General features: G+C 39.8%; 3 protein-coding genes across 9 annotated transcripts; 1 reads left to right on the forward strand and 2 right to left on the reverse strand.

Annotated features, from left to right (window-relative positions):
* Nucleotides 1–15,932: 15,932 nt before the first annotated feature.
* CYP7A1 (cytochrome P450 family 7 subfamily A member 1) lies at nucleotides 15,933–24,977 on the reverse strand. Its single transcript, XM_080646553.1, has 6 exons — nucleotides 24,786–24,977; nucleotides 22,820–23,060; nucleotides 21,383–21,960; nucleotides 19,992–20,122; nucleotides 18,425–18,600; nucleotides 15,933–17,373 (listed from the first exon to the last, which is right to left on the reverse strand). Exons 1-6 carry the CDS (start codon nucleotides 24,863–24,865, stop codon nucleotides 17,074–17,076), a joined length of 1,506 nt encoding a protein of 501 aa, XP_080502679.1. The 5' UTR covers nucleotides 24,866–24,977; the 3' UTR covers nucleotides 15,933–17,073.
* Nucleotides 24,978–41,775: 16,798 nt separating this feature from the next.
* Nucleotides 41,776–68,512, forward strand: SDCBP (syndecan binding protein). 2 transcript variants are annotated; one of them, XM_080646331.1, is made up of 9 exons: nucleotides 41,776–41,918; nucleotides 54,514–54,579; nucleotides 58,299–58,377; nucleotides 59,403–59,512; nucleotides 61,613–61,774; nucleotides 64,012–64,187; nucleotides 65,588–65,759; nucleotides 66,383–66,474; nucleotides 67,374–68,512. In XM_080646331.1, the coding sequence occupies exons 2-9, from the start codon at nucleotides 54,529–54,531 to the stop codon at nucleotides 67,426–67,428; spliced, it is 897 nt and encodes a 298-aa protein (XP_080502457.1). In that variant the 5' UTR covers nucleotides 41,776–41,918; nucleotides 54,514–54,528; the 3' UTR covers nucleotides 67,429–68,512. The 2 variants fall into 2 exon arrangements, with proteins under 2 accessions (XP_080502457.1, XP_080502458.1); XM_080646332.1 differs by having other exon boundaries at nucleotides 41,785–41,918; nucleotides 61,616–61,774.
* An 83-nt stretch (nucleotides 68,513–68,595) lies between these two features.
* Nucleotides 68,596–113,796, reverse strand: NSMAF (neutral sphingomyelinase activation associated factor). 6 transcript variants are annotated; one of them, XR_013959301.1, is made up of 32 exons: nucleotides 113,400–113,796; nucleotides 103,325–103,414; nucleotides 101,107–101,185; nucleotides 100,945–101,012; nucleotides 100,828–100,864; nucleotides 96,685–96,735; nucleotides 93,959–94,030; nucleotides 93,605–93,652; nucleotides 93,448–93,500; nucleotides 91,300–91,429; nucleotides 89,371–89,442; nucleotides 87,551–87,659; nucleotides 86,476–86,652; nucleotides 83,003–83,082; nucleotides 82,376–82,466; nucleotides 82,219–82,282; nucleotides 81,032–81,083; nucleotides 80,802–80,922; nucleotides 79,820–79,951; nucleotides 79,083–79,125; nucleotides 78,618–78,781; nucleotides 77,115–77,214; nucleotides 75,789–75,847; nucleotides 75,418–75,485; nucleotides 74,581–74,648; nucleotides 74,058–74,181; nucleotides 73,125–73,208; nucleotides 72,034–72,184; nucleotides 71,423–71,525; nucleotides 71,006–71,115; nucleotides 68,960–69,816; nucleotides 68,598–68,859 (listed from the first exon to the last, which is right to left on the reverse strand). XR_013959301.1 is itself a non-coding variant. In XM_080646325.1 (31 exons), exons 1-31 carry the CDS (start codon nucleotides 113,456–113,458, stop codon nucleotides 69,722–69,724), a joined length of 2,754 nt encoding a protein of 917 aa, XP_080502451.1. In that variant the 5' UTR covers nucleotides 113,459–113,796; the 3' UTR covers nucleotides 68,596–69,721. The 6 variants fall into 6 exon arrangements, 5 of the variants coding, with proteins under 5 accessions (XP_080502451.1, XP_080502452.1, XP_080502453.1 ...); XM_080646325.1 differs by having other exon boundaries at nucleotides 68,596–69,816; XM_080646326.1 differs by lacking the exon at nucleotides 93,605–93,652 and having other exon boundaries at nucleotides 68,596–69,816; nucleotides 113,400–113,669.
* Between the last annotated feature and the right edge of the window lie 2,236 nt (nucleotides 113,797–116,032).

Genomic DNA, 116,032 nt, shown 5'->3' on the forward strand with positions numbered 1-116,032 from the left:
CTCATTTTAGTGGAATTATACAGGATTTAGCATAATGTCCTTAAGGTTCATATGTGTTATAATATGTGTCAAAATTTCCTTCCTTTTAATGGCTGAATAATATTTCATTGCATGTATCTACCACATTTTGTTTAACCCACTGATGTTTTGTGGATGCTTTTATTATTTATGCAAACTTACTTGACCATCTGGAGCAAGAACAGGGTATGCAAAAGCCACTATATTATGATTCATTTTTATTTACTAGCCCTCTTAAGTAAATGCCTCAGCTCATAAGTCAGCCACGATATTTGATCTATCTGCCTTGGCAATGTGTAATGGATGTCATATACTAAAAAGGGGCAAAAATGATTAGAACTCTAGTCCAGGCCAAAGCACTTGAGTGCCTGTGACACTGAATGAAATACCTTTGATGGTTGGATTCAGTACAGGGTTAGATTAGTGAAGGCTCTAAGTTGCCAAGGACTCAATTGGTATCTTATAGAATCTAAAGAAAATCTAAGGAGTAGGAGGGAGGATTTATTAGAACCACACGAACAGCTGGATCCGTGAGCTCAAATGGCATCAGGACTTTCTCTCTCATATCTATTTGTCTCTCCTCGGTCAGCCTCAGCCTTCTCTCTATGCATATAATACCTGCCCTATGTGATTCCATCTTCACTGTGGAGCAGTGGCTGCTGGGTTTCCTCTTTTCTAAATGGGAGTTTTTATGGCAGTCATCCCAAGCCTTATTTCACCATGTCCTCAGCGGGAAGGTAACACAAGCAGAACCTCTGCGTGGTCTCAACTTCTTATGTGTCTTTCATCATGCAGCTCTACACAAGATGCTCCTCGGCTTAAAATGGAGTTACGTCCCAATAAACACATCGTAAGTTTAAAATATCATAAGTTGAATACGCATTTAATAACCTACCAAACACCATGGTTTAGCCTAGCCTACCTTAATCATGCTCAGAGCACACATTAGCCGACAGTTGGGCAAAATCATCCAACATAACAGATACACTGTAGCAGGGGTGGGAACCTTTTTTCTGCCAAGGGCCATTTGGATATTTATCACGTCATTCATGGGCCATACGAAATTATCAACTTAAAAAATTTGCCTTCTATATTTGGTCTAACAATTAACTCACCCCTAATGACTTGGCAGAAAAAAAGGTCAGACCAAATGATTTTGAGAGCCTTAAAGGGCCCACAGACCGGAGGCTGTTCCCTACCCCTGCTAGAGTGTGGGTTGGTTACTGTGTAATCACTTGGCTGACTGGGAGCTATAGCAACTGCCGATGTCCAACATCACCAGAGCATACCTTACAGAATATTTATTGCTATCTCAGGTGAAAATCAAAATTCAAAATTTAAAGTAAGGTTTACACTGATTGCATATTACTTTCCCACCACCCGAAAGTCAAAACTCATAAAGTGAACCATTGTAAGTGGGGGACCATCTGCACTGACTCCTTTGTCCCCCTCTACCTCCCCTGTCCTTCTTCCCCAATTGTTTTCATGGATGGCTTAGTACAGGAACAAAAGGCAGCACTCCTCCCTTTCTTCCTGTATGTTTTGTCAAGCCAGCTGGTGTACACCTCAGATCTTTCCTCAGAAAAAATTCCTTCATTTAATCAATGGCTAGTGACTTGAGATGTAGCCTTTGGCTTTCCAACATCTTTAGCATATTAATGCTGGTCTTTAGGGATCTGGTCCTGCTGGGACTCCACACATTCAAAAATTAACAGTATGTCTTTAGCACAGGCCCAGCCTCCCATCCCGCAACCAACTGTTAGTAAACAGCTTCTGCTCTTCCTTTCACACCAACAATAGGAGGTGTTTAGGGCTTAGCATTGGGGCCTGCAGGGTTCAGATCATTACTTGGTCATGAGTTATTTAACTTCTCTAAGTCTCAGTTTCCTCATCTGTAAAAAGAAAGAATAATACATGTTATAAAGTGATTATGAGGATTAAATGAGACAAAACATGAAAGCCCTCAGCACAGTGTCTAACACATAACAAGTATGAAATCAGTTCACTATTATTATTAGTCTCAGTTCAAAATATTAAATGGAATTAGACACTCAAGGCTTCCATCTGATTTAATAAATCAAGAGGTCTAATCTATGAAAATCAGCAGAATTCCTGTGTCACTTGCCATCACAAAACTTCATTAATTACAATAACTTCTAGGTGATTTATATATACACTAGAGGCCTGGTGCATGAAATTCGTGCACAGGTGTGGTCCCTAGGCCTGGCCAGGGATCAAAGCGTGAGCATCTGGTGTGGAAGGGCAGGTCCCAGCTGACCTCTGGGCCCTTGGGCCCCCGCACACCCTCCTCTACCTGAGTCACTGGGCCCCCACCCAGCTCCCTCAGCACCTGGGAGCCAGGCGACGGCCCCACCCCCCGCCACCACCGCTGGTCGCCATCTGCAGGGCAGTTGGCAGGGTAATCGGGCCCTGCTCGCACCCGCCTTGGCCTGGCGCCACCTGCTCACCTGCTCCACCATACCACCACGGTCCTGCTCTTGTCAGGACCCATCGGGGCCAAGAGCACCTCCACTGCCGCCCACTGCCGGTGCTGTATGGCCAATGCCCGCCATGTTCTGTGCAGCCCTCTGGTGGTCAGCGCACATCATAGTGAGCGGTCGAACTCCTGGTCGTGGGGACAATTTGCATATTAGGCTTTTATTATATAGGATTCTCCAGAACACATGGATTGATGGATGAAGTGAAGGTCTTAAAGTCTTTAAAATTCTCATACTGCGCCAAAACCGGTTTGGCTCAGTGGATAGAGCGTCGGCCTGTGGACTGAGGGGTCCCGGGCTCGATTCTGGTCAAGGGCACGTAACTTGGTTGCGGGCACATCCCCAGTAGGAGGTGTGCAGGAGGCAGCTGATCGATGTTTCTCATCGATGTTTCTAACTCTATCCCTCTTCCTTCCTCTCTGTAAAAAAAATCAATAAAATATATTTAAAAAATAAATAAAATAAAATTCTCATACTGCAATGATTTGAAGAAGTCGTATTTTGGGAACTGTACCTCTGTGCCTTCTGTGATGATTGTCTTTAAGAAGCTGGAGGTGGGTCTCTGGCTTCTCCTCTTCCTACACTGTCCAGCTTCACAGGTAGATCATGAGGGCTCTCTCCATGTTTTCTTTGCTGACAATTGCATGGTTTTCTGGCTAGGAGGGAGGCATAGCCGAACCCTAAAGTCAATAATGACTTGCAAAGATACATTTACTTTGGCTTTAGTTCTAGCAGAATTCTGTAACCTTGGGCTAAAATGGACAGTTCTCAAATGTATTTTTTTCTGACGGGCAAAGTCAAGAGGTTCCCCAGCCCCTATTTTCTCCTTAGGGAGAGAGACAGGGAACCATCAGAAACAGGACAAAGTTTCTGCTTCTCCGTTTCTGAGAAGTTAAACCTGAAGGACTTTGCACAGTGAGATTGCTGGTTCATCCAGTCCAGTGTTCCCTTCATCTGAGGCCTCTGCCATGAGAGGAACTCTGACTGTGCTCTGCTTGGGCAACGATTTAGAGTTCTGCCATGCTTTCCTTTCCTTTTTTTTTTTTTTTTTTAAGGAAAGATATCTCAAATCATTTTTATTTTGATTTTTTAATGTTTTTATTGGTTAGAGAGAGAGAGATTGATTGCCTCCCACGTACACCCCAACCAGGGATCAATTTGAAATCTGGGTATGTGCCCTAACCAGGAATCAAACTGGTGATCTTTTGGTGTACTGGATGATGCTCAACCTACCGAGTCACACTGGCTAGGGCAGTTCTGTCACTCTTGATGTTGTACCATTTCCTTTTTCCTTCAGTCCTAACTCTCCATGGATAATGCATTTAACAAACATATTGCCTACTATGTAAACTAGTACAGAAAGTTCTCATCTTTATCCCTATAACATTCTGAAATCTAAAGCATAAAGTAAACACTTGTAATCATAACTAAAACTTCTACAAAGATTACTTAATATTATGCAGCATTTTAAAAATTCATTTATTCCTAACAGCTCCATGAGGTCAGTGCTTTTTTTAAAGGTAAGGAAATCAGTGCACAGAGAAATCAAGATCATGAGGCTTGTAAGTGAATGAGCAGAGAAGTGAATGCTAGCATTTCAGTTCCAGAATCCAGACTCCTAGCCAGTGTGTCAGGCAGCCTCTAAGATGACCCGCTCTGATCCCTGCCTTCTGGTGCTCATGGCCTCGTGCAGGAGCTGAAACTTCTGACTTGTTTCTAACAACTCAAATACAGCAGGAGTAATGGGATATTCTGAGGTTAGGTTATAAAAAGACTGCATTTTGGACAGGTCCATTTTGGAAACTCCCTCTTGCTGTCTCCTGGATGACTCACCTGGGGTAGCTAGTGGCCATGGTGTGAAGCAGCCCAGTGCAGATGCCCACACAACTGATGTTGAGTGCAGATTTCTAAGGTCTGCCAACAACCACGGAGTGTGCCTAGAAGCAGAGTCCTCAGCCCCACTCTGGCCTTGAGATGACTGCAGCCCCAGGAAAGACCTGGAGCCACAGGAACCCAGCTCAGTAGGTCTGGACTCCTGGCCCACAGAAACCACGAGTTAAAATGTTTTTCCTTTTAAGCCACTAACTTTTGGGATATTTTCTTTAAAAGCAACAATACAACTACTAACCTATACTACTGGGTTTTTTGTTTATTTGTTTTAAACTATGCATTATATTACAACGAAAAATTACATTTCTTAAGAAGGCCTAAGTTTGTGAGGGCACTTCGCTGTTCGTGGTTTGTATGCTGATCGCTTACTTCAAGCAAGTTCTTTCTTTATGTTCAAGCAGAATTATTTCTGTAACAATTTCCTGATGGTTAATTTTTTTGAAACTTATCAAAGACTGTTTGAAATTCTAAATCTGTTTACTGCTTCTGTTATCTGTTTCCTCTCCAAAAGAAATCCATGTATCTTGCATACCTTACTGGAATTATGTGGACAACTTTTGTCTAATGGGGAGCAATCATGCCCTATAGCATAGGCTCCATGAGCGTGGACAGTATGGAAGTATTAGCCACAATTACCCTCACCTACCTTCCGTAGCTGGTCCTTTCACTATCTTTATTTCACTCTCTTTTTACTTTAATCTCTCTTCTTTATCTGTGTGTGAGTGTGTAAGTGCATGATTATTCTGTGTGTGTTATGTATAGGAAATCCTTTTGTAGTCTTCTCACCTGGCACAAATGAACATGTTCTGAACAGAATTTTTTCCCTACATTCCTATAAAAATATAAAATTCTTTTCATCTGGGTTCAGTCATTTTTTTTCAAATATTTATCAGTTTAGCTTAGAAATACTGAATTGCTATCATATGATATTACCCATCTAATGTGTACATTTTATGAATAAATTTGAGCGTAAGAACCTCTTAACATCTTCTTCAATAAAAATAGAGGTCAAGGATGTATTTATTCTGAGTCATCACCCTTTCCTCCTAAAGTCTTTGCCCCATAATCATGAGAGGACCCATAGAATCATCCTTTAAGGATTTGCCAGCACAATGGTTGGCAAACTGCGGCTCGTGAGCCACGGTTTGATGCTCTGTTGACTAATGAGTTTGCCGACCACTGTGCCAGCACAATTTTGGACATTTAGAAAGGTCTCCCCACCATGCATAACACTTAGTACTCTGTGCATTTGCCAATTGACATTTGTGTATAGCAGTGTGGCATTTACCTAGTCCTAGTGAGTTAACACCAGGCCATCAGCCCAACATCAACACCTTAATTTTTTTGTGGCAAGTATATTTTATAGAGGAATTATATGTTACAGTTGTATTTATCTCTAAGTGCCCAAGGCTACTTAATCTTTTGCTGTTATTGCCCTCTTGTTTCTTCTCAGAGTCCTTTGACTTGCATCATTTTTAGTTTTCCATCTAGTCTAAAGATTTTCATTATTTGAAAATACTTTTTCCCTCTTGTTTTATATGAATGCAAAGTAGTGTGTGTGTGTGTGTGTGTGTGTGTGTGTGTGTGTGTGTGTGTGTGTGTATGTGTGTGAAACATGCCACATTTGGGCAACCACATCAGGGTGTGTGTTTCTTGTTACAGTCTTACTGATTAGCCTCACCACTGCCCTTAAATGACTTGAGATCCAAAGGCTACCTGACTTAGAGAGACACACTGATGGGCACACCATTTCACCAGAGGTAACCAAGGTACCAAGGTGAATGCTTTGCAAACAACTATTGACTCTAGTTCTCCTGCCAAAATTTCGAACACCGTGAGACAGCATTGGAAGACATCCAATGCTAGTTTATAGCTTGGAGCACTGAGCACTAGGGTTGTTTTGCAGGATTCATATGGCACACGAGGGTTGATAAGGGCAAGACTTTTGAAAATAAGGCAAACAGTTTAAGAAAAACAACCCTTGATGTTTTGTAGGTGAGCAGTCAGGTAGAAGGGGCAGCCATTGTATCCCTGAAACAGGGCTAGCCTCTAAAGTGCATTTGTCCTCAGACCTGACTGCAGGGTCTTAGGAAGACATCCTCACCCTCTGTCACCACCTGCCACTTGAAATCCTCTAATACAAGATGATGTCTGTTTATTCTGCAATTAGAGTTTACATTTTGAATACCCACCCCACCCCCAGAAAGGTATCATGTTATTTAATCTGCCCTTCGGTATGTGAGGTATTGGAATTAGATCTTCCTGGGTTTCTAAATTGTTGAACTTGAATCTGAACTGCTTGTGGGCAGGGACTGGGTCTTTCATCTATAGACGTCACCATGTACTGTGGTTCTGCAGCCTGGGCACTCAGCAGCCCTTAACTCTTTTGTGAATGAAAGATGGACACTGTGCCCTAGCCTGTCTGGCGCAGTGGGTATTGTTGGCCTGTGGACTGAAGGGTTGCAGGTTAGATTCCAGTCAAGGGGCACATCCCTCGGTTGCAGACTCAATCCCTAGCCATGGGCAGGGGGCGTGCAGGAGGCAACCATTCGATGTGTCTCTCACATTAATGTTTCTCTCTGTGTGTCTCTCCCGCTCCCTTCCACTCTCTCTAAAAATCAATGGAAAAATATCCTCCTCGGGTGTGGATTAAAAAAAGAAGAAAAGAAAGAAAGAAGGATGGACACTGTGAGATGAGGAAGGGGCCACCAAAGATAAACCTCACTTCATAATTGTGCCTTGCCTTGCTCTGGAGTGTTAGACTAAAATGATATTGGGTTAGTCCAGCAGTTCAGTGGGGGTCATACTGGATGCATGAATGCTTTAGGATCTGGGGAGTTACAGCATTTACCTGGTAGGTTTTAAGGGACCCACTGCCTACCTGTAAATACCAAGCACCAAAGGAGGCTGAGATTTGCTCTGTGGTCCCTATAGTCCTGCACTCACCTGCTTACTCAGTGGAAAACAGGAGTGGGATAGATATGTGCAGATATTTATGCTATCTTTCTTATTCTTGGGTTAGACTGAACAAATGAGTAAGTTGACCACAAAGCAACAGGGTCAGGATTAGACCAAATCAAGTTGTTGCCTGTGTTCTCATAGGAGAGCTAAACACTGAGTGGGAGAAAGGGCTCTTAGCCTCTCTTTCCTAGTTCTGAGCAGATCAGTCACGTTTAGGGTGCCGCTGAGGGCCTCACTCCTACCTTCACCACAAACAATTGATCAAAGAATGCCGGAGATGGATTTTGGTAAATGCACTTGTCCTCACATTGTTGCATTTCAGTGTTTGGGGTTACTCTCATGGACTGGCTACAGTTTGACTTCGATTTTTATTCCAATGGAGCTGGAGTACAACACGGAGAAGGAGGCTGAGAACTGGGAAGCAAACCTTAGATAAGCCACTTGTGAAGTTGTTCCAAAGTTTTGGAGAACGAGCTATGTAGTGGACTGTTGGGGGTGAGTTAGCACATGGAACGTGATAGAATGTAAAAAAAAAAATAATCTTTATAAAGTAAATGTCAAGGACAATCAGAAAAGAAATAGAGAAGGAAAGAATCATTTAAAAAGTGAGGCAATTTCAATATTAGAAAAAGGCTGGGGTATGCTAACATTTCAGTGACAACATAATGTAGATTTATTATGTCTCATTGATGCAACATCCAGTGCGAGTAAGAAGGCCCTTCTGCTTGTCTCCAATATATGATCTGAGGTCCTCATGGCAAGGGAAAAGGGAACTGGCAGATCTTGAAGGAGGTGTTTAAAGTCAAGGTGGGAGCCTGGCCGGTGTGGCTAGGCTGATTGAGCATCATCCCAGGCACCAGGAGGTCACCAGTTTGATTGCAGGCTCGGTCCCTGGTAGGGCGTGTGCAGGAGGCAGTCCATCGATGTTTCTATCTCTCTCTCCCTCTCCCTTTCTCTCTCTGAAATCAATAAAAACATATTAAAATAAATAAAGGCCCACTGGGAGTGGCTTCTAGCACTTGTGACCTCATCCTGTTAGCCAGAACCCAGTCATTTGACTGCAACCTAACTGCAAAATAAGCCAGGACTCGTAGTTTTCCCAGGTTTCTAGAAAGAGGATGTAGAAATGGAATTCATTGAACCCATAGCATTGTCTCTACAACAGTCCACTCTCTAATCGCCTCACAATGATTCCTTTCTTCTCATTGACAGAACACATTCACCCCTTTCCAAGGGACACCCCCTAGGGTCCATGAGTCCCATATCCTGCAGAAAGTATGGGGGCTCCCTGGCATAGACTCCATCAAGTCTGGACACCTGCTCTTGATCTGGAGATATATGAACTAAAAATACTCTCAGCTGATGAACCAGGGTGGAGTAGTGGTAGAATAAGGCAAGAAAATACTCCCACTTAGAACATGAAAGACTGGGAGACACACAATGATCACTGGCCTGCCGCCATTCTGAAATTCCCTGTGAGACACGGGAAAGACCTGTAGGTTGGGAAAGCTCCTTGACTGGTCCTGGGTCACACTGTCTGAGAGGGAATCCCTTGACCATTGCTCTCTGCTTGCCATGTCTGAAATGGGCACTAGGAAGTGTGCCCTCACGGGGGGCTGCACAGCCATCTCAGCCAGCTTCCTGTTCAGTACTTGTGAAAAAAATAGGATAAAAGTGTGCTTCACAGATCCTGTGCGTGATGGCATTGGGACTTAGGGCCCTCGGCCCTAGAAAAAGTAAAATTCATGGCAATGAAAATTGAGCCTCTTTAGTCACCTCCGCTCCAACACACACACACAGAAGGCCAAGTTCCATACCCCAATCCACCCTCTACCCCATGCAAAAGCTCCCAGTTCTCTTCTTCCCAACCATCGCCCTGTGCGCTCTGCCCTGTTCGCTTGGCTCATTGGCAGCAATGCAGCGTCCTTGACGTTCTTCTTGTTTCCTTTCACTTGTATAGACCAAATTGTGCCCAACCCCCAACTCCTGTGTTGAAACCCCAACACCCAGCACCTCAGAATGTGGTTATATTTGAGATAGGGACTTTAAAGAGGTAATTAAGCTTAAATGAAGTCATATGGTTGGGCCATGATCCTATTTGACTGATTCATTATAAGAAGAGGGAGAGACATCAGGGACGTACATGCACAGAGGAGGACCATGTGAGGACTCATTGTGAAGATGGCTATCGGCAAGCTGAGGGAGGCCTGAGGAAACGCCGGGCCTGCCAACACCTTGATCTTGGACAGTAAGTTTCTATGGTTGAAGTCACCCAGTCTGTGGTATTTAGCCCTAAAAAACTGATATTCGGATCTGTCCCATTTTCTCAAGTTCTTCTCTACATGCCATTAGCCTTCTCCCTGGCATCATCTCACCTTTAGTGACACAGCTGTGAGAAAAGTAAATAAAATGAATAAGCTTTGAGGTACAATTAGAAATAACCTTCTGCAGCTTGTTTTTCTCAGCTGCAAAATAAGTAAGTATTCATAACTTGGAGATTCTAGGATTCTAAGCCGTGTCCTTTGAAAGTACCTAGATAACCCCAGAATCTTTATGTTCCATCTCCCATCTCTTTTGAGACATCTGTTTTCAAGGTGAATTATTTCTTAGTTGATTTAAAATATTCATGTTCCAATTGCATTTTCCTTCTCTTTTCTTTCACATTGCAAAACTATTAAAAACAGAATGACCATATGATCTTATGGATTAAATTAGCTTTTGTTTGTTTCTCTGGACATTTAAATCCCACTTATATAATGTAGTTTTTTAAGTAAAATATGTTCTGGGTTCTAAATATTTTATTCACAAGAGAATCTTTGGAATATCTATATATATAAAAGCCTAATATGCTAAGTGTCTGACCATTCAGTCAAACGTTTGACCAGTCACTATGATGCTCACTGACCACCAGGGGGCAGATGCTCCAACCAGTAGGTTAGCTTGCTGCTGGAGTCTGGCCGATCGGGACTGGGTGAGACGATCTTAACTGGGCAAGACTGGCTGGACATGCCCTGGGGCCAATCTCCTGTGGTCCCTCCCCGGCCTCTAAAATATTTCTTCTAATTAATTTCCTTTTAGTGTGCACGAATTCATGCACAGAGCCTCTAGTATTACTTATAAATTGGAACTTTCTAAACATGGTAGAATTGAAAGAAGTCATAAATCTTGATGCTATTTGACAATCAGCTTTAGTTATTATGAGACAAGTAGTTTGACCTAATTATAATAGGAGCAGAAATCTAAGAGGTGGCTGACATCACAGCTCCATTCTCTAGCCCTAGAAAACTGCTATGAATGGGTGACTTCATCATGCCACAAGCCTAGGCTTGATTATAACCAGAAATAGGCCTAGACCCTCAGCAGGCTGAACATTTCTGAACCTTTACTTCATAACAAAATAGAGTGTAAATATAGGGTATTCAGTAAATTAACGACTGAACAGAAGGACAAAGAGTTCTGTCTGAAGCTTGCTTATCCTTGGCTCCACTTCCTGTGTCTGACACTGCCCACCTCTCTGATATCTCTCAGCAGTTTGCTCAGCTGTGCTTGGAGCTGAGACCCTCTGCACCTCCACTTTATTTTAGCAAATAGTAAACCACCCTATCACGCAATGTGGGCCTGGGTTCAGGCTAGCTGTGTTCTTAATCCTGAGTGTAACTCTTTCTCAATATTTTAATAGCGTGGGAGATCAATAGAGAGAAGCAAAAAGGTTTGCTAGCAAAGCAGCCAAATAAAACATTGACAACTTGTTGGAGCTTGGACTAAGAAAAACAGAGACCCCAGAGTGCAAAACGCCTCCACACAGATCATTGATTTACTTCATTGTTGTCTTCAGGCAACAGAACTCCTACTCTGTATAAGACACCGATTAGGAGCTTTGGTGGGCCATCGCGTTGACTAAACCACCAACAGTCTGCTTTTGGAGCTGCCATCCCCTGGAATCGCTCCAGGAAAGTGATGAAGTAAAAGCACTTCCAGCCAAATTTCTGAGAAACTGACTGCTGACTCTGCTTGATTGTCATGTTTTCAAGGCCAAAGCACACCCAGGGACACCTGCACTCACGCCTCCAATTACTCAGGTATCTCCAGGACAGCCAGCCCTTGGCAGACACACTGTGTTACTTGGAGTGCTGAGTGCCTCGGTGCGCTCTTTCACCAGGTTCCCTGGAACTTCTCCTTAACCACACTCACCGGCACACACCTCTCACATGCACCGGGCCCTCTTGGGACTCCTGTTGCAGGGGATGCGCTCTCCAGGGCCCACATGGCTCACGGTCGTGTGGGGCTCCACACATGAACTAATGGACTTGAATTAGCTTGGATGTTGAACTACACCTGGCTGCAACATGGGACAGAAAACTCTGGACACTGGCCTGTTTTTGACTTTGCTAAACTCCCAGCTGCCCCTCTTTCAGGATTGGCTTGGGGTAAAGGGGACTTGGGAACACAAAAAATGTAACTTCATGCAAAGAAAGCCTTTCTCTGCATCCCATCCTCCCGTGGGGGCTTCTAAAAATGTCTATTTCAGTGGTAACACAAGAACCACATTCCTGCTCCTGTCTGGGAAATCTGGCCCATTAATTCCTCCTGCAATATAACTGTATAGTTAAAGATATGGACTTCGTGGAATCTGTGAAACCTAATGCCCCTGGCTTGGAAGATGGAAGTTCTTAATGTTAAATGTACCCCAGTTAATTCAGTGGTTATAGTATTTGCCATGCAAACAGAAAGTTTCTAGAGCCAGGCCTGCCCTGGAACTTGCTGTGCAACCTTTCTAACACAATCATTTCTCTTTCACTAAATGTCAGTTTCTAATTCAGATGAGGGCTTAGACTAGATGACTTTGAGTGACCTATGATCCTCTATAAAGCCTCAGTGCTGCGGGGTAACTTGATGTCACTCTACATCCAAGTGTCTGAATTGGTGTCAGCCAAGATGGTGTGGGGAAGGGGCTGGTGAGGATGGTATTGGTGTTCCGTTATCTATTAATGAGACCAATCCAAATGAGCCATAATCCCAACATCTCAAAAACATTGAACACTGCCCTAGCTGGTTTGGCTCAGGAGATAGAGCATCGGACTGCGGACTAAAGGGTCCCAGGTTCGCTGATCCTAGAAGAACAAGACTTATTAATTCCACAGTTAACAAGTCCAAATTATTGGTGAGTTAGAGGAATATCTTCCTGTGTGCTTGTACGGGTGGGTTATAGTTTAACATTGCAATATTGTATTTGATGATATGTTCACTCCTCACCGGCTCACAGTCCTTGCAAGGTGGGAGTCCTCAGCTTCTTGGCAACCGGGAGTGGCTGAGTGTGGCAGCTATGGTGTCCTCGCCCTCTGGCCAGATGACGCTCCCAGGCAGTGGGGACTATAGGACAGAAATGACATCATGGATTTTTATGTCATTGACGGGAGTCAAGACAGTGTGTCACTTGGACTTGCTACAGAGTGAAGAATGCTGGCTCTGGAATCAGAACAGCCTGGATCCCAATACTCCCAGCTCTGCCACTTGCCAACACTGTAACCTTAGGTCAGTGACTGGCTTATCCTTTCTGGCGTTCCCTCTCTCCCCTTAGTAATACGGAATAATAGTGACAGGCACCACAAAGGACTCATGAGGATCAAATGAGATGACACATGCGAAACATTTAAGCCTGGGCCTGGATCACAGTAAGCCTGAGTAAATTTAGCCAAACATAAATATATATCTTTGAGGCCTATTTGATCTTACAACAGGTTATTACAATTTTTTCTTAATTTTAGGGCCTGGTTTCAAATGGAGATCTCTTGCCTAAAATGGTTCAGCCTTCAGTAAAGTTCTAAGTTAAGGCTGTTTACAAGAAAACCATGTGTTGTACTTTTTTAATGTCATCTTCTCACGTGTGTTTTTAAAAGGTGAAAAACAGATCTCACGCATTTTTTAAGTTGATAAAATTATAGCACCAAATAGGCTTTGAGATTGCTCTACCACAGGGGTTGGCAAACATTTCCTGTCAAGGACCAGATAGTAAATATTTTAAAAATCTTTGCAACCTCATGGTCTCCATTGTGATTGCATTGCAAGAACAGCCCTAAGCAAAAGCACAAACAAATGGGTGAGCTTGTGTCCCCACAAAGGTTTACTTCTGGACCTGGAAATCTGAATCTTATAGTATTTTCATACGTTAAGACATACTCTTCTTTTGATACCCCCCCCCCCCAACAATCTAAAAATGTAAAAACTATATTTGGCTTTCCATCTACACAAAAACAGGTGGGAGGGGCACCTTTGGCCTATAGTTCTATCACTGGCCAACCCCTAGTCCATAAGAATAAATATATGCAAAGATGGCCCTGGCCATTGTGGCTCAGTTGGTTGGAAGTTGTCCTGTGCACTGAAAGGTTGCCTGTTCTATTCCCAGTTAGGGCACATGCCTGGGTTTCAGACTCAATTCCCAGTAAGGGGCATAGGGGAGGCAGCTGATCCATGTTTCACTTTCACGGTGATCTCTCTCTCTCTCTCTCTCTCTCTCTCTCTCTCTCTCTCTCTCCCTCTCTCCCTTACTCTCTCTCTAAAAATCAAAAAATCTTTTTTAAAAAAAGATATGTAATGATGTATGGACACCTCCAGCAAGTTATGAAATAGACTAGAAAACCACATCAGAAACTTAATTCCAAACCATCCTATATAATAAAAGCATAATATGCAAATCGACCAAATGGCAGAATGACCAGTAGGCAGGGGATGGGGCCGACAAGCAGGCTGTGCCAGGCCAGCCAAGGCGCGTGCCAGCGGGCAGTGGAGGGAACGGCGATGGGGGATGGGTGGCGGCGGCAGAGGAGGGGCGATGGGGCGGGCCGGCACTGTCCCCTGATTGGCCCATCTGGTCACCTCCCACAGAGGGAGGCCAGGCGGCAGCAACAGCAGGGTGATAGGAGTGGCGCCATCCCCTGATCACCCGTCTGGTCACCTACCGCAGAGAGAGGCTGGGCAGCAGCAGCAGGGTGATGGGGGCGGTGCCGTCCCCTGATCGGCCAGCCCGGTTGCCTCCCTCAGAGGGAGGCCAGACTGTGGCTTAGGCCCGCTCCCCATGGGCCTAAGCCGTCTGTAGGACATCCCCTGAGGACTCCCTGACTGTGAGAGGGCACAGGCCAGACTGAGGGGACCCCCCCTCCCCGCCCCCAGTGCATGAATTTTTGTGCACTGGGCCTCTAGTTTACTATAAAACAGAATTTTGTAACTCTTAAAACACATCTAAATGAGTTTAATTTTCTTGATATGAAAACCTGTGTAAGCGATAATTCCATTGTAATATGAAATATCAAGGTTACAAACCTTTAATGAATTTTATGAGGTACGATAGGGATCTTTGAGTGAGTGATTATTTTGCTTTTTCTAAGAGATGACTAATGAACCAAATTGTTGCAGTTTATCAGAGGTGAATGTTTTAAACATTCTGAATATTTAACCATTTAAGAGCGGGGCCAGTCCTTTCCTCAGTGGCAATCAGCTATTGCAGGCCTTTCACACCTTCAGCTCCTCCTCCACCCCAGCCTGTAGCACCCCAATCCTCCTGTGCTGCGGTGAGGGGGTGGGTGGGGGTGGGGAAGGCTGCTCAAACCCAGACTGAGTTTTGGGTACAGGACTGAGTGACCAGGACCCATCCAGCTCCACGCACCATCACATGACTTCACCCAACGGTCCTCCACCCCAAGGCATAGTGACCCCCTTCTGAGGCTTGGAGTCCTGTGCCCTCACTCAAGTACCCTCCCCAAGAAAAGACAGTCAACACAGGGCTGAGTGTCACGACTCAGAGAAATATACTGAAAGCCAGGGACCTGAGGCAGTCATGTGGGTGTGGGGGTGGTGGGACATTAAACAGAGACAGAAAGACATGAGCAAGAAGAACCATAATGTGCTAGCTCCAAGGACTAGAGACTCCAGAGCCATCTTCACCCTTTGCATTGGTGAAGACAGACTGGGCTTTGTCTGCATGGCCCACAGGCCAGATCTTGTCTCCATAGGGGGAAGAAATAAGGAGGCAGGCCAGGTAGAATGAGGATTTTCTGCAAATCATTATAGGAGAGAAACTTCCTCAAATGCATCATTTCCTTTTTGCCACTGAGAGTGGGCACTCCAAGATTTGACCTTGCTTGCAGGCACAAAGTCAGTGTGACTAACGTTACGCATTTTGCCAATTGAGAAGACACTGAAAGGCCCTACTGCAATGCTTGTTTTGTTTCTTTTTGGTGTTTTTTTTTATTTTATTTTAAAATCATCACCCAAGGATATTTGTGTGTTTTTTTTAATTGATTTTAGAGAGCAAAGGGGTGAGAGAAATATCAATCAGTTGCCTCCCATATGCGCCCCCAACCAGGGATCAAACACACAACCTAGGTATGTGCCCTGATGGGGAATCCACCTTTTGGTGTATGGAATGACACTCCAACCAACTAACCCAGCTGGCCAGGGTCCTACTGGGCCTTTTTTAGTTCTTATACATACTTTTAATAAAGTCCCCTCCCTCCCTGCTGTCCCTTATTGCTGTAATTCTGACTAGAATAAACTTTGGCTACTCCAAAAAAATGTTTAAGCATGCACATTCACACTTTTATTTCTGAGTGGTGAATCATTTCAAAATTATCAAACATTACAATATCTTCTTAATATGTGTAGTACAAGAGAAAGGTAAATATAATTGATATATAAATACATACAGGAATATCAATAAAAATATTACAGCTGATAATTCCCATACTTAAAATATTTTACCAAAGCATTGTTGTACACAGTGGTTAAACACCATCATATGGACTTAAATTATTTTTCTTTCAATTAAAAGTCATTTAAAGATAAAAAGTAATTTATTTAAATAGAATACAATGTGAAGTCACACACTCTTCTGATGTTTCATATCCAAAGCTCTTAAATGGCTATTTTCATCCAGTTTTAATTTTAAAAACATATCACATGAGAGCTTCATTGTTTTCACTGATGCATGCTTAGTAATACCAGAAAAACGTCCTTCTCTGGAAAATAAAATCTTCTCATTAAGGTGGAATCAAATGAAAGTATAAATAAGATAATTGAAACTTGACATAGACATTAGATTTTCTAGAAAGAGTAAGTAAAACAAAAAGGAAAAAATATTAAAGCCATTATGATGTTATCAGGACAACAGATCATTATTTTTAAATTCTTGAATACTGGATCTAAGGAAAACTTAAAACCATATTCTTTTCATTAAAAAACATAATCCTTTAAAATATCCTTTATAATATATATCTACACCTGAAAAGTTGCACATCTAGTCAAAAAATCATGCAGTTTCACTAAAACGTGAATTTATAACTTTTTCACAATTGTTGGGTGGTTTTTATAAAAGCACTTTCCTTAGGAAAAAATATCTGACAATTGGAAAATCTTCATTTGGGAAAACAAAAGACTTTTTCCTCTGAAAATAATGAAGTTTAGTCCCTGGCTACATGAGCTTTCATTAACTTATTCAAATGAAAACACATCATTGTGCTTCTGGAAACTAGATTCTTTCATTAACACAGTCTGAGATAGCTTCTGGAAACTGTCACCAAAATGTTAGGGTTCACAAGCAAGCGTCGGTGACCAGAACGACACCACTACATGCATGTGTCCAAGGAGACAGGGAAGTGGTGGCATTCCACATGCTGTCACATCAGCTGATTTCCTCTTGCTCCCAGCCGTGTATTCACAAATGTTTGAATTTATATTTAAACTCAACATCATTTAATGGTGGTAAAACGCCCAAGCCTGCACGGGATTGGTCCAAAGGGGGACATTTAACATTACTCTCCACAAACTCTAGTTCAAAATAGGAAAGCATCAGAATCAAAAATTGCTTGATTTCCTGGACAGCAAATAATCTTCCAGGACATATCGTCGCTCCTGACCCAAAAGGCATGTAGTAATATTTTAATTTGAGTCCATTGCTGTAGAAGGTGGTCTTTGTCTTCCCATTTTCATCAAGATAGCGATCATATTTAAATGTCTGTAATGAAAATACAAATAAACCTATAAGCTAGTTTTAAATAAGTGTATCTTTTTCTATAATTCTTTTTTTTAAATATATTTTATTGATTTTTTTTGTGGTTTTTTTTTTTTTTTTTTTTACGGAGAGGAAGGGAGAGGGACAGAGAGTTAGAAACATCGATGAGAGAGAAACATCGATCAGCTGTCTCCTACACACCCCTTACTGTGGCTGTGCCCGCAACCAAGGTACATGCCCTTGACCGGAATTGAACCTGGGACCCTTCAGTCCACAGGCCGACGCTCTATCCACTGAGCCAAACTGGTTAGGGCAATGTATCTCTTTCTTGACCTGGAAACTCCAAAGGATAATTTTCTTTTTTAAATCCAATTTATTAGTAATTTAGGAAAAACCCCACCATGAATCAGAAAGCCATAAAGAACTGGAGCTTAACAATAACTGATGGGAATAAGAAAGCTTTATAATGCCTCCTGCCCTGCCTGGGTAACTAGTTGCTCAGTGAGGCAGAATTAGAAAGGAGAGTTCAGATAAAAAACTAGAAGAGTCGGTATATTTATTATTAGTTTCTAAGCCTCTAATTTCCTGAATTTGGGAGCAGGCATTTTTCAAGGAAAAGCATATATTCATATATATTTTAATTGATTTCAGAGAGGAAAGAAGGAGAGAGACAGAAACATCAATGATGAGAGAATCATTGATTGGCTGCCTCCTGCACTCCCTATACTGGGGATCATGTGCCCTGACCTGGAATTGAACCATGACTTCCTGGTTCATAGGTCAATGCTCAACCACTGAGCCACACTGGCCTAGTGGCAGCAGCTTTATTATCATGACTGCATATGTAATCTAGCAGAGATTATGTGATGACAAATATCAGGAAAAATGAAGAATTTAGGCCATTGTCTAGGTTTTCCAACATATATGAATATTTGACATAATAAAGGAGACCTAGGGCTTCCATAATTAAATCAATTCTGTAATGGTAATTTCCTCTTTATTTCCATCTGGGAGCTATCACCTGGCTATTGTACTTTGATGAGCAGGCACTTACCAAAGGGTCTGGGTAGATTTCTGGATCTAAATGCATTAACTGAGGATACAGAGCTATGATGTCATCTTTGCGTATATTATAGGAACCGTCCTGGAGGTGCAAAGTGAAATCCTCTTTAGCAGTCCGGATGTTCAGGGAGGCACTGGAAAGCCTCAGAGACTCCTTGATGATACTATCTAAATAGTTTTAAAGGAAGAAAGGAGGCGAGGAAAAGTGGGGGGAAGGAGGAGGGAGGGAGGGAAGAAGGAAGAACAAATTAAGTATTTAAAGGCCACGTAATACAGAGTCTGAAATGCTTCTAGCAGTCCGTAACACACAGCTAAACAGACTGTGGGAAACTGGCCAGACACAAATTTCCCACTTTTTTCTGTTACCACTATGTTGTGATCAATGACTCAGTTTTGTCTGCGTGTATCTTTTAATCTGATATATCTGAGTTAATAATCTTTTGAGAAGATATTTTGATGAGTAGAAACTAGACTTTCATAATTTCATAGAAAAATATTCTTATTTATACATGTCACTAGACATCTAATATACAATTGGGAAAATCCATAAATCACTTTTATGTGAATTATTCAAAGTTCATTGCTTTGGGGATTTAATCTACTGATAATACTTTAATATAGAAGTATTTTTCCATATGTTTAATGCAGCTTCAATTCAATGTTTACAAGAACCCGTTTCTATCTTCACACTATTTGATGATATGTGACAATGCCCTGCTGCCTGGTAAAGACGTAAGGGGCAAACAGGACCACCCTGTCAGCAGCTGAAACATACCAACCGACTGAGAAGGTCCAACCTGACCTTCCAGCCTCTGTCCCTTTAATTGTCATGTTTTGGGTGCTCCTCACAGGGTTGTGTGTAAAATAATAGCATATTAGCCATTTATTTTACAAATGAGGAAAGCGAGGGCCCCAGAGGGGAAGTGACATGTCTGAGGTCCCCTGGTGGAGCCCACTGTGGAACCTGTGCTTCTTGCCCCCCACCCCCCTACCCCCCACCAATCCCTTCCACTAACACGCACGGCCCCTAAAAGATGGCTTGGTTTCTTTCCTATAGACAAAAAGAACAAAAAGCAAAGTCTTCCTTACTATAAAAGCATATTTTTTGTGTTTCTATAAAATATGGAAGCAAAAATAAGAAAAATAAACTTCAGTCCCATCCCATGCATCTATTTGTAGTTTCTTGATGGTGTTTTTTTCCTCTTGATTTCATGAAATGAATAATATGCTCCCAATTAACTGTAAAATTCGTGTAAAAGTAATTACAAAAGAGAGAGTATAGAAGTGCAGAGAAATGGTTGCGAGTGTGGGGTCAAGAGTCCCACCCACATTAGTGTTGTAATTGGTTCCACCATTCCATCCTAGACAGCAACGTAGACTGTCGGTCTCCTTACTCGTTATATGGAAGTAGTAACAACAGTCCCTAACGCTAGGATCAAAAGAGACAACACATGGGAACTACTTAGCATAATGCCTAGAACTGGCAAGTGCGTAGTATACTGACAATTACTGTTAGTAGGAGGCAGTAAGCGAAATGTAACATAGTAAGTGAAGCGTACCTAGTACCGGCATGTCATTCAGTTGCATCTGATTCAAACAAATTGGTTGGTCTTCTAAGCTGATTTTTTGACCAGCACTCTCTAGTGTTTTATTCACTTCTTCAGTAGCTGCTTTCATTGCTTCAGGGCTCCTATTAAACGTTAACAGAAAAGAAATGTACATAAAATAAGTTTTTTCTAGACCAAAAACTCTGCAAAGTTAGGCTTTCCCCCTGTCTTTTAAGTGGGTGAGCAAACTACCAGAGAAGGTGGGAAATGGATATTTCCTTAAAAGGACCTTGCTATGTAGAAGTAAAACTTTGGCCAGATTTTTATGAATAAATGACTTTAGTAAAGATTAAATGATCAAATTAGTCACTTACATAGCAACTGAGTAGACAGATTGCATCCAGCATAGCAATTGCAAAGTACTGGCTACATTATAAATGCAAATTTAAATTTACTCCTAAAATCTGTACCACATTTTCAGGCAGAACAGCTTTTCCATTTATAACTGTTCTGGCACTTTGACTTGTGAAATTAATGCTGCTCCATTTTCATGCATGGAAATTGACTGGCTCCTCAGAGCCCCGGTAAGGAATTTACATGACATGATTGCAGCAAATGACTCTCAGAAATGCTTGATTGATAAGTATTTGTGAGATCACCATACAGTGGCTGCCATTACCTACATGACATTAAATTGATGTTGTAAGCTTACTGTAAATATGTGACTGTGTCCTGGACAGAACCCTCTCACGTAAAAATTCTGGAAGACATTTAGCATTTGAGACAAATTGGTAATGGGTTTTTAAATCTGAAATTATTTTGAGAATATATTTTATATTGCACACATAAAAATATCAGCCATCAATGGAATTTGGCATTTCCGATCCTAAAGAATAGTAATTTTGTATCTATGTGATACTAAACATCCAATTTAACTGTAATAATTCAATAAACCATTTGCATGCCAAATATCTGAAACAAAGACTTGGGAAGGAAATTGTGCTTGTGTAAAATAAAATGTTGCATACAGTTGTTTGTGCTTCTTTTTTGCTACATACAGTTTTAAAAGGCAAAATCTAGCTAAATCCCATCAAGAATAATTGACCCACAGCTATTTTAGTTGGTCAAATAAATAGTAAGACAGAAATGACTGAGTGAAAAAACTGCCCTTTTGTCCGGAAGTCAGTAATCACTTAAATATACTTTTATGATTATGAAGAACGAACAGCCTGGGGTTAAGAGCAAGGGGGCCTGAGGGGAGCCTGCACCAGCCCATTCCTCTCCCTGGGAGGCTCCCTGCTTCTATAAGGCATGTTTACCAGTCACAGCTGCTTATGTTTTTTAACGGTTGGATTTCTGCCTCCTAAGGAAGGAAATAAAGAAGTGGAGAGGTTGCTAGTTACCTCATCATTTGGAATAAGCTCCAGAAAGTGGCCGGAATGGTGTTTGCTTGTGATGCCCACAGGACAGCGAGTTGCGTCTTGGCCTTTTCCATGTCATCTAAGGTGGAGAGCATGTCATTCAGAAACCTGACCAGTTCTGACATGTGGTCTCTATTTCCCAGGTTCTCATGCCTTAAGCCCTCAGCCAGTTTTTCCCGGGCGTGGTGTGCGGTCTTGAACACATGAATGGGGAGGCCTGCTACCAGGGCCGGAAAGATTTTGTCAAATTCCTTGAAGTTGTCAAGTTTTTTTAGAATAAGTGCTTTTTGTGCATCTTGTCCCATAAGATCTCTGCCAAAGAGAGTTAAGTACCCAGCTTCGAACATCACTCGGTAGCAGAAGGCATACATCCCTTCCGTCACCCAGGTAGGCATCTTTGACTCAGGTGCAGCTGGAGGCCTCATGATAAGCTGCAGGTTTTCCATCATGGCTTCTGTGAGGGAATTCAAGGCATCGCCCTGCAGAGTTTTGATGAAAGCTTTGTTTATGTTTTCAGTGGTATTTCCGTCACTCGGGTCAATGCTTTTGTGCCCAAATGCCTGGCAATAAACAAAATATGTGGGGGAAAAAGAAATTAAACCTGACCCAGTGCTAGTAAATAGCTGAAAAGCAAATTAGTACTTTCATAATTGGGAAAGTTTCATTTTTTAAAAGGGGGGGTGGAAATTGGCCTCTCTACATACTAAGTTTCATAGCATTTTACTAATAAATGGCCAAATCATATCCTTTCTTTATGGCCAAGTTTAAACCCCAGCTCCGCAGTGAAACTTCCCTCCACCACTCTGTCTATTTCTTGTTTTTATTATCCTGGGCATTTATTTGCATGTTAATTTGGTACTAATCAATAATGGGTTTTAATCGTTAGTTCTCTTTTATATTTTTTGTGGATGAATTTTAACCAGACTTCAGTTTACTTAGAGGCAGACACCATGTCTAGTATTGCTTTGCAGAGACTCAGTTAATGTTCGTAAATTGTTTTCTCTATAAAAGAGCCTCTTAGATTACATCTAAGTGATGCCGAAATATCTGGTCAATTCCTTAATGAGATTAAACAAAGGTATGGCATGCGTGTGTCAAAACTATTGTTCCATGTTCAGTTCTCACCACATGCACTCCAGTTATTGTATAGACATGGTTGACATGAGTGAGTTTGCAGTATCTTACTTATACAGTGTCATCTGGCTCAGTAAAATATTTAATGTTTATTTCACTCTCATTAGCTGGTTAAGAAATTACAAATCTATACCTATTTCAACTTTTTAAATGATTAGCACCACAGGGCCTATCTAATTTGATTATATGGCTAAGACTTTCCTTGTTCCTCAAAATGACGAAGTAGAGTGACATATTAAAGAGTAGAAAATAAACAGAATGCTGTATAAACGCAAAAGCGGTTACCTTTGCAGAAGTAGTGAAATGAAATTTTTTCCAATCAAAGTATTTTCCATGGCACAGCACTTTCTGGTATGACAGGGGGTTTGTGATGAAGTGGACATAGTTTCCCATCAGTTTGCAGGTGAAAACAGGACCATGTTTCCTTTGGTTTGCTCTGAGGAACTCAAGAGGGTTGGCACCAAATTGCAGAGCACATCCCAGGTAAGGAATCAGCCCATTCTCCAGCGGAGGTTCACCCATTTTCCTGTAAGGCACAACAATATGATGGTTAGGGAAAAGTACACAGTTTTATATTTATACCAGGTTTTTAAAATTTATACTACTGACTTCAAACTTCAAAACTACGGTTTATAGATATGTTTTGTGTTGATGGAGCCCCGCTCTTTTACTAAAGTAATGGGTTTATATTAACCTAGTAAGATGACATGTTGGTGAAAATGGTTACCAAATCCACCCATACACCCATCCATGCTTACATTCCACCACACTTACTGAATACTCACTCCACGCTAGTCACTTTCCCAGTAATGAGGATAAAAGGCTAAACAAGGCCAACAAGATGATTGTTCTCAGTGCAGATATCAACCTACATTCTAGCATTTATATTTTTTCTAAGTGTCATTTGCCCAAGTATTGGATTATTTTCCTTAAAGATATAGAATACTGAATAACAGAAAGGATTGCAGAATTAGAGTTTTCACAATCTTCATCATTTAAAAGTATTATACTATGATGATCATTAAAGATAAGAAGATTCTCATTTGAGAAATAGCTTATTATAAAATAAAATTAAGTAAGAAGTATTAACAGAATCAATTGTAATTCAATAGTCTTTCATGCTACTTTAAATGTTTTTATTAAGAATATAAACATTCCTGAAACTAATATATCAACTGTAATTGAAAATAAAATTTAAAAAATGGCCCTAGCTGGTTTTGCTCAGTGGATAGAGCATCGACAAGCCGACTGAAGAGCCCTGGGTTTGATTCCAGTCAAGGGCATATGCTTGGGTTGTGGGCTCGATCCCCAGTGGGGGGCGTGCAGGAGGCAGCCAATCAATGATTCTCTCTCATCATTGATGTTTCTATCTCTCTACCTCTCCCTTCCTCTCCAAAATCAATAAAAATATATTTAAAAAACAAACAAACAAAAAAACGTAGAAACTATCAGGCCTGAATTAAAGCATTTTAAGGAACAAATACTAGTAAAAAGTATACAACACATAACAATCTACATAGCTGAAGATACGCTGTGGGCAATTCTATCTTTTGGAGATTGACATAGAGAATATTTACATACTCTCTCCTATATCCCCGAAAATACTCTTTGAGCCCATCAGAAGTTTAAATATGGCTATGCATCAGATTCTATTTGTATTTCTTGCATTCTTGAACCCATTATAAATAAATGACACATAAAAATAAAAGTGATGTCACATACATTTAGCAGTTTCTTAATTCATCATCGTCAAATATCTTTACTAAGAAAAAAATAATAGAGTGATAAATGCAGGCTCTGTGCTCTTGTCTAAACTTAGGCTGAGTCTATAGAATGCACAAGAACTAGCTGAAAAGAGAATATTTATTTAGTCAGAGCATCTATTTGAAGCACGTGATAGAAATCCTTTTCATGGCAGATCCACTTACCATTGTATCTTTACTAATCCAGATTTCCTCTTTATATACACACATAAAATACAGAAATCTCATACATTGCTGTCACTTATGTTTAACAAGTTAGTACATTTTTGCATTGCCATTGGTATGCCAAAACTAAAAGGAAAACTATTATTTTATATTTTGTTAGATGTAATTAAAAAGATACCACTAAAAATTTAAAGTAAAAATTTTTGAGAAGAAAATGTTAGTGTATGTAAGTACAGAAAGTCAAATTTATTGTATAACAATGAAAGTAAAAGAACATTAACTGAATGAATTTAGATGCAATTTAAAAATAAAACTTTTTTTACCTTCTCCTCATTCCAAGAATAAGCCACAAACAACAGCACATTGCTACCACAATCCCCCAGATCAAAGATATGGTCATCATTTTGCAAATCTAATGCAAAACCTCCGAGGAGGAGAATCTGAATAGAAAAATAAGGGTGTAACTGAGCAGAAGCTGCAGCTAGACTTTTATACATGGTAAAATCTTGCACTTGAGTGACCAAAGCAAACAATTAACCATTTGTTCATCCTATTAGAAAAAAACCCACAAAACTGGCCTTGAACTAAGTCCACAGGTATCAGAAGTCATTCCAAAACAATCAGAGACCTGCAATACTTGATAAGTTGAAGGTCTCTCAAACACATGTTGACTTAACGTTCAGACCTGGGAATGACAGCTAATATTACAAGGTTTGTATGCTTATAAAAAAACAAATAAACCTTTTCAGGATGAATATATTAAATAGAGATATAAAACATAATAATTGAAAGACAAATGAGAATAAGTTATTACCAAGCCAATGAATTGATCTGTTACCTTTTGAAAAAGAAATCAATTTAAATGATTTACAAGAGATACAGTGGTCAAGTTCAAAGAAAGAGAACTGGGTGAAATGTTTCTGGGGCTTCATGTTTCAGTGCTTTTACAAAATTATAGCTATTTTACTAGATATAGTAACATGTTACTTACCTAACATCATGAAGAAAGTATCCCACATAAACAGTTTCAATTAAACCATTTATGTAAGCATCAAAACTTTATCAAACATTGGGGGAGGAGGGGAGAGCTATAAGAGGGTATGGGGGGTAAAATGGTGATAGAAAAAAAATAGCTATTTAAAAAATGTTATCAACTATATTTTTCTAATTGAAAATGTGTTTATTAATTATTTAATTGTTAAAGTAACACAATTTTATATCAAATAACTTAAAACTATCTGAAACATATCTGGGTAGAAAGTGAAAGTCAATTCATAATTTACCCTCCCTACTAACCCTCACTCAAAAGTAACCACCGTTAACTGTTTGGTATATATCTATTCAAACTTTATTTCTTTGCACACATATATATATTGACTGAGCACCTATTCTGTGTCAAGAACTCTTCAAAGGTATTCTTGTTGCAGGTGTTCATAAGATGGACATATTCTCTAAAAGAGGCTCTATTTCAGTAGAAACAGATAATGAAACATACGGCAAGTGTTATGAACAAAATAAAACTAGGTGTGGAGAGCTATTGGTAGATAGAGCAACTTGAGAGATGGTGATCAGGAGGCTCTCCACGGAAGTGATGATTCAGATCTGTATGAAAATGAAAATCAGAAGGAAGAGAATTTCAGGAAGAGGGAGCACCAAATGCAAAGGTTCTGATCAAGAATGAACTCGGTATATCTAAGAACCAGAAAAAGAAAGGGGGTGAGGTAGATTAAAGCAGACTGAATGAGAAGAAATGTGGAAAAGATATAAAGACAAAAGGTAGTCAAGACCTAGTTCATGCACAGGGATGCATTAGAGTAGGGAGAGACAGATTTTGGAAGGCAATAGATCAAAATACTATTTTGGACCTTTTAAATTGGAGAGACCTATTAGATATCCAAGGATCAATGTCAAATTGACAGTTGAGCTCAAGAGTCTGAAGCTAGGGAGAAAAGCTAGGGTTGGAAATAAAAATGTCAAGTCATCAGCATCTGGGTGGTATTTAAAGCCAGAAGACCTTATAAGATCACCTAGGGAGACAGTAAATCCTGAGAAAAGAATAGAGCCCAACACCAGGCCACAGAGCATTCCATTTACTGAGGTCAGGCAAAAGCAGAAGATGAGATGGGTAGGAAAGAACCAGGAGGAAGACAAGAAAATACGGTGTCTCAGAAAGAAAGAGGAGAACGCATTTGAAGAAAGATGAGTGATTATATCATATGCTTCTCTGAGTTAGATCAAGTAAGAGGACAAAGAAATGGATTTGACAACATGTAGATAGCTGGTGAGTCACACAGAAACTCACACAGATGGGGTATATGAAATACCTTTATGTCATGTAAAACAGTGAATACATATTGTGGACATTTCCTGTGCAACACATATCTATCTGTATAATAGATATAAACCTTCATTTTTAATGTGTGTATAATCTTTCTTTGACTAAATGTACTATAGTTTATTGATTCCCTACTGATGGATATTTAGTTTGTGTCCAGTTTTTGGCCATAGAACCCATAGATTTATTTCATGCTTTTTTTTTTTTTTGCCTCCTTAAACAGAGGACACAAATCATTTTTATGTAATTTATTATCATAATTATTAATATCTATCACTGTTTTCTTAATTTCATTTACAGATTTCTCATTGCTAGTGTATAGAAATAAACTGATTTTTGGATGTTGACTTTTGCATTCTATAACTTTGCTCAACTTTTTTATTAGCTCTAAGAGGGTTTTGTGTACATGTGTATTCTTTAAAAATTTCAACATATGCAAGATCCTATCTCCTGAAAATAGAAATAGTTTTCCTTTCAAATATGTATATTTTTTATTTCCTTTTCTTGCCCAACTGCCCTGGATATAACTTCCAATACAATGTTGAGTAGAAGTGGCAAGAGCAGACAGATGTCCTTGTCTTGTTCCTGATCTTGGGGGCAGGGGGCGGGGGGAGGGAGATTTAGTCTTTCACCATTAAGTATGATGTTAGCTGTGGTTCTTTTAATAGATACCCGTATCATGTTAAGGCAGTGTCCTTTTATTTCTAGGGGTTTTTTTTTGTTTGTTGGGTGTTGTTGTGTGTATTGTGTGTGTGTGTGTGTGTGTGTGTGTGTGTGTGTGAGTGTGTGTGTTTATCATAAAAGGGTATTGGGCTTTTGTTAAATAGTTTTTCTGCATCTACGAGGTAATCATGTGGTTTTTGTCCTTATTGTATTAATATGGCATATTTCATTGCTTGATTTTTGTATATTGAACCATATTTAGTAATGGTGTGCAGTGCTTTTTTTGTGTATTGCTATATTCAATTTGCTAGTATTTGTTGAGAATTTTTGCATCTATATTCATAAAAATAATGGTCTGTAGTTTATTTTACTTGTAATATCTTTATCAGATTTTGGTAACAGATAACAGTGGGTCCGTAGTGAGTTGGGACGTGATCCCTCCTTTTCTAATATTTGGAGAAATGGTGAAGTATTGCTATTTCTTGGTACTAGCATTAACCAGTGAAGCTATCTGGTTCTGAGCTTTTCTTTGTAAAAATTTTTTAAAAATTTTAACTTCAATGTTTTTTTGTTGTTATAGGTCTATTCAGATATATTATTTCTTCTCGAGTCAGTTTTGATATTTTGTGTCTTTCTGACATGTGTCCATTTCATCTGGGTTAACTGATTTGTTTGCATACAATTGCTCTTAGCATTCACTTATTTCTTTTCCCCTTTTTATTTATTTAATGTGGTAGTAATGCCCTCTCTTTTATTGTTTATTTTAGTAATTGAATTTTCTGTCTCTGTATTTCTCTCTCTTCTCTCTTTTGGTCAGTCTCTCTAAAGGCTTGTCAATTTTGTTGATCTTTTCAAGGAACCAACTTTTGGTTTTGTTGATTGTATCTTTTTGTTTTGTTTTGTTTTTTAAATATATTTTTATTGATTTCAGATAGGAAGGGAGAGAGAGAGAAAGATGGAAACATCAATGATGACAGAGAATCATTGATCGGCTGCCTCCTGCATACCCCACAATGGGGATCGGACACGGGGATCAGACGCACAACCCAGTCAGGTGCCCTGACCGGGAATGGAACCCTGATCTTCTGGTTCATAGGTTGACGCTCAAACACTGAGCCATGCCAGCTGGGCTCTATTTGTTTTTCTATTCTCTATTTCATTTATTTCTCCTCTGGTTTTTACTATTTCTTATTTGCTTTGGGTTTATCTTGCTCTTATATTTTTTTTCTAGGCTTTTAAGGTGAAAGATTAGGTTATTGAGATCTTTCTTTTTTTAATATCGGTAGTTATGTTTCCTTCTAAGCATTGATTTTAAAGCATTAATTTTTGGTATGTTTTTTATTTCATTCATCTCAGAATGTTTTCTACTTTACTCTGTGTTTTCTTCTTTGATCCATTGGTTATTTAAAAGTGTATTTGTCCTAGCTGGTTTGGCTCAGTGGATAGAGCATTGGCCTGTGGACTGAAGGGTCCCAGGTTGCAGGCTCGATCCCCAGCATGGAGCATGCAGGAGGCAGCCAATCAATGATTTTCTCTTATCATTGATGTTTCTGTCTCTCCCTCCCTCTCCCTTCCTCTCTGAAGTCAATAAAAATATTAAAAAATAAAAATAAATTTAAAAAGTGTGCTATTTAATTTCCACATATTTGTAAATTTCCAAAATATTTTTTGTTATTGAACTCATTCCATCGTGATTAGAGAACATACTTTGTATGATTTCATTGTTTTAAATGTATTGAGGCTTGTTTTATGGTCTAACATATATCTGTCCTAGAGAATATTCCACGTATACTTAAGACTGTATTCTGCTGCTTTGTATGGAGTGTCCTATATTTGTCTATTAAGTCTAGTTTGCTTATAATATTGTTCAAGTCTACTAGTTTCCTATTGGCCTTTTGTCTAGTTATTCTGTATCTTATTGAAAGTTAGATATTGAATCTCCTAATTATTGTTGTTGAATTGCCTATTTCTCCCATAAATTCTGTAAGTTTTGCTTCATGTATTTTAGGACTCTTTTGTTAGGTGCCTATATATTTATAATTGTTATAATTTCTTGATGGATTGATTCTTTTATCGTTCTAGAATATCTAGCAATAATGCTTATTTTTTTCTATTAATGTGCATTTTTAGAAAAGATTAAATATGTTCCAACCATAGCACAAACCAAAAGGTAATATAAAAATTAGTTAAATTTTGGTTGTTTTGGAGTTTTTTTTTCATTTTTGTCCCTAATGTACCAATACATTTGTGCTAGAATCTGTTTTGGTCTCATGGTTTAAGAAGCTAGGCTCATATCACCGTCTAGTGGACAACCATGTGCACTGACACTTCTGTAGTAAATTGGAGGAAGCAACCAACTCTAACTGAGGGAGCTGTAAACCAAAATTAATTTTAGACTTTTAAAGAATAAAAGGCATTTATCTGAGCAAAATGAGCTGCAGCCTTGGAGACACAGATTTAGGTAGCAACCTAAATTATTTTCCACTGAGACAAAAGGGAGGCCTTTTTTTATAGAGAAAGTTCCCATCAAAGTTCCCAATTTTATGCAGATGAGATTTCCAAATTGTGCAGTCCAAATTATGCAGTTCTGATTGACGCAAACAAGGATACAATTTCTGTAGCTCTGTTTCGACAGGGCAGGTCTCAGTCCTTTGGCAGAAGGAGGAAACGGAGGTGTTCTGGCAGTGATTCACTCAAATGCTTAATAAGTGGGTTACAGTGCAGGGACCTCAATCTGAGGTTCTTCCTGGTACACAGTGAGGTGCCTCTGTCTGCAAATGCTGCTAGAATCTTTTTATTAATAAAATCTGAGCCCTTGGTTGATCACATGGGAATTCCATCTCAGCAGATAAATTTCTCCTCAGGGTTCACAGAACCATGACCTAGAATTCTTGAAAGCACTGAATAAATCTAACTTAAAGAAACAGAACTCAGTCTCTCACCTCAAAACCTGGTTCATGGTGCGACACTCAACCACCGAGCCCACACCAGCTGGGCCAACCAAGCCGCTTTAAAATGGAATAGGAACTGCCATCCCAGACAGCTACTTTGCATGTGTTACACTTCAAACCTTTGGAATGTTAAAACGGGACAAAATAATCTTTGGAGTGGGCCTAAAGCAGCATAGTATTCCAAACTATTTGCAAAGCTAACAGAAAAGCAGATATGACTATGGGACTGAAAATGTAAAACATTCTTTAGAATTGGCATCACTGTGTTACTTAATCTAAACTCATAGACATTCCTTTCTTCTATTCACATAATTATCCCCCTTCCCTTTCTCATAAATATACCTCTGACTTCACCTCCTAACTGCAAAACTGAGTTTCTGCCTGAATCAGTGCTTCCCATTTTCATTTTCTTTTTTTTTTGAATCTCCAATAAATACGTGTTGCCTCTTCCTTTGGTCTTTTATTTTTAGGTGAACATTATTAACTAAAGTTCATAGCTTTCTTTGGGATTCACCCTTTGTATGGCACCATTCTATGAGTTTTGATGAATGTACAATGCCATATATCCACCATTACAGAATCAGATGGAGTAGTTTCATTGCTGTAAAAATCCCCCCTGCTCCTGCTCCACCTCGTCATTACTGCCTCCCCTACAAATCCCTGGCAAACACTGATCCTCCTTCTGCCTCTATAGGCTTTCGTTTTCTAGAACATCAGAGTTGAAATCATATAATGTAGCCTTTTCAGATTGGCTTCCTTCACTTACAATATGCACTTAAGGTTTCTCCATGTCTTTGCATGGTTTACTAGCTCACTTCTCTTAATTGCTGAGTGATATTCAATTGTATGGATGTTGTGAAGTTTCATTGTGTGTGTCAAGTTGACTGGACCACCAGGTATCAGATCCTTAGTTAAACATAATTCTGGGTGTGTCTGTGAGGCTATTTATGGATGAGATAAAATTTGAATCAATAGACTGAGTAAAGCAGGTAACCTTCCCCAATGGGGGCAATCCTCATCTGATCCATAAATGTCAGAATAAAACAAAAGGCTGAGCTAGAATTCACTTTTTCCGCCTGAGGGTCTCCAAGCTGGGACATCAGTATTTTCTGGACTCAGACTGGAGCTCACACCATCAACTCTTCCGGTTCTCAATAATACATAAGTGGTTGTGTTTTTCTGAAGAACCTGACTAATACAGATGTACCACAACTCATTTATGCATTCACTTACTGACAGCCATCTCGATGGTTCCAATTTTAGGCAATTATGAATAAAACTGCTATAAACATTTGTGTACCGGTTTTTGTGTGAACACAAGTTTTTAATTCACTTAGGGAAATACATAGGAGCAGGCCTAATGAATAATATGGTGGACTATATTTAGCTTTGTAATAAATTGACAAATGCTCTTCCAAAGCAACTGTACCATTTTGCATTCTCATCAACAATGAATGAGAGTTTCTGTTTTCCCACATTTCTGTCAGTCTGTGGTGTTGTCAGTTAGAACCAGTTTTTAATAGTGCCATAACGTATAGCGATGATGTTTTAAAACTAGAATCCACTGGTGGACAATTGGGATTTTGTACTTGTCTTTCTGTGTGGTGTTTGGATTAAGTGATTCCTTTGGGTACTTATATCTTGTTAATGAGAAGAACTTACAATAGGGTCCTGAACATTCTTGTGCTTTTTCTGCCCAGGTGTGACTGTGCAGCAAGTGGCAATATTGCTGTAAAAAGGAAAAACAAATGTAATTTTTGGTGGTGCACTCCAGGTACGGCACCCTTCCATAACTGGGCTTGACTCCATGTTCTGTGACTTACCATGAATTCTTAGTTTGACTTTGCACATTATATTGTCATGTATCTTTTTTTAAAAATTATTTTTAATTGATTTCAGAGTGGTAAGAAGAGGGAGAGAGAGATAGAAACGTTAATGATGAGAGCGAATCATTGATTGGCTGCCTCCTGCAAACCCCACACTAGAGATTGAGCCCGCAACCCAAGCATCTGCCCCAACTGGGAATCGAACTGTGACCTCCTGGTTTGAACCACTGAGCCACACCGGCTGGGCCTGTCATTGTATCTTTAATGGTAGAAATCAAGTTTTACTTATCATTGACTCAGTTTCTAACCTATTAAAATACTCAATAAATATTAAATATTTTGAAATAATACTGTGGCAAATAATGCTGATGGCCTCACAATATCCATTCTTTTTTAATAACAGAACTTTGGGAAATGTGCTTGTCTACAGGACAATGTTTCTTAGAGCCTTCTGCAACTAGATCTGACCAATGAGATAGAATGTAAGTGTTCTCTGAAGCTTCTAAAAGCTTCATGAGAGGAGGGCTTGTGCCTTTTCACCCATCTGCTCCTCCTCCTTCCTGCTGTCTGGGATGTGGATGTGATGGCTGGAGCAGAGCAGCAATTTCACATCGTGAGGTGGTCTTACTTCTGGATTTCTTTTATGCGAGAAAAATCAGTATCTATTATATTTAAGCCACTCTATTTTAGATTTCTGTGTGCAACAGGGCATAATCTTAACTAAACCAAGCATATTTTTTCCTTGCTTGTACAGAAAAAGAAAGAAACATGGAGAGAGGATTAAGGAAATGAGGGGAAAGAGCAAACCCAAACGGTGGTAGGATTATAGGGGTGGTGTATTCCCTAAAGTCTTTCAAATAACAAAACTGAAGGTCTGTTCTGTTATCACATTTCAGCAATGTGAATGAGCTCACACACAACTGGTAAATGGGAAATAATATCAGGGTAATAATGCTGAAGTTGTGTACTGATTCATACACAATTTTCCCCAGCATGTGATTTCCAAGAGATCAGGAGCAAACCTTCTGCACAATTAAAGAACAAGCCTTAGCAATATGTAAACACCTTAAGAAAGAGATCCTACAGAGCTTACTTCCATTAGAGAAAGCAAGGGCCAGGTTCGTGGTTTCAAGAAGTGCTATGCATTTATGACATTAAGCTATCTGATGACGCTGTGAAGACAGATGAGGGTGTTGCAAAAATATTTCCTTCTGTATTTAAAAAAAATGATGAAAGTTTCTGATTCAGGTTTTTAATTTTGATAAATTTGGTCTTTTGGATGTAATGCCCCTAGGTCTCAAAGGAGAAAGTGCAAACCCAATGTCAGAGGCTGCTAGTGGAGAAAACTGAGCCGTTTTGTGTATGTATTTGTGTGTGTATTTTAAATAGATGTTTATTGCTTTTGTTGGTGCTTGTATTATAAAGTTGATCAGTGTGGTGTGCCCCAACTCTACTTATCCCATATGTGTTGTTATTTTTAGTGTATGCTTTTGTAGAGTGCAAAGCTTTAAATGAATGCACGTACGATTTTATAAATAACTGTACTAAGAAAACAATAATTCCATCAGAGCAAACGATGACTAAGAAAATATTTCTCTTTCACATCTTAACCAATTCTTCAGTCAAGATTGGCTTTCTGGTTTCCTTTCTCTGTAATTTTACTTTCTTTTAGCATCTAGAATAAAATCTTGAAAAATGCAAAGCTTTAAGCATTTTTACCTTTCATGATCCTTTTCTTAGGAAGCTACTAGAGGATGTGCTTTTCCAAAATGAGCGAGTGAAGGAGGCGATGCAGGAGCCTAGAAAGGTGGGGTGAGGAGGAGGATGAAGACGATGAAAAGTCCTGGAAAACAGCTCTGTGGCTGCCGAAAAGCAAATTGCTCAGATGAAGCTCTGAGAGGGAGGTTCCCGGGGAAATGGAAGTGAGGGGATATGCTTGAGTTACATCCAAAGGTATTTTACACATCTTTTGGGGACACCAGGAAGAATTAGCTATAGGACCACAACCAGAGAGAGCCAGTTCTAACTGGATTTGAGAAACAATAGCTATGACAGTGCTTGCACCTCCCACTATGGAGAGTGGATTACACATCCTACCTTGGCTCTTAGAATTAAAAAATGGATGTCATCCTGTTACTTTTCAAGAGTTCCAGTAATAAATCTGTAGTTTTAATCAGAGATTCACTTATACTAAGCACATGGAGTGCTTCCTGCTTTTGTGCCGTGGCATAGCTCTATCTCCCAAAATCCTGGTCAGGAAGCCCCATCTCTGCCCCTCTCACACAGGTAAATTCTGGTCATCCATGCTGTTCTTCCTGAGTATCCTTACCCAGAACTTTGGCTTCAGATAACAACAGCATACCTACACTGAGTGGCCAGATTATTATGATCTCTGAACATATAATAATCTGGCCACTTAGTGTATATCCTATATAATAAAAGGCTAATATTCAAATTGCCCCCTCGACCAGGAGTTCGACCAGCAGGCAGGCCAGCCAACTGCCTATGTCCCCTCCCCCACCCATGCACAAATTCATGCACCGGGCCTCTAATCTCTAATATATATATATATATATATATATATATATATATATATAGAGAGAGAGAGAGAGAGAGAGAGAGAGAGAGAGAGAGAGAGAGAGAGGCAGGCGAGATCATTATAATCTGGCCACTCAGTGTATTTCTCCCAGTTTCCTATGTCCAGCCTAGAGCTCGCACCTGAAAGATTCCCCTGCTCATTTTATACAGCCATTTAACAGATGTTAGATTTATTGTGATGTAGGTCTTCCTTATAGAGGGTGGGCCTTCATAGAGTCAATCACTGGAGAAGAGGCCAATCCTCAGAGAGGAAACTAGACCTCCTAAAATACCTGCAGGGTGAGATAAGGAAACCCCACCTCCTTCTGGCCTTTGTTTTGTTGTCTTCAGTTTTATAGGTTCTTGGCTTCGTACCTAGTGGTTTTGAGTTATTTCATTGTGCAATCCTTTTTGAAGGCATTTTCAGGGACAACAGGAATCCTAACTTAAGTTAAAAATGAAGCCCAGCCAGTGTGGTTCAGTGGTTGAGCATTGACTTATGAACCAGGAGGTCACAATTGGATTCCCAGTCAGGACACATGCTGGGGTTTCCGGCTCAATCCCCAGTAGAAGGAGGCAGCCAACCAATGATTCTTATCATTGATGTTGTTATCTCTCTTTTCTCTCTCTCCCTTCCTCTCTGAAATCAATAAAAATATATTTAAAAGAAAGAAAATTGTGGGGGAAAATGTAACAGTTGGAAGTGCTATAAATGCAAATAAGGCAAGTAGGTGACAATCTGTTCAAGGGATACCTTTGAGCATGGCTAAAGAGGATAGGTGAGCAGGTAAAGAAAACTGATCCTCTTACTCTTTGGCCTGGCAGCTGAAATAGTCTATTAACATTGATTATGACAGAAATCTTTAGTTCTGAATAGTTAAAATGTGAAAAACAATGTGGGTCCTAGAAACAGGAAAATAGGGGGATTCTAGAAAGTTTTTCTGTTCCTCAGGCATTGTGCCAGGCATTAAAGACCATTTGAAGTATAGTCCCAGCATTCAGGAAGTTTCTGTAAGATGAAGTAATGTTTAGTACAAAAAAGACCATTTCTGTTTACATGGTAAGGACAAAAACAAGAGCTGAAGGATGAGGGTGGGACCCAAAGGTCAAATTAATGTAATCACCCCATTATCCACACAAAAGACACTAAATGAATGAAAGAAATTACAGTAACTTTCCATATGAATGCAGTTCAGAAATTATGCATTTTCCTGGCTGTGTAAATACAACTAATATGAACATCTGGAACATGTTTGGCCATGTGTAATTTGGAACAGAGCCTTTGGCATTCTTTTTAAGGGTGTGTGTATTCACATCTTAGAGAGGAATCCCAAATAGAGTTCTACAGTTAAAAGCAAATACAATTTTTAACATACTGAAAGAGTACTGTCCTGTGTGGTAAGAAACACCAGCCAATGAATTCTGGAACCCAGGGCAACCCACATGTCAGTGTTGTGCTTCTCCTGTGAAATGTGCATGTATTCAAAGAGGTCAATGATTTTACTTTCTTAACAGGACCCAGATGCTCTTAAATATTCCAGATAGTATTAAACATTAATGTAAGTGGCCACAAAATATTGTAGTTAGTGTTCCTATGGTGATCATTTTGAACCCTGATGTAGAAAGAGCTGTACCCTTTTACCAACTTGGCTATTTCAACTATACTATAGTAAATTCTTGTATATTATCAACCTCTTTACATTTTCTGTTAGAGGGATCTTGCATGGAGTAGGCCAACATATATTTAAATTTCTGTCCTTGTAAGTGTCCATGAAAGTGTTGGCATCAACTCAACACCAGTGGGAATCCCCAATTTGGGATATGGTGAAGATGGAAACTTTATTCAGTGCAAACAGCTCAATTGTGATACAGCACAGCTATGAGGAGGCCCTGGGGCCAGGTGGCCCTTGGGCCAGCCCCTCTCTTGCTCTGCTCCCTGATGGTCGGCTCTGCCCAGGTCTGGTCTGGTCTGCTCTGCTCTGCTCCTGTGAAAAATCTTTGGTATTTCAGCAATAGCAGGGGAAACACAGTCTTTAGTGTTCCCTGGAAAGGGAAATTGCACTCAAAGCCAGAAGAGAGCTGACTACAGACAGAAGTCCCTGCCCTGTTTTCTGATTGGTTTGTCCTCATGCAAATAAGGACTCCAAATCCTTGCATTTGATTGGTCCAAAAGGCACTATCCTGATTGGTCAAAATGAAACTGCTCTGACTGAATGGTTAAGAAGCTGATGGTGATATAGCTATGGCAGCTCCGATTGGATGGGGAAAGCCTTGGTCCTATTGGTTAAAATAGGATTCCAGGAGCTCCATTATAAGGGCTGGTTCAGATTACAGAAAGACCGTGCAGGTAGGCAAAGTGCAGTTTGCCTGAGAGGCCCCTGTTAGAAACGGCTGCTAGTCACTGGGTTTTTTGTTTTGTTTTAATTTTAGCCCAGTTAGCCATCAGGAGCTCTCCTTAGAAGGTATCTTTTTTCTCAGGGTCCACACAAATATTATTTATCACTAGAGGCCAGTTTATGACATTCGTGCACTGGGGGGGGGGGGGGGGGGGATGTCCCCTCAGCCCGGCCTGCGCCCTTTAGCAGTCTGGAAGCCCTCAGGGGATGTCCAACTGACGGCTTAGTTGGACATCCTTAGCACTGCCTAGGAGGCTCCCACCACCACCTTTGCGCTCACTAGCCATCATCCCAGCTTGTAGCTAAGCAGCGCTCTCCCTGTGGGAGTGCATTGACCACCAGGGGGCAGCTCCTGTGTTGAGCGTCTGCCCCCTGGTGGTCAGTGCATGTCATAGTGACCGGCTGTTCCACCGTTCAGTTGATTTGCATATTACCCTTTTATTATATAGGATGATGGCCAGTGCAAAAAAGAGAGAAGATAGAGCCTTGAAACAAAGTAAGTGACCCAATTGACAACTGAAACTCGCCCTTTTTTTTTTTAAAGTCACAAGTGACTTTACCTTTGCTTGAAGAATTTTTGATAAGCTCACACAATATTTCTATTTTGTGGAAGGAAGGATTTTCTAACTATGGTCAAATTATTTTAATTTTTTAAGAGAGCAGAATTCAACACACACCTTTGAAAGGGGAGCCAACTATTGGTATGTCAACCAACCATATTTTTACCACCTGTCAGAGGTGTGGCTTATGATTGTGATGGAATTTTTAGTATAGATGACTACTTCCCTATGGCAAACTCATCAATGTTGAAAGAACTTTAAAAATAGCTTTGTAAACACTGTATATACCTGGGGGAAATGATCATTTAGAAACAGAAACTATTATTATTACACAGGATTGTTCTACTATAAAACAATCAGCTACACATATCCAAACTGAAAAACTGATATTTACTAAGGAATAATTATTTACTTTCACAAGTGTTAAGGCGTTACAAAATGACTTATTTCAATGTTCTTTTTAAATAGGGAACACCTATTTTAAAAGTGCATTTAAAAAGTGATTGAATTGACAAAATATAATTTGCAGTACATATATTTCTTTTCAGAAACCTGTTCTCTTTTAAGTGAGATTCTCTAGAATTGCATAAACAAATTGGTTCTAGGAAAGTCAGCTGTGGAGTGTTTTAAGTGGTGACTTCATTGCTTAACAAAACATTGCTCATAATCTTGTTGATATGAAACCCTGAGGAGAGAACTGTGTTCCGGAATAAAGGCTAACATTATAAGTTTAGGGCAGTCTGGTTTACAATGTGGCTGAGATTTTTAAAAGGAAGAGGAAGTTACATAATTCAATAGTGTAAGTGACTTGCAAATGATCAACTGTGTTTTTTGTTTTATGGTAAAATTAAATCTTTATAAATAACAACAATGCTAATTACAATAGTACTATTCACTATTATTATTTTAGGAGCCTTAAATAAGACAAATTTCCCAGTTATGAAAATGGAATAAAAATGTAATTATTCTCATCTTTATTCCTACCCATAAACAACATTATAAACCAGGAATAGATCCTTTTAAATACGAGCACTGTACTTTTCTTATAGCATGGAATATTAAAGAGATTTTAATATTTAATTCTGTAATAAAAAGAGAATCAATATAACCTTTGGTTAAGCATAACCTACCATGGTAATTTTACAGTGTATTTATATTTGTGGATCTATTTTTGTATCAGACCACTGAAAACCCCAAAGTAATATGTTCTGGAAAATAACTAATTAGCATCTGCAGCCAAACTATGATCATAGTTTGGGCCTAAACTAATAACATGTTGATCTCATTATGCCTGCATAAGTATTATTCAAAGGTAAGTCATGTAGAGTGATATGATTACATTTTTGTTCTTGGTCAATTTGCTTCATTTTTTTTTAATGCTTTTTACTCTAATTTCTTATCATTAATTCATCTCCCCACCCCCAGAAGCAAGAATTCCCCTTTATGTTCAAATATATTACTTTTCGTGGAGACATTGCTCCTAAAGCTCTCCAATTTCAAGTGGAACTGCTGCTTTCCAGGCCTTTTGTGTAGTTGTCATCCCAGGTTCTTCCTTCAGCATCGTCCTTCCACTCTTTTGCCTCTCTCTTGTGCTGACACCTCTGTTGTGGGATCCTTCTCATCCTCCTTTCCTTTTTCTTGTTGTGTTCTTTTATTTTTTATTTTTTGAACTATAAGAGAAAGCTTATTTAGAAAGTCATGGAGGTAGGAGAAGCAAGCTGTAGACTAAATAGGCTTAGGAAGCAAGTTACAGAGGCAAAAGGAAGGCCCTTGGAGTTTAGGAGAGAGTGGCAAGGAAAATGCACCTGGGGGAAGGGAGTGGGGAAGGCATGGACATGCTCCCTAGAGAGTTGCCTGTATTTTTATTTTTGTGATGAAAGTACACATTTACTGGCCTTTTACTTCCTGACAAAGGGAGCATGAGAGATAAATGATTTGATTCCTTGTATATATAAAAATATCTTCATTCTATCACAATTGAATGTTATAGTTTGGCTCAGTATAGACTTCTAGGTTAGAAATAATTTTCCCTTATAATTTTGAAGGCACTGCTCCATTGTCCTGCAGCTTCAAGCATTTTTTAAAATATATTTTGATTTTTTACAGAGAGGAAGGGAGAATGATAGAGAGTTAGAAACATCAATGAGAGAGAAACATCGATGAGCTGCCTCCTGCACACCTCCTACTGGGGATGTGCCCGCAACCAAGGTACATGCCCTTGACCAGAATCGAACCTGGGACCCTTTAGTCCGTAGGCCGACGTTCTATCCACTGAGCAAAACCGGTTAGGGCTCAAGCATTTTTTAAAAATTTTTATTTATTTACTATCTTTTTGTAATTTTAGTTCTCCTTTCTGGAAGATATCAATGAGTTTACCTTCTAAACCTAGAAATTACTTACGGCTTTGTCATAATACTTTTAAGTATCAAAGATCTCATTTTTACAATGTAATATTTTGAATATTGCTTAAAACTATCACCCTGTTCCTCTTTTATGAATGCAATATCTTGTTTATCTCTCTAAAAAAAGATTAATACTTGATTTTTAAATATTTTTGTCACTGTTTCCTCCTATTTCCTTTTTTTTCTGTTTGCTTCTTCATACTAGAAACTTCTTAGAATTGTTGGGACTCTTCAGTATCTGCTCATTTTTAAGCGGGGACTAAAAACAAAGATGGGGCATGTTAAGTGGAGGACTTCATTATAAAGTGATTAGGTCAACTGTCAGAATCCTCAGGTTTTTTTCACTTGAATTTCCTGGAGAGGTGTCATTTAATCTGCTGCCTGCGCAGGTGTAAGGGATGACTGCAACTTTAAGCCAATGAACAGACAGAAGAAAGGGATCAGCAGTGTATAGATTTCCACTCATACTCCATTCGCTAGGGAGTTAGTCTACAGTTTTCTGCAGACATAGGTGAAGGACACATCAAGGTGATTCTGCAGATCAAGATCTTGACAGGACTGGTTCCTTTTGGAGTTTGCAGAAGAGAATGTTTCTTATCTTTTCCACGTTCTAGAGCAGGGGCATGGAACATCTGGCCCTCCTGACGTAAAGGCCCGAGAAATCATTTGGTCTGGCCCTGCCAAGGCAACCGTAGGTGGGACTGGAAATTCAATAAATCTAGGAGCTTTTTTCATAGCAACATAAATTTATATTGAGTTATATCAATTGAATGATATTACAAATATCCAAATGGCCCTTGACAGAAAAAAGGTTCCCTACCCCTGCCAGCTCTGTTCTAGAGTCTGCCAGCTTCCTTTGGCTCATGGCCACATCATCTCAATCTCTGCTTACTTCCTTATATCTTCTACTCCCAATCCACTGGCCACCACTGGGCGGGCAGCAGCTTTACCCATGTCTTAAAGCTCTTACGAATTTTAATAAAGCTACCTGTCAGTTCTTTGGAATCAGTCCTGAATTTAGACTTTTGGGGCTTTCCCTAACAATAAGTAACGTAGGTAAACTGTGCCTGTTTCTTTGTATGCTACTGCGGATGTATCTCTGTCATATAAATTGATGTTAAGGACCAAATTAGACTATATAAATCAAGGTCTTAGAACAGTGCCTGGGACGTAGCCCTCAAGAAATACTGTTTTTAGTTTTTGCATAAGGACACAGCTATTACTTTTAAGCACTACTACACAGAGAGGGCAGGAGTTGAGAACAGTTAGTGGGAGGAATGTTTTTGAGCCCAATGGTGGAAATCCAAGGCTGGCAGAGAAAATCGCCAAAAGATAGGTTCTCAGGACTCTGTATTGAATGTGATGGGATCACGTGACCCTGAGCTAGCCCAACATCAGTGAACCAGTGGCACCTGGCCCTTGAGCACAAACTATAAGATGGTCAGGGTGGAGACGGTGATGAGCTTAACCGGTGGCAGCGGGGAGGCTCTACATTCCCCAACCCCCGGACAGCAGAGGAGCCCGGCACCGGGCTCTACTCACCCCTACGCCCAGCTGCCCCGTTACCAAGGGGACGAATCACATGACCCGGCGCCGCGCGCTTGCGCTGGCGGAAGGCGGGGGCGGCGCCGTGACGTGCCTTGAGGGCTGTTCTTCGGCGCGCGCGGCTTTTCTCCCCTCGGGTTTGGGAAGTGGGTGCTAGTGACCGGAGGCAGCGGCGGCGGCGAGTGGTTTCCTGCGGCCTCGGTAAGCAGCCCTGGCGGGGAAGAAGGGACGCTCACGCCGCGTCCCGGGCGCGGGGACGTGAGCAGAGGCGTGGGGACCCCGGGTCACTTAGCGGAGACCGTCCAAGTCGCAACGGTTTTCGGAAGGTGGCGGCGGCGACGCCCTCGCCGCGCTGGGCTCCGCGCCCCTCTGTGCGCTCAGCCGGCCCGGGGGGAAAGTTTGCGCGCTCCGCCTGCCCGCGTCCCTGCTGGTTTCGGGGTCCTGACCCGGCCGGGCGGGGGGCCGGGGTTGGGGTCCGAGCGCAGCTCGGGGACTGTCTCATTCCGGTTCCTTTCGACCCTTTTTGTTCCTCTAAGGATGAGAACGAGGCGCGGGCCCTGCTTCCTCGGGAGTCCGCGGTCCCTGGGGCTGTGCTTAATCGCCCTCCGTGGGGCTGATCCGGGCGGCCCGGACGTGGGAGGAGGGGTGTTTGCTGAGTGGGCGCAGCCTTGATGGGAAGGGCGGGAGAGGGTGCTCCGGCGCTGGTTTCAGAAGTTGGAAGAAAGGGAGCAAGGTTTCCAGCAGGGTGTGTTCCGGGGGCAGTATCCCTGGAGATCTGACTCAGAGCTTTCCTTTCAGGATTTCCTGGTAATAAGGGGACGTTTTTCCTTTCTCCGAGTGGGGTTATTTAATCAGAGTCCGTTAATGTGTGCCAGTTTTATTGAAAGGGGTTTATAGGTTTTTCTCGTCTGTATGTATTATCTGCATACACATTTACTGTTATTTTTCCATTATGTAAGTCCATTACTTAGAAAGTCCATTTGGTTTACCACACTCTTAACATTCACTTGCTTCAAAGAAAAAACACACAATTGATTAACAAGGAAAATGACATTGAGAAACAGCTGCAGACTGTTCGCTTTATCTTAAATATGTAAACGTGATAGATTTAAACTCAAATTTGTCGTCTTTAGTTTTTCTATTTGCGGTTGTGGGTAGACAGTGAAAAACATGTTTTGTTTTTTAATGTTATTGTCTGTTTCCAGCTTAGTTCTGTAAATCACTTTCCTCGTGGTGAATAGGATACATCAAATGACTTGTGCCACAAAATAAAAATACGGAAGTGGAATGTCTTTTAAAAGGTTCAGGAAATAGTCACTGCATTAATCTAAATATAACTTGGGCAACATTAATTTTTAGTTATGTTTGTGCATTATAAGAAAGGATGTAAAAAAATCATGACCAAAAGAGGGAGAATGAACTTAATAGTTGACCAAGTACACTCAAATGTGCACTGTTTAATTAAAAAAACAAAAACAACCACTTCCTTAAACTGAACATGACTCAACTATTTTTTTTTCCTGTTTTCGCCAGATTTAGGTACCTTTTTAAAGTAGTATATGCCAAGAGTTTTTAAAAAAGAAAGATTCCCCTAAAGTAAGCAACTTTTAAAAATACTTCCTACATCTGGTCATAGTTATATTAGTACTTTTTCATTTCTTTCTAATTGCTGCTGCAAATTTTTTTGTACATTTATTTCGTTTTTGAGGAGGTAAGCAATAACGTGACTGAAAAGTTAAGCAATAAAAAAGGTATATTGTCCAACAGTACAGTCTCCCATCTAGGTTCTCCAGCCAACCATAATCCCTTTCTTTGGGAGCCAACCGTTTTGCATCTCTTAGGGTATCTATTCGGGGATATTTTGTACCTGTATAAGCAAACATCAATATATTTCCACCCCTTCCATTTCTTTCCATTTTTTGTTATTGTGGTAAAATACATTGTAACATAAAGATAACCATTTGTAAGTGTACATACAGTTCGGTGGTATTAAATACATTGATACTGGGCAACTATCACCACTACCATCCATCCGCAGAACTTTTTTCACCTTGTAAAACTGAAGCTCTATACCCACGAAACAGTAATTTCCCATCCCCCCAGGCCCTGACATCAGCCATTCTACTTCGTGTCGTTATGATTTGACTAAGTACCTCATATAAGTGGAGTCATAGAGTATTTGTCTTTTTGTGATTGGCTTCTTTCACATAGATGTCCTCAAGGTTCATCCATGTTGTAGCATATTGCAGAATTTCCTTCCATTTTAAGGTTGACTAATATTTTATTGTTTATATATGCCATGTTTTGCTTACCGTCCATCCTTCCTTGGACCCTTGGGTTGCTTATATGTGTGAGCAATTGTGAATAATGCTACTATGAACATAGGTGTACAAGTAATCCCTTCAGACCCAGATTTCAATTCTTTCAGGTATATACCCAAAAGTGGAATTGCTGGGTTACATGATAATTCTATTTTTAATTGTTTGAGCAACTGTCATATCGTTTTCTATAGCAGCTATAGCAATTTATAGTCCCACCAACATTGCATTTCCGTAGTGATTGGTGATATTGAGTATCTTCAGGTGCTTATTCGTCATTTCTGTATTTTGGGAGAAATGTGTATTCAACTTTTTTGCCAATTTTTTTTTTTTTTTTTGTTGAGTTTTAGGAGTTCTTATAATGTTCCTGGATATTAACCCCTTATCATATATATGATTTGCAAATATTTTCTCCCATTCTGTGGATTGCCATTTTACTCTGTTGATAGTGCCTTCTGCTGCACAAAATTGAAAAATTTTCATGAAGCCCAATATGTCTTTTTCTTTTATTACCTATGCTTTTGGTTTCATATCCAATAAATCATTGTGAATCTTTTGACCTATGGTATCTTCTAAGAGTTTTATGTCTTATATTTAGGTTCTTGATGCATTTTCAGTTAGTTTTTTTATGTGGTGTTAGGTAAGGGTCACCTTCATTGTTTTGAAAGAATACTAGGTGTACCAGTTAATAATGGCGGATTTGTAATCAAAGAAAACACGATAATTTCAAGAGAAGCATCAAAAGTGCTTTATTCAAAGTAATGTCCATCGCTAGCTACAAATTTCCCCATCTTTCAGGTAATTTGTGGATACCGTCCCAATAGAACTTTTCTTGTTTTGAGGCAAACCATTCAGAGACCCAATTTTCCACTTCGTACTTTTTGAAGTGCTGCTCAGAAAAAGCATGTGCCATCGATCGGAACAAGTGGTAATCTGAAGGAGCAAGGTCTGGTGAATATAGCTGGTGGGTTAATACTTCCCAGGCAACATCTTTTAACATGTCTTTAACTGGTTTTGAAGTGTGTGATGGTGCGTTGTCATGAAGCAAAGTTACTTTGCCTTGTCTTCTGGCATATTCTGGTCGTTTCACAATCAAAGCGTGGTTTAAATTGATTATTTGTTGTCAATATTAATGGTTTCACCTGGTTTTAGAAGCTCATAATACACCACACCTTCCTGATCCCACCAAACGCAGAGCATTGTCTTCTTTCCTAAGCTATTTGGCCTTGCAGTTGATGTTGATGGTTGACCCATGATTTTGTGCATTTGTTTGGGATTCTCAAATCCACTTTTCATCGCCAGTCACAATTTGATGCAAAAAAGACTTTCTTTCATGCCGTTGAAGCAACATTTTACTGAGGACTATTTGGTTTTCCATTTGTCTTTCATTCAGTTGATGTGACAACCATTTTCCTTCCTTAAAATCTTTCCCATTGCTTGTGAACAATTGGAAATTATTTGCTGAGCAACGTTTAATCTTTCTGCAAGTTGTTTTTGAGTTTGACATGCATCTTCATCCAGTAATGTTTGTAATTGTTGGTCTTCAAACTTTTTCGGTTGACCTGGATGTTCTTTGTCTTTCACATCGAAATCATCACTTTTAAAGCGTTTAAACCAGCATTCACAAGTATGTTGAGATGGAGCATGTTCACCATAAGCTTCCCGAAGTATATGATTACTTTCAGCAGCACTTTTCTTAAAATAATGAATTAAAACTTCATACAAATGCTCTTTTTTTTTTTTGGCATGAAATTCAACATTTTGAAGCGTAAAAATACCTATGATGTTAACACGTTCAGCAAATTTGACATATGAAGTTTTGAAGCTTGCTGTCAATACAACAAAATAGCGTACATATCAAATCGCGTATATATCAACATATGTGTAACTCCATCTATTGAAAAAAATCCACATTATTAACCGGTACACCTAGTATATCCAGTTTTTTCCAGCATCATTTGTTGTAAAGACTTGTCTTTTTCTCATTGAATGGTCTTGACACCTTTGTCTAAAATCGATTTACCAAATATCTGAGGGCTTATCTCTAGGTTCCCTAGTGTTTTCCATTGGTGTATTTGTCTTTATGCCAATATCATACTGTTTTTATTACTGTAGTTTTATTAGTACTTTTACATTTCTATTATGAAATCAGGAAGTGTGAGTCCTCCAGTGTTGTTCTTTTTCAACATTGTTTTGGGTATTTGGGGTACCCTGAAATTTCATAAGAATTTTGGCTTTTTCTATTTCTGAAAAAAAAGTCATGGAGATTTTTATAAGGATTGCATTGAATCTGTAGATCATTTAGGCTAGTGTTGATATTTTAACAATACCAAGCCTTAATCGATGAACATGGGATGTGCTTTCATTTATTTCTATCTTCTTTAATTTTTTTCAGCATTGCTTTGTAGATTTCATTGTATAGTTCTTTCACCTCTTTGATTAAATTAATTCTTAAGTATTTTATTTTTTGATGCTATTGTAAATGGAATTGTTTTTTGTAATTTCCTTTTTAGATTGCTCATTGTTTATGTATAGAAATGCAAGTGATTTGTGTGTGTGTGTGTGTGTGTGTGTGTGTAGTCCAGGGTTTTCTATACCTTAAATATAGTTCATATCATCTGTAAAAAGATAATTTTACTTCTTTTCCAATGTGGATGCCTTTATTTCTTTTTCCTTTTTCTTTCTTTTCTTGCCTAATTGCTGTGGCTAGAACTCTGTTGAATCTAAGTATTTTATATTTTGATGCTATTGTAAATGGAATTATTTTTGTAATTTTTTTTAGATTATTGTTTATGTATAGAAATGCAACTGATTTTTGTGCATTGACTGTATCCAGCTGAGTTTGTTTATTCTAACAGCTGTGTGTGTGTGTGTGTGTGTGTGTGTGTGTGTGTGTGTGTGTGGTCCGGGGTTTTCCATACCCTAACATAGAAGATCATATCATCTGTAAACAGATAATTTTCTTCTTTTCAAATGTGGATGCCTTTATTTCTTTTTTCCTTTTCTTGTCTGATTGCTGTGGCTAGAACGCTGTTGAGTAGAAGTCGTGAAAGTGTGCCTCCTTGCCTTGTTCCTGATCTTAAAAGTATTCAGCCTTTCACCATTGAGTGTGGTTTGCTTTGGATTTTTCATATATGGCTTTTATTATGTGGAAGTAATTTCCCTCTATTTCTATTTTGTTGATTGTTTTTATTATAAAAGGTGGTTGAGTTTTATCAAATGCTGTTTCTGCACCAAGTAAAATGATCATGTGGTTTTTCCCTCCATCCTTTTGTTGATGTGACATACTATTTTGATTATTTCACATGTTGAAAGATCCTGCTCTTACAGGAATAAATCCTGCTTGCTAAAGGCATATAGCTGTATAATTCTTTTAACATGCTGTTGAATTCTGTTTGCTAATATTTTGTTACGGGTTTTTGCATCAATGTTCACAAGGGATTTTGTAGTTTTACAATACCTTTGTTCTAGCCTTGATATCAGGGTAATGCTATCCTCATAGAGTGAGTTAGGACATGTTCCATCCTCTTCATTTTTTTAGCAAAATTTTCAGAAGGATTGATATTCTTTTAAAATGTTTAGTAGAATTCATCAGTGAAGCCATCAGGTCCAGGGCTTTTCTTTGTTGGGAGATTGTGATACTGACTACATCTGTTCACTAGTTATAGGTCTATTCAGATTTTATGTTTATTTGTGACTTAGTCTTGGTAGGTTTTGGGTTTCTAGGAATTTGTCCATTTTATTTAGGTTATGCAGTTATTGGGTGGGGGGGGGTGGGCGGGGAGCATATAGTTGTTCATAGTACTCTCTAGTAATCCTTTTGATTTCTGTAGGGTCCATGTAAATTTACCACTTTCATTTCCGGTTTTAGTATTTTGAGTTTTCTCTTTTTATTTCTTAGTCCATCTAGCTAAAGGTTTGTCAATTTTGTTAATTTTTTTAAAGAACCAACTTTGGTTTCATCAATTTTCTCTATTTTTTCAATTCTCTATTTCATTTATCTTTGTTCTAATCTTATTTCTGCTAGCTTTGGGTTTAGTTGGTACTCTTTTTCTAGTTTCTTAAGTCCCCCCCCCCTTCCTTTTAACACAATTGTTAGCATATTTATAGTACAGTGCTGTAAATCATGCTTTTCTCTCCAGTTAATGATAATATATTGAACCTCTTTCAATATAGTGTATATAGAACGTCCTCCTCTACTTGTGTTCTGCTATTACAGTCGGTGCTTTAGTGAATAAAGTTCAACATATGTCACTTTTTATGTGCATTAAAGACCTGAAGTGATATTGCTGGATTGGAGGGTATTTGCATTTATAATTTTGGTAGATGTTGCAATGTCACTTTCTATGGAAATTATATTAGTTTGCACTTCCATGAGTAATGTGTGTTTCTTAAAAAGCCTTATTATCAGAGAGTGTTGGATTTTTACCAGTCCAGTAGGTGTGAAATAGAATCTTTTAGATAAAAATGAACTTCTTCTTAGACTTTATATGACCTTATTTATCAGTGGCTTATCAGAATCTTGGTGGAGATTTATTAAAAGGAAGAGTTCCACTGTTCTTCCATGAAATATGTGTCAGCCTGACAAGTATTTTAACTAGTGCCCAGGTAATTCTGATCTGATGCTTAGACACATTTGAGAAACATTGCTCTAGATCAGTGGTTGGCAAACTCATTAGTCAACAGAGCCAAATATCAACAGTACAACAATTGAAATTTCTTTTGAGAGCCAAATTTTTTAAACTTAAAACTTCTTCTAATGCCACTTCAAAATAGACTTGCCCAGGCCGTGGTATTTTGTGGAAGAGCCACACTCAAGGGGCCAAAGAGCCGCATGTGGCTCGTGAGCCACGGTTTGCCGACCACTGCTCTAGGTGAAAGTGAGAGTAAGTTTATTAAGACCTAGCTCAGTGAAGTAAAGGAATGGTCCCCAGAGACAGGATTAGGGGGTAACTCCGGGACAAGCTGCCACTGTCCAGTTCTTCCCTGGGTGCAAGCCTATCATGGGGACCCTTAGAGCTTAGCTTAGCATAGAAGCAGCAGAGGCGGTGAGGCTGTGCTCAGAGAAGATAGTGCACTGTCGTCCTTAGACCTGAGGGTTTCTATAGGCAGGAATATTATGGGAGGTCTCAACAGAATGTTCATTAGATTTCCTGATGGGTAGGTTAGTCTGCTGATGTATAAAAATGAGCATATAGTGGGATCAGGGGTCATTCTCTGGTTAGTTTTACCTCTTTCTTGGATTAGACTGGCTCTAATTAGTGTGTTTTTGTTATTGTTATTGTTATCTTTCTGACTAACGTTATTTAAATCATTGGTGCGTAGATACCTTTGGTTTGGGAGAATAGATTTAGACCACCTGCTCTTAGATATCTTTGGTTGGGGGGGATGTAGTTTTGTGATTACCAGCCAACTGTTAAGTGCTCAGCCTCAGTTTTCTCATTCCACTTGCCTGGGAACATTCCTAGTTTCTTACTAACCTGTCTCATTTGTAGTAAAACAGATCCCAGGGACTGGTTTCAAAATATTGCATGATAAAGTCCTTCCTTCTGAATGACTGAATGAAAAATATTTTTTTATTAATTAAAGCTATATTGTTTATGCAATGATTCTTAAGTTTGAGGAATTTCAATTTTAGTCTTTCACCACATGAAAACTCATATTTTTATATTTATATGATTATTTTTCTCATCGTAAGAGTCTAGAATACAGCTACTTGTCTCTTTGTGTTCATCTTCTGACTTGCCTAATAAATGTCCCCCTCTCTGTTTTCTCACTGCCATCCTGGGTGAAAAATTCCAAATTTTCTACTGTGTTCAATAAATACTTTTTAGAAAAAAAAAAAAACAGCTACAAAGATGGTATCTCTAGACTTTACCTTCTTGGAAGAGGATGCAGTACTTTGGGCAATACAAACTGAAGGGTGACTGTTTTAGGACCTTAAGATGGTTTTATGGTTGTACTTTAGGTTACTACCCTGGTATGCATTTCCATTATTTCCTATGCAAATTAAAAAGATTTTGTATCATTTTACTTTTGCACTAATTGAAGCTAATTAGGTTACTCCTATATTTAAATAGGGAATAATTTGATACCCTGGATTCCTGTGAAAATGATTTATGGGAATAGAATGTTCAAGCACTTTGCTGTTGAGGGATTAAAGCAATTAGCTTATAGAAGATTTTTTTAAACAAGCAAGTGTGTCCTAACTCTTCTACCTTACAGAAAAGATTTGTTGATTTACTAGATCAAACTTTAAGCTGAGACACTGGAAAGCAAATTAAGTTGGTGGCAGAGCTGGGGCTAGGACTTGGGCTGTTAAAAACTTTCCTTTATTTTTAAAATTCAGGTATAATTGACTTATATTAGTTTCAGGTATAAACATAGTGGTTCGATGTTTGTATTACAGTAGGTCTTGATAACATCTATCACTGCACATAATTACAATTTTTTTCTTGTGTTGAGAACTTTTAAGATGCACTCTTTTAGCAACTTTAGATATACAGTACAGTATTAACTATAGTCATCATGCCATATATTACATCCCTAGTATTTATTTATCTTATAACTGGAATTTTATACCTTTTGACCCCCTTCACCCATTTTGGCCATTCCTTACCCCTGTCTCTGGCAACCACCAATGTATTTATAAGTGTGGTTTTGTTGTTTATTTTTCACATATAAGTTAGATTATATGGTATTTGTCTTCATGTGACTTATTTCACTTAACATAATGCCTTTGGGACCACATGAAGCATAACATCAGCATCGTCAGGGTATGAGAAGGAGAAGAGAGAATGTAAGGGATCATGAACCTATTTGAAGAAATAATGTCTGGAAACTTCCCTAACCAGGTGAAGGAAAAATTCACACAAGTCCAGGAATCACAGGGTCCCAAATAAAGTGAACTCAAAAAGGGCCACACCAAGGTATACCATAATTAAAATGGCAAAGGTTAAAGTCAAAGAGAGAATCTTAAAAGCAGCAAGATAAAGACAGGAAGATAAATTACCTTCAAGGGAGCTCCCATTACTGTCAGCTGATTTCTCAACAGAAACATGTCAGGCCAGAAGGAATTGGAATGAAATATTTAAAGTGATGAAAAGCAAGTACCTACAACCAAGACTACTTAGTCAGCAAGGCTATCGTTTAAAATTGATGGAGAAATTAAGAGCTTCCCAGACAAGAAAAGGCTAAAGTAGTTTGTTACTACCAAACTAGTATTGCAGGAAATGTTAAAAGGTCTTCAAGAAGAAGAAGAGGAGGAACATAGTTAAAGGAATAAAATGGCTATAAATACATACCTATCAGTAATGTCTTTAAAGGTAAATGGCTTAAATGCTCCAATCAAAAGACTTGGATGGTTAAGAAGACAAGAGATATATATGCTCTCAACAAGAGACATACCTCAGAATGAAAGATATAATCAGACTTAAAAGTGAAAGTTATTTTATGCTAATGGAATGGGGGGAAAAAAGCTGGGGAAGCAGTTCTTATATCAGACAAAATAGACTTTAAAACAAAGGTTATGCTAAGAGACAAAGAATGACAGTACCTAATGATAGATATAACCCCTGTAAACATTTATTTACCCAACATAGAAGCACCTAAATATGTAAATATCAATGGATATATCTTCCAGACAGAATATCAAGGACAAGGAAATGGTGGCCTTAAACGATACACTAGATCAGATTGACTTGATTGATATTTTTAGAGCATTTCATTCCAAAGCAGCAAAATATACATTCTTTTCAAGGGCACATGGAACATTTTCTAAGACAGATCATATGATAGGACACAAATTTGAATAAATTTAAGAAGATTGAAATTCCATCAAGCATCTTCTCTGACCATAATGGTATGAAATTAGAAATTGATCACAGGAGGAATACTGAAAAAGGCATGGAGGCTAAATAATATGTTACTAAATAATGAATGGGTTAACAGTGAGATCAAGGAAGAAGTCAAATGATACCACTGAGCCACGGCAGCACCGGGCTACTCATTGAGTTTTGAAATGAACCACTCATACAGTTCATTTCTTACAAGTAAAATGTAATCTTTTAGGTAGCCACTGGCAGAACTAAAAATAGAAATAGTATTAGATTACCAGCAGGTACTGAAGGAGCCTGGCTGGAAAAAAATCTTTCTCCAGTGTACCTTCAGTTCTCTGTACTGACAATGCTGCCAGCTGGCAAAAGAGCAATATGTAAAGGGCCCATCTCCATTTCCAGAGCAGCCAGTAATGGGTGGATGTGGATATGAGAGGTAATAAACTGGTAACCGGATCAAGAACCTATGTTAAACCCTATACAGTTTAGGATGCATTGTTATATTGGGTTTAAAGAAAGTACCAGGCATTCATCTCAAAATAGCTAAACAGAATTTTAAAGTATATATCCTTGTAATACTTTTAAAAATAATTTATACTACTACAAAAAACAATTGATGGTGACTGAAAAAAAATTGAATGATATAGAAATGTTTAAAATGTAAAAATTTACCTCTTATTCTGCAGGTCCTTACTCTATTTTGTTCATGTCTTCTGAAGATAAAACTATTAATAGTTGGTGTACAGTGTATTTTCTATATGCAGTTAGTTGACCGTTGATCAATAATGGTGTTAGGCTCACGGACCACTCTTGCAGAAGAAATCTGAATATAACTTAAGTCGGCCCTCCCCATATTCAGTTTCCAAACTGCAAGTAGAGATACAAGTTGACCTTCAAAGGTCAACTGTACATATCCTATCTAATAAAAGAGTAATATGCAAATTAACCATCACTGCTACACCCACAAGCCACGCCCACCAGCCAATCAGTGAATATGCAAATCCAACCAAGATGGCTACAGCCACAGAGAGCAGGAGGGAGGCTTGGGTTTCCCCGGCAATGGAGGAAGCCAAGCTTTCCGCCTGCCCTTGCCGGCCTAGGCCTCCACTCAAGGCTACAAAGTTTCAATGATAGAAGATACATAAACCCAAACAGAAATGGCGGCAGCCACGGAGCTGGAAAGAGCAGGAGTCTAGGGTTGCCCCGGGCGATGGAGGAAGCCAAGCTTCTGCAGCCCTGGCCGGCCCAGGCCTCGCTTAAGGCTACAAAGTTTCAATTATAGAAGATACATAAATCCCAATAGAAATGGCTGCCGCCATGGAGCAAGCAGAAGGCTTGGCTCCTCTCCAGGCTACAAAGTTTCAATTGTAGAAGATAAATAAATCCCAGATACCAGGGCCTTCACTTGGGTCGCCAGGGGGAGTGGCTGGCCTGCAAACCACCACAGGCCCCTCGCCCGGGCCGCCCCACCCTGATCCGGGACACGCTTCAGGGCAAACCAGCTGGCCCCCACCCGTGCACCAGGCCTCTGTCCTATCTAATAAAAGAGTAATATGCAGATTGACCATCACTCCAACACACAAGATGGCTGCCCCCATGTGGTCAAAGATCGTGCCCCCATGTGGACACAAGATGGCCACCACAAGATGGCCAGCAAGGGAGGGCAGTTGGGCGGGACCAGGCCTGCAAGGGAGGGCAGTTGTGGGAGATCAGGCCAGCAGGGGAGGGCAGTTGGGAGGAACCTGGCCTGCAGGGGAGGGCAGTTAGGGGTGACCAAGCCGGCAGAGGAGGGAAGTTGGGGGAGACCAGGCCTGCAGGGAAAGGCAGTTGGGAGGGACCAGGCCTGCAGCGGGGAGCAGTTGGGTGGGACCAGGCCTGCAGTGGAGGGCAGTTGGGGGGGACCCAGGCCTGCAGGGGAGGGCAGTTGGGGGGGACTCTGGCCTGCAGGGAAGGGCAGTTGGGGGGGACCTTGGCCTGCAGGGGAGGGAAGTTGGGGGCAATCAGGTTGGCAGGGGAGCAGTTAGGCATCAATCAGGCTGGCAGGGGAGTGGTTAGGGGCAATCAGGAAGGCAGGCAGGTGAGTAGTTGGGAGCCAGCAGTCCTGGATTGTGAGAGGGATGTCTGACTGCCCGTTTAAGCCCGATCCCACTGGGATCGGGCTTAAATGGGCAGTCGGACATCCCCTCAAGGGGATGGAGAGGGTGCAGACTGGGCTGAGGGACACCCCTCCCCCATGCACAAATTTCATGCACCAGGCCTCTAGTATATGTATATTGGGGTGGGCAAAAGTAGGTTTACGGTTGTAAATTAATACAATAATAAATAATACAAAATAAACTGTTTTGTGTATTCACAGCTGTAAGCCTTTTGCCCACCCCTGTATATATATGTATTTTCCCCTAGTGATAGAGGCTTTAAATGAAGGACTTTTATTTGAAGGGAAGTTTAACGTCTCTAATGGAAATAGTTTGATAGTAGTGGTAAGGGAGGGAGAGGTCACTTGGTAGCCATTAATCAGTAAGCAGTTTTTATATAGCCTAGATGTTCATATTTTCCCATATTTTATGTGTATTTTGCTAGTTATGGATACTATTTAAATTTTAGTGAAAATTGAATTATATAAATTTTTGTTTTTTTCCTTAGAAAAATCCTGCAAAAATGTCTCTGTACCCATCTCTTGAGGATCTGAAGGTAGACAAAGTAATTCAGGTATGTTTAAGTTGTTTCAGTGTTTTTCCCCCATATACTACATCATACATTTTAGTTACAGGTAAAGCAAAGCAAGAAATTTGAATAGATATATTTGTTCATGTTCATGCATCATCTACTTTTTTCAGTTTATTGCAGACTACAAAGTTATAGAAATGCTAGCTATTCCTTTTCATTTTGTGAATTAATGGGCATGGGATATTATTTATTTAAAGCTGGACTTAAACTACTCACTGATAGGTAGATTTTATGACTAAAATTTAAATACAGCATACATAAGTTGGTAAAATACAATCCAATTTTTTGATGTTCTGGTTTTGGTTAAAATTAGAACATCGGGATCTTCAGTTTTGATCAATCTTTAAAATGATTCTTTCTCTTCTCTCTGAAGTTAAAAATTACAGAAATAGTCAAGTATACATGCTGCTTATAGAGGAGTAGTGATGTGAAGGCACAAGGAAAGTGTTGTGATCTATAATCCTTTTAGATGTAGGCAGCAGACATTTCACACGTTCGTGCTCTAAATAACTGTTAGAGATTATAGTATTGCTTATCTCATTAAGTTAAAACTTTCTGTGGTCCTTCATGTAAGTATTAGCTCTGGAGGCATGTTTCTGCTTAAGAAAGTTTGGGGTTGGGATCAAGTCTTTCTATTTGTAAATTTTTATTATGCTTTTTAACTGGTGATAACTTAAAGTTTTTAATGAGTCTGTCTTGATTCCTGTTTACTTTCAACTTTATATCTTATAAACTTAAAATTTTTTCAGCTATTGTTTGTTTTAATTTGACAGGATAACTCAAACTCGTGTTGTACTTTATTTCTAAAATCTTTTTAATATGTTCTTTCTGAATTGCTTGATACTTCAAAGCTTATTACTCTAAAGATCATTTTACTTGAGACTGACCTCAGTTTATGTGAAGTGAGATTTACTTAATAATTAGTTAATGAGCATAAAAAGTTTATTTCAAACTTGTGAGAAGTCTTAAGCAACTTGAAGAATACAAGTATTTTTAAACTGTTAGCCTTTGGAGAGTGAAAAACCTTGGCAGTAATAGTAACAAATATGTGGCTGAATTATTAACCTTGTAGTAATGTAATGTAATTAAATGTGGTGAGGGGAGATCAGTGAACACATTTTTCATCATAGATCTACTATGGATATTAAAATATGGTTTGTAAAATCTCTCAAATCCATTGTTCAGCTGCCAAGGCTTTGATGCCTCAGTTTTAAATGACATGTTCAGTCATCTTTAAATGCTCTATCATTTCTTTCTTCATTTTTTGTTGGTGTTTTTCTCATGTGGTTTTTATTTCCATTTGAACACACACATTTTCTTTTTGAAAAGTCCTTATCTGAAATATTTAGCCTTCAAAGAATAACAATGAAGCCAAAATAATAACATTAGCATTAAGTGATAAGGATTTGCGATGGATCAGAAAGAATTTTTCTTCCTTTCTGTTCCATTTTATTGAACTCTAAATTAACCATGTTGACTTTGAGCAGAGGTTTTTAATTTTGAAAAGCAGAAAAAGAAGAGTTCTTATTGGCAAATGTTAGAAGGCTATAGTCTACATTAGGCTGACCTCTTTAAGAAGCAGCAAATTTATGGATATTTCCATTACAAGAAGACCTTTTATGTTTCGAGCAAAAAACTGCTTCGAGATATAATAATGAGTAAAGAGGGGGACATAGAGGTGTGTGTTTGTTTTTAATTCTCACTGGATTTAAAAGTATTCTTAGCATCTTGGGCAGTGTTAGTGTGTGTGTGTGTATAGTTCATTTTACACAGTAATTCATACTTAGGTTTATTTTTGTTCTTGAGATGCCCCTGCAAACGTGGTATTTATTTTATAATCTTCTGGCCTTTTACACCACAGCAAAGCTAAAATGCAGCTGTTAACTGGCATTTCATATATAGTAAATTATTTTTACAATAGCCATTAGTCTGTGACTTTCCACATCATATAATTCCTGAACCTCTCTATCCATTAAAATTCTTAACAGGAGCCTACGGTTGCTGTTCCTATATAAAATAAGCTACTAAGTAACAATGATATAGAGATCTGGTACTTACAGTTTTCTAATGCAGTGAGCAGAGGGGACAATGACAATGGTAGCTCACAAGCGTGGTCTGTCCACATGCTTTCTGTAATGGCAGAAACAACATGCCCCAGCAGAAACTGTGTGCCCCCTTTTAAATAGTTTGAGATTTCAGATGAGTGTAAAACAGTTTGTACATTTAATGACTTCAGTCCTTAAGCTCTTGTACCATCTTTCTTTTATTATACCAGATGACGTAATCATGTATTTGGTTGCAGAAAACTTTCTATATAAGGGATGGGGCAAAAATAGGTTTACAATTGGGAGTACACAAAACAGTTTATTTTTGTATTACTAATTACTGTATTTTACATATGAACAACTGTAAACCTACTTTTGCCACACCCTACATATTCTTACATATTCTTATTTCAGTATTCCTTGGAATAAGAATAGTAGCAATGAATGAAAGAATAGAAAATAATAACCAATCTAAAAAGAAATACTTTTTTAAAAGATATTTTTATTGATTTCAGAGAGGAAGGGAGAGGGAAAGTGGGAGAGAGAGAGAAATATGAATGATGAGAGAGAATCATTGATCAACTGCCTCCTGCACTCCCCATACTGGGGATCAAGGCTGCAACCCGGGCATGTGCCCTGACCGGGAATGGAACCATGACCTCCTGGTTCATAAGTCGACACTCAACCACTGAGCCATGCTGGCTGGGCGATCTTGTCATTTTTTGTGTCAGTGATAAAGTACATGTTTTGCTTACTTTGTAATATTTTTGTATTTAGCGTAGCCACTTGTTATACTTGCTAAAATGAAGATAAAGTTTATTTCAGTAGAAAATGCCATAATAAATATTAGCAACTTAATATTTTAAATATTTAAAATAATATTTAAATGTGTAGGTATTTTTCTGATATGACTTTTATATGATTGAGCTTTTTTCATGCAGGTAAAATATTTTAAAATTCTTAAAAGAAAAATGAAAATTTAAAATGAGTAGTCATGCATTTTGAAAATATTACTATATTAATTTGCTATACCAAATTATATGATATGTGTAAAGATGCTTTGTCAAGTTTTTATGATAGTTATATATTTAGAATATGAAAAATACTTTTTATAGGTTTTCTTTATTTACAGATTTTCTTTGAAAAATAAATTACTGAAATGTTTGAAACTAAACTTTCTTGAGTATGACTTTAGTGTTTTAGTTTCTTTTTGGGAATAATGAATTAAACTTAAAATAAGAACTAGAGGCCCAATGCATGAAATTCGTGCATGGGAGGCAGGTGGGGGGGAGCTCCCTCAGCCTGGCCTGCACCCTCTTGCAATCGGGACCCCTCGCTCCTAACTGCCCACCTGCTCGCTCCTTACTGCTTGGCTTGCTGCTCCTTAGTGCTGCCACGGAGGCGGGAGAGGCTCCTGCCACCGCCGCTGTGCTCACCAGCTGTGAGCCCGGCTTCTGGCTGAGGGGTGCTCCCGCTGTGGGAGTGCATTGACCACCAGGGGGCAGCTCCTGCGTTGAGCATCTGCCCCCTGGTGGTCAGTGCGCGTCATAGCAATCAGTCGTTCTGGTCATTCTGCCGTAAGGGTCGCTGGACTTTTATAGATATAGATTTTAAGTACATATATGACATTATTGTTAGTTTTCTTTTCTTTTTCAGGCTCAAAGTGCCTTTTCTGCAAACCCTGCCAACCCTGCAATTTTGTCTGAAGCATCTGCTCCCATCTCTCAAGATGGAAGTAGGTTTATACTTGGATTCATTCTCCTTAAACAGAAATCTTTAAGCCTTCTTTCTTTGAAATAAGAAATCCAAGATTTAAAAATTTTTATTTAGTGTGCAACTGGTGGTTAAAGCTCTAGTAGTAAGAAGAAAAAAATGTTTATTTCAAAGCCTAAACCTTTAATGAAAAAAATGAGCTGTGAATATGAAGATGTGTTTTATGGCTTAATGAAATTAAGTTAATTAAATTTTAACCCTCTTAAGTTCATAACTTGAGATTGATGGCATTTATGTGAACTGTGCCCATATTGCTGCTCTTAAACTGTCCTCTCTCTTGGGGGTGGAGGGGTTGCTGTGAAATGTCCAACTGCCTTGCCTCCCTTTAGGCGTGGAGGGGCTTTCCCAACTCCTGGAATCTCTACTCAGTCTCCATATCCTTCTCTTTGGCCCCCTTTCCTTTATGGGGACTCAGGAGAGAACCCCTAAATATGACAAGATACAAAAAGTGTTGAGTAGGTATTTGTGGCCTTATAATATTTATAACTTTGTTTCTTTTAGAAAATCCATTTTATTAAGTCACAAATAAATCATGTACAAAGGATCTTTTGGAAATAGTACCTAACTCTACTGCCAAGTTAAATACTGTTAATATTTAAATATACTGTTTCCAAGATTTTATTGGAATGTGGTTAATATTCTTAAAATGCTATGACACTAAGTCAATTTAAAACCTTTGGTTTTATTTTTAATTGAAGAATTATTTCATAGCCATGTTTACTTAAATGAGTTATAAAGTAACTGCCTTGACAAGTAGACATTTTGCTCAGTTATTCTCCACTGGAGAATCAGTGGTTGTTCACAGTATTGCTAATCAAATCAGTTTGAAGAAAAAGGAAAGATAATTTATTTGAAAAAATTATTTCTACTTTTAGGAATTTTTAGAAGCCTAAGATTATTAACCTAAGTAGAAGCTCATTCTAATAATTTTCATTTTGAATATTCTACTAATGTTTTTTTCTTTATTCATTCATTTATTTATATTAGATCTCTATCCTAAATTGTATCCGGAGCTTTCTCACTACATGGGCCTCAGTTTAAATGGAGAAGAAATAGAGGCAAATATGGCCATGATCCCTGGAGCACCAACTCAGGGGGTATGTATAGTGAACTAATTTTTAAAAAAAATATATTTTATTGATTTTTTACAAAGAGGAAGGGAGAGGGATAGAGAGTTAGAAACATCAATGAGAGAAAAACATCGATCAGCTGCCTCCTGCATGCCCCCTAGCTGGGTATGTACCTACAACCAAGGTATATGCCCTTGACCGGAATCGAACCTGGGACCCTTCAGTCCGCAGGCTGACGCTCTATCCACTGAGCCAAACCGGTTAGGGCAGTGAACTAATTGTGAATTGTATAAAATCATAATTTATGCATAAATAAAAGCTCTCATCTTTGTGGTTAACTCACAGATTTATAACTTTTAACATTGATCTCTCTTCTTAGAAATTTTAGACTCCCTTCTGAATATTACTTCTGAGTAGTCCATTTCCTTTGTGCTCTTCCCACTTTTCTAACTTACTAGTAGTTAAATATGCAGGTGCCTTGACTAGTCCATTCTCCTTTGTCTTCTGCATTTAGTCAGTCACTAAGACCTAGTGATTCTGTCTCCACCATGTTTCTTGTGTTAATTTTACCCATTCCAGTCCTACTATAACCCTATTCAGAGCTTCTATACTATACTTCTACCCTAGATTATTACAGTAGACCCTTACATTTTCTCTAGCAACTTCTTATAACAGTACTAAGCTGCTGCTCGAGTTATCATTATGAAGTACAGGTCTATCATATTTGTTTGCTCAGAATTAAATACCTGATATTTATTTATCAAATATTTATTGAAAACTTGCTTATATCAGTTAGGGTGCATTTGTGAAACATCACAGTAGATATTTTAACAGTGATAACTTAAGAAATTAGACAAAGGTTGAAGCATGGAATATCATTGTAATTGCAGAATGTTGCTCCACCTCCTAGGATTTGGGGTAGCGTAGGGAAGAGATTGGAGTTAGCAGAACCTAGAAGCGTGTGGGGAGAAGAGCTCCAGGGAGTTGGGCCTCAGACCTTGGAGGAGAGGCAGTGCTGGTACCTCAGGGGTTGCAGTGAGGCTGGTTCTGAGAGTGTCAGTAAGTTCTGGAAAATGGAATTAACTGCTGCCACCAGGGTTAAGCGCTAGGCCCAGGCAGTGCCAACAGGAACCAGAAGCAAACCAGACGGAGCACTTGTCCCTCCTCCAGCCTTGCAACATTATTTGTACAGTTTAACCCCCAGAAGGGTGGGTTTGGAGCTAACAGACAGTATTTTGTTACCTGGCACTGCCTACACCCTTGACTACTCAGTCGATCCCTACACATCTACAAATATTGTAACTTCACATGTAGCAATAACAACTTTATAGTGTTCACTTAAAAGATGCAGTTCTTCATAAAATTGTGGTTCAGTAGGGGAAGTGCAGGAGACAGCCTATCATGTTTCTCCCTAATCCTTCCTCTCTCTCTAAAAATCAATTTTAAAAAATTAAAAAAAAAATAACATAAGAAACCAGTTTTGGTCAAGAAAACCTGAAAACAATGAGAAACTTGAAATATGGTACCTGGCACAAGTCCCTGCTATTCTAGGGCAGTCTGGTTTGTGCCTACCATTGGCTAATCCACGGGTGTTCATTAAAGGGGGTGAGAAATAATATTTGTGGTATGCAGCACGCAGGTAACATGCACTTTTCTTTTAATCCTCACAATGGCACTGTTGAGGTAAGAATGTTGCCCTTTTATAGAAACTTTAAAAGGGTAAGGAGTTTGCCAAAGATCAGACCATATAAAAGAACCCTCTGGAAAATGTTGCGTAAGTTTCAAAAGTGTGATATGGTCTTTAAGTTTTAGGATCATAAATTTGAGTTGAAGGCAAGCCAAAGTACACATGAAAAATGGCAGTTAATTCAGAAGGTAACAGGCAGAGAGTAGGGCATTGACTCTATTGGAGGTGATAAATGTAGGAATAAGTGACCTGAGGAACTAGTAAATAAAAACCAGGGTCATTTTTGCATGAATCAAACCATCTGAAGGAAATAATTTCCAGATTACTTTTTGGGAAACCACAGCTCATAACTGAGTATATTCAAGTTACTCGTTTTAGTGTTGTTTTTTTTTCAAGGAGAATGTATGTAAATACTCACACATTGTGTATCTTTTTGTCAGCAGTTGGTAGCAAGACCTTCCAGTATGAACTATATGGTGGCTCCTGTAACTGGTAATGATGTTGGCATTCGTAGAGCAGAAATTAAGCAAGGGATTCGTGAAGTCATTTTGTGTAAGGATCAAGACGGAAAAATTGGGCTCAGGCTTAAATCCGTAGATAATGTAAGTATTTTTGATGTCTATTTGAATTTGTCTAAATAGCTTATAGGATATTAAGTGATCTGTGTTGGAATAATTTAAATTGAAATGCTTTAATAAATTATAATGGTGTATTTATAATTGAGAATACTTTAAATCTAAAAAACTTTTTCCACTTGGAGATGCCATATGCTGAAGCAGGGTTGGGACTTCCAACATTACCTTGAAGATTTTTTTCTTTTTTGAGTCCTCTTCTTGGAATAAAGTTCACTAGTCTATATCTATTATAACATGGTTTATACAAATAAAATCTGGCATTGAAATAGTGCAACCGATACAGAAGTTAAGGGAAGACTGACCAGTGAAAATCAGTGGTCTTATGATGAGTATTTTTAAGCCAAAGAATGATTATTTAACTTGCTATGAAATGGTTTTGCAGTTCTGTTATTGCCATCCTTTAATTTGAATTTAATAGGTCATTTTCTGAGCAAAGGTGACTTTCTAATTAGGGAAGCCATTACTTTACCTTTATAATTGCTTCCCATCTCCCCTTGACTGGACTGAAGAAATTAAACAGGGTTACTCTAAGGAAGCACTCAGGATTGCTAAGGACTTGCCCTGATGTATGGTTTCAGGTATTGCCTTACTGGGTTCCTTTTTAATTTTTTTTTTTAAATATATTTTATTGATATTTTACAGAGAGGAAGGGAGATGGATAGAGAGTTAGAAACATCAATGAGAGAGAAACATCGATCAGCTGCCTCCTGCACACCTCCCACTGGGGATGTGCCCGCAACCAAGGTACATGCCCTTGACCGGAATCGAACCTGGGACCCTTCAGTCCGCAGGCTGACGCTCTATCCACTGAGCCAAACCGGTTTCAGCTGGGTTTCTTTTTAGTATTGAGACCTTAGCTCATTGTGTCCAACCTTTTCACATAGAAAATGAGCATGGCACATGTTATTGGCTTATGACCGAGGATGACCTTGGCAGGAGCCCCAACCCTGCCTGCCTACGCAGGGGCCGAGGACATCAATGCCTTTGGACACTCCGAGCTCATTGAAGACACATCAAGGTGCTTCTTTGGGAAGCTCTGACTTCGCTCTCTCCTTTTTCAGTGAATGAAGTATTTGCTGTCCCTTGTGCCAGGGTTTCTTCTCCGCACCTTCCTTTGTTCTAGACCAGTGGTCGGCAAACTCATTAGTCAACAGAGCCAAATATCAACAGTACAACGATTGAAATTTCTTTTGAGAGCCAAACTTTTTAAACTTCTTCTAACGCCACTTCTTCAGAGTAGACTCGCCCAGGCTGTGGTATTTGTGGAAGAGCCACACTCAAAGGGGCCAAAGAGCCGCATGTGGCTCACGAGCCACAGTTTGCCGACCACTGTTCTAGAGAGACAATATATTCATAGGCCTCTGTCCCTCACTGCAGTTATCCTTCCAGTGGATTTGTCCACTTGGCCAAAGCTCAGTGGTCAGACCACTTTACAGATGCTGCCTAAACTGCAGACACATGACAGAAGTCAAGTCTGACCCAGCTTAAGATGGTAGAAAGGGTCTAGTCTTGTAGATGCTTTCATGTTTTGTCAGGTTCATTCTTCTATACTTGTTTATATTTTATTCAACATCTGAATTTGAGTTTATAGAAGTAAAAATATCTTAAACATATATGAGTTTTCTGTATTTCATAGTGGATTCTTTATAAGAACTGGAGTAGTATTGAATGTGCCCACCTTTTTAGGCTGTTAAATAAACTCTACTCTTAATTATGCATAATTTAGCAAGTGAATAAAGGAATCTTTCAGCTCAAAAGGTGAGTTAGGACCTTAAACTATCACTTTTTAAACTGTAAAAGAAATCACAAAACTTTTAACCCTTGACTCGCTTCCCCCCTAAATAATGATCATGTGGCCAATACCTATTCAGTATTGTCAGACTCGGATGTAACATCTATTATAGTAAACCTACTTTGTTTTCGGTAGTCTTTATTCCAAAACGAAAGGAGTAATTGAGGATAGGTAGATGGGTCAGAATTGAGGTATAAATTATTACTGAGATCTGACCTTTTTTGCCTTTCTTGGGATTCTTGCCTGATAAAATTTTCAATTTCTTTTTTTTGGGGGGGTAACGACACATACACTTACGTAATTTTTTTTTTAGGTTAGACTCCTAACCTAAACAGTTGGTCCTAATTTTCCATCATTTTAAAACTATATCATAACAGTGCTAAATGACCAAAGTTATTTTCTTATTCCCTAGGGCATATTTGTTCAGCTTGTCCAGGCAAATTCTCCAGCTTCATTAGTTGGTCTGAGATTCGGGGACCAAGTGCTGCAGATCAATGGGGAAAACTGTGCAGGCTGGAGCTCGGATAAAGCACACAAGGTGCTCAAGCAGGCTTTTGGAGAGAAGATTACTATGACTATTCGTGACAGGCAAGTTGACTGGACAGTTCAAATGGAAATTTAAGACCAGTTTCCTTCCCTTTTTCTTGGGCTTTTTTCTGTGAATATAATATTGTTGCAGAAAATAATCAAATGTTACTGATGAGCTTTAGAATCTTAAAATTTGTGTGGTGCAGATTTTTCTTACATAGTTTGGGTTTTTAAAAATAGTATCCTGGTTTTGCATACACTTTTATTTCAGAACTTACAGAAATTCATCCTCTAAGAAGTCAGTTTTCTATCTTAATCTGTTTCTGTAGAAAATAGAAAATAAACATTGGAAAAGTAAGCAGCATGGCATCCTTGGGCTCACTTTCCATTTCACTACTTAGACACCCTGTCCCTAGGGTGTAAGTGCCAGGGTACCTGCATAACTCCCAAGTATCCACAAGTTCTAAAAACAAATCTGGCTTTTTGGCTGGTTATGAAGCTCCAGTTGTCAGGGTGGGAAAATGGAACATTTTATTTAGCAGTTAGTCCGTTTATAACGGAAACGTTTAGCACATGAAATCTGGGCCTCCATTTATTTTCTTGCCCCAGCCCTCACAAGTGTTAAAGGTGGGCCTCTGTCATATTGTTAGAGTTAGCTTTAGAGTTTTTATTTTATTCTTAAACAACTACTTCTTGTGTTTCTAGTTTCTCACATGTGGAAGGTACTTAGTAAACATTTTGTAGATGAATGCCATTTTTGCTTTATATCTAAGGAAAAGAGTAATAACGTGGACCAACAGGATGATAAGACTGTTCTGAATTTTATGAAAGCACAGGTTTATCAGAAAACCCATGTAATGACATGGCAGCAGCATTATAGAAAGGTGAGCAAGTATAACTGGCATGATAGTTTTTGAGAGCAGACAGCTAGCTGCCTTATATAGCTACATGTCTTCCTTTCTAAAAGGAACTTTCTAGAAGCCAGTTAAGTCTTGGATACTTGAAGGAAATATTAGTAATTTAGGCAAGCCATAATGGATAAATTAAAAGAAAAATACAGTCGACCCTTGAACATGGGTTTGAACTGTGCGGGTCCACTGTGGATTTAAATTAATATGGGGACCCGCGCAGTTCAAACCTGTATTGTACAGGGTCAACTTTTTTGAGCCACTGTTGGGAATCTGCAAATGAGGATGACCGACTATAGTTTGTGCAGAGTCAAAAGTTCTGTGATTTTTGACTGCATGGAGGGTCGGTGCTCCTAACCCCCTGCATTGTTGAAGGATCAACTGTAATCTTTTATGCTAAGATATTCTGTGAATGTACAATATCACAGCCAAACTTAGTTGCTCTTATTAGAAACACTGAGTTTATGATAACAAAACAACTAGTATGGCAGAATAGAAGACCATTAAAATGTTTACTATGCAATTTTCAATTGAATCCATTATGTTTTATAGGCCCTTTGAACGCACAATTACTATGCATAAGGATAGTACCGGGCATGTTGGTTTTATCTTTAAAAATGGAAAAATAACATCCATAGTAAAAGACAGTTCTGCAGCCAGAAACGGTCTTCTTACAGAACATAACATCTGTGAAATTAATGGACAGAATGTCATTGGATTGAAGGTAAAAAACATGTCTTGTTCTGCTGGTTTCATATTTGGCAAATGTAAATGTTTTTTTGTCTATTTAGATGGTGCTGTTTTCATATTGACCTCCAAAATACAGTGGGAGATGTGTGACGTGGGATCTGGGGCTCTGCTGTGCTGGCTATACTCAGGCCACTCAAAGGAATTATCTGGGCTATTACCTGGGATTATTTATTGTCCCTGTAACAAGGGGCTGGAGTCCCTTGAACTGGAATTGTATGGAGACATAGGCATTAAAGTTTTGGTGGCATTTAAAGTTTTGGTGGCATTTTTAATGAATGCTTGTCCAGCTTTTTTCAATTCAGATTATGAGAAACAAGTATTAGTTTCTATTCATATTAGTACTTCATTTTTATAGTTTTTGTCCTTCCACAAATTCCTGAGTTAGGGCTCTTTTAAAATCTAAAGGGTTTCATTATGACCTGCTTATTTCATAAACTTTGGTTAACTGAGGGGATATTATAATCTTAAGATTACTTTTTTTTGGCTAATATATTGTGATTCTACCCTAAACTTTGTAAGGAAAACTAGAAAAAAAAATTGTAAATACCAAGAGTCAGGATTTTAGAATAACAACAATTTTATGTTTGTTTTCAATAGGACTCTCAAGTTGCAGACATATTGTCAACATCTGGGACTGTAGTTACTATTACAATCATGCCTGCTTTTATCTTTGAACATATTATTAAACGGTAAGTAGACACAGTTCTTTAACTTGATACTTATGGTCATGTGACTTAAAGGCAAGCACAGTACTTTACCTAAGGGATGGCATTGGAGTAAATTATTTAAATCAGAAGATTTGGTTAAGGATGACCCCTTACAATTTCCTAAGCGTGGAATAAAATTCATTACACACTTTGGAAATTTTGACATTTCCTACTAGAAAAAGGGTATATGAGCAGATTTGGGCAAACTTTCTCTTCAGCTTCCAATTTTCAGTAAAATGGACTGTGGTTGCACGCTGCCTATAGTTCCTCTGCTCAGTAGAAATTTACTTGTGGTTCATGATGGTAAATTGTTACTGGATGTTAGAGGAGTCACAGTTTTTACTCTCTCGGGAGGCAGGTAGAGGTGTGGGGGGTGCTGAGGACTAGAAAAGGGGCAGCATGGGTTACCTTCCCTGGAGCTTTTAAAATCCTGGCTCAAGCAGAACTGTTTTTGCCAAGCCAACTTAGAATCCTTTTTTTTCCCCAGGATCTATTTTGCATATGGAAATAGGCAGATGATATTTTTGTTAGTTTCAGCTGGTAGGTAGAAAGCAGCTAGCTACTTTTGGGGTATAAAAAAAGAGTTACTATCGAATAAGTGATAGCTGTCCCTCTCCTCCCAGTTCATAACAGCATTTAAAAAAAAATCATCAGCCTTAATATACAAAAATATACGAAGACTTAATTGATTCTTATCTAACTTCTCTAGCCAAGATACAGATAGCCTTTCACAGTGGACATTTGCAAAACAAGTAGATTACGTGAGACCTTAGATCAGAACTCATTATAAAGGACCCCCCCCCTCCCTTTGATGCTTCATGCTAATAGGTGCTAAGCTTGAATTGGAGTTTTCTTGGATCAACATAATGACTCTCTTGTAGGATGGCACCAAGCATTATCAAGAGCCTGATGGACCACACCATTCCTGAGGTTTAAAAGTCACGACACAATGGAAACTTGGCTGAACTTCTCCAGTTTACTTCTTTGGCAACTTCACTCGATATTATGCACAGGAAGCTTCCTAGGAGCCAGAGAGCATATGCTGCATGAGGTCCTTTCTGTCTACAGTATGGCTGGGAATCTAACTGTTTGATCTGATAACTGTTCAGACTTTAAAATAGTTGTAGCCTTATCCTGGTTTGCAGATGTGAAACTCTCAAAATCAAAAGACTTACTTTCATAGATTAGTTTCTCTACTGGAAACCTGATGCTTTTACAAGCCATTATGATTAGAATGACTGATGCAGGCTTAGCTGTGTGTTGGAGCCAGTCACCTTTGTCTTAGAAATCAAGTAGTGCTGTTACTTTAGTTCTGTGGTATATTTGCATTTTTACTGTTACCATAGGACATTTAGAATGATTGCTTTTGATAGTTGTGTTTTGTTTTTTTAGTTACCTTTGTGTGTAGTATGTTTCTGTAAACACCAATTAAATAACACTGGTTTCATTCCATGTAGGAAGCATTAAACAGTGTATGCAAGTTGCATTAATTATCATTAAATTTTAAACTACCTTCACTTATAATATGCTTGAACTGCTGCCTTAACTTAAGCATCTAGAAGAAAAGCCAAAATATAACTATTGCTGCCTTTCTACACCCATAATGCAGTTCTATATTAAACTGAAATGTTAGCCCAGAACAAGAGCTATATATATAGCATAGCTGCTTAGTTGCATTTGAGATTTTCTAGTTATAGTCATTGTGTAATGCAACTACTTCTCTCAGTTCCTGGTATCATTTTCTGATAAATGAATTACTATATATTTAATGTAAAAATCCTTATACTAAGTAGAATAAACTTCTGATTTTTTTTTTTCATTCATATAGTATATAACTTAACTACTTTAGGAGGGTCTTAACAAACCATGTTGTCCTGGTGATTTGTTCTATTTTCTGACTTCTCCCTGCAAACAAAATGGCATTGACACTTTATCCTGATTTTTTTTTTTTTCCTCCTTTTTGGTTTCTGCCTATTCCAACTAAATACGTATGTATAAATAAAGTTAAAATTTAGCCAGACTGTCTATTATTGCACCTTTTGGAAACTGTCCATGGCTTTCACTAAACTAGTACATGACCTAGAAAACAGGCATGTGAAATTCACCTGGGACCTGTGGTGGGAGTCATCTCTGCAGCAGCTGATGTCCAGGGGTCCTGCGAAAGCCCTCTGCTAAGGGAACAGCCGTGTCAGGAAAGGTGTTTGCAGCTGTGAAGCTGATGGACAATTCTGCAACCCTCGAGGTGAGCACCAGAATTTGGGTGAGGCTGTAGATTCTCCCTAGCGATACTTGAGCCAAGTAATGTTTAATGACACTGAAAATTCTATCATCCTGGTCTGACTCAAGTTTTCCCCTATGCCATACTACCTGCAAGATAAAACAATATTTTTAAGAGTATAGAAAAATTTTAAATCCCATATTACTGTGGTTTAGAAAAGAAAATAAGTGTTACTGCTTTGCAGCTTACCTTGTTTGAAATTTAGCAAACCAGTGTTTCCCAGTTTGATGATCTACTTTGTTGTCTGGACTTGGATCTGAAGATGGTTCCAAGTACAAGAACAACATTCACATCACTAAGTACGGTTTTCTAGGAGGATCGATACTTGAAGTTCTTAAAAAGTCCTAGTTTTTGTAATAATAAAATGAAAACGTTTAATTACAGAAAAATATTTTTAATGTAGAAAAGATGAGCATTTAATAAACTGTTCTTATACACAGTAAACTTACTGTTATAAGAACTGCTATTCCTTCCCCGGCTCCTTAGACTCTGGGGACAGTAGGTTATAGAAAGTAACCACACCATGAAAACACACCCAAAACCCAGTGGGCAGCAATTGTGTAAATCAAGAAGACAAAATAGTGACTCAGTAGTAGAGAATACTGCACATTTTCTTGGAAAATCCTAAATTGTTAAGTGCTTTCTGAATGTTCCCCAGCCCAGTTTAGCATCTCTGCCACTCAAACCTGTCTTCTGACCATCATCATACTGGGATGATCATCTGCCTTACAAATGTAATGTTCCTCCCTAACAGTGCTGTACCTTTACCTTACAGGATGGCAACTCATAGTTTTCAATGACATCACTGTGATTTAGAAAGTTTAAAGCCACAAATTTCTTACGTGGTAAAACTTCTAATGACTATCATTGCACTTTCACCAGTTCATTTAAAAGTATAGTTTAAAAATACATTTAAATAGAGTTCTTAACATTCAGGAGAGGAAAAGGCACTTAATACTGCAATTTCCAGAACATAATTTTTCTGTCTTCCCCTCCTGTGATGATACTGCTACACTGGTCATTCATCCATATGCATGTCACAGCACCTACAAGGAAAAGACACTGGTGAGGGATCGAGTTGACAGGCGGTCCCCAAAGATACACTAACAAGTGCTGTACTCTATCTGATAAAATCTTTGTAGAAATTAAAAATAACTGCTTAGTTCGAGAAACTTGTGAGGAATAGAAACCACTTATATAAGTAAAGCTAAAGCTAAAACAACTGGGAATTATGGGTACAGAACAGAATGCAGGTATTACATACTGCTAACAAAAATCAGGAAGCAGATAAGGGAAAAGGTAGAGAATTGGTGTTAATGTTATGTTTTACATCTATTTCTATTGGAAAGGGTAAAAATGTTAAAGCTAGTAAGTTGGAGGAAAAGGCATAGATATATCACTTTATAAAGTTAAGAAGCACTACCCCTACACAACTGGGTGACAGAGGGAAGAGAGGAAGGTGAGAAGTTACTGCTCACAGTGGGAAGGTAGCAGATACTTTTAACCATTGACACTAGAAGAATTCAAAGCCATAAACCTTCCAAAGGTCAGGAGAAAACCATGCAAATGTAAGCAAATATAGTGAATCTCCAGAAGATACTAAGTGAAAAAACATACGACACTATTATGCACACATGCAAACACACCCTCTAAATAATGAGACACACACCCTGGACTCAAACTGGAAAAGTCGTCTAAGGAAGACAAGTGGGAGGTAGGAGACAGAGGTGGGAAGTTGACTGAGCTTTTCTCATAGTTATTTTTTATATTGTTTTGGTTTTTAATTGTATTTTAAAAAATTGGATTACAGCTTTTACTATGGCTTTTAATTCTCCATATGGAAGTTAATGTAAAAACTTCCTTTTTGGAGTCAAATGTCTGTCAACCTAAATCTAAATTCTGAAGGACCCAAAAGATGCAGACCACAGGCCAGCCAGGATGCTGGAGGGGAACGTTAGAGCCCAGAGGGCACAGGGGCTCAAAGGAAAGCAGGTTTGAATATTAACTGTATTCTGATACTTGACTGAATTCGTTTATGAGTTCTAACAGTTTTTGGTGGAATCTTTAGGATCCTCTCTATACAGTATGTCATCTGTAAATAACAGTTTTACTTCTTTCCCAGTATGGGTGTCTTTTTCTCTTTCCTGTCTGATTGCTGTGGCCTAGGACTGCCAGAAAGCAGGTTTGAGTTCGGTATTTTGGGAAGAAAGGTCAGGCTAACTGAAAACCCCTTACCTTTATGTCCCTGTATTCTCTCACAGAGTTTTCCTCCGAGGAGGTCCCAAACAAGCAGTTCACCAGACTGACTTCCAGATAAAACAGTATTTCCATCCCAGATAAAGCACCTGCAAGAAAAACCTCCCTATATAAAAGCCTAATATGCAAAGTGCCCTATTGGGAGTTCGGTCGCTCGCTATGACGTGCGCTGACCACCAGGGGACGGTGCGGAACAAAGGAAGTTCCCCGACTGGCAACTGCTAGGGACCCTTCCCATGCACAATTTTTGTGCACTGGGCCTCTTGTTTAGAAATAATCATTTCATTATTCATCATGAAGGAAGAGCTATATTACACTGGCCAAAGTAAGCCCAAAGGCACATGCTCACAAATTTGTGTGTAAATGTCTTCACCATTAGTAACCCCAAAAATGTACCTCTGGGGCTTGTCGGAAGTCATGGAGGAGATAAGCATTCCTGTCTGCACGTCTATTACATTCACATAGCTGTCTTCTCCTGTGCTGAGGACATGGCGACTGTCTGTAACACACAGTGACACAGATAAAAGGTTACAGCTTTAGAGCGTAGATTATCCTGAGATTTTATTTCTGAGTCTGGTGGCCTAATGTTCATTCTCATTTTCCTTGAGCTCCTTGTTTTACTTAACCAATCACTATCCTCTCCTTGAAATGCTTCTGTTTTAGAGCATTTGAGATCTTGCTCTCCAGCATGTGTCATCAGTTTGGCTCAACTAAACTCTTAGAAACACAAGCATTTCTGTTTTTGTCCCCAAGACACTGGGCAGATGCAATTACAAATCTTACAAATTAATTTCTCTAGTGAGTGGAGGAATAAATAATAATATCCAATACAATTTTTCTAGTAGGTACAAATGCCACAAGTATACTGTATTCTGCCATGAAGAAGCTCTAGCTATAGGCAAAACCACTTTTATCCGCTAAGTGTTTTTCTTTTTACATTCTTACTTATTTCAAAGTAGAAATTCTAATCCCCCCAGTATCATCTGTGTAAAAAAGGACAACACTACCTGGGCTAAAAGCAGTGTCGCACACAGTCCCCGAATGGCACTGAATCTGGTGCAGTATGGTGGCCGTCGTGAGGTCCCAGATAGTCACCGTGCCTTCTTTGGTGCCTGAAACCAACAGTGTGCTTGCAGCATTTAAGCTGATGGTGTCCACCTGAGGAAGAAAACATCTAAGTACTCCACTTAGAATTAGGCTCATAAGCTATGTTTCCCTAGTCCATTTCAAATATGTGGGCATAATGATACAGATTAAACTCTATGGTACAGTGTCCTGGTGTAGTTCAGTAGGTATTTAAATATCACCTACTGAATGATAACGTAAGAACTAAACTCCTTGCATGCTAGTGAATAAAATGAAATATTATTTGGGGAAATGTAATGGTGTTTTAAAATAGCCTAAACTTGTCATTCTAATTCCATGAACGGTAAGTTGTAGAGATGCGCCAAACGCCCTGAAACACAGCTGATTGATGATGTGAGGAATTTGGGGGAGCGGGACAGGGAGGGGTTATGTTATACCTAAATGCCCATCTTGAGTTACATACTAAATATTTGACTTCAGTTGCTGTGTCAACCATGCAAACTAGGTGTCAATTCCCAGCATCAGAGAAAAAAGGCAGTACCGGGAGCTAGAACCTAGGATGCAGGAGTGGGACCCAGTGGAAACGGCAGCGTGAGAGGGACCAGGTGCCAGCCCTGGTTCTGCCCCGGACTGCACACACTTGGGCCAAATATAAGGTCAGTGTCCTCAGCGGTGGATGTGCATTATCCTAGAGAGAGATGTCCCTTCTACCTTCTGTGTCAGAAAATAGGAAAGACGATGGGGCATATCTTGTTGGCCCAGATAATCTGAGGATACCCAGATATTCAATGTCGTGCTCAGGGAAATAGCAAACGGGAGGGAAAAAGGACAAAGTAAGACTTGGAAACCCAAAGAGTCAACTCAAAAGAATTGGGAGTCTATGATCAGTAAGCAAAATAACACGAAGCAAAAGATCATAAACACGTAAGTAAAATCAAGAATCTGCCCCCCAAGTTCCTGGACTTAGCAGCTGAGCTTTCATGCACTCTTGTTGCTGGTACTCCGTACTCACACTGACATCATGTTCCAGCTCGGCCAGCAGGTCAAAATGGTGTCTCTTGGTGCCTGTCATTTCTGCAGGAACACTAGACCACACCTAGGATGGAACAGAGTGCAGAAGATATTAGCAAACATGTAATATAATAAGAGCATGTCTAATACTTTGAAGAACTCTCTTGACTAATCAATGTCCATTGAACATACTTGCCCCAACTACGGAAGCTGCCCAATGCTTCCGTTTCCTCTCCCACAGCGCCCTTATTCCGTCATTCTGTGCTTACCAAGAGGCGCTGAACCAGTGTCTGTTTCCATCAGTTGCACTTGCTGTCGGAAATATGTAACTTAAGCTTTGTGTGAACTAAGGAAATACGAGTGCATAAGTGTAGTATCTATTAATGTCTTGAGAAGACTCAAGGCAAGTCACTAAAAAATTACAGTAGGTGTAAGCAAAAAACTTATCTACGAGAATGAGAGGAAAATAATAAAATAATTAGAAGGAATTCTAATGGTTTTAGGTTTTTGCTTTCTTTTTATACAAATGCAGATTGGAAACCAAAGATGAGTACTGGTATGGTATTCATATATGGTCCTACCTCAGCAGGATAGTGAATAAATGTGCATTTGTATGTTTTAAGTTTAATAAAATGCATTATCTCTTAATGATTCCCCACTTTCACTTGACATTTTCTGATTAACTCATCAATTGCTAGTCCCACTTGTGTTAGATAAAAGGCGTTGCATTTCTCCCAACACCCAGTGGAACACACAGTAAAAAAATCATGAAAAGTTCCTATTGAGAAGTATACATGTTAAAAAAAAAAAAAGTAATATTCAATATCCTTATGTATCACATGGTTTGTGAAAAACACTGAATTGAACATGTTAACAGTTGAATGGTTTATGTTTTTATTATCCAAACATAGTAAGTTAGAAAGTAAATATAAACCTTCACAGTAGAATCCCACGATGCAGAATACAGCCTGTTGTCATGCCAGCAGATCTTGCTAACAGCATCATCATGTCCCATTAATGTGCCCTGGCTTCTTCCAAATGCTATAGAATAAAAATAGCTAACATAAAAGATAATGAGAACTATTAAAATAGCATTCAACTTAATTTTAAGACTCTTAAACACATACTCAAGAAACATGTTGTTTTATACTTACTAAGGCCCACTAGAATTACAGATTACTCGTTCTCATCACATAAAAATACTGAAAATTTTAATTTAAAACTAGAAATTTCCAGGTCTGATTTCACCTCACTTTAAAACACAGAAAGAGTCCAATTAGAGAAATTATTAGACTCAAATAATTATGTTCAAATCCAACAGTTTTACCCTCATCCAATGTGTGTTCCTTTTTGAAAACAACAGTGTCCTGCCAGTGGGAGACTGTCCTTTGCTGCTTGGCGTCCCAGAGGCAGTTACATGTGAGTGGAATGACAAAGAAGCATGCACAGATACATACACATTATTATCCCATGAGGAACTTATGACAGTGGCATCTCCTGGTAAAAGTAAACAAGATGATAATGCCTGAAATATAAATGATTCGACATTAATAATTACAATAATTAGTAAGTCCCCAACATGGCAAAACCACCAGACAAGATTCCCCCAAAATTAATGCTCAGATTCTGTTTATGTTAGCCTCTTGAAATAGACAAAGTTTTTTTCAACTGGCTAATTCCAGGCGCAATGTTTCCTCCCAATGGCAGGGAAATCCTATGTCAAGCATGTGAGGACCTGCCTAACGCTCAGGGCTCTCTCTGCAAGGCTCTGGAGCACTGGAGGGACCCCTAAGCGGTGGGGGAAATCACAGCGGGGGGTGACCTCGGGATTATCAAGAATGCGAACACCCTCTCACGATTACAGATTTATGTGGGAAAGGAAAACTTGCAAAATTCTTCAGGGAATTTCAAATCTTTCAGGTGACTTACATTAACAGTAAAATGTGCTCCTTCAGAATCACTGGGGTTCTAGTATTAGGTATCCCACCAACTCAGAAACGCATTAAGTTATTTAAGTAGCACATACACATTCATCTGACAGTTCCAAAAAAAGGAATGATTAAGAAGAATTCTGGGTAGCAGTTCAAGTTGTTTAGGCTACAAATGAAATCATATTATTATGAGAAAGAGGCAACTTGAAAAAAATTTAAATTTAGAAGTAATCTTAGGCATTCTCTCAATATCGCCAGGAATCAACAATTGTTTTGGGAGAAACAAAATGTCACTATATGAGTGTGTATAAAACAAAGTGCTACATGGATTTCTATCATGATTGGAAGTGAAAATGAACTCACCATATCTGAAAATGATATACTTCTTTGTAGCATTTTGGATTCTGTAGAAAACATTTTCAAGGTGGAATCTAATAATGAAAAGAGACAGGTAAGGACTTCCTGCCTCTTACAGATGACAAGGACGCTGCCTTCCTCTTCCGGAGGCTCCTCCCCAGCAAGCAGATGGGGAGTGAGCTCTCTCTGCCCTTCCCCTTAACGTTTGGGAAACCTCATTCCTCATGACGGTTTTTAGCAAACCACAATGACGTTTTATGTAATATGCCACAAATTAATTGCTCTGAGTTTAAGTGGGGGCAGCACATTCAAGTACAGTTCTTGACCTGAGAGTTACGAAGCTTAGACACTACCATTTTTCAGGTGGGAAAACATACCTTGTGACGTCGTAAAGACAGATGAGCCATTGCAAGAGACTGCTATTCCAGTAACCGCCCTGTTTGAAAACAAAGTTTTATGAATGACCTCAATTGTGCACTAGGACACTGGTCTCCTTCAAGCCCTTGGCTTAATTTTACCAAGTTTCTGATTTTTTTCTTCACAGCTTGCCTGCTGTATCTGTCCCACCTGATACCTGCCATTACCAAAGCATCACTAGGCAACTTCCAATTTTGTTCTGGCAGGACTTGTGGCTAGAAAACATTCCCACTCTTAGCTTCCTGAGCTGCCACATTCAAAGTTTAACACATTTCTGACAGCTGGAAAACTGCTTCAATTCCCTTTTATTTGACCATCACCCAAGGACTGAAACTCGTATTTATAATCAGTTCCCCTGCTTGATCACTGAATTGAATTTACCAGCATCTGCGCAATGATGAGACCACTGTCCAGACAGAACCGGTCTAGCACATCCTGTTACAGGTTTACTCGTGTCTTCACTGCCTTGGATTAGTGCCATTTAGAGAGGTTGAGAAAAGGCCATTGTTACAATGAATAAGGAACTATATATTCTTTTCAGGAGGCTGCACTCCGATTTTAAACCACTAATCAAAAGTACACTGGCATGTTTCACCCATGTGATTTCAAAATGTCAGACAGGATGTCTACGGTGGAGGAACAGGACATTGAGCCTGGTCTGGGTCTGTGTTTTTTTCATCTGTAACGGATGGATCAGGTGACTTCAATGCTTCTCAAGTCTTTCTACCAAAGTATAAAAATATCCTTAATAGCAGAAAACAGGGAACACCTGTAACCTCTCCAGATCCAGCAGGAAGCCCAATGTCTTGGAAGTACAGGTATTATTTTTTAAAATTCTAGGTGGACCGACTATAGAAATGAGAACATGGGAGGCCGACACAAATCCATTTTGTTCCAAAAGTTCCCTTGCCACATAGACATCAGATGGCTGATCAGTATAAACACTTGGAGGAGATAAAAAAACAATCAATATTGAAAGAGAACTTCCCCCTTGATTCAGCTTAAAACAATTTTTAAAAAATACATATATTTTTATTGATTTCAGAGAGGGAGAGAGAGATAGAAACATCAATGATGAGAGAGAATCATCGATAAAGCTGCCTTCTGCACACCTCCTACTGGGGATCGAGCCTACAACCCAGGCATGTGCCCTGGCCAGAAATTGAACTGTGACCTCCTGGTTCATAGGTCAACGCTCAACCACTGAGCCACATTGACCTGGTTTAAAACAATTTCACCCCAGGCGAGGACGTCAGCTTCTGGGAGGACAACACAGACATTCTTACTCTTTGTGGAGTTTATATTGCTCGTGCAACTGCAGTTTTGCTATGTTATTCCAGGCCAGTTTTTTGCTTTCTTCAGTCAGGTCCTCAAAAGACTCTTCCCCTGGAGAGAGCACATTAGATTATTGCCAAGTGAGTCAACTCCATCACTAACAAGCATCACAGATAACACATATCCGAGTCACAGTGTCTTCTATTAAAATAAAGCAACCAAGAAAACAAAATAGCCCACCAAAATGTAATAGCTTTGAAATGTGTTATATAGCTCCATGTTAGTTAAGGAAAAATAATAAAGTATATAGTAGAAATAACCATTTGGAGGAAGATTAAACAGTATATTTAAATACTAGAGTATTTTTGTTACTTTTATCAATGTTTGCCCCTACTTTAAGAACTTCAGGAAATACAAGACCGAATAACCATTTCCTTGCCAATAATATTTGCAAACATCTGAAGGTTCACTAAGAATGCTGCAGTCGTTTTGATTTTGAGGGGGAAAAAGCAGAGATGCAAGCTATTACTCCAAGTGCTCCTGGACAGGACTAAGTAATCCTTCACTTCTATTTTTAGTATGGCTGGAACAATTACCCTTTAAAATAATCACAAGACAGTGGTGTGAGCCTGGTGAGTAAGCAGAGCACAGGTTTAAGAGGCGTCACAAGATAATCCTATGATCTTTATGACTTAACTCTATAGGGTTATCGCTTAGAGACATACTCCCAACCAGCCCTGGGTCATGTGACTCTAGTGAGCTATTCCTCCACGGTTGAGAGCATGCTCAGCAGTGTGTGCCTACAAAGTCTGAATGTGCCTGGAACAGAGAGCAGAAGTGGAGATAATAAGAAGTGATTTTGCTCCCAAAGTTCCATATAGTGTAAAAATCCTGAGAGCCAGTAAGTTGGAGGCTGTTTTAAGTGAAACATAAAACACTAAAACAAGGGTAACTGGGTGAAAGTGTGAGAACATTCCATCTTTTCCAAATACTAGATGTGAGGAGAGTGTCAAGTTCATCTCAGCACCTAGCATGTGCCTGGCACAGAATAGATACTTAGCAAATGTTTGTCAAATGCTTGACGAATACAATCAAAGAAAGAAAGCAGAGCACCTTGAATTCAAGGTCCATAAGCTGGGGATGGAGAGGAGAATTAGAGATGGAGGAAGTAATTTTGGGGAAAGAGTAGGGCGGAGGGTGACTGTTAATGCAGCCGTGGCCAGGATGTATCAATAGAAAGGGAACAGCTCAGAATCAGACACCAGCTTGGAAAAGCACAGAGAAGAAACGGAACCATAACAATCGCAATAAAAATCCTGCCAGGTTTCGATTTTCAGAAGCAAAACACCAACAAAAACAGGTGGTTGGGTTTTTTGTTTTTTCAGGAGAACCGTAATAAGATGGTAAAAATATTATCTCTAAGCAGCACAACGTTCGTGTTTCTTCTTCAGAATCGTCAGAAATGACTTAAAGAAAAACGAAAGGTGCTCACATTTATTCTCTGCAAAATTTACCTGGAGAATCTGCTATGGAAACGTTATCACAGGAGGTTTGGGGCAAGCTTTTGAACTTTTCGGTGATCCTTTGAGGATGTGGCGTCAGAAAGAGCTGTCTTGGTGTCTGCCCAAATTCCAAGATCTGGGTCAGCATGGCTACTTTCTCGTCAGGATCCTCGATGCTTTAGGACAGAACACAAATAATGCCGTGAGCCCCTAGGTTCCAGTTTCCTGCAAGCACACATTTCAGACAGTACAGATCAACAGGAGAGTTTCAAACACTCACCGTGTGTCAGGATCGTCTAAACCTTAGCACAGATTTAAAAAAATTTTTTTTCTGAGGCTCAGTAACTCACATGATAGTAAAAGCAAGATACAATTCATTGTAAATTTTCCATATCTTAACATTATCCAATAAGTGCATCAATCATTTAGTTAAAGAGGTATTTTGTTCAAGTAGAAGTTCCTTCTAGACGTAAGTACCTGTTCAAGTCCACACCTCCTTCATAGGTCAGGGGATGAAATACTGGAAGGAGAGAAGGAAAACACCAATGAGAGATGTACTGTCGAGTTAGACACTCTGTTCAAAATTTTAAAACCCAATAACTTTAAACTTTTATTCCAAGTAACTGATTCCGACTCTGCAAAAAAGACTAATAAGATCCAACTTTCAGTCAATATCAACTTGAATTATCCTTTGCTGAGCAGAAATCTCACTGGCAGGTCAGAGGAAGCAGGTCACTCTGCCCTCTGCTCTGGCTGTGAGAAATCAGGCCGGAATTTCCAGCTCCACTTCCTTGCTATCAATGCTGAGAAACCTGGAGGCAGGTGAGAACCAAGACCGATTAGGAGGTATATTATTGCCGGTTTCTTTCAGCTCAATTCAAAGGAAACTCTGGGGCCCTTCATAGCAACTGAGGTTGCTGTTCCATCATGTTCTGATTGAGTTTTAACTGAAATTTTTGAATGGGATAGCGAGTACTTGCTAAAATGAGAAGACCTGAGCAAGACCTCTTGGGATCATGCTGAAATAGATGTTCTTCAGGCCAAAGGACTTGCTCCTCGTTACTTAGTATCTAAACCAGGGTCCTGAGCCAGCAGGCACTGTTCGCTGATAGAAGTTTCTGCTGAAGGAATAAGCCTGACTTCACCCTCATTTTATTGTTTGTTTGTTTCATTTTCATCAAACACTAAATGAACTTCCAATGACTATTACATACCATTATGGGCCCCAACAGCCTCGCTTCCTTTTTGCTTGTAGCCAAACACTAGGTCAATCCACTCATGAAGGTGCTCGGACACATAATTGCTTTCCAGTGCCTCTTTGCTCTTCTGGAGAAAGTCCTCAGGACCTGTTAGATCAGACTCCATCAAAACACGGCAGCGTCCACTTTATTTTCTCTCATTTCTGTCCTCTACCCACAGGTACATAAAGCTTCTTGGATAGGCAGGAGGCACGTATTTCTTAATGACGTTTTGCCCCCATCACATCAAATATAAATTTTGTGGCGAGAAATCATTTTCCCAACATTTAGGTCTTGTAGAGAGCGCCTGGGAAGGCACAGGGGCATTTCTTTAATTATTGTCAGCTGAATCCAGTGGTGTTGGCAAAGCCACGTCCTGGAAACAGGCTTTGCCAGAGGCAAGAGTGTTGTCAGCTTGACCTTCAGCCCAAGTGCCAGGGGTGGGTTTTGTTCTTTAAATCCAGCCACGCACCAGGAATGAATACAATTCGGGCCCACCCAAGAATGCACATAATCTTCTTTGTCTTGACTTTTAGTAAAACTTCCTGTTTTTTGCTGTATAAAATAAACACGCTATATTGGCTTGGGGTCCTTGTCCCTGTCCCTGTCAGAGGACAGTGGTCCCACCCAGCCCCAGCTTTTTCCTTCTATCTCTGTGTCTGTCTCTCTCATTTTCTCAATCCCCAGCAGCCCCTACTCAGGAACCGGATCGCTCTCTAGCCGCGCTGGATGCGGAGGAGAGAGAAAAATATTTACAAGGTCTCTCAAATATGTCAATATTTTTATAGCCTAGATTCATAGAATATTTTTTATTTGGAATCAGACTGATCTTGCCTCATTTAGGTAGAGAATTATACTGTTATTCTTCTTAAATTCTAGGCAAATAAATAATTAATCACACTGAAAGTGCACTGTCAGGGAAGGAATTTCTACAATGCCACAGTGCTGAGGTACTCACTCTGTGCCCAAGGCGGAAGTTCCACATCATCCACCATCTGCCCTCCTTGTCTCTTTCCCAAATCCAACTTCAGACTATTGACTAAGAAGCTGACATCATCACCATAGAATTCTGGAATCAACTGAAGGTTCCAGGTTAAAAAAAAAAAAAAAAAAGAACAGCAACAAACATTTTTTAAAGCAGTTAGAAAACACCAGCCCCGTGAATCATTAACGTTTTAAACCGCTTACCTCTTTAAAATCTGTGGCACCATCCAAACAGTTTTTCCAAGTTTCTGCAATACTAAATAAAAAAAAAACAAAACTGATTTTAACTCAAGGCTATAGAAACAGCAACCACAGAACTTTCTCTACACCTACGTGTTGTTCTACACTTTACCTCTATTAACTCATTCTCTCATTAACTCAATCCCCCTTTCACAGAAGAGAAAAATTCGCTAGGCTCACATGGGAGATGTGGGAGTGGGCGTGGAGTCAGAACAAGGCCCAGATGGAATGTCTCCAAGTCCATGCCAGGAGCCTCATACTGCCTCATTGAAGGACCAATGGAGGCAGGTGCTTAAACACTAGAAAATTAGCACAACTATTTTAACAGCTCATCTCAAAAAGGAATTATAAACAAACATGTGTAGAGCTTAAACAGCGATTGGAAAGACACAGACCAAAGATTAATGAAAATTCAGTGTGGACAGATGCTAACTGAACTTTATTTTCCTCTTTATATTTTCTGATGGGTTTTTTTTTTTTTTTGGTAAAGAAGTATTACTTTTATAATTTAAAAAAAGTTATTTACAGACCCACATGGAATTATATTCAACTCATAGCAAAATTATTGACCTATGAACTAGAGGTCACGATTCGATTCCCAGTCAGGGCACATGCCCAGGTTGTGGGCTTGAACCCCAGTGTGGGGTGTACAGGAAGCAGTTGATCAATGATTGTCTCATCATTGATGTTTCTATCTCTCTCTACCTCTCCCTTCCTCTCTGAAATCAATAAAAATATATTTTAAAAAATTATTTAGAATAATGAAATAATGTTGCAAACACTCTGAATGTCCAAAAATAGAGAAATAGTTAAAATATATTCTGGCATACATTAAGATGTGATCTAATAATTTAAAAAGTGAGACTATTTTCAAAAACATCTAATAACATGGGGAAAACTTCAAGATCTAATTGGATACAAAAAGTGGGACAAAAACTATTTAAAATATGTTCTCACATTTACACACACACACACACACACACACACACACACACACGACTAGAAAAAGCCTAAAAGGAATAGATATAACAATTAGTGATTTTTTGCATATCTTTACATTTTTGGCCCTATATAGTTTTTTTAAAACAAACATATTGTGCATATATAATTAGGAAGTTTAAAAAATGGTGGGTGAGGCATTTATGTCAAACCTGTTGAACATTCTATCTGCATTATCAAATCTTCCATTCTGTAGGCACAGCATATACTCTGGTGCTGGAGAGGGGAAATCGGAGTTAATGAGATATAGATTCACTGAAGAATCCACGTGAAGTAACATTGACTTAGGGTAATGATAAACAACCTTACCAATCCTGACAAGATAAAACAGCACGTAACCCGGGGAAGAGTAGTGACTGCCATACATGAACTTTGGCTCTGGCATCTCCTGGTAGCGTGCCTATAATATGTGAGAAAAAAAGACTACTAAGTGTTGGCTATGAAAAAAACAAGTGACTCATGTAGTAAAAGCCTAAAAGAAATCACGGCATGAGTACATTATACTCCTTAATTTCTTTCTTAAATAGGAAAAAGAAAGATAAAAAGAGGATGGGAAATCTGAATAAACACAGCATTCCTGTGACAAGTATTTTGGTTTTCTTGGAGTAGTGGTAACAATGTTGGGACTGGATGGACTGGAAGGTGGAAGGAATTTTATGCGTCTCTTGTGCTATTTACTAGAGAGAACCCTTCATGAAAGTAAGTTAGTACATTGGTAATCAGGTCATCCTCCACTTCCTGAATTGTAGGCAAAAAAAACTGCAAATAGTGAGCAGCTAAATTCACTGGGGAAGTAAGAATAAAAAAAACAACAACACATGATCACTCTGGACATGTTTCCACTAAATCTTGATGAAATGAGTTTCAGTTACTATAAAAACATAGGCCATGGTTCAGGAAGTTCCTTTTAGACCAAGAATCCTTAAGTCCACGTACCAGTAGTCTCTCCAGTCGCTCCTTATTTAGGGCTCCTACTGGTTTCCCAAGATCCCGGAAGGTTCCTGGGTTTGACAAATCTACATAAGTAAATAAATTTTTAAAAATTAATTGATTAGAATAAATAAAGCAAGCAAACCTATACTTAATAACATTACCGTCATGAACTGAATCACATGTACACATTTATTTCCACAAAATAAATAGTTTTAAAAAACTGAGACAGACCTTTAGAATTGTATTTCTGGTAGTTACTTATATAGCTGTAAAGGTGAGAACTTTTGAGTTTTAATTTAGCAACATCCATTCAGAAGTGATTTCCAATTTGAAAACATCATAAATATGGATTTTAAAAAGGCCTACTGAAAAAGGCTATATTCCAAGTAAAACAACAACAAAAACAAAGTTTAAAAGCCCATTATTCTTCTACTAAGATTTACTTTTTAAGTTTGAATTACAGCAAATATACTACACTGTAATAATAGCATAATTTGAGAACTGGGGACCTGAGTATTATCAGAGAAATAAATTATCATATTCCTAGAAAATCTGTTATCTCTTTCAAGTACAGAGTTCAATAAGTGAACTGTCCAAAGGAATTTATTGTTCACAATATATAATTTTTAAATATTAAAAAATAAAATCACAATATAATCACTATTTTTGTTAAAATAATTTTAGAGCTGTACATATACCACAAAATTAAAATGGTTACCTCTCAGTAATGTAATAATTGATGATTTTTATTTCTTTTAAAAATATTTAAGTACATTCTAAATGTCCTATAATGAGTAGTTATTAGTTTGTTAATCACATCTTAATGTAAATTTTAAAATAGGATAATCTGAGACAATTTTCAAAGTGAAAAACTACAGTATTTCAAAACTGGTATTTATAGATAGTAATGATTATATGGCTTAAAATTATATGCATATGGGGTGGGGGTGGCCGGGGAGAGGTCAATCGGGGAAAAAGGAGACCTGTGTAATATTATATGTAATACTTTAAATAAAGAATTTTTAAAAATTATATGCATATTTTCTGGGCATGTCCTTTAAGAATATGTGAGTGGAGAAACCAAGATGGCAGCATAGGTAAGCACCTAAACTGCTGCCTCGCACAACAATTTCAAAACTACAACTAAAAGACAGAACGGACATCATCCAGGAAGGCTGGCTGAGTGGAAATTCTACAACTAGAAGGAAAGAGAAAAGCACACAAAGACTCAGAGGAGTGGCAAAGGGGGGCTGAAGTATGGAGACGCGTGCAGAGAGGAAGGGCGACTGAGTGCCTGGCTGACTTTCTCTGGCGGGAGGGGGAAGGAAGCCCCCGACTGCACTGAACCCCAGTTCTGACTGCACTGAAACCCAGTTCCGGGCGAAACCCCGGGGACCCAGGCTCATTCAGGAGGAGTCTGGACTGTCAGGTAGAGAGAAGAGCACACGGAGACTCAGAGACTCGGAGAACCTGAAAAGCCGCTGCGGGTCTGGAGGCATGGTGTGCACACGTGGGCTCGCAGAGAAAGCTGAATGTGGAGGTTGCCGCAGGCATTCCCTAGTGGAAGGGAGTCGGAAGCTCCTGACTGCACTGAACCCTAGTTCCAACTGCACTGAACCCCAGTTCCAGGCGAGCCCCTGGGGACCCACACTGTTACAGGGGGAATCTGGACTGTCAGGCGGAAACTCAGGGGAGTCGCGGAAGGCAGAGGTCTGGAGGCACGCGTGCAAGGGCAGGGCTGACAGGAAGCCAAGACTGTCTGCTCTGCCCTGAGACTCTGCCCCATCCAAGCTGAGCACAGAGGCTTTTGCGATTTTGCAAGTCTAATCCTATAAGGCTGTCTCCAGCACCGAACTTCTCCCAGCGTAGACACAGCTGATCCTCACAGCCAACTGGCCTGAAGGTCTATTCCTCCCAGTGATACCAACAACAATCAAGACTTAACTACAACAAGGCTGTACACACAGTCCACAAAGGGGTGCACCAAGATTGTCCACCTCAGGTAACTGGGAGGCTGACCCACTGGGCCATATAGGAAACCTAGCACACAAAGCTACCCTACTTAGGGAAGCAACGAAAATGCAGAGACAAAGAAACAGATCACAAACGAAAGAAATGGAGGAAAACAAACGACTGGATATAGAATTCAAAACCACAGTTATAAGGCTTTTCAAGAATATCCTAGAAAAGGCCAATAAATTTAGCGAGACCCTCGAGGATATGAAAAAGGACCAACTAGAAATTAAACATACACTGACTGAAATAAAAAATATTATACAGAGACCCAACAGCAGACTAGAGGAACGCAAGAATCAAGTCAAAGATTTGAAAAACAAAGAAGCAAAAAACACTCAACCGGAAAAGCAAAAAGAAAAAAGAATCCAAAAAGTTGAAGATAGTGTAAGAAGCCTCTGGGACAACTTCAAGCGTACCAACATCAGAATTATGGGGGTGCCAGAAGAAGACAGAGAGCAAGATACTGAAAACCTATTGGAAGAAATAATGACTGAAAACTTCCTCTACCTGGTGAAAGAAAGAGACTTACAAGTCCAGGAAGCACACAGAACCCCAAACAAAAGGAATCCAAAGAGGACCACATCATAACTGAAATGCCAAGGGCAAAAGACAAAGAGAGAATATTAAAAGCAGCAAGAGAAAAACAGTTAATTACCTACAAGGAAGCACCCATTCGATTGTCAGCTGATTTCTCAACAGAAACTATGCAGGCCAGACGGGAGTGGCAAGAAATATTCAAAGTGATGAAAAGCAAGAACCTACAACCAAGATTACTCTACCCAGCAAAGTTATCATTCAGAATGGAAGGTTAGATAAAGAGCTTCACAGATAAGAAAAAGCTAAAGAAGTTCATCACCACCAAACCAGTATTATATGAAATGCTGAAAGGTATTCTTTAAGAAGAGGAAGAAGAAAAAAGTAAAGATAAAAATTATGAACAACAAAAACATATCTATCAACAAGTGAACCTAAAAATCAAGTGAATTAAAAATCTGAGGAACAAAATAAACTGGTGAATATAATAGAATCAGGGGCATAGAAAGGGAGTGGACTGATAATTCTCAGGGGGAAAGGGTAGGGGGGGGTGCAGGAAGAGACTGGACAAAAATCGTACACCTATGGATGAGGACAGTGTGGGGGGAGGTAAGGGCAAAGGGTGGGGTGGGAACCGGGTGGAGGGGAGCTATGGGGGGAAAAAGGAGAAACAATTGTAATAATCTGAACAATAAAGATTTATTAGAAAAAAAAAAAGAATATGTGAGTACTATTTTTTTGGATTAAGAAAATTAAGAGACAGTGGAGAAAACAAAAAACACATATAATTTATATTAACACTGAAATGACAACTAGCAATCTTTAGTAATAAAGTTAAAATGGGTTCTAATCTATTCAAAGATCACATCATAAGTCTACAACAGAATATTTTTCTCTCCTTTGAGAAGTAGCTTTGAGGCACTTACCCAGTTCTGAGCTGCAGTAATCGCTGATTATCCACGGGAACACCGGGTACTGGGACAGGTCGTTGCAGCTGCGGTCGGCCAGGTTGTTGAGGTGCAGCAGGTACTGGTAGTTGGAGAGGTGCCCGCGCTGCCACTGCAGCGTGTAGCTCTCGGCCGTGCGCTCCGCGACGTGGTGCTCTGAGGAGGACAGGCCCGCAAGGTCACCACTGAACTTGGCAGATGTTGGCTAAGTTTTACTTAGCATGTAAACACTAGATACTTTAAGTGCAGTCTTTTCAATGCATTTTTGAAAAATGCATTTTAAGAAAAAATAAAAGTAGGGTACAGTTTGTTTTCGCTCTAGATCTCAGAAATGGCTTCACTGTACACCAGAAGAGCAAACATAATTAAGATGGTATTAATAAAATCCCAGTACCTATTTTTAGAAATCATTCTATTCTAGTCATCTAGCAACTTTGCAAACAAGAATTACAGTCAGCCATAGAAATTAATATATTTATGCGTGAAAAGAAAAATACAGGTGTTTTTCTAACAAGGGTGGGAAAATTCACACTTTCCATGGAAGACTGAGGAAATAGCAAATTCAGTCCCACGGGTACTACACTGAGCCTCGAGGTTCATGTGTTTCTTTTGTATCGTTTTCTAGCTTCGGGATTAAGACCACAATTAATGAACACAAACATATGACTGGAGAGCTCTCTGCCTCTCACATTAAGGAACTGAATCGTGGCTTTCATAAACTAATATAAGACATGACTGGACACAGAAATAACTAAGGGGAGTCTTTATAATCCATTCAATTTGTGTGTTGTTAAAATCCAAAAAAAAATTTAAATATATTTATCAAGTTCTTAAACGCACAATGAACTATTACCAAAATTCAGTTATGTTTCCTTTGGTTTTTTAAAATGCCATCTTGCCAACTGTAGTTACTATGGAGAGGCAATGGGTAGAACCACAGAGAGGCGATTCTAGATCCAGCATTTGTCTTTTTCCTTCTCTTATTTCCTATCCTGGTTACTTAGGAGTTGAACTACCTTCGTATGAACATAACAATGAAGGGTGAACACCAGACCTAGATACGTGGCAACATAAAAATAGAGTTCATCTCTATCTTGAGGGTCGTAGAACTTTAGGTAGATGTCAGAACACAGGTCATCTTCTGTGCAAAACACTTCCAATCCCTATACATTCAGAAAGAAAAGAATAAAGCAAATAGCATTTCATTAACCTTGCAATTGCAATATAAGCTATACAATCACAAAAGCCTTCCGATTAAACATCTACATTTTTCACTTGTAGCTCTTGTATTCATATTCTCCAGCTTTAAATTTGATTCAGCTTTAAATTTGAAATATATATATTTCCTCAGAACAAGACTTGTACCTTGTATCTTCAAATTTTGTAAAATCCCTTTTAGTGTTATTTTTATTGATAAAACCTTCTGTGAATTTAGTATTTTGAAATTCAAAATTGGCTGATCCATGTCTTCACACATCTTCAAATATAAATGTTTAGCTTTCTATTATAATTAAATTATGCCAATCTAACAAACTGATAATTGAATAACTATTCAACTAATAACTTGCAGTTATTTTTTTAATATGTTTTTATTGATTTTAGAGAGAGAGAAGAAAGAAGAGGGAAAGGAAGAGAGAAACATTGATGAGAGACTGCCTCCTGCCCGTGCCCTACTGGGGACTGAGTCAGCAACCAGGCATGTGCCCTGACTGGGAACAGAACAGGCAGGATGATGCCCACCCAACTGAGCCACAACGGGCAGGGCAACTTGCAGTTATTCTTAAGAAAACTCAGCTCTGTGAATGTTGTATGGATAAGCCTGAGATAGGACAAGAATAGACAAAGAAATGACAAAAGCAGACTTGTTCTTGGTTCAAATACAGGCTTTTACCATTTACTGGTTAAGGAACAGAGGAAATTAACTCTCAGAATCTCAATTTCTTTATAAAATAGGATATCATCTACCTCACAGGGACTGTCATAACAAAATATTGTACATAAATTGCCCAGTACACAGAGGACACTTTAGGTCAATTTCTTCTCTTTTTCTGACTGTGTCTTTATACACAAAGGATAGTATGCGTCCATAATTCTCTATTAGCACTAGAAATGAAGAGTGTCCTTTTAAGTTAAATAGGTGGAAAAAAGCAAATTTCACAAATATGAAACAAAAATGAGGTGCTTAAAATTCAACAGTGCTTTAGTAATGCTACCTACCAGGTGACTGGTTAATCTTCAAAGGAGAACAAATGAATTTATACTGATGTCAAATTAAAACACCATGGAATCACACCTTATTGTGGGGATTGGTTTCCAAGGTCAGCATGTAAGACTAACGTAAGTATGGACATATGCTTATCTAGGGGAATGGTAGGAAGAACTGCCCATATGATTTAATCGGTTATTTTGTTCATTTCTCTCACTTCCAAGCTGAAGGCTGAATTACTCTACGCTAACCGAAGACACTACAGATCCACTGAAGAGTTCATTTTGTACTAGCTTCTGAATTTTACTCTGAGACCTAGCTGCTGTGAGCAGATGGTGCGAGTCACACTGGATTGCTCTGCACAGATTACCCCTGCATAACCCCAGGATCGCTAAATGAGGAACTCAAGGCAGCACACCCGATCCCTCTTGCTCTTGGAGCCAAAAACATTCCCACAGCAGCCTTCTTGTGCGGAGAAAGGAGTTATTCCTTTGTAAATTTCTAGCTCATCCAAAAGGAAGAGCAGCAGGACACAGAGTCCACTTGCTTACAACACAACATACTTACAGGTCGCAGACAGGCCACAGGTGTTTATACATTAACAATCACTGGTTAAACCGAAACGAGGACAATCATTCTCCTGGATCTGACATTCCACTTGAACTCACCAAAGGCATGAGGCCGTGCCTCCTTTTGTAAATGCGGCAGACGTCATGGAGTGTGATCTGGACCACAGGTTTCTGGAAAAGTGAAGAGACTATCTCAAAGGTCAACCTTCTGACACAATTAGAAGCAGCTGATCTTTAGTATCAGAAAGCGGAATCAAAATGACCAAATCTTGCCTTCCTGATGTGTTACAAGGCGAACAACTGGAAAGGGAGATCTTAAACAAGGCGTATCTGGTTTAACATTCCAGCCTGCCCTTTTTTTTTTTGCTTTGTGACCTTGGACAAGTCTCCCTACCTCCATTTGGCACCAAAAATATGGTAATGCGTTCATCTTTCAGGTTATCGCAAGGCTGTTGAGTGCTATGGAATACTAAAGGATTGGTAGAGCCTGGCCAGTGTGGCTCAGTGGTTGAGCATCCACCCATGAACCAAGAGGTCACTAATTCGATTCCCAGTCAGAGCACATGTCTGGGTTGTGGGCTCAATCCCCAGGAGGGGGTATGCAGGAGGCAGCCAACTGATGTTTTTCTCTCATCAATATTTCTCTCTATCCCTCTCCCTTCCTCTCTCTCTCTAAAAATCAATAAAAAACGTTGTTTTTTTTTAAAAAAAGATTGGTTTAAGATAACCTCTCGGGAATTTTGCTATTCTTTTATAGAGCAATGGTTTCCTTAGTACTCACTCATCTTATTTTAGAATCTTGTCTTTTGTCTCCTTAAAAACTACAGTTTATTAAGGCTCACAAACAATTTTAGTATAAAGCAGGGCTTCTAAACTTTTTCTTTCATAAGGAGGGTAATTTTCTTGCTTCTTTAAAACCTTAAAATGCTAGTAAGAGATGAATGAGGTTAGAAAAGGCAATGAGATTGGCTACAAGGTGACAAATTCATTTTCCTATTTCTGAGTGGAAGGGATCAATGCTCATACTATCAATCCTGAAGCTATGGCACATACTCATATTTTTTCCAAAAGTTTTTGACCCTGAGCTATAGTAACAGTAGTGGGTAAGCCAATTTTATTGCATGGCTAGAGAATGCCCATCAGCAATGTGTACGGCTTCCACCAGAGGGTTTGGCAAGCGTGCCCCACCACCTGGTGGACAGAATTATTACAGCATTATCTCTCACTTAGAAAAGTATTAGAGGTTTTAGTGCCATATAGTAATGACTGACCAGCCTGGAGCATTTCCAGGGCATAGCCTGTGGCAGGAATCACTCCTGTTCTTTAAACTTCCCTGCTAAATGGTCCAATGGCACCATGAGGGCACATTAGGATTTCTGTTCCTTCAGTGAGCCACTCCCAAAAGGGGCTAGGTCTAGATAAAGCAACCCGTCTCTATAAGCTGTAGTGTGGAGCTCCGAGTTGTTTTCACTTACCGGCCTAGGAAGTCTAACGCCACTGTGAAAGGGAAGACTAGCTCCACTGCCACAGAGGCGCCCTGCAGCTGCCCCCTGCAGCATTGCTGCGTGCACCTACTCCGGCTGGGCAAGGACCACTTCCAACTGCCTTTTTGGGAAAGATTCAGCTTTCCTGACTTGGTTGGCAATAAAGGAAAAACAAGAAGTACCAACACAAGCATATATGTAAGCAGATATATAGAAAACATTCATTTCTTCGTAATCTCGAGTAGAAAGGTATAACACTCTCATGAGCCTTTATTAAAGTTGGGAGGGGCAGGGTTTCTTTTCACAACACTGAGAGCAAGTGACCCCAAAATGCAGACCGATCAGAAGAGCTCACACTCAGATTCCTCAGGATGACACAGGGAGCCTGTTTAACACACAGTCGACGGAGGGGTCGGGGAGGTCATTTTGATCCTCACCAAAATGTGAGCACACTGTGATGGTGAAGTCAAGTTCACAGGAAAGAGCTAAGGTGAAGAGCCCAGTGCTAACGGAGCTTTCCATCTGCCCTGCAGTCGTCACGTACCGGGTACCCATTGAGAGGCTGAAAATACAGGGTGGTGTCAGTGATGCACACGTGTCCGGGGTTTGTCACCAGAGGGGTCACCATTTCTGCTTTGCATTCCATGTGCAGCTTTTCAGAAACACTTTGGAACCTGACAATTTGAGCAAAAGCAAAAAAGAAAAAAAAAGGAATCAGAAATCGATCTACTTTCTAGGTTTAACTTTACCTAAGAGAGTTACAGTGTGACTTTGCATAAGATTTGTTTGAACACCGACTTTCTACAAAATAAATGGTAATATAAATCAGTACGACTTTTGCTGGAGGGTTTGGTGAGCATCACAAAATCGGTCACAAATAAAACTGACATTCTTTTAAATGGTAAAATGAAAATTCAACTTTTAAAACAGATGAGGTTATGTACTGAGAAGGAAGGATAGACAAGTGAATGAAGCCAAATAACCCATTAGCTCAAAATAAACTGACATAGAAACTACTCTTAAATTAACGTTTTCTCTCTTTCTGTATTTAAGGCCTACTTTCATGGCCATATAGGCCATTTTTGCATAGGTAGCATTTATTTCACACCACACTTCATAAGACTATGAAGACACAATTACAGTAACTTGAATGTCAGTTCCAAGGTCCAGCTGACCCATGATCAACACAGTTTGAACTACAAAAATCCACTTATCTAATGTTTTTTTTTTCCAGTAAATACTGTAAATGTATTTTCTCTTCCTTATGATTGTCTTCATAACACTTTCTTTTCTCTAGCTTACTTTATTGTGTAGTATACAATACATAGAATGTACAAAATATGCATTAATCGACTTGATGTGATCAGTAAGGCTTCGGGTCAATAGTAGCTATGAGTAGTTAAGTTTTGACTATGTGGGGTTATCACCCCTAACTCCCACATTGTCCAAATGTTAACTGTACATTCTTTTGTGGATTTACTACAGTAAAACTAATCAAAGATGATTTCCCTACTACTCCATTGTAAATTATTTAGACAGTCAAACAGAGAACAGGTTAGTATTAAAGTGTAACTGTTTTCAGAAAATACACTGTATACTTAGAAAAGCTAAGAAAATCAATAATAATTTTTTAAAAAGTCACATTAGACCAATAAAAATGTAGTCTCTTGGTCCCCACAGGATACCTCCGGGAGGTACCTAGCACAATTTGAAGGGCCAAGACAGACTTTCTGGACACACTGACAGCTAAGCTGAAATCAGAAGAATCAGAAAAAGTTAGCCAGGTGCAAAAGAGTTGAGTACTCTTAGCGGAGGGAACACGCACTAAGTCCCAGAGGTGAGGAACCATGTGGCACACTCATGCAATGCAGAGCTGGAGCGTGGAATCCAAGAGCAAGCAGTGACTGGGAGTCCTGAACAAGGACTAGAACCTAAGTGGACTGTGCGCCAACTAAGATTAAGATTTTCACCCTGAAGGCAATGGGCAGTCTTGAAGAGTTTAAACAAACAAGTGATACAATTAAGTACATTCATTAGAAAGAACATATTATTTATTTATTTAACTTATTATTTTTCGTTAATTGTCACCCGAGGACATTTTCCCATTGATGTTTAGAGAGAGTGGCGGGGAGGGAGAGGGACAGAAACAATGATGTAAGAGAGGTGCATTATCGATTGGTTGCTGCCCCAAGTGGTCTGCAACCGAGGCACATGCCCTTGACCGGAATCAAACCTGAGACCCTTCAGTCCATGGGCTGACGCTCTATCCACTGAGCAAAACCGGCTAGGGCAGAAGAACGTATTTTAAAAGTACAACAGGTACAGTGCTGGGAAGGGGGTTGGAGAAGGGAAGACTGGTGTCAGGTAGACAAGCTAGAAGCTGTCACAGTGTTCGGAGTGGGAGGTGATGGTGGCCTGGACTGAGGCAATAACAGTGGGAAAAGACAAGCTGACAGACAGGAAGGATGTTAGAGAGCCTCATCTACTGGCCTTTCTGACCGACAGGTGCCGGGATGGAGAGAGTGGAGGAAGCCCCTGACACGGCTCCTGCACTGAGGTGGGGCCATTCCCCCAGATACACAGGTGTGGGGTGAGGCAGGTGACAACATCAGTCTGGACATGCTGAGCGAGGCAAACAGATGAAGATGCCTGCTGCTTTTATAACAAGTAAGCAAGATCATTGAACACTCACCTGTTTTTGTCAAATGATGTTCTAGCCAAACGTGACTGCAAAATAGCTGTTATCTATGAAAAGAGAACCATTTATAAAGTATGGATATAAGTATATATAAATGAAAATCAATACAAGTTAATTCATAATGAAGATACAGACCTTTAGAAACTCTTACCATAGCAGTTTGGTCCCCTAGTTTGTCAAGGCAGGATGCTCTGTGAAGCTACAATATTATAAATATTACATGAATTTATTTTTTCTCTCAGATGATATAAAGGTATTTCCTTAGAAGCAATGAAATAACAGCAAACATCTGTTACTTGGTAACAGTTAAGATCGCTTCTGATATATGTATGGCTTCTTCCTAATATACAGTTTTCAAAGTCAACATAATCAAGTAAATCTGATTCATGTTTATAAAAGAAATGAGGGTTTCAGTAAGATGTATAAATATAAAATTTTTAAGTTTCTGCCTGAGTTTGTTTTGAATTCTCAGCCCAGTAAAAGCCCGAGTTAGGCACTGGCTTACCTGAAGCAACGTCTCCACAACATCTTCCACTTTCCCTGAAACATCCAATTCAAAGACATATTCCATTCTGCCCTACCAAAAAGGGAAAAGCATACAAACAGAGATGAAGCGTCAAAACCCTGCGTGAAGAGCATTTCCAAATCCCTGGCTGAAGGCCACACGCATCCACCTGGTGTGTCCTCCCTCCTGCCACCCAGAACGAGAGCTCCAGGGAGCAGAGCCCATCGGATTTACTGCTGTATTCATTCTGCACTTGATTCTGCTAACTTTGGGCTTGGTTTGCTGTTTTTTTCTAGTTCCTTGAGGTGTATAGTTAGATTTTAACGTCTGAGATCCTTCTTTCTTTAATGTAGGAGCTTATCACTACCAACTTCCCTCTTAGTACTGCTTTTGCTGCATCCTGTACTTTTGTGATCTGTTGTATTTTTTGTTTGTCTTGTGATATTTTTAAATTTCCCTTTACATTTCTCCTTTGACTCACTGGTTGCTCAAGAGTGCTAATTTCCACATACTTGTGAATTTGCCTTCTGCTACGATTTCTAGTTTTGCTTCATTGTGGTTGCAAAAGACACTTGGTATGAGTTCAATCTTCTTAAATTCATTAAAACTTGCTTTGGCCCTGGCCAGTGTGGCTCAGTTGGTTAGGCATCGTTCCATGCACTGAAACACTGCCCGTTTGATTCCAGGTCAGGGCACATGTCCAGGTTGAGGGATCAGTCCCCAGTGGGGGATGTGCAGGAGGCAGCAGATCGATGTTGTGCTCTTGTATCAACGTTTCTCTCTCCCTTCCTTTCCCTTCCTCTCTCTCTAAAACTCAATATAAAGCAAAAAGCTTGTTTTGTGACCTAACATGTGATCAACCCTGAAGCATGTCCCACGTGTACTTAAGCATGTGTATTCTGCTGCTGGTGGGAAGAATGTTCTCTATGTGTCTGTTAGGCTCATGTGCTCTATAGTGGTGAGTCCTCCGTTTCCTCTTTAATCTTCTATCTGGATGATCCATCCATTATTGAAGTGGGGCATGAAGTCTCTTACTATTCCTGTGTTGCTGTCAATGCCTCCCTCCAATTCTGTCAATGTTTGCTTCATATGTGTGGGTGCATATATTGAGGTTGGGTGCATATATGTTGTGATGGCTAATTTTGTGTGTCCCATGCTCTCCTTTTCTCTTGCGCACACCCCCCCCCCCCCCCGCCCCTGGGAGACTCTGCTTCGCTGCACAGGCCTCTGCCTGCTGTCCTCAGGTCCTCTGGGGCAGCAGCGTGATGCCCAGCCTGTTCTTGCATCTAGAGTAGGCCGGGTCCTGTCAATGCTCCAAGGCAGGCAAGACAGAAGCAGTCGCTCAGGCAGCTGCCCCGGAAAGTCAGAACAGTGGACAATGGCCCAGGGTTGTCCTTCCCTCCCCAGGGAGAAGAGGGGAGCTGGGAGTTTCCTCTCAGTCACATGGCACTGTGTTGGTGGTGGCGGAGGGGGGGAGGGGCGCTACTAATTTTCCTACCAGCTTCAATGAGGCCGACCTGCAGTGCAGCAGGCTCTTCATTGATTTTGAATTGCTCACGAAGGGAGCTGGTCCATGTATGGTTGCTGAAGTATCTCCATGGGAGGGACGAGAGTCTGGGGCTTCCTACCTGACATCACCGTTGATGTCACTATCTCCCCCCCTTTTAAATCTGAGGATCCTTTGGCTTTCTAATTCACATTGGAATAGAAGACCTCTTCTTCGCTTCAACCTCACTCATTTCCTCTGACAATTTTTCAACAGCCCAAGTGCAGCTTTGCACTTCAAGGTGGCTATTAGGAGAGCCTTCAGAGGGACAGCACCCCAGGCAGTGGTTCTCAACTTGGCGGCGGAGGGGGGGGGGGGGGTAGGTGGTGCCACACACAATGGGGAAACAGTGTATTAGGGCTTTTTGGGGTGGGAATAGGCTGTATGAGGGACAGACCCACCCAATAAAGAACTATCCTGCCCCAAATCCAACAGCACCACCCCATTACATCTCAGTATTCGTAGTTGTGGACTAACTGGTGCATGCAACTATTCCTTGTACAGAAAACCCAAAGGCCACCGCAGGGAGTTCGCACTCCACAGGCTGCTGGTGAGGAACTGCGGGCTGGCCTGAACTGGGCTGAGATCAGCCTGTGTTTCCCCAGAGAGGGCGACTTTTCCTATCACAGAGGTGTCAGTATAAGGAGCACTAGCCCTGACGCCAGGTCCTGTAAAATTCTCTTTTGGTAGAATTATCCCTTTACTGTACATTAAGCTGAAGCATAAGGAATTAAATAAAACACAGAATGGTTAAATGTGATGTCTAAGCTTACTTCACAGATACTGTATTCAAGTCTACTCATAGCTTCCACCCAATTAAGAGAATTTGTAAGTTATTATTGAGCTCTCAAATAAGCGTATTTTATAACCCATATTTCTCAAAAAACAAATTCTCAACAATATGCAGTAATCTTATAAATGATATATGTTCGATTTCAATTTTTATTCTAATAACTTAAGCTCTTTTTTGTCTATTAAACACTTTTTTAAGTCAAAAAGTTCATTGAAATCTCTTGGACTAAAATCTGTGATTCTCTGGGGTAATTTTGTTGTAACTGTTAGGTAACAAGCTTTTAAATACCCATTATTATATTTTATTAAAGGTGTCAATAAGTCACAAAATCTTATTGTTCAAAAGCACTATATTAATTCCTGGGAATAAATGAAAATCTTTACTTACTCTTTCTATTTTATATGGTGCAACAATGTTGTGTTCTTTAATGAAATATACCTGAGAAAAACAAATCAATATTTGTAAAATAAAAATTTTCATCGTCATATGTTACTATAAATTCAGTTATTATTAATTGAATTTAAATCATTGTTACACAATCTCCACTTTCCAAAACCGCTTACATTAACATCAGTGCAGTTTTAAGATTCTGATGTTAAAATAACAAATATTAAATTAAAAAGAAATGCATCAAGGCAACAAGGCATCATCATGTGTACCAAGTAACCAAGCAGATAGGTGAAGGAAGCTAATATAAGTGCCAGTTTTCTAAAAAAAAAAAAAAACGGGTAAAACCAATCAGTGGCATGAAATACATTCATTAACACCAAGTAACTTCTCTTCCCTGGAGGTGATCTGGTCACACAGTGTTCTTACCAGGCCACCTGTCCTTCCACTGCGTGTTAGTAACTGTGTCAAACAAGCAACACCATCTGCCAGAGCCAGCAATGTCCTCACACGGGTACCTCTCTGCCTGCCTTCTCTCCTGCTGGGGCGGAGGGTCTGCAGGGCTCCCAGATGAGGCACGCTCCTAGGGCACAGATATGAACCTCCCCCACCCAGCAGCCGTTCACTTTGCTCCCGTGATGATACACGGCACTCTCTCCCACTGGAAACAAACCATAGTAAAAAAACAAACACCTCTCCAGGGGGTCACATTCGCCTTGCCATGTCTCCATTCCTTTCTATGGTAAAACTGTGCAAGAGCCCACTTCACTTCCTCTTGGGCCCAGGACAGGTTTTCCCCCGAACCACGTGACTGAGAACACTCCTGGAAGGTCATAGAAGATGCACAAGATCACCAAGTCCAGCGAGAGTCCCTCCGCAGGGCGTCCTGGACTAGTTTCCCAGAGCATGTGACAGAGCTGATGCTCTGGCGCAGCTTGCACTTGGCTCCCCAGGCACCTGCTCCTGGTTCTCCCGACCTCACCCGATGCTCCTCTGGTCTTCCTTCCGACCCTGCGCACTCACTCTCCCTCCCTCCCTTCCTCCCTCCCTCCCTCTCTCTCTTGCCTGCCTCGGAGGTTACAGAGAGCCGCAGGGCCTCCCCAGGCCTCTCTGCCCACACTGGTCTCTGGGAAACCTCATCCAGTCCCAGGGCTTAGAAAGGAATCTGGAACCTGCTGACTTCCAGCTTCTCTGAAGCCCAGACAAGTGCTTCTAAATGCTGCCAGACTTCTCCTCTGAGAGGTCACATTCCAAGCAAAGCTGCTCCTTCATCACAATAAAGGGCACGACCACCCACCTCGCCAAGTCATTCCTGATGTTTGCAACTAGTCCATCGCACACCTGTTACGTTTTTCTTCAGAACAATCCAGACACTGACCACCCTCGCAATTCTACTGCTATCATCCTGCTCTAAAACACCGGGTTTCTGACACCAACGGGTCTCCTTGCTTCACACAGTTGTCCCTACAGCATATCCTCCACCTGGCCTCCAGAGAGATTTACAAACACACACAAGTCACATCACGTCCCTTCTCTGTCTAGGGACTTCTCTTTGGTGTTTTAGTCTAATTCCTGACTGGCCCACAAGGCCCTCCATGACATGGTCTCTGCCACTGCTTTCATCTCCCTTCCTAGCACTCATCCGCCTACGGTCCAGGCACCACACCCTCACTGCGCCTCCCAGCTGCCAGAGACATTCTCATCTCAGGGCCTCTCCCAGGCTCCTCTCTGCCCCAAACACCATTTCTTATGATAATCGCAGGGCTCACTCCCTCACGCCTTCTGAGAGGAGGGACCTTCTCATCAGGCATCCCTGACCATTCTATCCAGAGGAGCATGTGTCCCTTGTCCTATTCTATCCCTTTGTCCTGTTTTCATTTTCTTCATGTCATTTATCGCTGCCTGACATCATAGAAGATATTTAATTCTTGTCTGTTTTCTTAATGAAAAGTAAAATCCAAGGGGAGAGGAGCTCCAGATATTTTGTTCTTCCCTATATCTCTAAAACCTTGAGTATAATACTTACAGAGTGCATAAATTAAAACTATTATTTACACACACACACACACACACACACACACACACACACACACACACGCTTTATCCTGACAGTAAGAGAACATTTGGAAGCCAAACTCCCTAAATCCAAGGGACCTAACATACAGTTATCCCCCCTTTCCATGGTTTCATTTTCCGTGGTTTCAATTACCTGCAGTCAACCTTGGTCTGAAAATATTAAATGGAAAATAAACAATTCATAAGTTTAGAAAGTGTGCTGTTTTAAGAAGCATTATGAAATCTCATCCCCTCCTTCTCCAAACCATCCAGATGTGAATTGTCCCTCGGTTCAGTATAGCCCCACTGTATACGCTCCCCACTCTTAGTCACTGAGTGGCTTCCTCGGTTATCAGGAGACTGTCGCGGTATCCGAGTGCTTGTGCTCAAGTCACCCTTATTTCACTTACTAATGGCCCCAAGCACAAGAGTAACGATGCTGACAACTCAGAGATACCAAAGAGAAGCTGTAAAGTGCTTCCTTTAAGTGAAAGCATATGATGCATAGAAAAAAATATTGCCTATGTAGGGTTCAGTACTATCTGCAGTTCCAGGCATCCACTGGGGGTCTTGGAATGTATCCCCCACAGATAAGGGGAGACTACACTGTTTCTGAAACATTGTGACCTAATAAATAATAATTTAAAAAAAGTTGTATTTCTAGGTTTGTACTTAACCAGGAAGCTTAAATGATACTTGAAAGAGTAGCTTGTGTCTAGTTACCCCCTGGTATTAAGCTGATTTTGAGTTTAATATAAGACCTCTTCTACAAACTATTTAAAATAGGTAGAAGGATTTGGGGGCTTTATTTCTAAGCCCAAAGTTATTAAAATTTAACCAAAATGTGTATTTTTTTTCTAGTGGAAACCAAGAAAGTACTTCTTCAAGATACAGACCTTCTAGAATAAGGCAAAGATGCAGAATGATACTACAGAAATAAGGAGAGACAGGGGCAGCCCAGAATTAATAATAATGGTGTTCCTTCCCCAAAGTAATAGATTTTCATATATGTAACTGTTTTTCATATATGCCAGTTACAACAGCATAAAGTCCAAGGTAGCCTGTGAAATGTTTTCTTCCTTGAAATCAATGGAATCATGGATACAGATGCAGGAAATTACGTAGTCTGGTATCTCCCAGCTTTTATAACAGACTCTCCAGTAGACATTAAGAAGTGTTCCATGATCAAAGGTCTTGGTGATCTGAAAACCACTGGGAGCACTCTCTGCCCCTAACCATTCGCCTCCTGGACTCTCAATGCACTTCTGTATGTTAAGGCTTTGAGTCAAGTCCCGAGTCTGTGTGTCTTTGTTCCCACAGCATTTCCTACACTGACTTGATCACAGAAAGATTTTTCTTTGAACACTTCAAGGAACTAGGGCTCTCACTGATAGCTGAGGCAACACTGATCTCCTCTAACCCTTTCATTTTAAAGATGAAGGTGAAGTCAGAGGCAAAAGAAAGTGGTAGATGATCTCTATTCCGTTCTTATTTCCAATTTTTCAAGTATCTACAGACAAATTAAGTATATAACAGGAGAAAAGCCATGTTTCACTTTATTTCTGTATTGCCAGTATTAGGCACAGTACTGGGTGCATAAATGTATATCAAGTGGCTTTGGAATTGATAAGAAGTCATGACCTCAAGCATCATAATTATACAAGGTTACACATTCTGAGTCGCTGGCTTGGCTGTCAGCATGCTCAGGCTGAGATCACTTAAGTGGTGTGCTGCTGGCCTCCACCTTCTCAATGACTAGGAGGCCACAGGAGGAACCACAGTCCTTTCATTTCAACCCTCAAACATGGCCAGAACTCCTAAAGATGGAACCACAAGCCTGCAGGTAATCACACACTTAGTAAACATTAAGGATCTCATTAGGGATCACATCTTTGAAAGTATATATTTCTCAGTGATTATTTAAAAGCATTCAAACATTTACTCCAATGACCTCCATTTGAGATTCCTACAAATAATTAATTATGCTTAAGCCCACATGTGCACGTGCGTGCTTGTGCACACGCACACACACACACGCATAAACTGTTCATTCAGGTTAGAACAAAACATTTACTATGTTACTCTTACCTGACTGAAAATGAGTGAAATCCCCCCAGATTTTGCCCTAAAATGCAGATAAAAGTTATTAAACATATATACTTTTTTGGTAGACATGAAATCAAACAGTTAGTGATGATGACATACTTTGCAAAGTGTCTATTGGCTCCATTTTCTCCATGTTTTCCTATTTTTATACAATCTCTCAAAGGAATCTGGATAAAATCGAGAGAGAAATGTAAAAATAAGCAAAGGTAACATATACACAAAGAATAGGAATGCCTCTATTTTTTTTTACAATGCATTTACCTTAATGATGGGCTGGGATATTGCATCTGGTTCAAAAATAACAGATTTTGAACATATTTTTAAGGAGCCTCTGACTCTCCTAGAGATCAAAGTGTAAAAGATTATTATTAATGAACATTAACAAAAGTCACAAAAGAATCATAATACATAAATTAATGAAAGATCAACAACAGAATTAAAGAGAAGGGTATGAAAGGTTGGAAAATATAGCAAAATAGTTGTCCTCATCTCCTAGAGGCTAACAAAACCTGCATGTATTCTAACATTGGTGAGCTCCGTCCCATGCACTTCATTTGTATGACTTCACCTGGAATTCACAACTACACTGAAAGGAAACTAGGATCAGAAAGCTGATCCTTAAGGCACACTGATACTACCCTGTCTCTAGTAAATCCTTTTGACTTTTAATTCCCTATATCTAAAAGAACTATTCAGAAGGCAACACTAAATATATAAAATTGACCATGTAAGAGATTTTTTTTTTACTTATCATAATGAAAAAATAAACAAGAGTTTGAAATTATCTCATAAAATGCTTTTAATGGTGATTTTGGGGTATGTAGGAATTCAGGAAAAAATTCGATTCATAATAATAAGCAATTTTCAGGACTATCAACTCAAATGTTAGATTTAGGGCTTTTAATTCCACTTCTTGGATTTATTTCTGCATCCCTGTATAGTTTAAATAATGTAATGGTTGGAAATTTACAGTATCTAAAAAAATAAATCACACTGAGAAATAGAGTCTTATAGTCGGAGTACCAACCCCTTCCTCCTACCATACCCAGAGTAACACTCCCTGTTCTTTTGTTGGCAGCACTATTTCTTTAGCTTTCTATCTTTGGTGCTTAATATATATGCATTAAATGGATGAGGAGACTCATCCATTTAATACATATGATTTAATTTGCAATTCTTTGTCCTCAGAGGATTTTTCACATCATTGATTTTACATCATTTTTTTCCTGCTGTTAAATGCATTTACTTTTCTAACACCCTAAATTATCTAATAATAACTTAAGAAGTACTTTTATGGAAATTTCTTAACATACAGTAATATACAGAATATAAAACTTGCAAGTATCAATTATCTAGCTTCTGCAACTGTTAACATAAACAAATCGCTTAGACTCATTAAATAAATAACCTATCGTTATCACACCTAAAAATAATTAATAATTCCTTAATGTCATCAGTATTCAGTCAGTGTGGAAATTTTTCTATTTCCTAAATAGGATTTAATAGTTGGTTTGTTCAAATCCTAATCCAAAGTCCATGTTACTTTTAATTGATAATGCCTCTTATATCTCTTACTCTAAAACAATTTTCATTTTCCCACATTATGAATTTTGCAAAACTAAAAGGCAACCAGATTCCGGTTTGATTTTCTGCCAAGAATGCTTCAGAGGCAGTGCACATGTGCTCCCTTCATATCAGGGGGCTTGGTGGGTTCAGGTGATGTCAACCTTGACATATCCATTATAAAATTTATCAGCAGCTTTTCACCTGCTGGTTTAGCAGACATTGAAGATTCTCTCTAGATCAGCGGTTAGCAAACTTTTTCTATGAAGAGCCAGATAGTAAATATTTATTTCCTTTGCAGGCCATATGCATTCAACTCTGTCACAAGCATTCAACTCTGCTATTGTAGCAGGAAACCAACCACACACAATACATAAACAAATGAGTGTGTGTGTGTGTCCCAATAAAACTTTATTTACAAAATACATGTTTTCACCCAAGAGTTGTAATTTGCATCTACATAATGAATGTATCTCCATTACTCATTGGGGATTGAAATTTTTATCATTCCTCTGTGTTTATTATCTAGAATTTCTTAACAAAGAACATTTTAAAAATTGAAGGTACTGATTTTTATACCATTCTGTGTTTTATGATCATTACTTTATAACACCGTAACCCAAATAATTGAGTGTGTTAAGTACAAAAGGGATCTAGGAAAATAGTGATGGAATGAATCAGAGTCCTAGCCAGCTGATATGAGGTACTCACAACCTGGAAGGAATTAGTACACACCAATTCTTAGCTTTGGAAAATATTCGAAGTATGACAACAACTTATAAATCCCCCTCTTCTCATTACATTCCCAATACAAAAGAAGGGATGAAAAAAACCTCCAGGATCATACATTTAATTTTTAAAATATCAGACAACAGAAAGGTTTGCTCGTCCACAGAGATACCAAAATCTTCCTTACCTTTCCTTCTGACTGCCCTTATGCTGAATATGATGAGCTGTATGCTGCTCAAAGTAGTATTCCTCCAAGTTAAGCAGGAGCAAGGAGAATCTAAATTGAGGGGCAGGAAGATACTTCATGTTTATTATTATTTTTTTTAAGTATAAGAAAACAGAATATTTAAAGCATCCGTTCCCAAAGTGCTTTTCCATTTATTAAATCAACAAATGCTTATTAAGTGTAGATTATATGCCAGGCATTCCTTGCTATCCAGTAAGGAGGAGACAACACACAGACCAGCTGGCTATGCCTAAAATAAATAAATATATTTTCACCAGGCAGATTTACTTTTTCTTTAGAAAAACCCAAAATGTCATGACATAAAATGTATTCTTGCCTGAAAAAACTTGGAGCTTTCCCACCTGTGGAGTTTTTATCGTATTTCCCCATCTCTTCCCCACCACACGCAAACCCTCAAACATCAAGACTCATGATTAGATGAATTTATCCTGCTACTCCTACAATAGCCCCTGTAATAACCAATCTAATGCTTTGTACACAATGAGTATTTAATAAGTAAGTAAACTGAACTGAATGGGACTGAAATATAGTTATTTTTAAATTTTTGAGTGCTTTTAACTTTTAAAAATAAATTAAGGTGATAAGGAAAAGTATAAATTTAGTTGTATGGCCACAGAAACAAATATATGACAAAGAACTGCAAACAAATGTTTTGTTTGTTTTATGGTGAGAAGCAGGAAATATCAACAGCATCTAGAGTTACAGGGAAAAGCTTTCATCAGAAGTGTGGACTTGAGATGGGTCTTGAAGTTCTGGCGTGTGATGGAGGAAGATATTTAGATTAAATATGGCAGATTAAACATATATTTATTTCTGTTTCCTCTGGAAACTCCACTTTAAAAGGGGAACAAAAATATTTTTTTCAATGGTAAAACCCACAGATTAAAGAAAATTACATAAAAGCAGATGAGAGATCTCAACAAATTAGTAAGACACATAAAAGCAGATGAGAGATCTCAACAAATTAGTAAGAAATGGGAAGCAGATAGGAGGAATCAGGAGTGATCTGAAACCAGAACAGCAGGTGCTTCCAGGGAAGGTACGAATTAGGAGAAAACCAAGACCAGTCTCAGGACTTCCAGAAAGTCCAAAGTTGCAGGTTTCAGGCCCTAAGAAGGCAGGGATGAAGCACGGGGTGGGTGACGGGGAGCCTGAATGAGGAGTGGTCTAGGTTCCTCCCCTGATGGTTATCCTTATCTCACTCTGGCACATGGTTTTTCTATAGAAAAACTGAAAAAGAGGCTTCAAACTACAGATCAGCACAGGGAAAGCAGGACTATGGAGCGAAAAGAGGGTGATTAAGCAAAAAAAACAAAAAAACAAAAACAACAACAACAACAACAACAGGAAGACAACACACAGACCAGCTGGCTATGCCCATATATATATATATATATATATATATATATATATATATATATATATATATATATATATGTATATATATATATATATATATCCAGTCATATTTAGTATTTACAATCATTACTTTATAACTCCCAGCAGCAGTCTGTTGGTTTGATTTTGGGAAAAAAAGTAAATAGCAGGAGAAAAAAGACCTATGGATTTTTGAAAGAGCCAGGTTCTCTACAACATCATCCCATAGGGAAGAGCAACAGAGAAGGCCTGCCCAGAGTGACACGGGATTACACACGTCACACTTAAATATGAATGGACAATTCAAGATCACCAGCCTCTCACAGGAAAGAACTAAACCAAAACAAGCAGAAGAACACCACTTGAAGGATTAGAGACAATGTAGAGAACAGAAGAAAAGGCTAAAGGACTATAATTAATAGCCTTACAAAGAAGAAATTACACCGATGAAATAAGATATTGCTCATTAAAAAAATCTGAACCAAAAGAAAAATAACTCACAATTAAAATTAACAAGAACAAGAACCAGTTTAATATAATAACCAGCAACTCTTATTGGCCCGTTCTACATTTTAAAATTCATGAATAAGAATTAATCATAGGCTAACCTGCTAGAGCTCAATGTAAAATGCTCACTATTAACACTTTTATCAGGATGATCACCTAGTAAATTATGTAATGTCTAATCACCTAAAACTAATGTAATACTGTATGTCAACTGTAATTGAAAAATAAAAAATGATACTAAAAATGACCAGGCAGTTATAAATGACCCAAATAAAACTAGAAATGTAAAAATACAGTGATTGAACTTAAACTAATGGTACAGACAGGAAATTAGGCAACTAGATAGAAAATTAGTAAATGATAAGATGGATTTAAATAACTCACAGCACAACACAGAAAAATAAATATTAAAGAGTGGTTATAAGGCATAAAAGAACGAGGAAAAGCAGTATTCCAAGTTAAAGGCTTGAGTCCAGATAGTTCCAAAACTGTTTCAGCTTCAGGACCCCAATCAAGATGACTAGGAAGACATCTCTATATAGACAAACATCAAAACACTGCAAAGAGATTGTAAAAGCAGCCAGTGAAAAGACATTACTTACAGGGACAATTAAACTTAAATGATATGGGTTTACTGCAGGCTGGTCTACCAGAATAGAAGGTGGCCTTGTGCAAAAGCTCCATAGAAACCTGCGATGGTCTTGTCCTGGTCAACCACAAGGCTAGGACCCCAGTGTCTTAATCATACCAGAGAAAGGGCTGGTGGTTTTCTAACCATGAACATAGATACAACAAATACTGCCCCATCCTGCCACATCATACAGACCCAAGTGCAAGGCTGAGAGAGCCCCCAATCAAGCCAGGAAAGGGGCAAGGCCAAAACCCACAGCCACAAAAACTGAGCTGGACATGCTGAGCCAAGGTTCCATCGCAGTTCAGCTCTCCTGTATCCTAGCCCAGGCTACTCCTTGGGATCCCAGTTTCTCCTGGAGTCTGAAGCCCGTCCCTGCGCGGCAGCTAAGTGCTGCAGCAGGGGGCGTGGCACATGTGTTCCTAACCCTTTCTCAGTTAAACTTCCTCCCAGGAAGGCTGCTCCAGCAAGCATATTCCCTGGCCATTTGCCTTCGTTTGCACAATTTTCAAAATGCTGAATGAACTATACATCTAGCAAAACTGATTTTTTTTATAACAAGGATAGCATAAAGACACGTCCAGACAGACAAAAGCAAACTTAGTTTACGATCACCAGACCCTTATCAGGGGAACTTCTAAGAGATATTTCTTCAGGAAAGAGAAAGTAATTCCAAATGGAAGATGTGATATGCAAGGAAGAATGCTGAACTAAATATGCATGTAAAACAGATAAGCATTAACTAGACAATTATACAGCAGACCCCACCGCCTATGTTGGCAATTTCACTTCCTGTGGTTTCAGTTACCTGAGGTCAACCATGCTCTAAAAATATGAAATGAAAAATTCCAGAAACAATTAACTCCTAAGTTGTAAATGGTGGCGCTGTTCTGAGTAGCGTGATGACATCTAGTGCCTTCCCCCGGGACCAGCTCAGAAAGTGAATCAGCTCTTGGTCCATCTCCTCCCACCCTGTTAGTCACTTCGTAGTTGTCTCAGTTATCACATCAGCTGTTGTGGGGGTGCAGTGCTTGCGTTCAAGTAACCATTGTTTTGCTTAATAATGGCCCTAAAATGCACGAGTAGTGATGCTGGCAATGCAATAGAAACGGTAAAGTATTTGCATGTATAGGAAAAAACCCAGTATATACAGGATGCGGTACTATCTGCAGTGTCAGGCATTCACTGGGGTTCTTACATTATATCCCCACTGGATAAGGAGGGACAACTGAAATGTTTATAGTTTTCAGATACAGATTGAAAATTCTGGACGATGCCAGGTTATAATTTAGGATGGGACAACAGGAGTTAACTATTCCAAGGTCCTTATATTATTACGGAGGACGGTAAAAAGAATGATTAGCTTCAGTATATAAACATTAAAATTCAAGGGTAAGTGCTAGAAAAACAGAATATGTTACTTCCATATGCTTCAGGAAAAATGAAAGGGAAAAAGCAGGGTCTTAATTCAAACTAAGGGAAAAATAAGACAAAATAAAAAAGTAAAAATGGATCCAAATATATCTGTAACAATAATAAATGTAAGTGAACTAACCTGATGAGACAAATATTATCACTACCCTAAGCTTAAAGGGTGTGAGTGAGGGATACACCCAAGACCTGAGTCCCCAACTCCTGCCTAAACTTGTGCTTAGTCTAGTTATACCAAAAATAAATAAAAAATCCCAAATACACTGGACCTAGAAGAATTTTTTTTCAGTTCACCAAACGTGACTGCGGCCTACCCACTTTGCCTCGATTTGCTCACTTGCTCCTCTCCCTAGACTAGTTCCTACAGCATGCTCCCTGAGCCCCTTCTGAGCTCCTCTTAGTCTTCATCATTATCTTCTGGATGCAAATTCATACATGTGAAGACATACAGACAAAAGGAAGCCCTATTTCTTTACCTCCTGCTCACACGTGGCCTTCTCTGTGAGATCTTTCCCGGCCGCTCTACCTGAAGCCGTGTATCCCTGTCTTCTACTCACACTGGCAGCCCCTTCCTGGCCTTGTGTTCCCTCCCGAGCAGTTACCATTCTTTAACACACTGTATTCTTTACTTGCCTTGTCTATTTTCCATCCCTACTAAAGTATAACATCTTGATTTTTAAAAATTAAATGAATAAATCATAAAATCCCACCCCAAAAGAAAAAGTTATCAGAATAAATTATTTGAAAGTCCAACTATAAGCTTTAGAAGAAACATGTCTAAAACCTTTGGACACACAAAAGTTAAAAGTAAAAGAATGAAAAATTCTAAATAATGCAAATAATCAAAAGAAAATTGATAGTTATATTAATATCAGACAAATAGAAAAATATCATTACTAGAAGAGTTCATTATATATTGATGAAAGACTCAACTAAGAAGATATCAATTCTAAACTTATATAGACTTAATAACATACCCTGAAAATATATGTAGCAAAGATTGATAGAAATACAAGGTCAAGTTTGCATCATGAAGCATCTATCAGTAATTGATTAGTCAATCAGAAAAAAAAAGTCATTAAGGAAATAGAAGATCTAAATACAATAAATAAACTTAATATAATTTCTTTCAACCCATCAGCAGTCCTGATTAAGTAAGTACCGATTCTGCAATTTATCTCCATTTTCAACACTTGGTATATCCCATAAAGACATTTAAAAAATAGGATGATCAGTTTTAGAAATAAAACAAATGAGTATAACCACTTTGCTCTCTTACAAGTATAATGAATACATAATCAATTGATAAAATAAACATATGAAGCAAAAGACATTTAATGTCAGCCAAGAAATTTAATATTAGCATAACCAAGAGAATTACACACAGAGAATGTGTGAAGCAAAGCTGAAGTCTAAAAAATGCCTGTAAAACTATTAATATAATATGTTTGCCCAATACAGAATTCACGATCACTAATGTTTCATCCTGGAATGGCAGCTTACAAGCCATAGCTAGGAACTTTGTTCTATGACACTAGAGAGAAAACTCTGACTCTTCCCCAGTAGGAACATGCCTTAACCATCTAAATCTCTACATCACCCAAGAAGAAAATAGCTTTAGTCCACCCACACCACTTCTAGACATGAAGATAAAAAGCACTGAACAATTATCCTATCTTAATCTTAAAACAAATATTTTAAATAGCAACAGTTTGTAGAATATCCTCATCTGCTAACCTGCTGTACACATGAGTGTACAACAATTCCACAGGAAGATATATAATTGTCCTTAAAAATGTTTTCCCTTTATCTTCTTTAACAACTGCAAGGGACATTAAAAACAACACACACACACACACACACACACACACACACACACAGGAAAATCAATATGGTTCCTGCCATTTAATCTTAACCAGGCCCTGACCGGTTTGGCTCATGGACAGAGCATAGGCCTGCGGACTGAAGCGTCCCAGGTTCAATTCCGGTTGCAGGCTCGATCCCCAATAGGGGGAGTGCAGGAGGCAGCCAATCAATGATTCTCTCTCATCACTGATGTCTCTCTCTCTCCCTTCCTCTCCCTTCTTCTCTGAAATAAAAATATATTTAAAAAAAGAATAATAAAAATAAAATAAATAAATCTTAACCAGGATACTAGTGTACCTAATTTGAATGGCCAAGTATCTCTTTGTTTTCTGATACTGAAAATTATCAAAGCATCTCTTTATAAACATCACCAATAAATGGCACTAATTACAGTTGTTCAAACCAGAAACCTGAGAGTACGACTGCCATGTTTAGTAAATAAAAATGACCACACCTAAATTTGAATTTCAGATAAGTTACAAAAATTTTTCAGTATAAATGTGTCAAATATTGCACAAGATATGCTTATTCCAAAAGATTATTCACTGTTCATCTGACAACTCTAGCTGGGATTCTTCCTGTATTACCTCCTACGCAATCCACCACACGAAGACCTGTCAATGCTACCTCCTAAAAATATAAAAAATACATCCACTTCTCCATTTCTTCTACCACCACCTTGATCCAAGCCACCAATCTAAGAATCTGCCAGTCTATGCTTCTACTTTGTAGAAACATCACTTACTCTAAATGCACCAGCATCAACTTAACAGTAAAAGAAATAAATGCTAATTTCAAGTTTTTCCTTTTCTGGGGTCACTATCTGGTAGCAGTAGAAATCTAAAAGCTCTAAAGCAGCATGAGAAGGGCCAATGAACTCATTAACTCTGAAGAGGTGAGGCCTTTCATGAAACAGTCCCAAGGAAAGTAACAGTTCTCTTGGATATATGCCTGAGCCAATGACCCATATCAATCATTCTGCAAATTGGTGTTTATTGACACCTAAAGGATTGAGCCATGAAAAATCTGTGCAAAAATAGTAAACTTGGGGCTGAACAAAGTTGGTTGAAATATTCTTGTCTTTAGGCATGAATTCTAAGATTTATAAAGAGACTGCTTGATTCTAGCCCACATCTGACTGTGAGACAGATTCCTGTCATTCAAACTGATATTCTACGGACAGCATCCTGGTTCAAGCCTACCCATCCCAAAGTTGCAAAGCCATGTGGCAGAGAGCATTAAAGAATTAGGGTAGCCCTAGCCGGTTTGGCCCAGTGGATAGAGTGTCGCCCTGCGGACTGAAGGGTCCTGGGTTTGATTCCGGCAAGGGCACATGCCCAGGTTGCAGGCTCAATCCCCAGTAGGGGGTGTGCAGGAGGCAGCTAATCAATGATTCTCTTTTATCATTGATGTTTCCATTCCTCTCTCCCTCTCCCTTCCTCTATGGCAGTGGTCGGCAAACTCATTAGTTAACAGAGCCAAATATCAACAGTACAACAATTGAAATTTCTTTTGAGCCGAAAACTGACTTCTGCGCATGGGCCACGAAGTTTCAATCACACTGTACGTGCACGCCCGCACATGGTATTTTGTGGAAGAGCCATACTCAAGCAGGAGTCCTCAAACTACGGCCCGCAGGCCACATGCAGCCCGCCAAGGACATTTATCCGGCCCGCCGGGTGCCGCTGCCTGTCCTGCTTAGCAGCCGACTCGTCCCGGGCCAGCAGTGCGCATAGGAATTTGTTCATAGTTTTTTTTTTTAAAACTATAGTCCGGCCCTCCAACGGTCTGAGGGACAGTGAACTGGCCCCCTGTTTAAAAAGTTTGAGGACCCCTGCTCAAGGGGCTAAAGAGCCGCACGTGGCTCGCGAGCCGCAATTTGCCGACCACTGCTCTATGGAATCAATAATATATATTGATATACCAGTAATCTGAAAAAGTCGGTGCCAGGTATTTTATATTTATTTGAAGCCTACTTGCTGACTGCCCTAATTCTTTTATATATATACTGAGTGGCCAGATTATTATGATCTCTGAATGCATAATAATCTGGCCACTCATATATATTAGAGGCCTCTCTATATATTAGAGGCCCGGTGCATGAATTCGTGCATGGGTGGGGTCCGGCCAGCCTGGCCAGGGGGATGGGACATGGGCGGTTGGCTGGCCTGCCTGCTGGTCGAACTCCTGGTCAAGGGGACAATTTGCATATTAGCCTTTTATTATATAGGATATACACTGAGTGGCCAGATTATTATGCGTTCAGAGATCAGAATAATCTGGCCACTCAGTATATATATATATAAAAGAATTAGGGCAGTCAGCAAGTAGGCTTCAAATAAATATAAAGTACCTGGCACTGACTTTTTCAGATTACCAGTGCTCAGGCACAGTTGCTGCCTCCTGCCTGATGAATAAATGTTTTGGTTGTGAGAGCTAGTTCTGTCGGGTCCTGCTAGCCTGTCACATCTGATCAATGAATCCTGACAAAGCCGACTATACACTGACACGTAAGTGCAGACTTGTGTGACATTGCAGAGCTGTACAAGTTAACCAAATACAACTCAAATTACTGCCATGGAAATACCTGGCAGATCTAAAGAAAACAGGTTTTCCTGTATATCCACCAAGCAATGGAATTGTTACAAATGACTCTTGGGCCATAGAACGTGAAGGCAATTCAAAGTGTTTCAGAGTTCTTACAATGTAAATTTGAACATTCATATATTTAACACAGAATACCAGAATGTCTTACAATATAGAACAAACTCTATTCAAGCTCTTTCCGCCTGAAACAAGCATTACAAGTGAAGGCAGAAGAACCTCTGCAGGTGTGAGTACTTTGTGGCCATTATGATGGAATAAGCAAGACTTTCTGCGGATAAAACCCAATCATACCGCCAAGATGTTATTGGAAGCCATATCCAAGATGATTTTTGGTTATCTTTATCTCCTTCTCTACACTAGGGAGACAAAATTTCAGACTACGGATATGCTGGCCAGGCCAACAGTAGAGATTGGAAAGGAATATGAACGTTTGGACCAAACAGGCTCAGGCAACATCTGTAAAACAAGCGTGGATGCTGCAAGCTCACACAAACCTTAGAGCCTACACTTGCATTTGCATGTATAAGCTGCTTTGTTGGTGTCCAACTGAGGACACAACGTGACAGGTGAGCAGCACTCCGACATAACTAGCTCCCACTGCTCAAATAATATGTGTAAAATAATTCAGCCCCACTTCCTACTGCCCCCAGGGACTCCAGGCCCCGGGATCAGCCAGTTGTTTCGGTCGCCATCAATGCACTGGGAGGTATACTTTGGGGCAGAAGTGAGCTTTCTTATTAAACACTTCCCCTGGAGACTGAGGATCAGGAACTCTGAGGGCACTGCCCTGAGGCTATTTTAGCTCCTACTGGGACCCCAAGTCCCTCCCGGGGTGGGGAGGAGACTGCAGTGCCCCCCACCAAGCTTTTGAATGCAAAGCCTCCTCCTATGGTGAGGTTCACTGGTTAGTTAGGAGAAAACATGGGGGGGGGGGGGTGACCCTGGCTTTTCTCAGAATGAGGCCTTGTTTGTGGCCCTCCTCCCGGCCCAGTAGGGCATCTGCTTCACAAAGTCTGAAGAAGTGGAAGTTGGCAGCAAAAAGGCTGTGCTGTTAGGCGTGTAGGTCTACACCCCCACCCTGGTGCAGCCTCTGGGTCACCGATTCGAGAGTGGCCCGGCTGGAACCCCGTGGAGCCCGGGCAGGGCTGCGACCTCTCGTCGGCTACCTGGGGGCGGGAGTGACAGTGGGGGGGATGCAGTGAGAACGCGGGGTGTCCGCCGAGCTCGCTCTCACTCTCCTGCTAACCTCCCCCGGGACGCCAAGGGCTCGTGCGCCGCGGAAGCCCTGGCGCTCAGGTGCTGGGCGCCCGCGAGGAGCCCGCCCCGCACCCGCGCGGCCTCTTCCGGGTGAGCCGGGCCGCAGCCGCCGGGACCGCAGGGGCCGGCCGGGCTCCCCGTGGGTTCCGGGCCGGCCTGGCTCCTGCCCCGGTGGTCTCAGCCCCGACCAGGCCGAGCCTCTGCCCCAACTCGGGGCTTGGCCGCGGCCCTCTCCCGGGCGCCGACTGTGCTCGCGGCCGCTGCCTCGGAGCGGGCGCCAAGCCTGGTCCCTCGCTCTCCGCCGCAGCCCCGCTCGGGCCGCCCCGGCCCCGTGCTCACCGCTCCTTGGAGTAGAGCTGCAGCTGCTGCTCCTGCTGCTTCTTCCGGATAAACGCCATGGAGGGCGGCGGGCGCAGGACGCGGGGACACCCGCCGCCGCCCGCCGCGCAGGAGCCGGTCTGCGAGCCCTGCCGGGAGAGAGCGCGCTGCCCGCCCGGCTTCCGTGTGGAGCCGCTGGGCGGCCCAGAGGCCCACGCTGCGCCCCGGCCCGCAGCGTCCGGCCGCGCTCACCGCATCTCCGCGTGGGGACTCGGGCGCCGTGACTCAGGCGGAGGGGGGCGCGTGGGGGCCCAGGTGCTGCCCAGCGCCCGGAGGTCAGCTGGGACCTGCCCTTCCCCGCCAGACGCTGGCGCTTCCCGGGCCAGTGCTTGACTCCACGTTTAACCTTTCCCCGCGCGCTGGGAGGCCTGCCCTTAAACGATACCACTTGGCTGGCCACGGGGCCCTCAGCCTCCTGGTAATTGAAGTACTAATTGGTTGCAAGACTTCTTTTTCTCTTTCTCTAACAACTTTATTGAGATAGCCCTCACACACCAAGCAATTCACCCATTCGAAGTGTACCATTCAACGGTTGTTAGTAAATTCACAGACATGTGCCACTATCAGTCATTTTGGGACATTTTTATTACCTCTCCCAACTAATATCCTTCAGTCATCACCAAGTCCCTCTTCCCCACTCTAGCAAATACTCATCAGCTTTCTGTCCATGAATTTGCCTCGTCTGGACATTGCACATACATGTAATCATACAATATGTAGCCTTTCTCTGCCTGGCTTCTATCACTGAGCGTAATCTTTCTAGGATTAGCCGTGCATCAGTACTTCATTCTTTTTTTTTTTATTGCTGATGAGTATTCCACTGTATGGATATAACAAAACCATTCACTAGAAATTCTGGGTGTTTCTGCTTTTGGCTATAATGAATAATGCTGCTATGTACCAGTTTTTATGTGGACACGTGTGTTCATTTCTATTGACTACACACCTAGGAGTGGAATTCCTGGTTCACATGGCAACTCTGTCTAAACATTTGGAAAACAATTATTCTCCAAAGTGGCCACACCATTTCACATTTCCACCAGCTGTGTATAAGGGTTCCAGGTTCTTCACATCCTCGCTAACACTTGTTAATTATAGTTATCCTAATGGGTGTGAGTGGTGCTTCACTGTGGTTATAACTCCTTAATATATCCTGAGTGTCACCCCATGATTGTTTACCTTTGAGGGATCCTTTAATAATGAACATTTAAATGGTGTAATAGCTGACACATCTCTAATATTACTTTACAGACCAGGTTCTACAGGGTTTGGTTTTTTTAAAAGCTTTAAGGCAAATGTGTATTTGAGCTCTCTAGTATGTTGTTGGACTCTAATGGGAAAATGGGGGAGCCAAGAATAAAAGTTGGGGCTGGGTCTTATTGAACTTGGAAAAATGATATGCATAATAGTGAGTACCCATTAACATTTTCTGGAATGAATGAGGTGCGTGGCTTCCCTGTGACTTGGACTGAGTCTCTTCCATGTGATCAAGTGCTGCACAGAACCTTCAACTGTAAAAATGTTATCGGTGGGTTGCCCTCTTTGTCCCTACCTGTTACTGGTGGAGGTGAGATTCTTGGGGTGCCACGGGAACAAGAATTTCCTGAGGCCCCCATGAGAGGATGTGGTATCATGGAAAGCTTTATTGATGATGTGAAATTAAGGGAGTTCCCCTTCAAGGTCCAATCTCCCTCTGTCCCGTCATGGGAAAAGTCCAACCGTATCTTGAGCAGACTAAGATCAAAGCCACCGCCCAGAGCCTTCGCTCCACATTAAAGCTCAGTCCAGTCCAGCATCTGGCCAGCTTAGCTTGTGTTCCCAGCTGCAGTCCATTGTGTGTGGGGTCCACATGGCCCATGGCTTCTTGGGCCACCTGACGATGGAGGAAGTATGGGCTAGTGTGGGTCACAGAGCCAGCGAGAAACAGGAGCACAAGAGAGCAGGAGAGAGAGAACTCCCTTGTCTTGGGGCTATAACCAGGAGCTTAACCAATTAACATTTTAGGATTTCGTGCTTGCAGTGGCTCTGCCCCTCTAGCCAGGTTAGACTGACAGACAAGCATCTTTCCTACATCACCCCAACTTCACTGCATCATTCCCTCATCCCCGCCCCAACAATCCAGGAGCAGGGAAGGGAGGGGTCTGAAGCTGCAGCTTCTTGGTGAAGCCGGCCAGGTGATCATGCTTACAACGTCTGGCCCTCCCTTTGCTCTCTTCCTGTTATCAATATCAACTAATTAGTTACAACAGTAATAAAAAGATGTTGGAGACATTAGCCCAATGTTCCTATAGGAAATTGTGACCTAATCAGGTAGCTGAGACAATGGGCAGGTACACGATAAAATAAGAGTAAAATTTGCTAAGAGGTACAGCAATAACTTTCTACATGAGCAGTACTATAATAGATGATATTAGTTCAGAAGAGAGAAATCACTTTGGCAGGAATAGGGAAGGTGGGAAAACAGCATGCAAGTTTTTCCTCTGAGTTAAACGTTAAAGGATGATGTGATCCTGGTAGGTGGCGAGTGACCAAGATTCCTTCCTTGACCAAATTCTAGTTAGGACACTTGGAGCCCTCTCCTCAAGCAGGCCTCA

This window comes from Plecotus auritus (assembly GCF_963455305.1).
Source record: "Plecotus auritus genome assembly, chromosome: 11".
Classification (NCBI taxonomy): domain Eukaryota; kingdom Metazoa; phylum Chordata; class Mammalia; order Chiroptera; family Vespertilionidae; genus Plecotus; species Plecotus auritus.

Bases quoted from the DNA above. Each gene is read 5' to 3' on its own strand.
- SDCBP (XM_080646331.1), top strand. From the start codon at position 54,529: ATGTCTCTGTACCCATCTCTTGAGGATCTGAAGGTAGACAAAGTAATT. The intron at 64,188-65,587 runs GCAAGTTGACTG...TATGTTTTATAG, and splicing joins ACTATGACTATTCGTGACAG to GCCCTTTGAACGCACAATTA. The intron at 66,475-67,373 runs GTAAGTAGACAC...ACTCTCTTGTAG, and splicing joins TTTGAACATATTATTAAACG to GATGGCACCAAGCATTATCA.
- CYP7A1 (XM_080646553.1), bottom strand. From the start codon at position 24,865: ATGATGACCATATCTTTGATCTGGGGGATTGTGGTAGCAATGTGCTGT. The intron at 18,601-19,991 runs GTACGCTTCACT...AAAACTATTTAG, and splicing joins GAATGACATGCCGGTACTAG to ATAGTATCATCAAGGAGTCT. The intron at 17,374-18,424 runs GTAAGTGCCTGC...TTTTCATTACAG, and splicing joins AAATCTACCCAGACCCTTTG to ACATTTAAATATGATCGCTA.
- NSMAF (XM_080646325.1), bottom strand. From the start codon at position 113,458: ATGGCGTTTATCCGGAAGAAGCAGCAGGAGCAGCAGCTGCAGCTCTAC. The intron at 77,215-78,617 runs GTAAATTTTGCA...TGCTCTCTCCAG, and splicing joins TTCCATAGCAGATTCTCCAG to GGGAAGAGTCTTTTGAGGAC. The intron at 71,116-71,422 runs GTACATTTTTGG...TTTTTCTTGCAG, and splicing joins ACTTCCGACAAGCCCCAGAG to GTGCTTTATCTGGGATGGAA.